We start from the raw sequence: 113,514 nt of genomic DNA on the forward strand, positions 1-113,514 counted from the left end.
GGGGTTATTTTTGCCAAAATAAAAACATCGTAAGACTGTATACAAAACGAAAAACAACATCTTAGACAGAAACTTCCCTAAAAAGCCTTAAGTTTAAATGAGTGATTTGTTGTTTAACTTATTACAATTAAATGTAACTGATAAGAGTGTCGAAAAAAAAATTAAGAGTGGTAATTGCATTTTATAATTCAGAAGTGTATCTAAATATTAACTAATGAGGAATAATTATCTATAAAAGTTATCGTAAAAGTTGAATTTTGTCTTTTCAAAAATGGTTTTAATTGTTTAATAGTACCTTTTTTATAAAAATATTTTAATTAAAAAATGGTGAAAATATATTAATTAATAAAGTTAAAAAATTATAAAATAAAAGAATATAGCATCTTCTAGAAAAACAATCCTTTTATGGCAATCTCTTTATTTATCTTTAAATGCCAATTAATGTCATCATGTATTAGCCTGAAGGACCATTTTATTTACCTATGTTGACATTAAAAGGCCATATTGGGATCGCAAATAAACTCATTTAAGCCTGTAAATTAATGTTAGCATAGAGAGATCTTATTGTTAATCATATAGTCTAATAATCCGTATGTATCAGAAATTGAAATTGTTACAACATTTCTCTGAAAAAAATAATTTCCTTCTGCACAGTAATTAAATATATTATAATATAATACAATATGATATTGACAAATATAATTAAAATAATCACATTTAATTAAATATTATTGGATAAATAATGAATAAATACGTGTAAAAGCCTACTCCTTCAATTGTATTTTTATATTTTAAATGTACCTATATATACTTTAAAGGTGGTAAATACTTCCTTCTTCCACTATTCTACGAGACTTCTGATATTCTTGAAGCATCGATCTTATCTCCTTTCTTCTTTTGAAAAATAAATTTATGCATTCATGCCATATGCTTCCGATGCATGTGCTTTTATAACTTAAGAGGATGATCAGAGGATATTAGTTTGTAAACTATAGTTTTAGTATTCATGCACGTAGGTTATGTGATTAACATAACCAGGTACGTAAAATCCTTTTGATATCACTAATAAAAATACTTTAAGAAGAAACAAATCATTTTATAATTCTCCTCTATTTAAACCCTCCAACACCCATTATTATTTCCACCTCTCTTCACTAGCCTCACTCTCATTCTCTCTCTCTCTCTCTGTCTCTCTCATATGCATATAAAATAATGGACAAAAAACCGTGCAACTCATCCCAAGATCCTGAAGTAAGAAAGGGACCATGGACTATGGAAGAAGACTTGATCTTGATCAACTATATTGCAAATCATGGTGAAGGTGTCTGGAATTCCTTGGCCAAAGCTGCTGGTAAAATATATCATCTTTTTTTTTTAATTATATATTATGATGTATTGATTGTTCTTCAGCTCTTTTTTTTTCTTCTTATTTTCCTCCATAAACCCTAGCTAGGGTTGATACTTATTTATCATGATTGTTTTGGAGGTCTTAAACGTACGGGAAAGAGTTGCCGACTCCGGTGGCTAAACTACCTTCGTCCTGATGTTATAAGAGGGAATATTACACCTGAAGAACAACTTTTGATCATGGAACTTCATGCAAAATGGGGAAACAGGTGAATATATATGATGATGAAAACCATTACAACAGAAAAAAAAATGAAGAAGAAATTAAAAAATATATATAGAGAGAGTACTTGTATTCTGCCTACTATATGCATGGTAATTTTTGAAGAAATTAAATGGTATATTGTTTCACAAAAAAAATTAATTAATTAAATGCCACCAACTTTCTCTTTGCGGGCATTTGAAAGGTGAAATAAATTATTGGCTATCTTCTAAGTTGTAGTATTTGGTTTTGGAAAGCATAGCAAGGCAACATTATAGCTAGTACGGTCATGGAAGACTATTTGGTGGGGATCGAGAGAACTTTGTGGTTGAGATAATTCTTGGTACAACTCATGAGAGTTTTTTAAATGGCCAACAATATTCCTAATGCAAAATCTGTTTCTCTAAAAATTTTCGAGTCGTCAAAATCATTTTGATTTTATCCATATGCAAGAAATTGGAGTTTTATTAGACGGTACATGTAACTTGCATGTTCTCTCTTCCTTTCTATTCAATCTATCTAGATGCATGTCTCTAATTGCCTCGCTTTTGCTAAACTATACCACATTGAAGATGGAGCGTGAGTAGTTATGGCGTGGACCTCCTTATATGTATGGTTGGTGGGGATAGTTTAGATCTATCAAGAACATAAGAAATCAAGTGGCATCAAAGTTAAACTCCTTGATCCTCTTTGCTTTCATATTTAAAAACTTTCAATATGTTTCTTTTTAAAATTTTCTCGAATTCATTAAATTATATGCAAAATTTTTACTTTTAATTTGTTTCTAATTTTTGAGCTTCTGAGTGTCTATTATCTTTGCTCTGAAAGCTGGAGGTTGGCTGTGAAAAGAATATTTTAGCTTTGTTATAATTTGATATTAAGACCAGAACAAGATCTATGGATATTTGCACTACATACGTTTCAAGTGAATAAAAATGCAGCAACTCCTGAATCAAGTTATTTTATACAATTTATATATAATATTCATAACAATAACATGTGAATCGACTTTATTGAAGGTGCGAAAGACTACATAGATTAAGGAAAAGAAACACAGAAGAAAGCCAGAATACAAGGAATATTTTAACTCTGTTCATTCAAAAATTATACTCCAACGACCCACTTAAAAAAATTGTCATTTACTAACACTAAGAAATTATTAAGTGTTAGAATAATTTGTTAGTCTAGTCTTTATCTAACAAGAAATAAATTGTTAATATAAACTTTGAATATTTATACCAACACTTGTTATATTAATAGTATATATTCATACTTTCATTTATTGGTATAATATCGTATAAATATTTAAAAGTTTTACTAATTGTTAGATAAAATTATACCAATAAAGGTTATTCTAAAGTTTGTTAATTTGTATTTGTTAGTAAATGACACTTGTTATACAGTGTCTCTTAATTATTCGAAACAAAGATATTCAGTTGCTATAGTTCATTATACAACTGGCTATCTTATGTATCAGGAAAGTAGTTGGTAAATAGGTTTTGTACCTGGAGCAAAGAATATTTATATAAGGGAAAATTGAGAAACATAACAAGTGATATAATGTGATAAGAAGAGAGAGATAGAAAGATAAATGATCTAGAACCAAGTAATAAGCAATATTAATTAGATTATATTTTAGGCTGAGCTCATGGGAGTAGGGCATAGTGAATAGTCACATGATAGAGAAATTTCAAGGAGTTGGGATGAAATAGATCCAAACCAATACTTGCACTTTTGAGCTCTTCTTGATAAGAACGGGTGAAATAGTAGATGTGAGTGTCCTTGACTATAGACTAATATAGTACGCAGATATATTAGCCAGTTCCACCCTTGTACTTTCTCAGCCTCCAACTTCTTCCCAACCAAGAAAACAACCCCAATCATTAAGACTAAACATGAATAATCCTTCAATGAATAAGTTTTCAAATCTTATTTTTATTTATAGTATATAAAGTTTATTACCAACTTTGATAACTAGCTAGGATAGCAAAGTTAGCTACATATTTAGGACACGTGGCTCGTTTTTGAACAAAGAGAAGTGAAGCAAGTATATGAGAGTCAAGATACAAGAAAAGAAAGAAATTCATGAGGTTATATAAATGTGTATAAAATATTTCCTTGAAATTTGTATTTGTATAAAATGAAATTAAAAAAGAGACCGGGGAGAGGGGATTATGAAGAGGAATGGTATGCAAAAGAGAATTGGAGATGCTTGAATTGAATCACACTTTCTACCTTCGACTTTGCATAGAGAAATCTGATTTCGTGACCTTCGGCATCTTATAACAATAGTCTTTATATATGTGCGAGGCTAACATGCATCACTTTTATTCTTAGCCAAGGAACATGGTCTCAACCATACATGTGATCCCTATTTAATAATGGTGCAGCTACTTTTTTCTTATCAATAAAATGTGACACCCCACTGGAAGCTTTTAAGTAATATCAACTTTATGCTTTTCTCTTTCAAAAAATTTCACACGTGTTTCAGCTCGATTTCACTCTTCCTTTTTCTTTCACACACATGCACATTCTATCTTACCATCTCCTGATCAGTAGGTCCTCCATTTCAATTGCATTTTTCTTTGTGTCATTAATTAATATATACTTAACCTAATGCTTGTCATATAGGTACATATATAGTGGCATAGTGTTTATGATGGCAAACACTATCAATACACTTAAGTTTGTTTGATCCCATTGATTAATACCTTCTACAAGTTTTGGTTAAGCATCTTAAACATATAGCCAAACAAAACTAGTAATTTTCAGTCATGTGTCACTGCCTTTAACAAATAATTCAATTCATCAATGTAGGTGGTCTAAAATTGCAAAGCATCTTCCCGGAAGAACTGACAATGAGATTAAGAACTTCTGGAGGACTAGGATCCAAAAGCACATTAAGCAAGCTGAGAACTTCCAACAGCAAAGTAATTCAGAGATAAATAATCATCAAGCAAGCACTAGCCAAGTTCCGACCATGGCAAAGTCCATGGAGACATATACTCCACCCTTTTACCAAGGAAGTAATTTGGATTCATTACCAACTCACTTTCCTATAATTAATGATCAGCCAAATTGTTACACCAATGACAATAATTATTGGAGCATGGAGGATATTTGGTCTATGCAATTAATGTAAATGAAGACGCGCGCACACATACGTACATACATACACAAATGTATGTATATATACACCACACACATAATTGCTTATGTGCTTGTAGGTTAGAGTATGTTTTGTGGAATAAAACATTATTAGGTTTGTTTGTTTAATAAGTAGTCGACTATAGAAGTTTCTACTATATATCCATTCTCTTCACTATAGTAAATGAGGTGTATCCTATAAGATACGTTGATGCATAATATATTATCAGATGGAAGCATGCTCGTATTTAGTAAACCCTATTATAAATGTTGAGGACTTTGTCTCACATATGTGCAGCTTAATTAGATTAGGATTTGTGTCTTTGTCTCAAGCTCAACCTAATTAATGATGATTTGTTAATACATAATTTTTTATTTTTTTGAAAAAGACTCATTTGTACCTAGTCTTTTAATTAGCTGATGAGATAGCCAAACTAGGAAAAAAAAAAGTGTGGGAACTGAAATATTTTCCGGTATTAATATGTTATTTTTGTTTTGTTTCGAAGTTTTATGAATGAGCTCATCAATGGAGTTTTAAATTATACAGTAATCTCAAATTTCTCATTCATATAATTGGAAAGACAACCAGGCGAGTATGGATATGAACTTGCATTTACATTTTAGAAAAAGAAATTGCCCATAAACTGCCTAATTGAAGCCACAATAACATTGACACATGATCATGAAATAACAGCCACTAGCTATTTCTGTCAAAAATTCACTTCCACTTTTCCCTGTTACCCACTTTGGTGCATGGCCATGCAACATATTGGACCCCGACATGAACCTAATTCTTGGCAATGAGTTTTGTTGACGTGCCCCCTTTTGAGCTCATAGCATCTTTTTTTTTTTATTAAGCCAAAATAACACTTGAGAAGAAGTAGCAGTCAATCATAGCATCTTCTTGTTTAACAACATTTCATGACGACTTCCTTCGAGTCCTTGCTCAAAAGGAATTAAGTCAATAGAAGGTCCTATTAATGTTATCAATAATAATAATAATAATAATAATAATAATAATAATAATAATTACTATTGATTTAATGAATATTTAGCTCAACTTAATATAGTATATTAAGTCTATTTATATGATTCATTTGTCATTAATTTATTAATAAAAAAAATATTCTCAAATTTTGAAACCAACTAGTGTACCCCAACAACTTCAACTTTAGGTTTCAAGTTTCAACCCAAAGTTTCGAGAGTGACTAGAGATTTTGTCCTCGTGTACGTTCTAACATATCTTCTTATAAAGCAAATGAGGTCAATCACTTGCAGGGATTTAACGTGGAGCCTATTTCATATCAAAAGTAGCTTGCAGCATCTATTTGCCATTCATTCTATTCAATCACATGTTTCATGTTTTAAATTTATGTTCCAAATTAAAAGCCCACCTTTTAAAATTTTCCAAATCCAAGGAAAAACTCACATGTGATAGAAAAGGATCATTCACGTTGGGGGTCGGCCACTAGTGTGAGCCAGTATGAGACAAAATCATTAATAACTTTTTTTAGTGCATGCTGCACACACAATTTTACTATTTCAAAATACTATTGTTTAAAATAAAAATATTAATCATTTTTAACTAAAAAAGAGTAAGGGATAGGTATTTTGTTTATTTTTTAAATCTTAGAGATATAAGCTTTTATAAATATTTTTTTTTTAAATATTTCTATTATTAAATACTTAAACTCATTTCTAAGAACTTAAATTACAACATATATACAAACGTGCTAATTATCTAAAATAAGATGATAAATATATAGACTATTAGTTATGTAAATGAAAGTACCAAGTTTTAGGTAAAAATATAATATGTACTGATCACATTTAATAAAAAATCACCATTAGTTAATAACACGTGCAAAATAAAACATTTAATTGGAAAAAATAAATATTCTTAATATATATATATATACATATATATATATATATGTATATATATATATATATATATATATATATATATATATATATATTAATTTCTAGCAGTATTCTACAACAAAACTCTACAGATAATCGATTATCAAGTGTCGAAGTTTTAGATTGTGGAGGCGAAGGATGAACACTTGTGGGCATGCATGTGTCGATGTCGTTGACTGAAATGGATAAGGTAGATGGGTATGTGGAGGCATAAGAATGAAAGAGCAATGTTTAGCAATCTCTGAAGAACGGTAGAGTAATCAATGGTGATCGATAGTTCCCAGTGAAGTTTCAAATGAAAATATTTAGGACAAAGGTAATTTTTACAATATATTATAAATTAAGAGAGTTGAGTATTTTTATATTAATAGACAGTGCTATTAGTAATTTATTTTAAAAATGTAAATATTTTTAAATTTTTAATATATTAGAAGAATATTAACCATTAATTTAAAGAGAATATGAAAAAAAAAACTTTTATAATTAAAATTTTCAAAAAATAAAAATATTTTTCTTTTAAAACTAAATAGTCCCTTAAATTTTTATGCAGTGAAGTGTTGAGGAAGAGTTTAATTTGCCTATATTGTTATGCAAAAGAAACGTTACAAACTTTTTCCCACTAATATACTAACAATTCGTGGGTTTTTTTTATCAAATTAAAATTTTAAAAGTATAAATTAAAATATACATATTTAATTTAATAAATAAATACTATAAGTGATGTATACTTAAAATAATAAAATAAAAAATTGAAAAGAATTAGTTTGCAAATATTTAATTAGGTGATATTTGAGGAAACAATAGAAATTTAAGAATAAATAGTAAATTTTCATGTACAATAAAACATTTAATAATTGGAGAATTGTTTAAAAAGTATAAAAATAAAAGTTAAACAATAATGAAGTTACATTTCATAAAGAAAAAACACTATAAACTAAAAAATCTTGACATTAAAAAAATTACAATATAAATTAAAGATTGATTATTAGTGATTAAAAATAATAAATTCAAAAATTTTAATAAAATTTACAAAATATAGTTAAATTTTGACTTGAAAAATCAATTCCTAATTTTTTTTATCCACGTGGACGTTACTTGTGGACACAAAACTCAATCATAGATGTGGACATGTGTCCCACAATTTATGTGAAAATAGTAATACAAAAAATCACAATATAGCAATTGTAAAGGAATTATTAAGGATTTTCTTTCATTCTCACTGGCCCAATCATTGTTTTGGCCCAAAAGAAACAAGTTTGGACAAAAAGTTTTTGTCCAAAAGATCGTAAACGTTGACAAAAAAAAATCATAAACTCGTTAATTTCATTTTCTGCCTCCCCTTGTACAAAGTTATTAGTGTTAATCAGGGTCCTTATAAATCTAACTAAATCATTTTAAATCATAAAATTTCATTAAAATTTTGATAATTGATTAAATTAAACATAAAAATTTAAACAAAATAAAACTCACTTAAATTAGTTTTTTTCGGTCTGACTTTCAATTTTTATAATTAAAATTGAATCAAATCAAAACAAAATTCTTATTTATTTTATAATTTATAATCCACATATAAATAAAATTTATATTATGGTAAAATCTCAATAAGAGAATTTAAGTATATATAGTTCATTATGAATATATATATATATGAGATATAGCTTATGCGCATGAAATAAAAAAAAATCCATTGTATGTTTTGCATTTTTATTGAAGATTATTGGTGTAAGCAAAGCCTAGACATATGCTCAAGCTTTTGCTTTGATAGGCCAAATTTATCTTATATACTACTCTCATCAATGTTCTAATCTAATTTAATGGACTAAGTGAATGTTTAGACATGGTTTTTTTTAATATAAAGTTATCACATTTTTCAAAAGAAAGATGTGAAATAGTACAAATTGAATTAAAAATCATTATACAGTGATTCTACATGAATTTTTTTTTCAAATACTTTTTTAATGTATTTTTAATTTATTAATTAACCAACAAATATTTAAATAATTAGATTCATCAATTTTTTTATTTGCTAAACTCGTTCATACCATTTAACAAGGCTTCTTTTTTTTTTTTTTTTTTTACTATCTCAATTAATAAGAAAAACAATTATTTTAATGAATTGAATACACCTTTAGTTGTTGACATGATACTTAGATATAAATTTCTCTGGCTCCATTCATTATCTACAACTATTGGTTAAGAGAACACTTCCATTGATTGGGATTACATGTTCATTGGCATTGGATTTTGCATTCAAAATCGTCCAAATTAACGTCTTTGGTTTGTTTCTATATATTTTTTTTTTTCAGAAGCAAATAACACCTTTTGATTATCTACCATAAAATACGAAAGACATGCAATGCTGTTTATATTTGGACAGATAAAATTCATTTAATAAAAGTTTAAAATTACTTTGTTATAAAATCAAAATGTTAATAGTTCAAAAGTATAAAGTTTATAGATGAAAGTTTTCAAAATTCAATCATCTGGGCATTTGGTCTAGTGGTATGATTCTCGCTTTGGGTGCGAGAGGTCCCGAGTTCGATTCTCGGAATGCCCCATCTTAATTATAATTATTTTAATAATGACTTTATTTTTTAAAAAATATTTTTCATTAAAATACCAAAAATAAAATAAAAATAATGCTATGGCAACAACCAGTGTTTCAAGTTGAAACTTGCTTTGAAAACACACGTGACAAGTGGGTACTTGCTAGAGCATTCTATTGATATTTGATTTTGAAATTAATGTTATTTAATTGTTATGTTCCCGAGTCATTAATGAGGAAGTTGATTAGTCTTCCGCGTGTACTACAGCACTTTTATAAAAAAAAATGATAATTTATAAAAATCATGTAATCTGATTACTAATATTGTGTGATATATTAAAAATTTATAATTTATAATATATATATATATATATATATATATAATTATGAGTAGTTAAAATTATATGGTCTTATACTGAAGTAAAATTACTTTTAATTCAACTATTTGAGTGTTAAAAAATTTACTTGTATATATAAATTGCTTAAAGTTAAGTTAATTTATACCAAAAATAATAACTTATGGGTAAAATATGCTTTTAATCTCCATTCGTGACATTAATTTTCAGTTTAGTCATATGTGACAAGATTTATAATTTACTGTTTGTGTGTGTAACTTTTTTATAACCTCATAATTTTTGTTAATTTGATCATTATATTTTAATTTTAACACATGTTAAATTTAACAGTATAAATTTTAATAGACAGTATAAACAATAAAAAAAAAACAACCACGAAATCGAGAAGTATTAATACTTCTCGTGCACAAAATAAATAAAGAAACACAGAAATAAAATTATTAAAGATTGAGCTCAAGAACCATACAAGAGAGGAGAAATTCCATAGTATTTTAAATTATTATTTATTAATTAAAATATATTAAAAATTATGTTTGATTTTATAATTTTTACTCATAATTTTTTATAGTTTTATAATTTTTTTATTTTAATTAAAAACTTAAAATATATTTAAAAAATTGTTAAAATATATTTTTAGATGAAAATTGAAAAGATGGCGTGAAAGTAAAGCGTGTAGATCAGAATGTGCAGTATTAGTTAATCTGTGTATCTCTGAACATCAAATGGAAATATCGGAGACAATCTCATTTCCCATTCCACCGCCCTATCTACACAATAATGGAATGGAAAGTACCCATTCAACCATCTCCTCGGTATTTTCAAACACACATTTCTAAATTATTATTATTTTTTAACTTAATTAATACTACTTCAAATCTTATCTTATTTTATAAAAAGAGACTGATTCATTTAATGTATAGCATATAAATTTAATTATTTACTATTACGAGCATTTTTAAAATAAAATATCAATTTATATTTTATAACTATTTCTTTTTGTTATTTCTTGAGCAGTATATAATAAGATGACAATGTTTACATATATATATATATATATATATATAATATAAACAATAATATTCCAGTTACATTCTTCTTCCTCTTTCAGTCTTCTTTCTGATCACATGTTCTCATGTCAATGGTTTCAAGAATTGGTTCAAGTTGAGATGGTGCATAAATATTAAGCTTCCTAGGTTACCCTCTCATCCTTCTGGTACTCTCTTTCCTCTTTACATTTATAGTTATTAAATATTTATAATATAGTATACCTGGGGTTTGTCTTAGAAAATAAAACATTTTCCATTAGTGAGGAATGTTCCAAGTCCCCATTTTGAGTTATATTCACTCTTTCATTTCATGGAATCAAAACCCCTAGAAATGTGTTGATTTTATTTTATTTTGTGGAATAGGTTGTTTTCTCAAGAAAAAAATTGATATTTTTAAAATGGGCATGGTTGAAACTGCATCCAAGGCATCATTTGGGGGTTCATCTCCGAGTGACAATATGGTTCAAGGTTCAGAGCTGGAGAACGAGCATAGGGAAGGTCTTGGTGGGGTTCCTGAAAATGACGATGGATTTTCTAGCCTTGGAAATCATGGTTTGAGTGATGATGGGGCTGTTGAAGCTGTTAAGAGTAGTGTCATAGAGAAACAGGTTTTTGTTCTGAGGGAAAATGATTGTCAAGTTTTAGCTGATTCTGAGATGAATGCTGTAAGCATGGCGTTTTCTAGTGGTGATACTGAGAAGTTGGAGTGTGTTTTTGCTTCTGAAAGTGAGAGGAGAGTAGCAGAAGCTGTTGTTTTGAGGGTGGATGGTTTGGTAGGGAAGAAAAGTGAGGAAGGAGAAAAAGATAAAGATTGTGATGTGAATGTTGTGGCTACTGTACAGGTTCCAATTGCCGATACAAATGAGAATATGGATGTAGAAGTGAAGGAGTTAAGCAATGAAGGGTATGGTTTTGCTGTTGGTGATTTTGTTTGGGGTGAAATTAAGAGTCATCATTGGTGGCCTGGCCGGGTTTATGACCCATCTGATGCATCACACCTTACCTTGAAGAACAATAGACTCCTTGTTGCTTACTTTGGGGATGAAAACTATGCGTGGTGCCATCCGTCACAATTAAAGCATTTTGAGGAGAACTTTGATGATATGGTTAAGCGGAGTAGGTCTGTAGCTTTTGTCAATGCTGTGCAAGAAGCTGTAAATGAATTTGGAAGGCTTCTGTATGTAAACATGAGTTGTTCACTTAAGTCCTCTCCCCCAATGGCGAAAAATTCTGGAATCAAGGAAGGTGTTCTTGTGGCTGAAAATGACATAGGAAGACTTCTAGATGTTTCAGTTGATCCAGCTGAATTACTTTCTCGAGTGAAACAAATTGCAAAAATTATTGATATTGCTAGTATTCTGGAGCTGGAAATATTGAAGGCTCAGCTTTCAGCCTTTTATTTATCAAAAGGGGGGTATAAGTTGCCTGATTATGTGGATCCCAAGCCGATTCCTGGATTTGAAGATAGTCTAATGGTTGAAACAGTTGATGTAGGTAACAGTAAGAGTTCGGTGAAAGCACCCGGCCAAGGGCCATTTGAAGAGGACTACTCTACTTTGTTAGTGAGCTCAACATCTGGTGAATTGTGTCATTCTCCATTGCTTTTAGCGAATGGAATAAACCATAGAAGAAAGCAGAAAAGCATTGCTGAAATTATGGGGGAGAACATAGATGTTCATGTCAAAAATATAGAGGGATATGCAGCTGATCAAATGGTGGATGCAGTTGGGTCAAGCAGTAGAAAAAAGAGAAAAGATAGTGAGAAGAATGCAATGGCATCTGAATCAGTTCAGATGAAAATGTTGCTTCAAGACACTCATAGAAATGTGTCAAGTGCTGAAAATGATGGCATTGGGGGCAAGGAAAACATTAACATTGGCACATCGATGTATTTAAAAGAGAAGAAAGAAGGTTTTGGCTATGAAAACAATAGCAATGAGAGCAAAAAGGAAACTGATGAAGGGGGAACTGAAGGACGAAATGAAAAGGGTTATTTGTCTAGAGAAAGGAAGAAAAGCAAGTACTTGTCACCTCCTTTCACCACTTCGATCAGCGGGGTAATGAAGGGATACGTAGAACAAGAATCCCTTAAAGTATCCGGCAAAGCTAGACCGCCACAAGGAACGGCCAGGGCTGCTGGCAAGCTTTCCCCTACTATTTTGAAGTGTAACGGTGAGACATTTCAAGAGAATTTCTCCAAGGAAGTTGAGAAGGAGTGGAAGCTTTGTAATAGCTCTAATTACCAAAAACAAGATGATGAGAAAAAGACCATTGATCCAAAGAAAATCCAAGCTCCTGTGGGAGAAGTTCTGTCTCAAGTCCACTATGCAGCTATTAGTCCATTAATTCCTTGGGAAAGCACTTCTCTTGATCAAGTTGTGGACTTCATTTCTGTCTTTAGAAGTTCATTATGTTGCCAAGGATCATTATGCCAAGCATACAAGAAACAGCAACCTGGAAGGAAGAGAAAGAAAGCAGAATCTGAACATGCAATGTTGAGGAAAGATCAAAGCCAATCTGATCGTATATCACCCAATCTAGATTCTCAGCCAACAAAGAGAAGAAAGGAAACAATTGCAGGCATTTCAAAAGTAAAGAGAGTTCCTGAAACTAACATTGGTAATAAGGGAACTGATGAAAATGCTCAAGGTGCTGTTCTTTTTGTTTCATTTTGGCCAGGGTCCTCTCTGCCCTCAAAACCGGATCTCATCACAATTTATAGTAAATTTGGAGACCTAAATGAAGCAGAAACAGACATGTTCCGTACAAATTTCACTGCTCGGGTGTCCTTCCTAAGAACTCGTGATGCTGAAAAGGCATTAAACCACTCACAAAACAATAACCCTTTTGAATCTTCTGATGTCACTTTTCAGCTCCAGTATGTCTCTGATGGATCAAAGTCTGCACAACATGGTGAAAGATCAAAGTCTAAACCTTTGCCAGCCAAGAAGGAAGACACCACCCCATCTGTTCCCCTGTCACATGGTAGTGAAGCATCAAAATTGATCTTCATAAAACAGAAACTCCAAGGCCTGACTTCAATGTTAGCATCATCAGGTGACAAATCTCATGATATGTTGACAAAATTGGAGAGCGAGATGAAAGCCCTTCTGGAGGATGTGAACAAAATGGTTGAATCTTCATCATAGATCGATCACACGTAGGAAACTAGTAATTATGTAACAATGATTAGGGTAGGTTTAGTGATGATATGCAATTAACTTTTTGTGATCTGTCATTATCTGAGGCTCTTTTTGTTTGACTCTGTATGCCTACCTTTATTTATTAGATAAATCACTCGGTGTAGTGTGATGGGGTCAAGATTTTTGGTTTCGTGTCCATGATATGCACACGTTCCATGCATCTCTCTAGTTTTAATATATCTCAACATTTTTCTAGATTATTTAATCTCTTCGTGGTGGTAATATGCAAACAACTCATAAGGATAAAGTATATTATTCTTTCCCTTTTTGGGTTGAAATTAACACCTGATGGCGATTGCTTGGATAAAGAGATACTTGCGTTTTTTATTTTATTTTAAAAAAAAGTGACATGCCTTTTGTAGTTGGCTTAAGGTTTAATGGACAATAAAATGGATGGAATGAAATTAAAAATATGAAGCTAACTTTGTGCAATGCCTTTAATAAACATCTTTGGTGAATCTGTGTAGATTGTAACACGTTATGAACTGTGTTGGCGCTTGGCAGAAGCTTTGGGATGTTCTGATGATATTCAATAATGGAAATTTGTCACATATTTAGCCAAGGTTATGAAACCAAGCCATCGTCTTCATATTTAATATCAGAAACAAATGTTTAATTAAGTCGTCTACACTATTCATGATTTGCCCGTAATCCATTTATCTTTGGGTTGAGGACAGACCCCTCAGCTATTCCTTCCATTCTATTCTGAGAATATGAAGCCAAAACTGGCTGACATGCTTACACAAAACACCAAAAGGGAAACATAATAATAATAATAATAATAATAATAATGTGATATTGTCCGTACCGTGCAAAATATTTTGGCAATGCAAGATACTGCAATTCATTCATCGAATACATCACATTGAAGGATAAGGATGTCATATTACATCATCAAACTCTCATACTCACAAACAACATTGGCATAAGCAGATAGCTTTGTACACTAAAAGAAATTAATATATCTTGAAAATACAGACTGAGGATTGAAGGAACAAAGGCGAGAAAGTACCAAAAGTTGAAAATCTCCACATATTTTCTTAAATGATATTCAATTATTGTTTTTCTTTTAACTAGATAAGCATAGGTAATCTATCTTCAATATTTGGTGCCTAACAAAATATCAGTCATCAACAGGGTCCTGAGGAGTTTCATCTGCGTTGCGTTTGATAGTAATAACAGGACATTCAGCATGCTTCCAACAAAATTCACTCACAGTGCCAACAAACACCCTGCAGAACACGTTCACTACAATTACTTAGTAAAATATCTCATACAAAATTAAATTCTGGGAGAGTAAATGCACTCTCAACATTTCATGAAAAACAAAACAATTTATAAAAGAACAGTTTTGTTAACCTCACCACTCATTACTAAGTTTAAGCAACTAATACTAGTAAACTTTTATCCGAAAACAAAACATTTATTAAACTCGTGTATCTCCAATGTAATAAATATATTTTTTTCAACAAAAATTTACTAATTTCAGAAGCTTAAGTTAGCAAAACTGATAAATGAAAAAGAGATCACAAACATACTTTTGGAAAGGGCCAAGACCTCGGCTACCCACAACCAGAAGATCAGGCCTTAACCGTTTCACCTCATGACATATTACTTCTTTGGGATCACCCTGCATTATCTTTGCTTGACATGCCACCTACAGATATACATATATACATATATATATATCAACATTAACCTAATTGAGAAAAGCGCTATAAAAACAAATTATTGGGGTGACAGAGAAAGAAAAAATTAAAAACCCATTTCATTTACCATTTAACAAGAATGAAGATAATGGCTAGAGCATAAACAAAAAGTTGAGCAGATAAATCATTACCCCAATTTCATGACACCTATTGACGAAGTATTCCAGCAGATGAATCCCTCTAATTCTATCCCTCTGCTTCATGTTCTTAAAATCTTCAGGTGATGCATAGATACTATCCATGTCATCAAAACCTATCAGAAACAATAAATGAGCACAAATAGATTCTACATGGTTTTTTTCACTTTGCTTATTATAACATAAATCCCTCACTACATCATTATCAGCTGCAAATTCAAATATCCCTTTACATTCTTACACCTCTCCATCATCTTGTAAACTAAATAATAAATTAAAACATTTAATAAAACATGACATGACCAATCACCCAATGAAGTAATTTTATTTTTTTCACAAATTACACTTTAAAAAAATACATCTAAAAAAGAACCATCGTTTCATGAAATAACATCAACATGTGCATACTTATAAAACTCATTTAACTAATTTCCCTCTTATAGGAACAATAAAATCGAAAATTCGTTCAATTAGTAAAAAAATAACAATAAATGAAAAAGAAATTGAGAGAGAAAAAGAACCATCTTCATCAGGAACTTGAACGTGAAGAAAGAGAAGACTGAAGGAAGAGACGTTGCTACGAACGATCTTGTTAATGGTCCATTCAAAAGCCCCTTTGCTGCTAATTGAAGGGTTCGGATAACCCTTCATGCTCGACTCGTTCACGGCCACCATTATCCGAGTCACCTCTTCGGCCATCACTAACACACCGAGTCAACTCAATTCAATTCCAACGAGTCACTTCGCTCTTCCTTTTCTTTGACCTCTTTGCTTTATATTGATAGAGCAAAGAGATTCGAGTGATTTTAGCACAAACGCGTACGATAGTATCGTCTCCATCCCTTTGCTAAACTGCGCACTGAACCGCCACGTCGATCACAGTGTTGTCGTTTTCCCATAAACTAGCGGACCGAAACATCGAGAACGGGAACAAAGCAATATCGAATTTTTTTTATTTTTTATTTTATTTTTGGCACTGTCGTTTACTTCATCACAATATTTTAATGAAAAATTATATATTTTTCCTTTATAGCTGAAGCCTGAAACTTATCCTAATTTACATAAATTAAATTTTTTTATCATTAGTTCTGGTCGTATTTATAAAAAATAAATATATAATTCATTAAATTAATAAAAAAATTAATATATAATAAAATTATATTTTATTTTGAAAATACTTATAGTATTAATTAATGTTTTATATATCAAATAAATAAATAAAATTGTGCCCACCATTGATTAAAAAATGAGTTCAAGTTAGCATGGTTTAATTCAAATTAATAACAACTATAATCATATTTTGTCATTTAACACATGTTCTTATTTAAGGAGTCGAATGTCATATTAAAATTATGCTAATTATAAACTTCTCTGCTGAGAAGGGAAAGGAGAGGAAAAGTGGTAATTGAAAAGTATGCTATGAAGAAGTGTTTAATATTTTATTACAAATATGTAATGAAATATTCTAATTGAAAGGAATAGCATTTTAAGCTTTTATAAGAAAATAATTATACACGAAAACTAAAAAGATTTGAAATGGTAAGAAAATTTTTACTTCTTTAAAATATAGAAAAATATGTCAAAAATATAACATTTTCATTTTTTTTAATTTATACTATATGTAAGAATCGAGATAAAAGTTTAACTGTTGTTTAATGAATTTTAACAACTTTAAAGGGCAGCAAATAATTATTTTTTATTTTTCTTTTAAATTCTTTGTTTAATTGAATTTATTTTAAAAAATATTTAATGTTAATAATTTCTTTTAAAAAATTATAAACTTTTCAGTATTACATTTTCTAGACCCCCAAAAATAAAAAGTTTGATATGTTTATAAGCTATGATTGAACGTATTCCCTTACGTATTCATAAATGTAATGATGTAATCTAACTAAGTGTATTAAGTCAGTCGGCAAGACCTTTGCGTGTAACATTTGAAGAATAATTTTTTTTTTCATATATTTTCTTAATTATCGAAAAACAATTCAATATTTTATATTTTGAAGATAATAAATATATATTTTATTTTATATTTAATTTATAAAATAAAAAAATATTAGAAAGATAAATAAGAGATATAACAAAAGTTTATATTTGTGTTTATAATTAGCATAATTTTAATATATTTTAAGAGATATAAAAAATTATAATTTTTTATCTTCTATGTTTATAATTTCTCCAAATTATTCAATAAATGTTAAATAATAATTATGTTTTTATATTTGTGTAATTTTACTTTTATATAATGAAAAATATAAGAATAATATTTGTGTGATTCAATAAGGAGCATTCATTTAAAAAAAAAACACAACTCTTTAGGGAATGCTTTTGTGTTTTTTGGGTCATCCTTGGAACTTTCCTTAAGAAATTGAGATGGTAACTTATGGTTTTGGGTCAAGACTATGGTGAGATTTGAATTGAGTGAAAAGCTTAATACTATGTGGGGTTCACACACAATGACATTATTGAAGTTGAAGGACAATTTTTCATGGGCCCAATAACAGAACATGAGTTTTGGGTTGTCTTGTGATGGACCAAACATTTTTCTGCCCTTTACTGTACATCACTTTGACAAGGTGCATCCTTGACTCAGAATCTGGGACACCCTATTTTCCATTTTGAGTACTAGACAAACAAAGTATGTCCCTCTTCATATAAATGGTAGTACCTTACCCTGTTATGTTACTTATTTTACCATGTTGCCCCCAATAATGCAACACTTTGCTTTATGAGCTTTATCAGCCATGGAGATGGAATCATTTCTTCATTTCAAAATTAACTTTTGAAAGAGAAAAGGAAAACAAATTAATCTTATTTCACTCTTGTAATTTGTTGCCATTATCTCTAACATTACTAAACCTTTAACTCTCTAAGATTAGCATGGGAAAAACATTGAAAAGGAAGTGGGAATATCCTCTCTGATCCCTGATTGATAACATATCAAAACATCATATACACTATTTTGTACCTTAATTTTGATTTCATATACTTTTTTAGTACTATTATCTCTTCTTTTTTTTGTCTTTTTTTTTATATCACAATTTTCACTTCTCTTTTTTTAATCCCTCACTATAAATACATATTTTGTGGGTATAAAAATAATTATATAATAAATTAATTTTCAGTGATTCAAATAATAAGATCCATTTCTTCTTATCAGATAAAATCTTTTTATCTTTTTTCTATATCTTACTTGATATGTACATCTCGTGAGAATACACTAATCATTTTCATTTATTGATTATAGATAAGCCACATAAAATTAGAAAAAATATATATAATATTCTAACGTAGAGAATAAAAAAGGTAAACAATAAATACCCCTAGGCTGTCCCAGCACATGGAGCCAACGAAACTTGACAGTCTAACTCCAATTTTTATTGGATCTCCTCCTAAAATATAATCATGATTAGACCCTAAGACAAATGTTTCAAAATGTTGCATTGCATTGCACTTTGCTCTAAAGATCCCATCTATAAAATCAAGACAAACAAAGTATTGACAAAAGGTCACGGGTCAAAGTAAGAGACACAAACATCTTGTGAATTCAATTCCTAATCAACCTTGTAATTGAATCAAAGACCCCAGAGATTGAGACAATGCTAATATGCAAAACAACAATTTTGAACCTACTAAAAATTAAAATTTACCTATTGAGCAAGACCACTATTTCCAATCTAATTTTCATGTACCCTCCCAAAATCCAAATGACCAATTTGTTGAAGCTCCTTCCAAACCTTCTCAGCTTCAATGCCAGCATTGATAGTGACACTTTCCATTTCCCCTACAGAACTAGAAACAGTTTCCATGTTCCTTTCCACTATGATATCTTCGTGCCCCTTCTTGCATATCTTCTTATTCTTGTTCCCTAAACCCAAACACCTTCTTCCCACAACCAATGGTGCCTTCACAAATGCTAAGGCAAAGCAATGTAACACCACACAAGGGCAGCAACATATTGCCACACAATCAGCAATCAAGCCTCCGGTGCATGACCCACAATGCTTGCCGGAACACTCTATATGATCGCCACCACTGCTGTCCGCGGTGGCGGCGACCCTTCTCTTCATGCCATGTGACTTCTCTTCCATTTGATTGATGAATGATGATTCTCTTCTTGATGTATTGTTCCTGCAAGTAACTTTAATATGTTAAGTCTCCATCTTCAGTGACTTAATAACCATGCTTCCATTTCAATGTTGCTTACCTTCACCTTATATATCTTTGTTCTCTCTGTCTTGTTATTCATATACTAGTCTATGTATCTATATATTATGTAGGTATACTCAGCTAGATAGATCTCCATGCATTTGGATCTTTGTCAAAAATAGAAGAGTGATAATACCATTTATTTTTAGAAAGTGGTAATTATTGTCTTAAGAGTACTGATTATGGAGTTAAAAATAAAAAAATTCATTAAAAAAGTAATAATGCACTAATACTTGTGATTTTCTAATTATTCTAAAGTGGGTTTTCAATCAAAGTGATTCTAATATTTGATTTCTTAAAAGATTGGCAATATTATGTTTACTGATATAATGAAAATTTATTAAGAGTAAAAATAATCTTGTTAAATAAAAAAATGAGATGCACAAAGTTTCTTAATTCTCACGTAAAAAAAGAAAGATTTTATTGAAAAGTACATTTAAGTGCATTTAAATCACATAAAAATATATTAATGATATTTTTTATGTACAATGATCAACATTTAATTAATTACAATTATTAGCATTTCTCTAGTTAAAAACAAAATGGTTTGTGGCCTTTGCACTATGTGGTAAGGTAACATGGAATGAGATTGAAATTTTGGCAAAGTAACTGAGAGGAACATTGAGGCTTTGGTAGCCACTCACTACTACTGCATTTAGTCCAACAGCCACAGAGAGTGAGATATTAAGTACTCTTCTTGGTTTAAGGATACAGCGACTTGGTACTTGTGTTTTTGTTAGGGTGTGTGGCACTGTCCCTTTGAATGGGGCACTGTTTATGACTTGGCTTTTGGAATCTGTTGACCATTTTTGGACGTGAGTTATTGGCATTGCTATTCACATTTAATTCCCATTCACTACCCTTAATTAAAGTTTGGAATTATCTATCAGAAAAGTCAACACAAAAAAAAAACAAACAACTATTAAGGAAAGAAATATAAAAATATCTTATTCAAAAATATAAAAATATACTCAATTCTATGATTTTTTTAATATATTTTGATTATTCAAATTTGTACAGGATAAAAAACAATATATAGTAATTTTTCATAAAATAACATAGCATTTAATATTATTAATGCATTGAATTAGATTAAATTCTGTAATTTTTAATAAAAACTTATTATATACAACTTTTTATCTCATGCAATGTTGTATATATTAAACAAATCTATTTTAAAATATTAACTTCTAATCAAATTTGTTATTCATTAAATTTTTAACCAGTATTCTTAGAATACTAATCAGCAAAACTCAATATATTATGTCATTCAACAAATAGTATCAGGATCCCACCATTTTTATCATCAAAGATTCCAAATAAAATAGTTAACATTTTATTCTTACTTGCTACCTTTTACTTAACTTTGTTATCATATCATTACTCCACGGGATAGAATTAATAAAAGTACATTTTGAATATTATTAAATATTTTTTTAAGATAATACATATTCAAATATTTTTTTAAAAAAGTTTGAAAATATAAAAAATGATTATTTTAAAAATTAAATTAAAACAAAACATATATTATACTTAATCAATTGATAAAGAGAATAATTTTAAAGTTTTTGACATGAGTCATTTAAAGACATTATAAGCCGCACGTTAGTATAACATGTTATTATGAATGAATTATGCATTAATAATTAACTTTATTATTAAATTGATATATAAGTAATCAAAACAATTATTAAATATTATATTAATTAATTTTAATATATTTATTAACTATATTCTTTTTTTATGTATATACATTGGTATGTGTTTGTGATTTTTCACTTCAGTTACACGTTTAATTATTTATTTGAAATAAATTATTATAGGTTATTGTCAATTTAAATAGTATTAAAATTAAATTTATTTTAAATTATTATTTTTCATAAAAATAGTTAAAACTAAACAATTTTAAATAATTATTAATGTAGACTTAAAATTGCTTTAAATTATATTTGATGTTAAAATACTAATATAAACATTTTTTAGTCATCATAGTTTTATTTTATGCATTTAATTAAATTAATTATTTTTAATTCAATATTTATTTTTATAATATTATATTTTTATCATCTTATTATTTTTTATAACTAAATCATACATCACGGAGGTAAATTAACCTAACTCATTTTTAAAAACCAACTTAACAGAAGATAAATTTTCAAATATTATAAAAAAATGTTGATGGTATTTCCACCTAATTTAGAATATCTTAATTATTGAATATGTTGCTCTTGCTTTGACAGTGATGTCACACTGCTTACCATCTACCTCTAGAGGCTGGAGTGTGAAAACTATAAGGACAAAATTACAGAACTGCACTTGTTATAGCAAGAGTAATGATCAGTATGAAATGAACAAGTGTAAGTAGGAGAGAAGGTTAAGTTAGTAAAAGCAATGTGGGGTGAGCCAGTACAGAGTGTAACATGTTTTTACCTTAAATGAAAAAAGGCAGACATTGGAATTGATATGTGAGTTGTGAGTGTGATCAAACAAAATGTTTAATTGATCCCTTATTCCTGTTTTGGTTAGCATAGCAATTGCATCTCTTGTCTATATATGCACTGTGCACACTCCTGTTATATATTACCTTACTCTCTATGATGATCCATGTGTGTGTGTATATATATATATTGAGAGAGAGAGAGAATTAAAGAAAAATATTAGTAATATGTCATTTTAAAGTGTAAGTATAAGAACTAAAAAATACATTTAACCGTCTTATATTTAATAAAAGTGTTATGAAAATTTCTATTATATTTATTTTGAAACTTGTTTATGCATTAAATGAATAAAAAGAAAAGATAGAAAATAATTTTAAGATAAAAATTATCTTAAGAGTAATTTAATTTAAAATAGTAATTATACTTTAAAATTGTAAAATGACTGTTATTTCAAAGAAAAAGATAAAAAAATATTTTTAAAAACAGATAAAGTATTGATAAGTCATTCTTTTTAATATATTTTTAATTATTAATTAAAATTTGTTGAAAATTATAAAAATATAAAAGATAATCATTAAATTAAGATTGTTAAATTAGAAATGAAAAAAAAAAGACTCACATAATTTTTTATTTTTTAATAAATTTTATTTAATAACTAAAACTGTGTTAAAAATACATTTCTAACATTCATCATTAAAGTAATTATTCATGTGAAATTGAAATTTAATGTGAATGGAAATGGCAGAGAAAAGGTAAAATCACATCAATTGCCTACTTCTTGAAACATCACTCACTATTTATACATTGTGATTGGAATTGGAAGGGTACAAAGCAAGCCCTGCAAACATGGTATGTTGTGGTACAAATTTTGCATTTGAAAAGAAAGCATGTAAAGAGAAAAGAAAAAAGAAAAAAAGGAGGATTATGTTAGGAAAGAATAAAGAAAATGCAGTTAATGAAGAAAAAAATTGGATAATTTAAGACTATTTTTTCTCACAAGACAAAGACGCTGTAGGTGGCACAGAGATGCTCATTCACGTGAATTCCTTTAAAACAAAAAAGAGTACTATTGATCTAATACATGAATTTATTAAAAGGAAATGTAAAAATATGTGTATTTAAACATAATAAAAATGTTTTCTTTTAGCATACTCAAATAAAATATTAAATTAAGCAATCAAATGAGCACCTCTTATAAAACAATTGTTAGTAATTAACTTGGTTTGAGTGAGGATCTACCCTCGATCAACTTGTGCATGTGTAAATAAAATATTCTAGTAGTGAATCATATATATCTTCTTCCAATAGGATCCACTTTGACTACATGAGATTATAAGTTTATGTTATTTTAGTAATTCAATATCATAAATATATAAGAAATTGTGTTCTTGCAAGGCTACTAATAACCTTAATGTACTTGAAAATAATGATTGAGTTTTTCTCCAATGATGTTTCTTTCACATTATCCTTGCAAACTTTTTCTTTTTGCATAAAAATAATTATAATCAAAATATTGTTCAAAACTTCTCTTTGAATTTATAAAAACTAAACAAATACCGGCCATTCGAATTCAATAAAATGTATGGAGTTTTTATTTAAAATTAAGCTTAACTTATTTTTTAAAATTATCTTGCTCAAAGAAGATTGTTCAAGTCTGATAAAAATTATTTTGATTATGTCTTAATACATCATTTTCCCACTTCAGACATTAGCGAGTGTCTTAAACCCAATATTTGAATTAGACAAATTTTGATATTATAAAGAAAATGTTATATCTGACTCCCTTTAAAAATTTATAAAAAAAAATATTTTGACAATATTTATCTAATATCAAACATGTTAAAATTTAATGTACTGGGTTCACTCTCCAAGAGATCTGCCAATAAAATTAAAATTTTAAAAAAGAAAGCCAGGGAGAAAGAGAAAACAGATCTACTAGTGCTGCTATCTAGCTATGGTTAATTCTAATGATCTTAATTATGTATTGACTATAAGTTAGTGATACTACAGTATACTCCAGATTTAGGTAATTAAACATATCTGGCCAAAGGTGGGGGTGATTATATGCTTGCTAATGATTTTTTAAGAAAGAATAATATATCAGTAGCACAACATGATACATTCTTTTACAAAATATGTTAACTCTCCAGTTTATGAAATAAATAATTCTTAACTTGAACTTTTATTTTTACTGGGGGATGTCTGAGTAGCTTTACTATGGAGAGAAAAAGACGTCCTGTTTACACTTACTCAAATGATCTTAAAGATAAGCTATTTTTTAATTCATATGAATACGGTTTAAGGTGACATTAATTCTTCAAATTCTTTTATTATTTTAACTGTTCTAAATTTTTAAGAATAAAGATCATCGCTAGCTACTTATGCCGACACTTTCCTTATACTTAGTAGGATTTCCATATTTCATATATCTTATATTTCTGATCATTTTAAAAGCATATTCTCTTTGAAGTCCTTTGTGGAAATTTCAACAATGGGTGTGTTGACACAAGAAGTTTAGTCACCAAAACCAAATAATCAAATTTACCAGTTTATATGTGTAGAGTTGACGGAAAAAGAATGTATAAGTAGTATGTTTTCTGGAGATATTTAAATAAAATGACAAATAATTAATTTTTGTATGGCATTTTAAACTTTATAATATATATATACATACATATATATATATATATATATATATATATCTATATATATATATACTCACACACTACACAACAGATAATGCTACTATTGTAATTTACTAAAAGACATTTTGCCAACAGACTCCTCCTCCAAACCTAAATCAATCAGAAACAGAAACCCCTTTGGCATCTTAATCATTGTTAAGATTGGTGCATGTAGAGAACAGTAACACACATCTAATGCAGCAGAGGGAGGAATGGTGATCCAACATGCAAATAGGGGTTGATGGAAAGCCATATATACCCATGATGGAAAATCCACTTTCAAATTTCAGACATATTTCGACTGAAAATATCATAAACAATGGTTGCATGCATTTATGTTCATAATATGAAGCTCAAGGCCAGTGAAATTAAACTCAAAATTGCAACATAAATTAACAAAAAGAAAAGCTTAAGTTGGTTACCTCAATGCAAAGGTGGCACTTGAGAATCAGAATGAATGTAGCCTCTTGAAGGAATTCCAAGTTAAACTCCAGAATTGGTTGTGATAAGATCAATCTATTAGTGGCAATGCAAACACAAACTTGATTTGAAATATAAGAAACACCCATTTGATAGAAACACCCCAAGTTTATGTATCTAGAGAGGAATCTCCTTCTCTCTCTCTCTGCCTCTCTGCTTGCTTTATAATTTATTTTATCGTAGTTTGTAATACTTTATTTAATTAAAGACCAACCCATTTAATTATAATCATCAAAACTCAAAGGAGAACAATATTTATAAACTTTGTGTAGAAAAACTGTCTAGAGAGAGAGAGAGAGAGAGAGAGAGAGAAGTGTGATGAAGAGTCCCAATGAGGGAATATGGGGAAGTGTTGCTGTTTTTCATAGCACTTTTTCCACTGAGTCTGATCATATCATATGTTTGATTTTCTTACACCTGACCTGAGCAAAATTCAGGCACGTGAGAGGCAGAGTGCACGTGCACCCACTTTGCCTTAATTTTGTTTCACTTCACTTCACTTCTTTAAAAGGTTTTGCAAAAGGGACTCAAAGTAAGGTATCTGTGATGCACTAATACCATATTCTCATGCACTTTCCTATGTTTGGCAAACACACCAAACAGTTTTTATTTCATTTTAGACAATAATGAAGCAAAGGAAACTGCAAACGATTAGGGTTAGGGATTTGCTTTTATTTTTATATTCAAAAGAGAGATTTTGGGCAGTTTCAAAGTTGAGGGTGCAAAGCCTTTTCTTGCTTAAAGCAATCCCTTTATAGTATTACAATCCTTTTAGGAAATTAATGATATTTATGCATATGGTCAATAACATAGCAACTTATCCTCTAATACACTTTTAATTATTAATTAAAATTTATTAAAATAAAAAAAACTATTTTAGATTTTTTTTAATATATTTTAATCGATAACCAAAAATATGTTGGTAACACTCGTATGTTATTTTTATCTCTTTTAGTTTTTTTTTTTAGTTTTTCTTTTTATGTTATTTTTCTCTCATTAAGTACGTATACTTACTGAATAAATAATGCTCATTTTATGCAACGTCTTTATGAAATATTCCGTGCATTGCATTAGTATTTATTAAAATTTACAAAATTTTAAAAAAGCATTTTACTAGTAATAAAAATATACAAAAGAGCACAAGTCACTGAAAAATTTAAAATTAGTCTAATTAACAAAAAAAAATCTTAATATGATTAATTTTTCTTTTTTAAAAAAATTAAGTATTCAAAATTACAATACAAATTAAATAAAAACTTTATTTTTTGCCAACAATAACAATTTTCTATCTTTTTGTTTTTGTCAACGTAGCAAATTTCTATCTAAACATTAGCAAAATGGGCCTGACGATGTTGAGAAGAGCAAAAGCCCATACAACATGTCATACACATAAGGAAAGAAACAAAGCCCAATATTCATTATAAATTCTTCACTTTCTGCCGAACCCTAATCCCAGCAGTTCTTTGAGTAGCCGAAAGCCACTCTGCTCTTAAACTCCTCAGATTCTTAGAAACACAAAAGTGAGATATGTGAAAATATTGATCTGAACAATGGCCAATACCAAGAGGGCTTCTATATTCTGACAGCTCCTGTTTTGTGTGACAAGATGTGTCTTTGCAAACAACACTGTTCTTTTAGCGCATATAACACTCTTCCACAATTCCAAGTCCCCTTTTTTATTTATTTATATAGTGTGGTTATGCGTTTTAGATTTTTCTGTGGATTTTGGTTTTGATATGATGTTGAGTGATGATAAAAATCAGACGGATTCCCATTGATTTTTTACATGAGATCACACCAGCTACTTCTGACAACATCATATTCAAATCCATGTTTTCTTTTAAGTAATTTTTCTCTTGTTATTATTATTTTTCTACATTTGACGGTGGGCCTGTGACGCATGAAAATTATTTGCTACTCTTGATGGTGAGATCCCATTTGATGATTTTTATCCGCCAAGATCTCTGAGGCCTTCAATTTATGGTGCTTGTTCACCTTCTATATGCTTCGTGCTGATTCTACGTAGTGATGAGTCTGCATTAAAACTTTGGATAAATAAGTAAAAGATGAAATCTGCACTCTAATTTTTGGGGGGTTTGGTTTTTCATTTCAATTATTGTTTGGGAGTATCTCTGTGATGAGCCTACAGACCTGTAATGATTTGCGGGAATGATCGCAATCATTAATGAACATCTAAGGGACTGAGTTATATTGAATTACTCCCTCTATTGTGATTCTTTTTTTAGATGAATATCTTTTAAGTCTTGAAGATGTATTTGAAAAAGCCTCTGAAAATAGTTTATGACTTGATATATAAGTTTATTAAATTATTTTAATTAGTTTTTTAGTTTCTTTTATTAAAATAAAATTTTTAAAACTTGTTTTAATAATTTTTACAATCAAACATGTATCATAAGTCAATATGATGAAAACTTGTAAAACAAGTTCTTAAATTGCCATTCATAATAAAATATTTATGTAAATACACCCCTAATCTATTAGCCTGACTTATTTATAATCCAATTTCCAATAATCAAAACCATTCCCTTGGCCTAAGAAATTGATGAAACCAAAGGATTTGAATAGAAACTGGTGGAGTCATCACCATTAGTGGTGGACATGTTGAATTTGTTTGAGTGAGATTTTTCCAAGTGTGTTGAAATTAACTTAGATATGAAGTAGGACATACCTCCCCCCCTTTGAAAGGCGAGTTCATTTTGTTCACCTAATTTTGATCTTCCTACGGCATTACTTCTTTCCATATTCAATATAGTACCTACCAACGTCACCTTGTTTAGAAAACAAAGTATTTACTAACCTTTCTGAAAGTTGTGCAGATTTTTCAGTTGAACATAGCAATTTAATTATTGTAATCTTTGACAGCTAACATGCAGTGTTTTAAGGTTGACATTTTCTTCAAATTTACCTCAATGCTGACAAAATGAGCTGATTTTAGTAACTTGTTGCAACGGTCAACATGCTAAGTAATTAATTAGATAATTTGCGTAGTTTGACATAGAATTAAATAAAACTATATATTATAATTAAATCATAAATAAATACAAACATTACTGAACAAAAGGAAAAATGTGCCTCATCTACTTTCTTTTCTAGTCTCCTGAGCTAAGGCACGCCATAAATAAACCAATATTTTAACATAACTATGACATGAAATTTCATCTAATATTCACTGTAACACCTAAGTGATCTTGACATGAGTGTGCATAATTTCTCGTTAGATAATTGAAACCTATGTATAGAATTGTTTGATGCATCCCCACATATCTTGTCCTTAGGCATCCCGATATCCTTGGCAAGCTTCTCTGCTTCATTATAGGTATCAATTACATGATCAAAGCAAATGTATCTACCGGAAGCATTGCTATTCATTGCCTTGAATACGCGTGCATGAGCTTCAGCCAATGTTGTTACTTCCACCGTTGCTAGCAAACCATGAGAATACATTTCTTGGGCTCCTGAATTTGCATTTGTAAAATTTTTAGATTATATTTTATCATATTAAAATCAAATGGTACAAGAAATTGGACCAATGATTTTGGTAATTGGTATTACCTTTGAGATAAGCAATAGTAGCTGTTGAATTCCTATGACAAAATTCAGGACCTGTAATTAGAGCTGGACAAATTGTAGTTAGCTTCAAACCCCTTTCATTAGCTATTCTCCAAGCAACTTTCTCTGCCCTCATCTTGCCCAATGCATACCAGAGCTGCCATATATTTAAATATTAGAATAACCCTTCCAGTTAGGAGCAAATTAAATGTTAAGATTAAAAAATACACCTAAAGCTTGACTAAACTTGCATAATTCTAACCGCAGATTATTAATTTACATTTCCTTTTTCTTAAATAAATCAAGTGCAATGTTGTGGAAATTTACCTTCTTGTCTATGCAGAGTGATTCAGTGCTCCATGAGGCATGATTGATAACAGGGGTAAGGTCTGGGTGTGCATTGTCTTGCCACACACAAGCTGACAGTGATGATGTGAACACACATCTTTTTATTGAAGATGTTCTTCCACATGCTTCCATAACATTCTCAGCCACCTTCACTTCAATCTCTGCCATGGATTTCTAGATATCACACAGAAAATTTTGCTTAGACATTATACAGAAACTTTCTCTTTTAAATATTTATGATGCCATTATCACAACAATTAAGAGCATGTTTAATTTATATTTAAACGATCATAAATTTGCATTTATTTAATACTACCAATCGTAGGTTTAATCTGTTTTCACTCATAATAAATCATGCAGATATTAACTATACCCTTTGTATAAATCATGGCATGATTCAATAGTTAAATCACGTGTAGCTTTAATCACATTGTGCTTAATATACTTTTTTTTACCATATGGTATCTGTTAGTCAAGGTTGTAGGGCAAGGAACGAATAATAATTGTAGTATCGTTTTCAGCATACTATTATAAGAATGACAAGTTCTGTTCCAAAAGTGAACTTCACCAGCAAGTAATTAAGCCGCTTAATTATATATTAGTTACTTGTCAGTTTGCAGTGGAACCATCAATTCACCATAAATCAAATAACCATAACTCGTACAAATACTTAATGAATTGGGGGCTAATCAAACAAGTAATCATGTAGCTACAGTTAATGATGATTTTGCCACCTCTGTAGAGCTATGGCTTGTCGTGCAACACGATATCAATATTGCTAGCCACTCAAAGATACATGAAGTGTCATTAATTAAGGGTACTCACAAGATATAGGATCGATTTAGTGAATGAGATAAGTGAATTGAATAAAATTGTTAATGTGATAAACAATTTACTGTTTAATACTATACTCGAAGAAATATTTATTGAAAAATGAATGAACTTGAGTGATAACATAAGATGTATATACATACTGTGTATCCAGAGAGACCAGCAGGATCGGTAAATGCAGAGGTATGAAAGACGCCACGACATCCCTCAAATGCTTTCTCCAATCCATCAACATCGGTTAGCTTTGCCATTATTACTTCCATTTTTCCTTTTCTTATACCCTTCACCTTCTCCATGTCCTCTGCACCATCTCTTTCACCATTAATGATAATAACCCACCCACTATTCCATAATTACGACCTCATCATAATCAAACATTTTTTTATATTAATTCATTCATCGTATTCGTTTGTTCCGTTTAAGGTACTCTTGGTGTTGGTTTACCCATGATAATGTTTTATATAAATCTATAACTTATTTACATTAATCATTCTTTTTATGTTCTTGATTGTGGACATTAAAATAAACCAAGATCATATAAACTACAAGAAGTTCAATATTATATAAGCCGGCTCTTTGTCATATATGACCGATTCCTTATTCAAAATCGTACACTAGCATACTAATTCTTTAGTAATGACCCACCAAATTAATTACTATTTAATTTGATGGATATTTTGCTCAGTAAACATGGACATCAAATTGCCAAGTGTTCATAATTTTCAATCGCAGAGAGTTTGTCGGGTTAGGAAACAAACAAAATGCACCGAAACTTGCACAGTTTCAAAAAAAATGATAATTACATTTTTCTATTATGTAATTTTATAAATAAATATAGATTTTTTTATCTAATAAAAATCACATAAAATTAACTAATACTAAAAAATATATTTTAAAGAAAGCATACAGCTAGTTTAACCAATACACAGTACTCTCACATCGCTGACGCAGATTATTCCGTTGACGTTTTATAAACCAAGCTTTTTCATCTAACAGATTTCATAGGTTACATTAAGGCAACTTAGAAAATAATATTTTCCCACATTTTTCCTCATAATCTTTAACTAATCCTTGAACAATATACTGAGAACCGCTTTCTCTGGAATGTTGAGATTTTATAGCTCATGTTTTATGAATTTTTCTTCCCTCCCCTGTTTCTATCATACCTACCCAGATAAAATTTTATGTTTTCAACCTTAATTTTAACAAGAAAATCAAAGTTGTTAGCAAATTGTATATTATTATTTAGAGCTCCTTCATCACACCTTGAACTTATCCAACAAAAAGATCATACTTTGCTAAACACCCCACTAACAATACACAGTTTTAAAAAATGGGAGAAGGAAGAATTAACATATTATCAATTCACCTAAGCAAGATAAATGTGTGTTTAAAAATTTAGATTCAAGAAAGTAACTTGTCTATTTCCACATGAAGTGTTGTAATACATATGGAAAGCAAATTTTTTACATCAATAATATTAAACTCTATAATTTATAATAATAAAATATTATTTATTAAGTTATGAATCAAAGTGGGAAGAAGTGATTTGTTAGATAGGAGAATGGATTTACCTGGATTGTCAACGATGATTCGAACAGAGAAACCTAATAGCAAAAGATGGTTGACCAAAGCAAGCCCAAAATAGGAAACACCACTTGTCACACACACCATAATGTTCACATCATCATCATCATCATCATCATAAGAACTAACAGGGGTGTTTTTTCTTCGACCTTCGTCGCCTTTCCGCCGGTGAACAGCGGCGGCAGCCACCAGGTTCCGGCGAAAGGCCTCCAGCTCCGCCCTCTTGCTCTCCCATGTGCGCATAACACCCATTATGTTATTATTAAGAGCAAAAACAAGTGTGTATGGTGATATATAATATAAAGTGTATAATATATGATATGAAAAATAAGATGAAGAAGAAGGGTTTATGGTTGGTGTTGAAGAAATGGAGTTAGCAATTTATAGATGATTCAGTCCAAAGGGTCAAGTGAGTGCCATTTCTGATACTTTACCGTCAAAGTCCAGCTTGGCGGGTTTATTATTCTTATCATATATTTATAAATTAACTATATAATGTTTTTACATTATTTTTTGCATATATTTTTAATTATCTCCTTCTCTTTTTTTCTTTTTTTATTAATACCCATTTCACACTTTTTTATGGATGTTAAATAACTGTTTTTATTTATAAACAGGCTTCATTTTGGTCCCAATATGCACCCTCCTTTCCACTTCTTAGAGGCTCCCAATTGTTTTCCTACCATTAATGAGATGGCAGCACAAATTGAGCAATAGATCTAATTACTGCATCTACCAGACATCTTTTTAATCATTATATACATAAAGTACTAAATTAAATGATAAAACCGTTTGTGTTGAACATTTGATTTATAATTGAACATATTAGCATTGAATGGCTTTTTTATAATCCATAGTTTATTAGATTTTTCATGTATGGTGTAAGTATAATAGAAAGTTAGATTTATTCATGAATATTGTACACTGCTAAACACACATTATATGTTTGTAAGAAAAATAACTTTTGTAAGAGTTGAATGTGATCACTTTTTTCCGTTTTGTTTGTTCAGCCTGTTTTCTACTTTCGTGGACTCATACAAAGATTCCCCACTCAGTTTCTGCTTCAAATCTCTTCTCTTATTATATAATATTACTGTATTTATACGTTTATCTTTTTTTTATAGGCAAAACAAATCTTATTAAAAAGAGTTCAAGGGGAACTCAAAACCCATATACATAAAAAATTATTTACTCAGAGAAATAAAAAGTAAAAATATACTTATACAAAATTAAGACAAATGCAATTTCGTGGGTTCAAATACCAATCAGCTAATATAATAGCTTCTCCCTTACTAACAAGTGATAACCATTTTCAGGATCTCAGAATAATAGAATCTAGGACTTCCCTCTCATCCAAAATACCATTGAAAAATATAATTCTATTTCTATGCAACCACAAAAACTACACTGTACTTACCCAAATAATTAATAAGCATATTCCTTCTCTTTTATTACAGCCAACACCAACCCAAGAAAGCAAGTGAGTTGATAAAATTAGTTCATCTATGATATGTAGAATATTATTTTTTATTTATTAGATTTGTTTATTATATTAATAAAATTAGTTTCAAGTCAAGTTAATTTAAAAACCTATATTTAAGTATGATATTTCAAAAGTGAATTTTATATAATTAATAAAGTACAATTGGTTTTAGCGTGAAAAAAATTACGATTACTTGTATTTTAAAAATTTAGAGAATGAAATATTAACTATACTTATTTTCTTGCTCACCATATAGATTAGCAAAGGGAAAAGAAACTTAATTATTCTTTATTATATTAAAATTAAAGAGTACTTATTAAAACAAGTATTTACAAAATATAATTAATTGATATATTTTTAACTATTGTTTTTAATGCATTTTGAGTTTTGAACTGTATTTAATTAACTCTTTATATAAACGTTTGAAATTGAAAATACATAAATAGACCATAAAAGCATTTAACTCGCAACATTTACATTAACATCGACATCACACCCGCCTTGGGTCAACTTCTTGCTTATATGTTATCACTTTATATCTTTCTACAATTTTTTTATTAATTTAAAAATTAAATAATAAATATATATATATTAATTAAGTATCTTAAAAGTAAAAAAAAAGTATTAAATAATTAAAAAGATTGAATTCAAATCTTAAATATGAAACTATATTAAATATTTTTTTAAAAAAAAACTATGATTTATAATTATTCTACTTAAATAAAATAAAAAAAAAATGATATATGTCTCTTTCTTTGTGATGCTGTTAGGTGAGAGCGAGATGGGAATCACGTGGAGAGTACAGAGCTACCGGCTTAACGAATGGGCGTTGCTGCTCTTTCTGACACATTTGGAAGACTCCAGTTACGTAGATTAAATAAGTTTTTATTATTAAAAATAGTTATTAATATTTTTTTATTAAAATTAAACAATTTTTTATATTTAATAATTTTTATTTAGTATAAAATTTATGTTAACAAAATAGATGTATATTCTTTGTATAATGAATATGTTCATTTAGTAATATTTAAATTAATAATTTAACTATTTAATCTAATATATATTTTTAAAATATTGCACATTAAATTTATGTGAGTTGTGAGTGTGATCAAACAAAACCTTTAATTGATCCCTTATTCCTGTTTTGGTTAGCATAGCAATTGCATCTCTTGTATATTAGCAATATGTTATTTTAAAGTGTAAGTATAAGAACCTAAAAGTACATTTAACTGTCTTATATTTAATAAAAGTGTTATGAAAATTTCTATTATATTTATTTTGAAACTTGTTTATGAATTAAATGAATAAAAAGAGAACATAGAAAAAGCTAAAACACTATTTTTAAAAACAGACAAAGTATTGCTAAATCATTATTTTTAATTATTAATTAAAATTATAAAAAGATAAAAGATAATCATTAAATTAGGATTGTGAAATTAGAAATGAAAAAAGAAAAACTCACATACTCTTTTAAATTTTTAATAAATTTTATTTAATGACTAAAAGTGTGTTAGAAAATATATTTTTAACGTTCATCATCAAAGCACTAGTTTGGAGTAATTGTTTTTTAAGAAATGTCAATTATAACATTTTATATAAAATGGGCAAGATAAAAAAAAAAAAAAAGTGTATGATATATGTACATCATGCTCAATTTTCATCTTCTTCCATAACTTTGAGGTTTATTCATAAAATTCATCAAAGTATATAATAAGTTATAGTTCAATTGAAAAAACAAGTCACAGAAAAGTAAATGAAGGATAAGAGCAAATTAGAAAAAACAAAAAATTTAGTCAAAATATATTATATTTTTATTAGAGTTAAAAAATAAACAATAAATTTTAATAAATATAATTTTTTTGAAAAAAAAACATTTAAAGCGCTTTGAGAAATTAAAAAAAAAAGATAACTAAACCTTAATTAAATTAAAAATTAGAATCAATCTATTAATTTAACGTTATATTTTAAAAAAATTAGTATGAATGTAACAAGCTTATATATCAATTTAAATAATAATTTGGCACCTATATACATATTTAGATTTATTATTTATATTTTAATTATTAGAATATCTTAATATTTTTTAACAAAGCAATAAAGTTGAAACACGTTTCAATATATTCTTATTAGAAGATAGTCTCTATGTTAATTGGACTGAAATAAATTAGAATGATTAAAAACAGTAATTTATAAAAAAATACAAATTATATCTTAATAAAATATTTAAATATAAATTATTAAATTTGGTAAAAAAAATTAACATAAAAATAATAAATATATAAATATATGACCATGTGTCATTGACTAAATTCAAATTCAACTATCAATATTATAAATATAATAATGGTTGAACGAGTATGTGATGGTTTGGTGGCAAAGCATGTTTTATTTGAGCATGCAATTAGCAACTTTTATTTTGCATTTATTAAATTATCATTAACGACCACTTTACATGATTGGTTCATCCATTTTTACTGTGATTAAAAATGGTGGAAGACTCAACCCTTTGAAAGCGACGCGTGGAAAATGTGAAAGCATCTATTTTCTACTGTCACTTCTATCCACTTTTAATTGGTTAGAAATATTGTATTTCTACAATTAATTTTTGTAATACTTTAATAATAAATAATATATCATTGAATATGAAAATTAATTGATAAAAATTATTTTACAAATTCAACTTACAATATGTTAAATATTTTATTAAAAAATTATTTATAATAATTTTACTCGATTCAAGTATAATTATTTTATATTCTAAATTAAAAAAACGATATATGAATAATATAACATATCTAATAAACCATCAATTCCTGGAAACGACTTTTGGAAACCATGGGTTTTGGGGAAGCTTTCTCCATATCAATTCTCACACACTAATTATAATGCTTTAGCACCAAAACCATGTTAATTCATTATTCAAATTTTTTATGTGACTGTTGAGATATTTAAAAATATTAAAATTAATAAATTTTTAATAAAAGATATATAATATTCAATATTATTTACATTTTTTCATTATTTTCAATAAATTTTATCATACAAATTGTATATTATATATTCAAAGTTGTTAATTATTTAATCAAAGAATTGTATTCATTAGGGCTAGAAACAGTTGATTTATGAGATAATGACAAAAAAATGTTATGTAATGTTAAAAAATAATAATTGTATAATATATGATTTGATAACTGGAAATAAATTCAACGAATTCAAAGGTAGAAAAATTGTTATGATGATGATATCTATAAGGAAAATTCTATAGTAGACTAAGAATAATGCCTGAAAAAAATTAATATCTTTCTATGATATTATATATTATTAGCTAATGCAAACATTGGATAACACTGAAGATGGGACTTTTTTATTTCTTGTCTTCTTGTAGGTCACTATTTTACTATAAAGTGCCAAAATTATTATTATTATTTGTTATACTTTTTGGCTTTTGATAACTTATTATTTTCATTGTGTTACATCTCAGGTTTTCTTTGCTGTATTATTCAATTTTATATTTCTGTCTTTTATGCACACAATTAATTGTATTAGGTGTTAAATTTTATAATTTTTAATATTTTTTAAGAAAAGCAAATTTTATTAGTTTAGCTGTTAGATAATAAAATATTATTTTAATACTTATTTACATATAATATACTAAATTACTAATACTTATAAAAAAATTATTAAAAATTTCATATATATAGAGAGAAGAAAGATTATTTAATGCATTGGTGCTACTGTTTCGCTCCAATGGCACGTTATCATAAAATCATTGCATATGAACATATATGTTTTTACATTTTTCTTTGTTCCAAAAAAATGTATACCATTTATCAACAAATTAATATTAAATTAATCATTGTTAGTGTTTTTTTTATATAAATTAAATTAAAGCATAAATATTGTAAAATTATACTTATAATACAATATATTGTATCAAAATATAATTTTATTAATAAATTGTTAAAATATGCTCTCAATATATACATTAAATATTAGTGTCACGAATTATTATTAGTATAAATATTTAAAATTTATATTATTAATTTATTTTTAAGATAAAATTATATTAGTAAAGATTATTTTAATAGTTAATAATTTTTTATATAAAATTCTCTATAAATTTAAGAAGGTAAATAGCTATAAGAATAAAAATAGACTAATAATTTTAAAGTTTAAGTTTTGATCTATTATCTATTATAAGCTTTTTATTAAGTTTTATCTGATTTTTTTAAAAGTTTGAGTTGGATTATTAGCTTTTTTATATTAGATCATTAAACTTTTTTATAAATATATTATTAAACTATTTAAATATTATGTATTTTAAAAGTTACAAGACTTATATCTAAATAAACTATTAAAAAAATAATTCAACACCTTAAATATGCATACTAAAATTACATATTTATATTTATTATTTTCAAATCACATATTTAATTTAAATAAATAAATTACTATATATACAAAGAATACAATAAAATAAACATTAATTTATAAATTATTAAAAAAATATAGTAACATAAAATCGTACATATTAAATTAATAAATATAATAAAATAAATAAGTTTTAATTCTAAAATTCACAAATACAACACACAAAAATCTAAAATATACTAAAAATTTTACTAGGTAAGGCTCTCTTTTGGAAAGTATGTAATAGAGATATTCTTTAATTTTAACAAAAAGGATTACAATATTTTTAGTATTTTAAAATTTAATTGATTTAACATATTATTATATTATAATTTTTTATAAAATTATTTAATATACTATTATAAATTTTAAATAAGTTATTTTAATAGGTTTAATATTTTTTTTAAATTTAAATTTAATATATTTAATTAATTAAACTTTTAAAAAAACTTAAATTAAATCTATTAATTAAATAGATTAAATCGACTAACTTTAAAAAGATTAAACCATAAATTAGATGGACTAATCTATTTCTGTCTTGTAATGAAACAAGAGAAAAAAGGATAGAATCTCATTTTTCTCATTTCTATTACAGCATCCAATTGAAATTGTCTCGTGATTCATGCATCAAATGATTTTAGCCATTGAACTTTCTTGGAAATTGAGTTTTGTTTATCACATTCACCTGGAAAATCAAATATATATAAACGCTGAATTTTTTTTAATAAAGTTTTTAATATATAATTTTTTCATTCAAAGAGACTAATTTTTTTAAAGAATATTTCTATAATTGTGCTGAAAAGAATTAAACCAAATCCTTCCAAGCAACCACGTGGGAATGAAATGAATAAAGATGTAAAATATTCAAATTTATTATCTCTTTTAATATATTATCTTTTTTTTTTTTTAACCAGTTATCTTGCACTCAAGTTAAATAAGATTATTATACTAGTAATTTTTTTAAATATTTTATAGTTATGATTGCACCCGGACTTAAGCTCGTTGACCAATTCTGTAAATATATCTGTTCTTTAGCGTTTTCTTTTTCAACTGATACATTATTTTACTCTCTAAAATTATAAATACTTTTTAATATACTTGTTTGAAATTATAAGCAAATAGTCCTCAAAATTATTAAAAAGATAGTCCCTAAAATTATTAAAAATATATTATAATTCCTAAAATTATTAGCACCCATCAATTTAGTTCTTAGAAATAAAAATAATTTTTAACTTTTGAAATAATAAATGATAATCACTTTAGCTTAAATTTGATTAAAAAAAGAAGAAGAATTACACATAAACTTAATTTTAACATTTTGACATAAAACTCAGGAAAAATTACAATATTATCTTAAATTGACATAATATTACATTATTTCATGATATGTGTAACTATATAGACATCGCATTGATATTTAACCCATGACATGAATAATTTAGAGACTGAAAATTCTTTTTCATAGATTTAAGATCTAAGTTGATGGGTGTTTATAATTTTAAGGATTTAAATGAATAATTTCTAATGATTTTAGATTTTCATAATTTTAGGAATTAAATCAATTTTTAAGACTAAAATTATCAATATTTTTTTTTGTTCTTTAACTTATTCTACCATGGGAAAAGGTTGGCGATTAGCATTTGCTTATGGGTCTTTGGGGAGATCTAAACTCTCATGCATGTGTAGTTTTGTTTTTTTCGTTTTTTCTCAGAAAAAATGTTCAAATCGTGACGTTATTTTTGGTTGATGCAGCTCCTTCAATGGTCAAAAAAAGATTAATGTAATTCACATTGGAGTAATCTACGCAAAATGCAGAGTAGAGGGCGTGGCCCTGAAAAGTGAAAATAAAAACAAAAGCTTCGCACCAAAAGGAGACAAAACAAGCTGTCATTTGAGGCCACCCAACTCTGACTTCTCAACGTTCAAACACATTTATTATACACATTTGACCATCGCACTCTCTCGCTGCGATCATGAAGTTTCCCTATTACGATTCAATACAGTAATAAAGCAAGTGATGGATGACTCTAAATTGTTGTTGATTTTAGAGTAACGGTGTGTTTTGTTTCATATTCAGATGCATAACATATTCGTTGGATTTACGTTGACAATTTTTGTTAACATATTTTCAACATATACTAAATCATCATATGAAGTGGAAAAGGACTTAACAAAACTCTTTTATAAAACCACGAGTTAAAAGTATAAATTTTATAAAACTAAAGACTAAGTTGACTAAAAGTTACATATTTAGAGACTAAAATAAATTTTGTTGGTTAATTTCTAATAGAAAAGAAGGAACCATATGTAGCTAAAATTAATGAATAGCAGAATCTCTTACAATCTCTTGTATAAGCTACTCCCATGTGAATTTCAATAAATAATAGTGTATTAAAACAGCGTGTTAAGATTACTAACATTTTTATAAAAGTATCATTACTCAGGATTTGATTTCTAAAGGGATATACTACTAAAAATTGAATATGCTTATAATCGCTAATTAAAATAAGCAGTTGAAAATTTTAACAAATTCATAATTTATTATCCGCACATTAATAATTGGTGTGATAATCTCAAATTATAGACACTCTTCACCTCTAAAACACACCCTTACTTCAAACGAGGCAAATCCTATTACTCAGCTCAATATTAAAACCATCCAACAAATGGACACGCGTTGAAGCTACTGCATTTTTTCCCCCACCTATAATCCTTCATTATTTGCTTTGTATACCGTGCAAAGCATAGTTGAAATGGTATATGATTAACAGGTTCCAATTTCCTTTAACATAGCTAGTAAGAAGAATCACTATACAGTTGAGGGAAAATGAGTCACAATTTAAAAAAAATTAAAATTCAGTTCGACTGCGTCTCTACATTTACATGCAATTCAACTGCGGACTACATTAAGAAATACAATTCACTGGGGGAGTCTTGTCAGCACTCAGCAGTATCTATAAAATAGCTAATTTCCATAAACCATTGGAATTTTACACGTCAAAACCAGCCAATCAAGCCAACTTTCCTTCTTGTGTTAAGGAAAGGATTCAGTTGTAAGGTGATCTGAATTTATTGAAATACAAAAGACAGATTGCTACATCAATGAACTATGTAGTTATTATATATGCATTAATCTGAATTCTGAAGGGTAATTTTTGGGTAGGATATGAGAGACAAAGAGGGGTTTAAATTACATGATCTCATTATCTCATCAATAAATTACATTTTACAGGTGACTCAAGGAATAGCATCTCAAAAATTAGTGTCTGCCGCAAACAAAAGTTCACACATGGTAATACAACTGAGACGTGCCCCCATCCCTCAAGTATGTCTCAAACCATCATCGAATGTTATAACTGAACGTTAGGTGTAGCTCAATATCAGTCGAACCATGATAACGTTCGTATCTTGTTTACTTTTCAACTTTGTTAACCATACTGCTCAACTGTTTCTCCAACTGCAAACCAAACAGAAGGTGAGATACCCTAAATGAATGACTTACAGAATTCCAAAAGACAAATGGGTAAGAAGCCTATCCTTACTTAGTTGACATGAAATGAAGAGTCCTACTATTACTCCGACTAGTGTAATACTAATGATGACATGTAAATAGATTGACAAAGAAACTTATTACTAAATAGCATGCAACCTTAGTAGTAAATTAGTGATAGTAATGAGAAACTATTTTTCCAAAAAATTTACAGGATTGCTTGATCTCAATTCTCAAGGACAGCCCTTGGTGCAAGAATAAGGTTGCCTTGCAGGTTCAAATCCGAAAAATCACCTCTGCATTTACCTTCCCTAGACCACACCAGGCGGCAGCCTTGAGAATTGGGCCGGCCCCTTTATGGACTGCTTGATCCTAGGAATGAATACGATAACTAAAGGCAACTTTCCTCCATTTCAGCACATCCTCCCATTCCGGTCTTAGGACTTGCTTTCTAACACCCACCCTATTTTCCCGTTTATAGATAGGTAGTAACAATACCCTTTACTTAATGAACAGTGATTGGGGATATTTGAGAAGGAATTCAGTCTAAACGAACATTTTATGGACAAAATATATCTGTCTCTTCACTATTTTCAACTCAAGGCACTTGAAAGCATATGCCATACCATATGTCAGAATGTTACATCATAGTAGTCTAATAAGCTTTTTTAGTGAGTGCATGTGGCTCACTGTATGCAATTTTATGAAATATATTTAGCATCTTAATTATAGATCTTTTATTAGACATAATACATATATACACCTTGTAATATCTATAGTACATAATGAGGCAGAAATAAGTTTTATGGTATTAATCTAAATTAAAAATGCAGTGACACACATTTTGGTCATATTGGATTATTCTAACTGTTATTCTTTTGGGGTCAATCAATGCTTATAAGAAAGCACTATCTTCCAAGGATAGTAATCTATAGTGTTATTTTTTTAGCATTTATTATATATATTATTTATCAGTATTAAAATTTTCTAAATAATGGTCATCCTGCCATGTGCTATCTAGCTATAACGATTTTAATAAGATGCCATGCCCTGCCCCAATATCCAAGATTGATAACCATGCTTCCAAGCAATTTCCTCATAAACTTGGGCCTGCCTTATTTTGAGTGAATAATGATTAGAGTAGAGTCCGTAGACAAATTTGAATGAATCTATATTTGAAAAAATAAATATATATATATATATATATATATATTATGTTAAAGAGAGGAGGCAAAAAAGAACGTTTAAAAAGTCATCTACGTTTGCTGTGATAGAAAGAAGAGCACGGTACCATGAAAACCATACAAAACATCACTGATCAAACAAAAAATGGTAAAAAGGGCGAGTATGATATATAAAGATTGAAACATACCTGAACATTTTTCGTCTTTTGTCTTTGCAACTCCTCAACAAGGCTCCCAATGCTGACATAAGAGTTAAAAATAAGATGTATGTGGAATTTAAATTTATAGATCAACAATTAGAAACTCAGTTGCATCCATATACCTCTGTTGGAGTTGAATCACCTGAAATTGCAGCTCTCTCTCCCTAGTTGTCACAGGCGGTGCCTGCAAGTTGCACAAATGAGGCCATTTTACAAAACAACAAAGTAGCAATTTCCTGTACGTGTAATCAAGCAAAATACTTCTTAACCCCCTCCTCCCATCCATGTATTAAAAAAGGCCCATTTTTTCCCTGTTTTAGTGCCTATTTGGATTGTTGTTTGAAGAGTCTGAACCTCCGTTTACATTTAGGTACTGCAGTTGGCAATTTGGCAACACATTTGGTGCTAAGACTTCCAGCACTACACAATGTAAGATGACGTTGCCAAAATTACCATTCTCCCACATCAACAGGAAAGTCACTTTTGGGTGGCTAGTGTGCAAACATGAGTTGGGTTTTCACAATTTTCACCCATCTATTTTTTCTACTATTATGTTATATTTATACCCATTTTGGTAATTCCTTCAATATTTTTTTATGTTACCAAAGGGGTAATACAACCACAGGGGAGGGGAGGGGGGGGGGGTTAAAATCGGGAAATGACGTGGGAAATACAGCCAGGAGTATGTTATGTCAAATTCTAACTGGATATGGGCAGGTGTCAAATCCAAGTGAGGACACAAATATGAGATGATGAGACAGTAGTGAGGAGGATAGGGAATCATTAGGATAGTTTTGGAGTGGCGGTTGCTACAAGGCAGAGAAGTTTTCCTTCGTTGATTTGTTTCCTTTCATTCCCCAGTTTCTATACTTTCTGCATATCTTCCTTGTAATCAGAGCTCAGTTCTCTTCTCTATCAATTCCACAGTAAATTTAGTTCCTATCAATTTTAAATCCCTTTAGTTTTGTGACATAACTGCAAAAATTTTACTGGACAGGTAGAGAATAAAACATTGAATACAAAGGTATTGAAAACAGGACATTGTGCACCCATCAACACCCCCTTCCCAGCAAAAAAAAAAAAATCATTCTTTCTCTTTATTTAGTTTAGGTTATAAATTATAAATCCTGAAATTATATTACACAGATAGTCAATCATGAGTTTGACAAAAGAATTATCACTTTAGAACACACAGAAAAAAAGTGGGAAGTTTGACTTATGAATGCATTTTTTACTGCTTTTTATCCCTAACAGCAACTTGTCAATACCGAGACTAAGGACTTGGTGTCATTTCTGAATTATGGCTGGGCAAGTGGGCATAACAACAGAGTTCCTATTTTAAGAAGTTGCATCCAAACTCAAGGACACTAACTAGACAAAGCATGCGCTTACATGTTCGTTATAATTGTATCTTATCATTACGCAATGAAATACTACATCCATAGTTATGGACTTACGATCTCAAATATTTACAAATTACAATCATCAATGCATCTCATTGTTAAAGAAAAAGCATAATCAGAGAAAATTTTGTATCATAACATAATGTTATAGATTTTAAAAGCTGCTAAGCATAATGGCTGGAATTTACCTGCAAAATATCAATTGCCCCTGCCTCAGCTGATTCTGTATTCTTGCCTGTTAACAAGCGAAAAAACTCAAATTAACTAAACTTGATTGCTGCACACGCATATATGTATGTGTGTATGCCCACACACACACACACACACACATTAAGAGAGAGAGAGAGGTATTACCACAAGATTGCTCTGCATACTTTATTAACTTAATAATTTCTTCCTGTCAAAACCCATTGGAAAATAAAGTTATGCCTTAGACTTGTCATTTAAAATAGAAAAAAAATGCACAGATATATACCCTCTGCAAACCATTCTGTTGCAAGATGCACTGCAGTGATGGAAGAATAGAGGCAGCCTTGAAATTCTGATTTGGTGGACTGGTAGGACTAACAACAGGGCCAGAATTGCTGTTTGAAGGACCCTGTATAAGTAAAAGAAATGGCAATGGTTACAAAGCCATTGCCTAAAACATAAATACCTAAGTTCCATCCTCAACATTAATGAAGTTAAACATTCAAGCAGACAAATCCAACAATAATTTTATAATGCCTCCGGTAGCAAAGAGGAAGGCATACAATTTTTAATAACTAGTATCATCTGTATATAATGAGATTAGCAAGATTTAATCAGAATACAGAGAAGAAAATGCCCACACTCCTTTCAGCAAATTCTTTACTATATGGTGAATTCCATGTGGGTCCCACAAAATAGAAAGTAGATTTCACACAACTTCCACCCAAGAAGAAAAAATGTGCTGAAAAATTTGTCAGTGTTGCTAGCATTCCTCTACCAAAAGAGCATGTTCAAGGATTTAAGTCAACCAATAGGGGATAAAAAGATCTTAAAAATTGGATGTATACCATTTGACTGATATCTGCGGGTGTGACCTTAAACCGCCCCCTACGCTGGACAAATGCTCCTTCAGATGTGTCATCAACTGCACATAGAAAAAGCATTATAAAAATAGTAAACCATTCCCAATGCATTTATTTTTCAGATAAAACAAGTAAAAATCTAGTTGATACAAGAGAAAAAAATATGATAAAAAGATTATCAAAATACCAATCGCCTTAACAAGAAAAATACACATACCTGAAGGAAGGTTGTAGGTATCTCTCTTCTGCCGATATTGCAATGGACCACTATGATTCCTCTCTGAAGAATATTTAGATTGTAGATAATACCTTTTAAGATAAAAATAACATAAAATAGCCCATTAATACTGCAAGTCAAATATGCAGCAGTAGTGAAACAAGGAATATATACAACGAGAAAAAACTATTTCAATTCTCACAGCCCCAAATTATTATAAAATCATGCTTTCAACATATGTCAAACTTTCATAGATTCAAAAAAATCATGTTTTATTTTATAAGGCAACCAATACAACCATACAATTTGTTAATGGAAATTCCAAGAAATAAAAGTGATAAAGACAGGTATAAAAAAAAATGTGAACAACATTGCACAGCATGTGAAATTACAAATGTCAGACATTTGCTTCAGCTTGCTCAAATCCTTTAAACAAAATAATTCATTCCAAGAACGTATCTGAGAAGTTCCAGTAATAATGTGAAGCTATAAAAAACTGCTGAAAAAAAAAAAAAAAAAAACAATTACCTGTCTCCATCAGTAACAACTTTTTTGGGAAGAAGAAAATTATCAGGTAGCAAAGAACCACTAGAAAACTTTTTTTGCTGAGTGGTAGCATTTTGTGATAATGAAGTACTTGGCCCAGAACATTCATTGTCAATTCTCCCATAATCATGATCAGACTCTCTTGGACTGCTGTTATTAATGTCATCCTCACACATATCAAAACAACCTCTGCACAATTTACAAATCAAAAGATAAAAATTCTATAATTGAAACTGAATTGCTATTTGCAAAAACTAGAACATAACCTTAGAAAATATTAGGAAGAAACAAAAGAAAAACTTTTCCAATTGAAAATTCAAATGTATACATCCCATTTGCCAAATCCAAAATTTTCCATTAATTCTTATTAGGAAAAAAAGGATAAAAATGCATAGCCTACTATATTTATAAAAATGAATCTGAAAGAATATTGCATAAACTTCCATGTACATTAGTATACTAAATATTTATCAAAGAAACATGAGATATAAATGTGGAACTCAGTTTGCATTATGCAAGTACTTCATAATAACTAAATAAAATAACATAAACACCCCAATTTCTAACTAGTTACAACCAACAGTGTATCAACTATAAATATATGCTTCCACATAAACCGGAAAAATAAATGATATCATATCCCAAACACATTACAAACACTTAAAAAAATAGAAATAAAGAAGTAGAAAAGAAAAAGCTGGAGGAGATAACCATACTTGAGTGCTTGAAGAGGTTTGATAGGAAATGACGCAAGTGAACCCTCCAAATCCTGAATATTGTTAAATCCATCCTGAAATAAGATATGATGTAAATTCTGTCTAGTATACTTAAAAGAAATGGTTTATAGTTCAAAAAGAATGCAAAGTACACTGAAGATTTCAAGAAAATATTATAGATCATTCTAGGACAATAACAGTACCTCCTTGTCTTGCGTGGGTGCACCATCTGAATGATTAGCTGCTACAGCAGATAGCCCTTCTGCTGGAACCCTGAAGTCATCCAAACTGTTTTTTTGTTTCTTATCCCTATCTGGCTCTTCTGCATTTGGTATGTCATCGTCTTGAATCTGTTGGCAAAACAAAAATGTTCACAAGAAAGATAATGATGCCCAGCAATGCCCAACTTTTCCAGCTAATTAAAATAAATAAATAAACAAATAAGACAAAGTAGAAAGGTGAAAATACTTACAAGAGCAGCTTGACTTTTTAAATCATCCAGGTTAAAATTCCAGGCACTAATTCCTCGAATATATTCTTTCTGTACATGAAATAGTTGCCCCAATCAAATATAGTATACTCTTAATCATAATGGTTTAGTTATAAAATGAAATATGGAATATGGATCCAATACAACAGGCATGATAATACAGCAAAATGACATATTTAATGTCAACATAATGAGAAACAGAACTTATAAAATCATCACCTTTCATAGACTATGCCAGAAGAAAGCATTTAATACACAATGTAAAATAAATATACCTGAGATAATTGCTCCTTATCCTCATAAAGAGCCTTGTTTTGCATTAATAAATCTGCCTCTTTAGCCTGCAACACAAGCAAGAGGAATGATAACAAAATCCAAACAATTTTTACACAGAACAGAAGAATTTGCAAATGAACAGCAAACCTTGAGAACTCTAAAACGATCTCCTAATGGTGCAAGGCCATCTAGAATGGTGCGAGCTAAATATTCGCTGGCACGTGCATGTTTAAAGAAGTAATGCTTTAAAAGCTTTTCTGAACTTGGACGTTTCTTTGGGTCTTTCACTAAGCAGGTAGCAACCAACTCTTTGAAAGACTGGGAAGAGATGAGGAACAATCTATATGTAAACAACTTAGGTAAGAAATAGATGCTACAAAGGATTTAGTGAACACCACAAACCTTTGAAAATCTCCTGTCTCTTTCATAATCAAGACCTGGAGGGGCATTTTGTAAAGTCATAAGCAAAACCTGCATCCCCAAAAATATGGGAAAAAATTCAACCCTGACCTCACAGTAAAAACTGAGAAAGGCTTATCAGTAGGCAAATGCGAGTATTGGAAGACAAGTAAATTACTTTCATTGGTGGGTACTTGGAAAATGGGGCATGCCCATGAGCAAGTTCAAGTGCTGTTATACCAAATGACCATATATCTGCTCTGTGATAGAGAAAATAAAAAGTAAGAACCCCAGCAGAGACTAAGATATCAGGTAGTAAGAAGATGACCATGATAGAATTACACCTAAGTGAGAGGGGAATAATGGAAGACACTTACTTAAAATCATATCCATGTAATTGCTGCATAACTTCAGGAGCCATCCTGCAAAAAATTAACACAATTCATAACGTCAATAGTCATTCTTATGATGGTAGCCAAATTTTATTTGAAAAACTACCACAAAAGAGGCTCAATAGAATAGTACCAGCAAGGTGTTCCAACAAAAGTGTTTCTTGAGCGTTGCCTATCTCCAGTATCAAACATACATGCTGACACTCCAAAGTCAGCTAGTTTGACAGCACCATTAGAATCTAGCAAAATATTCCCAGCCTGCATAGTTAAAATAATTAAAGGAGAAGAAAAACAGAAGACCATACGGGCAAACAAGTGGAGAAATGGCAGAGAAAAATCCGCGCACATAAGAAGAAATTATTCTTGGGTTCAGATACAGCTTTACAAGCACCACAAAAGCAGAAAACTGAGCTCTTTCAAAATCTCCAATTCAATCACACAATGCCAATTAGACAAGTTAGAGGAAAGATAGTTGTTAATATGCACAATACCTTAACATCTCTATGTATGTGACCATGGGCATGAAGATAGACAAGAGCTTTGAGAACCTCACGCAACAAAGTAGCAATAACAGGCTCTTCAAAACCCTCAGGATAAGCAGATTTCATTATATGAAGGCAAGACCCCCCAGCCATGTATGGCATCACAACCCATAGATTGTGTCCAGTAGTAAAAGAGCAATGTGCCCTTAAAACATTTGGATGATCAATCAAGCTCATGGTCTGTACCTCTCTTCGAATGCCATCCTGCATAATTTGCACATCTATCAGCCTATCACTACGATGGAAATTATCCTCATATTATAGAGGGAACAACCAAAACACCACATACATAAATTAACACCAAACAATGTAATGATGACTGAAATCAGTCTTTTTATATTTCTGTAAGCCATTGAATCCAAGCATGAAGCAAATAGCACAAAGTTTAAGTGAAAAGGAAAAGTAGCATAAAATATGGAAACAATATATTAGTCTACATACCAAATCATTATTGCACTTCTCTAGATCGAGAACCTTGATGGCAACTATCTCATTGAGGGGAATGCAGAGAGCCCTGTATACCGATGCGCTGACGCCTTCACCAACTTCTTCATATAGATTGTAATCTTCTGCCCTAAGAGGAAATCTTTTTTCCAAAACATACTCCATCTTTTTTCTTATATCATACCATCCATATGTTTATTATTAAATGCAAACACTGAACAAAAATAGATCGCATACTGAAGAGGTGAAGCCAATGTTATAATACTTCGAGATTGGTAGCATATCCCCTATCCTCAAACCAAACTAGAAAGTGCATCCAACAACTTTATGAAGATGCTCCTTTTTTTTAATTTTTCCCAACCAAAATTTTCCTTTCAACTCCAATGATAATGTAACTTACAAATGCTCTCATTCAATGCTAATTAATATTGCCAAATTAGAATTTTGAGTACACGCATCTACTTATCAGTCAGAACAGTGCAACAAATTAAACAGGTACTATTACATATTCCACAACTTAAATAGCATGAGATAAAACCAGAGGTATCTATTCAGCACTGCCAGCAGAGATAGGTAGGTGATGTCACATCAATCTCCAATATCTGCAGCAAAGGTGACAAAAGACATAATTACTGCTCAAGAAAATCAAACAATTGTCCGCACAAATTGAAAAATATTACAGAACAGAATTAGGAGAGATCCATAAATTAATGCAATAATAACCCCAAAAAATTACATCCATTACATACACACAAGTCATGAAACAGCAATCCTAAAAGCTTAAGCTGTTAGGTGAAGACACAAATTGTTTAATACTACATATATAACATGCTCCCTCATGCAAGAGCTCTCTGGGGCTGGGCTCACAGAGCAGATAACACACAAGCTCACCCATCCTGTGCTGAAATTTAACTTTTTATTAGAACAATGGAGATGGCAAGGATCAAACTCTAGACCACTTGGTCATAGAAGCTCTAATACCATGTCATGAACCAGCAATTCCAAGAGCTCAAGCTATTAGGTGAAGAGATGGTTTTATGTTACGTCTATAACAATATGCACATAAAGAAAATTAATAGCATTTACAAAAACAGTAAACTATTCTATGCCTCACTTTTTGTTAGGCTATTAAGTATTAAGGAAAGTCATCTGCATTTAGAGAGTACATGAGTAGTTTTCTGTCGCACATTGTACACCAAAAGTAGAGTAAATGTTTCTTAATGTAGTCGTACTGTCATAGGATTATTATAAATAGAGGTTATGGCTAGCATGAAGCATTCGTGGCACAACTATTCCCTTACTTTTTTCAAACTTTCCAGGCATCCTTCTAGATTCAACTTAACATGATGTTTATCAAAATCCACAATCTAACTCAATGCATGTCATAAGTCATTAACATGATGTTTATCAAAAACCATAATCTAACTTAGTCCACGTCAATATTTGCATAATAAAAGAAAAAAGATGATGGATTAAATTTCAAATGAAAAACAGTAATATTACATCATTCTAGTTTAAAGCCAAACACCATAGAGGATCCATTCATATTTAAAACCTTGAAAACAACTTGTCAACACTATCTATAAATAAAGATTCCCATCAATCCCTGCAGCAAATAGAAATCTGCCATCTATGTAATCCAAATCCTATGGGGATACAGTAGGGCTTTATTTGATTTACTTTCCTTGTAAAGAAATTAAAAAAAAAAAGGTTTGGTAAGTTATTCACTAATTTTGTTTCCTGAAAGTTGGATTCTAATCTGTTGAAGATTTAAAAATACCATATCAACCCTTGTTGTCTTGTAATGATTTAATAGGAATTTTAAAAAAATTATCTGTCAAATAAACACTCAATGCTCCTAACAGCTGTATGTCACACTCTGAGCAACTATGCAACTCTGATCTCTTTGAAAGTTTTAAGGGTTGTACCCCCCATGCTTCCGTGTTATTCCTCTCATTAACCGACTTCCCTTTTCTCAAGTATAATTAAGCTGTCTTCACTAGAATGAAGATGCAGATATTTTAACCCAAAGATTTCACTGAGAAGATAAGGTAGAGGGAAAAACCAAAGGAAGCTCCAGTTTAGGAACAGGTTCTCAATTCAAAAAGTTCTGAACTAGTAAGATAGTGCAGATACATAGGGAAATAACTTCTGTAATGAATAGAATATTGAATCTGCATGAGCTTGTGATTTGTGAGAATCATAGTTGTTTTGCATGGAGAAACATGATTATGAAAATAATGAAAAGAAATTTCATTCATTAAAATCCAAACATGTTATCTAAATGGTGAAAAAAGAAAATGAAAATTAATTTCAGAAATGAAAAATTGAGAACATTTTTTAAACCAAATGAGCAATCTAACTTCTGGATAAGATATCATGTTTTCTTATCTACTAATTGGATGCACAATCAACTAACGGAAGGAAATCTCAAGTTAGTCATCCAAAGCTCCATATGATTCATTTAAGTGATCACGTTACTAGGAACTCACCAATTAACACCCTGACAAATATGAAAGCAAAAATAAAGTAACAAGGAATTTAGGCACAAAAACAAGGAGAAGTTGAGGTATATATATAGATATTTTCTGAAAAAAGAATACAATTTATCCCCATTAATTAGGAAATAAAATTCCATGCATGTCATATTTTAAAAACCTAAGCTAACAAAAAATAATTGGGTAGGTATGGCACTATGGCTGAGATCAAAATGGGTGAGTTGCTAACTTGCTAACCAGCAGCCCAAGCTTCTCCTCTCCTCATGGTCTATAGGAATTTATCTCAGTTTTGGTAACTTAAAACTCTGCATTCCCAAAATGTGAGTAATGGCTCCAATGTGCAACTTTGGGAAGACTGTTGGATTAAAGATTAGAGTATTATATATGTTTTCCCAAATCCCAATTGCCCTTATTCCTTGCACAACTGTTTTATTCACAATTTACATCATATTCAATATTAAGTTATTTCATGAAATTTCCAAATTTCTCATGAGAAAGCTTGGCATTGGCATTTCTTTTAGGTCTCCTGGATTCTAGGGGCGTGTTTGAGCAAATTATTTTTCCAATTTTTAACTCATGTTTGAACTGTGAATAGAGCTACTTTCCTTTTTGATAAACCTTATTGGAAGCTCAAAGCTCCCTCTAACATCAAATCTTTTAGTTGGATTCATGTGCATAGTAGAATAATTTAATTTACATGTTGCAAGAGGCCACATATGGCTCTCTCCGCTCATGTATGTTATGGAGCCTGCTAAGAATCAAATTTACATTTGTTCTTACACTGTTCCACTGCTATTTCTATATCGAATTCCTTGTTTGTCCTTTTCACAAATTTTGGGCATATTCTAAGTCCCTAACCAATATTTGATGATTAGCCTTCATGATTTTGGTGTAAGTAAGAAGAGGCTAAATTATTTTGGAAATATAAAATCCATGCTATCATTTGGTCACTATGTTGGCGCATGACTCTCAAATGTTGAGGTGGTTTATCTGATCTGAGACAACAGTTGTTGATTTGGGATAAGAAGATTAGGCACTAAATGGCTTCTGTTTGGTATAAAACACATGGGCCTTTCAAGAGGTTTCCCTTACAGATATGCTGAGAGATTGGAAAGCTTTGCACCACTAATTCTTTTTTTTTTCTTTGTTGCTTAGTGCTTTGCTCTTACATTATGGAGGAGGGTTCCTTATCCTCAGAACTCTCTAATTTTTTGTTTCATTTTGTCTTGGTGAATTTCTCCTTTTATTAAAAAGAAAAAGAAAAACAATGTCCTCAAAACTTGAGAGCTCCTAGTCAACACCACAAACCTTTGAAAATCTCCCATTCCTACATATTTCCCGTGCTTGAGCCTGTACAATAGAACCTAAAACTTATTTTATCTACTCAACATCCAAGAAGAAGCATAACAAAACCATCCGGCTGTCCATTCATCACTCTTTGAGAACAAATAAATGTAATTTGTTTAACCAATTCTTTGTAAAGTCAGCATCACTAGCAATAAAGCTTCAGCAGTTCAACAAGACATCAGTTTTGCTAATTACATCTCCAATTGCTAACACAAAATATCACCAATGCATCATTGGCAATTCCAACCTACCACACCAGATGTATCATGAAGCCTTTCCTAATGGAATCCATTTGATCTGAAATATATGACATAGATTTCTTGTACACCTCTAGCACTGCAATCGATACTCTTCCCACAAGGGAACAAATGGCATCAGGGTACAGATTTCTTCTCCCCAATATAAACAGTATTTCAGCATATTTAGTTCTCAAGCATTGAAAAGATAAGTTTTTTAGATCCCATAAACTTCAAGAGATCTAATAACACATCTATTTATACCTTCATAGCTGCAAAATTTTATTATTAAAATAAACACCAAGCAACAAAAATGTCCACCTTCTCTTAATGCTTTTCATTGTTTACTTAAATACCGGCTGCTATTTTCTACACACTAACTCTCTTTCTATGCAAAATTTATTCCCCCCAATTCTCAAATCTCTATCAACCTAAAAATCAATAAATTACAGTGTTAATAATGAATGCCTGTTAGATTAACTTGGATACAGAACCCAATGATGGATAACCATTATGCATAAACCAACAAAATTTATGGGTGCCTAATAAACGTCCAAATCTCCAATTATGAAAAAAAAAAAACCACAAATAAAAAAAATACACATTTATTAGCGCTTTAACAGCAACATCTCTTTGATTCAGCATGTAAACACACGTTTCCTCATAGCCACATCCCATAAACACAGAAATTGGCCATCAATAACTACGAACGTCAACAAACAAAACATCACTACAGCATTCGATCAACGAAATACACCAAGGCAATAAACTGATAAAGCCATAACACACACACATCGCCACGAAAGGGAAAATCCATCAATGATCGGAAAATGAAACAGGCAACATCGAAAACTAATAGATTATCAAGAGCAAAAGTGTGAATTGAATTGAAAGAAGAAACACACGAACCTAGGGTTTGAGAAGAAGAAGCGTTTACTTGAATCTGACCAAGTCAGAGAGTGTCAGTGAGAAATCAAAACGACGCCGATTCAAGTGGCTTTATTCAATAATCGTTCCTCACAAACCCAACCAACACCATAGATTTTCACTCTTCAGCTTCAAATCAATCCCTTTCTTCTTCAACTCTCTCTCTCTCTCTCTCTCTGCTTCTGTTCCTGTGCATAGAGAAAACACTTCAACCTTGATTCAATCTCACTGGTCTGTTTTATTTTTGCAAGAAAATTTAAACTAAATAAGAATCAGAAAAATAAAATAAATAAATAAATAAATTTGAGCCGGTTCTCATCTTGTTTGCTTTGTAGCACAGAATAATTATTTTATTTCAATTTTTTTACTTTTGGAAAATTAATTGAAAGAAAAAAAAAATAATGCGTGTATTTCAGTGGGGCCTGCCAAGAGATTTCAATTCAAGTAGGTGAATTTATCGGAGCTTTCTTGATTTTATCGGCAATTTTTCGTTTTTTTTTCTTATTTAGTAAAAAATATGAATAATTTTTAGTTCTCCTTCCTTGTATTTTCTTTCTAAACCACTTTTATCTTTTATTGGAAGTTATTTGTCAGTAAAATTTTTCTTTAAATATTTAATTTGAAATTTTTTTTTATTTATAAAATTTCTTAATTATTAAATAAAAAATATTAAATGTTTTCGTGTTTTTAAAATAATAAATATATAATTTAGCATTTAGCATACTAATATGAAGAAGATACCCTGTGAGAACGTGCAATGAGTCCATTTATGTTCATCCTTTGGCATCCACAAGAAGAATAAAGAATTTTACACAAACCATTGATTAATGTTTACTTTTATTTTTCTAATCCAATCATCATTAAATGTATTAACAACTCTTGAGGCATAAACTTTGGCCTGAGTGTGAATTCCATGTATTTATGCATATTGGTATCATTATTGGATCTCTATCATTCAAGTTGAAGTTACCATCATGAACCATAAAATCATTTTGATATTGCCAAACAATACATGTCAATTTATACATTTTGTTAAGTATAGTCAATATTTATTTTTCTATAAAAAATTAAATTCACCTACTTTTTATTCTTATAAATCTATTTTCATTATTATAAAATCTTTGTAATTATTTTTTATGTTTTATATTAAAAACAAATAATTCATGGACACAAATAAAAAAAAATAGTTATATTTCAAAAATTTATATTATATTTCAAAATTAGTCATAGTAATAAATGGTCAAATTAATAAATTATATATTAAATAAATAAATATATTTACTTTATCAGTAATGAGTAAGTATTTTTTTAGCTAAAATCTCACGATATATAAATATATAAAAATAATTTAATAATTAACACATTTGAAAATGAATCTTTATTTTTTATATTTAAAGCAAAAAATTAAATGATTTATCTATCATTTATAAACTTAGATAGGACAAGTCTCATTAACTACATACTTTTAACTAATTTTTAACAATTAATTAAGAGATGCTATTGAAAATAAAAAATTAACAAAATAAAGAGAGAGATATTAAATAATTAATTATTAAAAAATAGTTAAAATGTATAAATAATTAAACTTATATTATGTAAGTTTACATAAATTGAAATATAAATAATTAATTATGCTAAAAAAAATAGAAGTGAATAATAAATGAAGAAAGTATTAAATATATTTTATTATTTCAAAATAATAAAAAATGCAAGCATATTTTTATTTAATATTCAATCTATAAAGAACTATCCTCGATTTTGTTTAGAAAAAAAATATCTAATTTATCAAGTTTAATAAAAAACAGTTTTATGTCATAAATTTAAATTATATTTTAAAAATATTTATAACATTAAATGGTTAAATTGGTATATTATATATTAAATGAACAAATATATTTAAAAAGGATGAGTATTTCATTAACATAAATCTTATAATAAATGAAAGTATGTAAACAAAATTTATAATTAACTAGTAAATATGCCCGTGCCTTGCACGGATTTCTTTTATTTTTATTAAATTTATTTATTTTAAAATATAATATATAAATATGATAAAAAATTTATTATATTAAATATAATTACTTTAAAAAAGATTATGAAATACTTTTTTATATATAATATTTTTTATATAAATATAGTGTATTTGAGATTTAATGATTGCTTTTAGATATAATTTTTTTTTGTGATGTTTATATGTCTATTTTTGCAATCTAATATTTGATATATCATATAGTTTTACAAAAAAAAAAATTAATATTTAGTGAACCTAATTTAAATATTTTTTTAAAATAAAAATATATAATTTTAAATATATAACATAATAGATAATTATATTAATAAAAAAATTTGTATTAAATTAATATTTTTACGTATAATACTTATATTTTGATTTATATCTTGAGAACTAACTTTAAGTCCACAAACTGACACAATTTGTTCATTAGAAAGCATGGTTATCTATATATTATAACATTAAAAAAATTACAATATAACATCATTATCATTATAACATTTTATAAAAAAAAATTACAACAAAATTATTAAGTAAAAATATTGTTAATTTTTTAATTTAAAAAAATTAAAATTGTTATTATAATTATTATAATATAAAATATAAATAAAATATTATCTATATTAATAGGTTATACATAATTATGATAAGTCAATTCCTATTAAATTTTAAAAAATAAAAATAAAATAATAGAAGTAGAGAAAAAAATAGTAGTTAAAAAAATTTTATTTAAGATTTAGGTAGAAACTAAAAGAGAATAATAATTTTATTTAATATACAAACTAATCTTTATATCAATTAAAATTACAAATGTTGATATAATATAAAATTTATGAGTCACATAAAATTTAAATAAATTTTATGTTAAGAACAAAGTTAATACATAATATATATAATAATAAAATAAGAGATATATATATATATATATATATATATATATATATATATAATAAGATAACAAAATTATTTTATAAAAAACTTAAATGTTTATGACATTTTACTTTTTAAAGTCTGCATAATGTTAAAAATATTTATACAATATTGCAATAAAAATAATTTAATCTTCTAAATCTTCTATTGTTGTCTTTTAAACAATATATTACAAAATTATAATGTATACATTGATTTTCTTCTTCTTTTTGGTTTGGTGTTTCCACGGTTGGAGATATAAGTTGAATACAATCATCTGTTGTTGAATTCAGATCGTTAAGAAAAGTTTATTTATCTTCATTGCAACTTGTTGTTCTCTTACAAAAGCATGAATAATAATGATAGATTTGATACAAATTAATCTGTTAAAAAAACTTCAGTACATAATATCATTTAAAAAAAATACAGCTTTATGTTTGCTCAAAAAATTAAATTGAAATATATAACACAATTTAGTGAAATAAACTAAAAATATATGTACTTACGTGGGTAGATAATTTTTGACAGCTAATATGATTGTAAAATACAAACAAAAAAGATGACAATAGAAACAATCGTGAGCAGTTTTCAAAAGTTGTATGACTTATATAAATAGAGATGAAATCCTACTTTTTGATATATGAAAAGTCAGAAAATAAAAAATTAATATAATAAAAGTTTTATTTTCATTTGTATTATAGTTTACTTGTCTTTTCATTAGAAATTTAATTTAATAATATATAATATAAAAGCATAATTAACATTCAAATATTAAATAAAAGTTAAAAACAAAAATACATTTTTATTTATAATTAAAAGATAACTCAAGAATTTCATCAAATTTTCTCAAAAGTATTTTTGTACAATTTAATTAATATTTTTTTTTCTATTTTTAACATTTAACCTAGAAAATTTTGAAATTTGTTTAAATTATTTATAATAATTTTTAATAATTTTTTATTAAATATTATTTACAGTAGTTTTGTTATTATCATTTTTAACATTATATAATTATCAATTCTAATAAATTTTTCTTAAATACAATTTAAAAATAATAAGTATAAATTAATTATGATTATAATTCTTAAATTATGAAAATTATGAAACATTTTAAATTATTTTATTTGATCTTAACAATATATAATATAAAGTAATAATTATGTAAGTATAATTTTTTTTTACTTTAAATTAAGTTTTAATTTTTGAAATATATATTAAACTATATATTATATTAACACAATTAATAGAACAATTTAAATTTGTAAACTTATCTTTTTATTAAAAATTTAATTTAATAATATATATTATAAACTAATAATTTGATAAATGTAGTATTTTTAATTCAAATTACAATTTAGTATTGTTAATAAATATTTTAAAATAGATTATATTAAAATATTTAATAAAATAATTTAAATATGTAAAATTGTATTTTGATTAGAAATTTAATTTAACAATATATAATATAAACAAATAATTTTATAAATGTGTTTTTTATTTAAATTATATTTTAATATTTAAACTACATATTAAAATATATATTATGTTAAACTAATTAATAAAATAATTTAAATATACAAATTTATCTTTTATTATAAATTTAATTTAACAACATATAATATAAACTAATAATTTTATAAGTTTAATTTTTTTAATTTAAAATATATTTTAATGTTTGAAGTACATAATAAAATATAGATTATATTAAAATACAGTAATAATTTTAATTCATAAATTATAAAAATATTATAATTAATTTTAATAACAATAATTTAAGCTAATTTATAGTATAAATATTTATGTTGACGTTTGTAACATAATATAATCGTCAATACTGATAAAAAAAATTTAAATACAATTTAAAAATAATAAGTGTGAATAAAATATAATTTTAATTCATAAGTTATATATTTTGAATTTTAATATGCAAAGTAATAAGTAAGTGTAGTAATTGCAAATGACTTTATACATTCTGAATTTTAATGTATAGAGTAATAAGTAGATAAAGTTACATAGAGTAATAAGTAGATAAAGTTACATATATAAAAATAACTTTTTATGTTTCAAAATTTAATACACTCAACAATGATTAGGTGCAGTCAATTTTACATAGATATATAGATAGATATAGATATAGATAAATATTCTTTAAATATAATTTAAAAATAATAAGTGTGAATAAAATATAATTTTAATTCATAAGTTATACATTTTGAATTTTAATGCACAGAGTAATAAGTAAGTGTAGTCATTGCAAATGACTTTATACATTCTGAATTTTAATGTATAGAGTAATAAGTAGATGAAGTTACATATAAAAATAACTTTTTACGTTTCAAAATTTAATACACTCAGTAATGATTAGGTGCAGTCAATTTTACATAGATATAGATATAGATATAGATATATAGATAAACATTCTTTAAATACAATTTAAAGATAATAAGTGTGAATAAAATATAATTTTAATTCATAAGTTATACATTTTAAATTTTAATGTACAAAGTAATAAGTAAGTGTAGTCATTGCAAATGACTTTATACATTCTGAATTTTAATGTATAGAGTAATAAGTATATGAAGTTACATATAAAAACAACTTTTTATGTTTCAAAATTTAATACACTCAGTAATGATTAGGTGCAGTCAATTTTACATAGATATATAGATATAGATAGATAGATAAATACATTAAAATATAGTAATAAATTTAATTCATAAATTATGAAAAATTATATAATTATTTTTAATAATGGTAATTTAAGTTAATTTATAGTATAAATATTTATTTTGCCGTTGGTAACATAATATAACCATCAATACTAATAAATATTCTTTAAATACAATTCAAACATAATAAGTGTGAATAAAATATAATTTTAATTCATAAGTTATACGTTTTGAATTTTAATGCATAAAGTAATAACTAAGTGTAGTCAATGCAAATAACTTTATACATTCTGAATTTTAATATAAAGAGTAATAAGTAGATGAAGTTATACATATAAAATTAAGTTTTTACGTTTCAAAATTTAATACACTTAGTAATGAGTAAGTGTAGTCAATTTTACATAGATATGTAGATATAGATAGATATATAGATATAGATATAGATATAGATAAATGCATAAAAAAATAACATTTATTTTCTATGATGATGAAAAAAATGATATTAATAATTTTTCTTATAAGTTGAATCAAATGTAATATAAAAAATTTAAAACGTAATACCAAAATTTATTTAAAAAGTAATGTTAAACATTTTAAATTAACCTAAAAATTAATGTCAACAGAATCATATTTTAAAAGAAATTTAAACTCTCATTTTGATCATTAAAATGATAAATATTAATTAATTTTGTTCTTAAAATATTAAAATTATTATATTAGTCTTTTATTTCTATTGAATATTTTAGCCTCTAAAATCATATATCGTTAATAAATAGTAATAAAATGTGAACTTATCATATTAAATAACACATACAATTGATTGTGTAACAAAAATGACGTTATATATAATATAATATATGTTTTATTTCATTTTAGTCCTTAAGCAATATACTAACAGATATTTTAGTTAATAAAATTACCATTTATTAAGCATTTTAAGTCTTAGTTCTTAAAACATTTTATTCATTCACTATCACTCTTCTAAACTTCTTTATAAGAAAATGTAGTTACTAATTAGGATTATTAGCCTATCAATGTTAGAAAATTCAATAGAACAAACTTGAGTTTAGACTATCAACTTTAGTAAGTTCAAGTGCATGCCTAGGTGAAAGGAAGAAAGAAGTGAAGGTGAATGTGTTGGAGTTTTTAGGACTTTGAGGGTCGAATTCTTATTACAAATTTCAATAGAAACACTTACACAAAACTATCAATCTTCTCTTTCTCTTTCTCTTGTTACAAAAAGTTTTTTAAAATTTTTAAATTCGCCCACAAAATTTTTATACTATCAACAAAATTTTTAAATGTTACACTTAAAATTTTTAAATCTTACAACCATCCTTTCATCCTTATTCTTTAATGATGCCATAATCATATTTAACAGCACGACAATTGAAAATCCCTCAACATAATTTGCAAATTCTTCATATGTGAATGTGACATACCCATTAACCTTTGCAAACAATACATTCCTAAACGCAACTGATATCTTTATGCAACAATAATTTTTTTTTATATATTTCATTAAAATTTTATTTTCATAAAAAATTATTATGTTAACATGAACTATTAACATTTATAGTAATAAATTTAGAAGTCATATTTAGTGTATACATTAATTAGTTGCAGATGCAAAAATTTTATATTAATACAAAATTAAACTGTTTAATTAATGTCATTTTTTTCGGTGTACAATTGATATCTTTATCATTTATCCGTATTTCTCTTATACTCCTAATCTGTAGAAAGCAGTTTTGATGAACAAATAATACTTTGATATACAAATCAAATCAAAGGCAATAACTTCATATTCAAATGAAAAATTTTGTCAAAATTCTTATGCGCTTTATCAAAGTGTTTAAAATCTACAAGCATGATAATTATAATTAAACCTCAATTTTGATCTCCACAAAGACAAATAAATACAATATTCGAATTTTGATAAACCCAAAAACATTAGTTAATTTGTATAATACTCAACAAGAAATCAAAATTTTAACGCATAAAGTAAAACCATATGAAATTAAAATTTAACTTTCTAACTCTACAAGGAAGACGAGTAATATCTGAATAAATGGAATCACCAATGTTGTATCTTCAAGAAAAATATTAATCATGCAATATTAAATTAGTAATAGCACACAATATCATTAATTTCCCCTGAGAAGTAAAATAGAATTATAAAGACGAATCGAATATTAAATATAAAATAACTATTACCTTGATTATTGAAAGAAATAATAATGATTGCACATGATAAAATCACAAAATTACATTATTTTTTTTATAAAATAAAAAATGTCGTATACCAAATAATTATTGTGTTAATCCTTAAACAGAAAATAATTGAGAAATAAAATTAAAAGAAAGTGAGAAGAGGAAAAAAATTGACCACTGACCAGAAAGGATTTTTTTTATATTTTTTTTTATGAATAACCCAATATTAAAAGGATGAAACTTCAACGACAACCCAACATGGGCTTTCCACTTATTAAGTTCTTTTATTTTTGGTCATTACAACAAAACTCAAAAAGCCAAAGGCCCAAACAGCCATGACAAAGGAACAAACCCTTATAGCACATAATGTTACAATATGTTGGATAAATTTTTCAGTATTTTTTTTATATGTTACAAGAGAATAGGGCCAGTCCATGGCAAGTAAATGGGCCATTCCAAATAGATGATAATTACAAGTTAAAGATTATCACATGATCATTACTAAACACTCTTATTGATATTTACTCGTATGTTGAGTAAAGTTTCTCATGAATCATACTAATAAGAGTTTCCCATCTTGAGCATGTGATATTGAATTTAATTCTCACTAGTCACTACCTCCATTCTTTTAAATAAATGCAAAGTTTTTGCATAAAATGGATCGAATTGAAGCATCATTTTTTTTAACACTTTTGAGCCACTTGCGTGAAGGAACATGTTAGATATTTATTCATTAATGATTATTTTCTTTCATAATGGGAAACATTTGGAGAAGTTCATTGGAAACTTGCTTAGACATACATGAAAATGACTCATTAAAGCCTTTGAAGCCCAGAACTTTTAATTGTAAACATTTAAAACTTAACATGAGTCACCAAATGATTGAAAAGTAAAGGCACAAAATCACTTTGTGGAAGTGTGATTTTATCAACTTCAACTCTAAACAGTGAGATCCCAATTTCTTTGTTTTCTCAAAAAGTAAATTTCATGCCATAAAAAAGTTATTTTCCCCTTAGAAATAAAGCCGTAAGATTTACGCTTGAAATTGAGGCATTGATTAATACACATCGTAGCTACAACCAATGTTGTTGGTCGAAAATCTTGTCATTACATTTTCTTTGTCATCCAAAGAAAATTTCCAAACATGGAACTGTTAGAAAGTCACTCCACAAAGACTTTTCCACCAATATCAAATGGAGTTTAAGACTCCACATTAGTGGAGTGTATAATACGTTTGGAATGCAAATATCCACAATTTGTTGAATTTTGTCACCATCAATAAAGTGATGAATAAAAGTCTAATTAAGCATGCAAATTTTCTTAAGTGTGAAGAGTAACATTGTATGCAATGATTAAGATTTTATTTAAATTCAAACCAATAACATTCATAATTTTATATTGAACGCGTCTTGTTTTTCATTAGACTAAGGAAACTCTCTAAGTAGTCATGTATTTAAGACTCTCCACTTGAGTCACTTTTATTATTTATTAAAATTATGTAAATCTCACTTCTTATTTAATAATTTTTACTCATGTTGTTATATTTTTTAGTAACTTCTGCATTACATTTATTTGAATTATTAAAATTTGACATTGAAAATTATCTTATATATGGTTTGTTTGAAATTTTTTATATGCATATATATTTAAAAATACCCTAATTATAGAAAAAAACACCTGAAAGTATTCCCAATTAATAGCACAAAGAATATGCTCTTATATATTACGTATATTATCATGAAACTTGCTATTTGTTTGGATACGAGTTTAATATGATGTATACGTGCATATGAAAATCATAAGTTAACGTACCATAGGAATACAAAGTATCACATTATTAATCCTAACATGTTTTTAATATATATTTTGATTATTAAATAACATACATATAAAATTTATTAAATAAAGATGAAAAAAATAATAACAAAGGTGAAAAAGGGACAAGTTAAAAGACAAGTCCAACAAATCGCTTTCTACTCTCTTTTTCTTTTTCCCATATGTTTATGTAACACACAACAATAGATTTCAAATTAGTCAATTTTATAAAAAAACATACTAATTAATAAAATTAAGCAAGACGTGAAACTCACGTCATTTAATAAAAATTACTAAATAGCAATAAGAATACTAAAAAAATGTATTAAGTAATAATAAGAAAATGTTAACGTTTCTCTACCAAAACATTATCATGATATAATATGGAGGGTTAACTACTTGAGTGACGTATTATGCACTAATTGGTGTCATAAGATTTTGGAAAATTAATTAAGGGTAGAAGTTGCGTCTTCCTCCTCCACGAAAGACCACATGAATAAACATTAGAACCACCTAACAATCCATTTGAGACTTCGATCATTGATTTCCTAAATGCTTTTCCATGTAATATATAATTTTTTTTGTTTTAGTATAAATTTAAGAATTCTAACACTCAGTTTAAACTTTTTATTCATTTAACAAGTTATAATTTATTACTTTACTGATTGTTAAATTAAATTAAATAAAAGATTTAGATTGAGTGTAAAATTTTTTAGACATATTCTGATATAAATTTTTTTTATATATATATATATATATATGAGACAAATTTTTTTTATATTAGTATAAATTTAAAAACTCTTATACTAAATTTAAATTTTTTATTTAACAGGTAATGAAATGATAAATTATAATCTGTTAAATATAAATTAAATATAATTTTTTTTAAATTTATATTAATATACACAAGGAGGGGTTTGGAATAACTTGTAATAATGCGAATGAGTATGGCACACTTTTCTAAGTGAGTTACTGAAAATGAAGAAATATAAGATATGAAACCTCAAAGAGTACACGTCACAAAATTAAAAAAAATTGGTGTTGAATACACGAATATTACGTATAGTAAGCAACTGATAGCATGAAGCAAGACATCGTGTAAGTGAGAATGTGTGTTAAGGTTTCTATCTCCTCAGTCTTTCAAAAGTTATCTATGTGTCCTTTGGAATAATTATATATTGTTTTTATTCTTATTTATAAGAAATAAATATCAATAAATTTTATTAAAAAATAATTTTTTCAGACACTGTAATTGATAATTATTTATATTTTTATTTATTCTAAAAATTTTATCAACAAAATATCTATTATTTATTGACAAAATAAATACATTCAATATATTTTAATTAAAAATATATAGAACATATTTTACTTTTTTTAGTAAAAAAAATTTGTAAATAAAAAAAATTGAAATCCATTTTTTGTCATCTATTTTCCTGATCAGATATTATGAAATCGTAAATTAAAAAAAAAAAAAAAAATATAGAAAAATGAAAATAGTAAGAAAAAAAGGTGTAAGTGAAGGGGCAATCAACGTCTGTGGCAGGTTATGATTTTGTACGTTGCGGTCGCATTGGATTGGACACATTTTACAACTTTTATGCTGACGTGGCCCTACCCGCCTAGTGGGCCCCCTGTACACGTGGTTCCTTTCTCACCACATTCTATACGGCATTGTACCTCATCATATTTATTATTTATTAAATACGATAGCTCCAACTTACATCATTCTTTGAAAATTAATAATCTTAACAAAATACATCTTTTAAAAAATATAAATTGAGAATATTAAAATTGTATATAGTTTAAATTAGAGAGACTAATTAAATTTGTAAATATATGTTATGTTGTTAACATATAAAATAAAGCTCACTTTGTTTAAATGATCAAACAAAACTTAAATAGATTTTAATTCTTACCTTTTTTTAGTTTAATTTTTTAAAAGAAATAAAAAACTTTTTTATTTAGATAAATAGTTTACTAAATAAAAAAACCATATATGTGTTTAAGAGATAAGTTTTAGGGAGAAATGATTTTAATGAATTTGTTTAAAAAAATTTCTGATCAACGTTCTTTAATTTCATACTTTTAAAATAAAAAATATAAAATAACATATTAGTATAAATTTAATGTATTAATACTTCACTTTGTTTTTCTTTTAAAATTCAACTCTTAAATATACTCTAAATTTCATAAAAAAAAGGAGAGAAATTCTTGTTGTGAGTCTTAATTATTATTATTATTTTTATAAAATAAATGAAATAAAAACTAATTTATTTAATTTTATCAAATTTTCATAGTTTTACTAAAAGATAAATTTTACGGTATTTTAAAAAATAAAAAAATTATATATTCTTATATATATAAAATAATTATAACCATTAATTTTAGTAATGAAATTACTGATATATTTAAAAGAGATATAAATATCTTTTAATGTTTTAGTATAATTTAAAGAAAGTATTAATGCTCTTTCAAATTAAAAAATATCATAATAAACACCTTACAAAAATCAACATTTAGACGTCAAGTTTGCATAGTTTTAAACATTATGATAATCTTTTATTCTGAACGCACATGCACAAAACAATAAATATTTGAATCCCAAACAACACAATAAAGATTGATAACACATACATTTTTTTTAAACATTAAGAAGAGATCATGAATATATGAATTGCAATAAAAGGGATAAGCATCATTGATTGGGAGACGAAGAAGGGGAAGATGAAAGTGCTTAGTTTCATGGCATGTGTCGTCCCATGTTTGGGATTTTCCAACTCTTCAGAGCTGCTAAGTGCCAACTTGCCCTCAATTTTAGGAGAGGACCACATGTCTACATCATATATATATATATATATATATACCTTCTGAATTGTGTCTCATGTTAGGGTATTGCTTATAATAAATTTTTAAAATATTAACTTTAATTTTTTTTTATATTTTTTATACAATTTTTGGTTTAAGTTTCAATAAATAAAAATTTGTTGTCTATAATGATTCTATTCAGTTTAAACATGATTGTCTTAGTCTATGGTGAATGATATTTATAGTTTGAAAAAATTAATTTTCTTATTTATAAAATTTTATTATATTTAAATGTTTAAATTTAGATTTAATGATTGAAACTAACAAAATTTATTATTTTTTATGGTGCTTGTGAGTAATTTTAACCAGTGTTCTAATTTGTATTTTCCTAATTATATTTTTTTATGAACAAAAACTCATTCATATATCATTTATCATTTTTCTTTATGATCATGAATGCAACACTTACTTAACTTAGATAAGGAAAAGAGGCTGAGGCTGGGGCTGTGTTGTTGTCAAAGAGGACTAGGATGTGGACCACCCAAGAGAAATTCCTTATCTTCTTAAACTTTTATTATGAAAAAGAAAGAGTTAATATTAGCATATTAAAGAAACCAACTACTAAAGCCTAGCAAATTCCTTCACAAAATGCAAAAGAAAAATTAATTATCTTTTAAACATCTTTTGTAAAAAAAGATCAATGATTAAAAGGGCCACTAAAATATTTAGTAATAAGAAAATGGTAAACAATTTTAAAAAAGAATAGTCAAATGAAAAAGCTAATGCCTCAAAATGCACGGAAAAGTTAAAGCAAAAGAATTGCTAGGTGATATTAACGTCATGTTTTTTTTCTGTCAAAAGTTTACACTGAAAAAGTAATTCTAAGACCCAGCATCCCAAAATTTAACACAAGATACTTAACTCAATTTATATTTTGGAGAAAATTTTTAATTTTTAATTAAAAAAATTATATATTACCTAGACTAATAAATATACGATTAATACACTAAATTTATATACAATTCCAAGCAACTCCTAAATTAATTTGTCTCCGAACTGATATCGTTATATAAAAATAATGAAACTTAACTTCAAATTTCATTTTCTTTTAATTCTATTTAGACTTACCAACAAGAATTTAAAAAGAAAATGTGTTGGAAGATTATTGTTGGTCTCATGGCATAGCAGCCTATGGATAAGCTAATGAATTAAGGTGTTTAGGAAGCATGAAATAACATAATTTCCCCTACACATTAATGCAAGAAAATGCATGGGCACATGCCAGATTATTGTGTTCTTGTGCAAGGTCACATGTTCATACTTGTGGCATGGTAACATAAGGAACTTTCTATTCATATCCAAACTTTACCATCTTATATGTCTATTTCAAGTTTTTTTTTTATGGGTGGGATCGATGTGACTTCTTTTCTTGTTTCTCACGGTTGGCATCAATATGAATCTACCTTTAATAAACTACTCCAAACTATTTGTATATACACATTTGTCTTCTGCTTTTAACGTAATCCAGATCCCCCAAAAAAATAATATTCATATTCCACACACTAACTACTTATCATTAACTAAACATGCTAGTTTTATGCAATTATGCTTATTGGTAGAATATGTATTTTAATTAAATGTTAAAATATATATCTAATATGTGTAATTAACACTTATTTATGAGATAGTTCTTGTGCTTAAATATTTTGTTTAATATTATGATGACATAAATTAAAGTATAATAAATCATTTTAAGTCTAAAGAAATTAAAGATATATTTTAAATTTAACCTAAATTAAATGTAACATTCTTTAAATGTGATGAATTAAGGTTGTACACACGTTAGTGAAGTTCACGTGGTTCAACATGCACACGTTACAAAAAAAAAATTGGCTCCAAAATTGTAGAAAAGGTGAAGCCAAAAAATGAAAGGAAAAATGCAAAACAAAGTGAAGTGTGACACATGAAAAAGGGAAGATGCATCTAGGACAAGGGAAGGAGTATCTATCTGTGTCAGGCTTTGTTGTTGTCAATGTAACAACACGTGGAGCAAGGCAACAAAGGAAAACGTCAAAAGTGTTTTGAGTTTTGTGGATTGTACCAACTTTTCCATCCAAGTCTTAGTCTTCATCACTTCATGCAAACAAAGGATTATACTATATACTATAACTATTACATATTCACTTTTTTTTTTTTTTTTTTTCTGTTTTGGTGTTTTTCTGATATTCACCCTTCATTGTTTACTCTTTTCTTTTTTTCGCTTTGGTGAATGAAATGAATGAATTGAATGAAAGGGTGAATTGAAGACAGTAATATTAGCAGAGTACTAATGACCAGCTCGGTAGTCGGTTCTATCAATGTTTCTCTGTCTCTCTCATTTGTTTGCTTTTAGAAGCGGCAAAGTTAACTGCTACTCATACCAAGTTCTTACTTTTTGTTCTTCTCTCTCTCTCTATCTTTCTCTCTCTACAATTCGGTTGAACCAGCAAGGAAGAGATATCTGCAGCTTCATATGAGAGCAAGGAATTCCTAAAAACTTCAACTTGAGGGGTTTTCCAGCACACTTTCTAGCTGTGATTGTGGTGCAATTGAAGCTTCGTGTTCTTGTTTATAGTGGGAATTAGGGGCATCATCAAGGCTTGTTTTGCAAATCAAGTTTTTTTTTTTGGACTTGCCATGTTGGTTGGTTCTTTTTATATTAATTGAGTGTGTCCATTTTTAGGTGAAGGGGTTGGCCTATTTTTTTTTGAAGAAAATTTTTGTGGCCTTGTAGTTTGGTGCTTTCATAGTTCATAGAGTAGGTGAGGAGCAAAACAATTTGTGCTTGAGGAGGTTATGAATGATGGGTGTTTGTGTGATCCCTTGGAGAATTAGTGGATTTGTTGGATTTTGTGAGTGAAAAGAAGAGACCCCATTTGGAAAATGCCTGAAGGGAGCAAAAAGAGGATACGTTTTAGCAAGTTATATAGTTTTTCTTGTTTGAAATCTCCATTCAGAGATGGTCATTCACAAATTGGGCAAAAGGGGTATTCAAGGGTTGTTTTCTGCAATGATCCTGATAATCCAGAAGCAATTCAGTTGAATTATGGAGGCAACTATGTTTCAACGACCAAGTACACAGCTTTTAATTTTATCCCCAAGTCTTTGTTTGAGCAGTTCAGGAGGGTTGCAAATATCTACTTTCTTATTGTTGCGTGTGTTTCATTCAGTCCATTGGCACCTTTTGCTGCTCTAAGTATTGTTGCTCCCTTATTGGTTGTGATTGGAGCTACTATGGCCAAGGAAGCTGTGGAAGATTGGAGGAGGAGAAAGCAGGTAATGTTTCAGTTTTTTTCTTCTTCTAATTTTAATGCTTTAATATTTCTTTTTTTTAACGCTTTTATTTTTCTTTCAAATTTTGTACGCTTTTAGTCCAATAAAATTGGACTATACTCAATAGGCATTATGCTATTATGAGTAAGCCTGCATTTGTTTTGTTTTGTGGTTTTTGAATTAGATTTCTTTTTTTTGGAATGAAACGAACAATGGAAGTAATTTTCCCCTTACTAGTTGCTGCTTATGATGGTCAGGTAGTAAGGTTACACGGATACACAATTGTTAATTGGTTCATTATGCAATGTTGTTAATTTCCGATAGTGGGATCAAGCTTTTAATTTAAGTCTATAAATTAGGAACCTAATGCTTGCTGTGATAATTATTTGCTAGAAAAATACTGGGCTGAATTTATTGGAAATATAAGATTAAGAGGCTAGGTTCACAAGCTTCTTATTTTACAATGCTCAAAGATTTAAAAACTGTTATGGTCTTACTGACATATTGATATATCCCAATGCGCTTTTGTGTAAGAGATTGTTCTTCTTCTTTACTTCTTGAAAAGATGATTCAGGGAAAGGATATTATTCCATGTTATTCTGTCATATAATTAAATGCTCCTTTATGCCTACCTAATTCGTTTGCCTTTTTTTTTTTTTTTTTTTTTCCCTGTTTGTGACTAGCTTTGGCTGCGCTTTTCTGTTCTGTTTAGAGTCACCCATTTGCATTGATTTTTCAATTTGTTATATCCAATATATTGTGCTGGATTAGAAGTTTTCTTGGCTAAGTTTCTCTTATTTCTTCAGGATATAGAAGCAAACAACCGAAAGGTTGATGTATATGGTAGAAATTATACATTTGTGGAGACTAGATGGAAGAAACTCCGTGTTGGTGATATCATTAAAGTGTGTAAGGATGAATACTTTCCTGCCGATCTTCTCTTGCTTTCATCAAGCTATGATGATGGGGTTTGTTATGTTGAGACTATGAATCTTGATGGAGAAACTAATCTAAAATTAAAGCATGCCTTGGAGGTGACAACTCATCTTCATAATGAAAAATCTCTCCAAAAGTTTAGGGCTATGGTTAAATGTGAGGATCCTAATGAAAATCTGTACTCATTTATTGGAACTTTACAATATGATGGTAAAGAATATCCTCTTTCCTTGCAGCAGATCCTGTTAAGAGATTCTAAGCTGAAAAACACTGATTATATCTATGGCATTGTTATCTTTACTGGCCATGATACAAAAGTCATGCAGAATTCCACTGATCCTCCATCCAAGAGAAGCAAAATTGAGAGAAAAATGGATAAGATTATCTACATCCTCTTCAGCACATTGATTTTGATATCCTTTGTTGGTTCAGTCTTTTTCGGTGTTGAGACCAAAGAGGATATTAGTGCAGGCAGGTATAGAAGATGGTATCTAAGACCGGACGATACGACTGTGTTTTATAGTCCTAGAAGGGCAACACTTGCTTCTATTCTTCATTTTTTGACTGCCCTTATGCTGTATGGATATCTGATTCCAATATCACTTTATGTGTCCATAGAAATTGTGAAAGTTCTGCAGAGTATTTTCATCAATCAAGATCAGGAAATGTATTATGAAGAAACAGATAGGCCAGCTCGTGCACGCACGTCTAATTTGAATGAGGAACTTGGTCAGGTTGATACAATTTTGTGTGACAAAACTGGTACCTTGACATGTAACTCTATGGAGTTTGTCAAATGTTCCATAGGGGGTGTTCAATATGGTCGTGGTATGACAGAAGTGGAGAAGGCACTTGCTAGGAGAGGAAAAGATGGAGAATCTGAAGTTGAGGGTGCATCATCTGATTTCCTGAGCCTAGACAATGATGCAACAGACTCTCGGCATCCAGTTAAAGGCTTTAACTTTAGAGATGAACGGATAATTAATGGACAATGGGTTAATGAACCTCATCCAGACATCATACAGAGATTCTTTCGAGTTTTAGCTATTTGTCACACAGCTATTCCAGATGTAAATAAACAGTCAGGAGAGATTTCCTACGAAGCTGAGTCACCGGATGAAGCAGCTTTTGTCATAGCTGCAAGGGAACTTGGCTTTGAGTTTTTTGCACGGACACAAACAAGCATTTCATTGCATGAATTGAATTATGAAAGTGGAAAAAAGGTTGACAGGTTGGCTAACTCCTTTTACCAAATTTTTATCATATATATCCGGCCTCTTTTTTTCTGATAAGCTCCCAGTAAGTTTAAGGCTAAAACTTTTACTTCAGATGTGAAATTATATATATTAATTAGTAGAGAGTAATTCAGCTTCTATTATCATCAGAGTTTGATCTGGCAACTCACTAAAGCACCTCTTACATATCTTTGGTCCATATTATGGCATAACGAGAGAAAGTGATTACATATCCATATTATAATTTTAGCACATTTATTTGTTTCTTTTTTTTTCAAAAAAATTATGTTTAATTTATTGTTCATTGAACTAATTTTTTATGAGTAGAGTGTACCAGTTGCTGCATGTCTTAGAGTTCAGCAGTTCCCGCAAAAGAATGTCAGTGATAGTGAGGAATGAAGAAAATCAATTATTGCTCCTATGCAAGGGTGCAGACAGGTTTCAATTAGTATCCATATGCTTTTTAATTCATGGCATTGTAAGTTGCATGTAGTGGTGTCAAATTGTGCATTTCCCTGCATATATTCAGCATAATGTTTGAAAGGCTCTCGCAACATGGAAGACAGTTTGAGGCTGAAACCAAGGATCATATCAAAAGATATGCTGAGGCAGGTTTAAGAACCCTCGTAGTCACATACCGTGAACTTGATGAAGAAGAATATAAGTTGTGGGACATAGAGTTTTCAAAGATCAAAACTTCTGTAACAGCAGATAGAGATGCACTAGTGGATGCAGCTGCTGATAAGATGGAAAGAGATTTGATACTTCTCGGTGCTACAGCGGTAGAGGATAGACTGCAAAAAGGGGTAAGTATATATTTTTTTAATTTTTCTACATTTACTTATGTAAGTTTTTGCATTTATTTGTAGTGTCAATTAACAACCTGACACCTGATACTGTCTTTCATACATAGTGATAATAAAATAGAAGTATCATTTTATTAATACCACTAATTATGTTCTTGATTAGTTAATACTGTTTATTCTGTTTACTTGAAAGCACAGGTTCCTGAATGTATTGAAAAACTTGCACAGGCAAAAATCAAGTTATGGGTACTGACTGGAGACAAGATGGAAACTGCAGTCAACATAGGGTACATTGAACTTGTTCTAGATTCTGTTTCAAAGGAAGTTGCATAAAGTTTAAGCTAATTTTTTTACTTCTTTTCTTTTCACAGGTTTGCTTGTAGTTTACTTAGACAGGACATGAAACAGATAGTGATCACTCTTGATTCACCAGACATCCTATCCTTGGAAAAACAAGGGGAAAAAGAGGCTCTACGAAAGGTACATGACCTTGGAAGCTTTTGGCATTTAATTTTCTCTAATTGTTATAGATCTTTGATACAAAGACTTCTTAGGCCTCTCTTGAAAGCATTAAGAAGCAAATTAAGGAGGGAATCTCGCAAGTCAAGTCTGCGAAAGAGAGTTCTAATACAAATAAAGAAATTTCTTCAGCATTTGGATTGATAATTGATGGGAAGTCCTTAGATTATTCTCTTGACAAGATTTTGGAGAAGTCCTTCTTTGAGCTGGCAATTAACTGTGCTTCTGTCATATGTTGCCGATCTTCACCCAAGCAGAAAGCTCGTGTGAGTATTCTGGATATGCTAGTTGAATTACCTCGTCATATAAACAATGGAAGTTCCTTGAATATAGCTGGTGCTAATGGTGTTAAATCATTATAATCACATCTGCTAATAAAATGTGCAGGTTACAAGATTGGTGAAATTGGGAACAGGGAAGACAACATTATCTATTGGAGATGGGGCAAATGATGTTGGCATGCTTCAGGAGGCTGATATTGGAGTTGGCATTAGTGGTGCTGAAGGGATGCAGGTCTGAAGATACATTTGCTTATGCCTCTTTGGGCCGTGTCTTTTATCTGTCCCTAAAAAAACTTATATTCTCCAAGTCCACAATTAACGATGAAACTGAAGAGAATTTTTAATTTAACTTATTACACCTTATCCTGACTCGCATATGGTCTGAACTCTTTTGTGCTGTTTAACTTTTGGTTTTATTATTTGAACAAGGACTTTGTAGATTATGTTAAATACAGTGAAAGTGAAGAGCATTTTTAATTATACACAATCAACCAAGTCGTGTTTTTATGGTTGAGACCACCTTTATGAACTCTGAAACAAGTTGGGCGTGATGCATTTTTTCATTACCTTAAGAAGGAATGCTGGGAAATATTAAACAGAGTCGATTGTGTAATTTGTTAGAATTATTAATAGCATTATACATGGATAAAGCCCAGATATTGAGTGGAATTATATAACATTGTTTTTAGTCATTAGTTACAGAGCAATCATTTTATTCTTGAGTTGGAGCATTGTGACATTTTACTTGTTTAATGTATGAAGCATCTGTACTTGTTTTTTGACATATATTCATGGTACCTCTTCATATTGGCATTCATGATTCTATGCTTCATTTTTCTATAACCTTTCTCTTTCTGTACACACATACAAATGTATGTGTGATAAACTAATGGTGACTGAAGTTTGAATGACACTGTCCTAGCTTCTGACATTTTATTTTTCAAAAATGCTATTTGTTGTGTACAGGCTGTAATGGCAAGTGATTTTGCCATAGCTCAATTCCGTTTTCTGGAGCGTTTGTTGTTGGTACATGGCCACTGGTGTTATAGGCGAATATCAATGATGGTAAAACAACACAATCTTAGTTCCCTCAATATTCTGAAATGAAGATTATGAAACATTTTATCATTTTCCTTTCTTTTTCAAATTTTTGACCCTTCATGAGTTGATTGGTTACTCATGCTGAAGACGATCTTATAATTTTCTGTTTGCATTTTAAGAGTACGACACATGTTTGGAAACACGCTAAATTGTATACTGATAACTTGTTTTATTGTTGATGCAGATATGTTATTTTTTCTATAAAAACATTGCATTTGGATTTACCCTATTTTGGTTTGAGGCATATGCTTCTTTTTCTGGTCAAGCTGCTTACAATGATTGGTATATGTCATTTTACAATGTCTTCTTCACTTCACTTCCAGTAATCGCTCTAGGTGTTTTTGATCAGGATGTTTCTGCCAAACTTTGCCTGAAGGTACTAAATTGTCAATTTTCAAATTGCTTTTGTATGTATTAAAGATATTTAAGGATCAGCAAATAGATATATACAATTCATTTTATATGTGACTTTTATTCTCAGTATAGGACTTTTATTTACCAGTTCATGTGTGACCATTAGGTGAGTTATGTTACATTTCTATTATGATATATATAAACATTCTTACCTTATACAATTTTTAAAACTTGCAAGCCAATAAGTCATATTCGTGAATATTTATGCTTAGCCATTATTTCTTAGAACATAACATGTACATATCTTTGGTTATCAAGTTTAGGCAATCAATATTCATTACTCTTTCTTCAATAATGTCCTTTTAAATCTAATTTTAAATAGCAAACAAACATTTCATGCATGTGAATCATTCAAAATTTAATCCTTCATCAAACGGTCCTAGACCAAATAAAGGCATATGATTAACTATAATTATCTGATATTTGTTTTATCTCTCTCTTGATTTAGTCTAACCATGCTGCTCTACAAAATTCTTATATCTATGACATGTCTACAAATTTCTTTTGTTGGGTCATGATATTAAATGAAAGATTTAATTGGAAGCTGAGGAACCTTGTGCTAATCATACTATCTTTTTTTTTTAACAGTATCCCTTTCTATATCTAGAGGGAGTAGAGGACACCCTCTTCAGTTGGCCTCGGATTATCGGCTGGATGTTAAATGGAGTACTTAGTTCTTTGGTAATCTTTTTCTTGACCACTAATTCTGTCTTAAATCAGGCTTTCAGAAGAGACGGAAAGGTGGTTGATTTTGAAATACTTGGTGTCACAATGTATACATGTGTGGTGTGGACTGTGAATTGCCAAATGGCACTATCCATCAACTACTTCACTTGGATACAACATTTTTTCATATGGGGCAGCATTGCCTTTTGGTATATATTCTTGTTGGTTTATGGTTACCTCTCTCCAGCTATATCCACAACATCTTACAGGGTTTTTGTGGAAGCATGTGCTCCTAGTGGTCTATATTGGCTGGTTACCCTTTTGGTGGTGGTGTGTGTGCTTCTACCTTATTTCTCATATAGATCTTTCCAAAGTCGGTTTCTACCAATGTACCATGATATTATACAAAGAAAACAAGTAGAAGGGCCTGAAATTGGCCTATCTGATGAGTTACCTAAACAAGTTCAAGGCAAATTACTACATCTGAGAGAGAGATTGAAGCAAAGGGAGGTGTGAAATGTAAATGCTTCAATACATACATTCTTAGAACATGAAATTGTATTTGGTTTCTTGCTGAGTTGGAAGTGCCATTGAAGTAGTAAGCATTGCAAATAGTTTTTTTTTTTTTTTTTTACCTTAAATTGTATTTTTTTAAATAATTTCCATTTGTTTAAAATTTAGCTGAGGCAGGATTTGTGTAGCAGTCTCACCTGATGTAGATTAGCTATGTAAAGCTTGTGTAATTTGTTGTACCAAAAAATTGCCCTTGTATTTGTTAATGGAAGAAGAAATAGATATTTTACAATATACTTTAGATATATGATCTTTTATCTTGTGAAAATTCTAAAAACAACACTTAAAAAACATGATATACCAACTTAAAATTAATACAGTACAAAATTATTTTATCTACACACAACTTTCATGTGTGTGAGGATCATTAAATACTGATACGACTTGTTTGTTTGTTAGATTAATTGCCCTTTTGAAAAACATTGAATCAATTCTTCTTATGCAGTTGAACTTAATTTCATTCCATATTTCAATCATGTTTAACATTTTAAAATTAATTTTATTAAATTTTAAAAAGATGAATCCTGAATAAAGGAGCAATATCCTATGTAGTATATAATAATATATGACAAAATAGAAAGAAAAGAAGTGATATCATCTATAGAATGGAATAAAAGAAGTAAATGATTATAATATATTTCTGTTCACTAGCTCAAATAGGAGAGAGAAAAATAAAATAAAATATGAATATATGTCACTGATGACGTTCCTTCATATATGATATCACATAAAACACACTAATTAACAAGAAAAAGGTTGCATGGGAAAGTTGTGTCATGCCCATCATCATGCGGGCTCATGTAGCCTCTTATTATTAAAGGAAAGAAAAGCATGTGGTGGCCAATGTAAATAATCATTTAATAATTAATATTATATCTATCCACAACCCACTAATTTCAGATTAGGGTTCATGGTCAGAAATCAAAAAGGAGTTTCCCTTTTGAGATGTAAGAGTTGAACTTGCATTGTGATTATCATTGTTCATTTGTTTTGTTATCACTAATTACTTATTATAGTGAGGGCATGGCTGCATGCACGTGTGGAGTTCATCATTGATTATAAATATCCCATTCTCAGATAAAATTATTATTTTATCATTAGTGTATGATTATGTGTTTTCTACAAGAAAGTCATTAGTCCCCTTAAAAGAATTTAAAAAAAACATTTTAGCAATTTACCATAATTATGTGACTAAAAATTCATTCATGTGAGGTATCTTTGAAAGGGGAAAAGGAAAAACAAAACACCCCTTAATCTGGTAATTTTCTTTTCCAGCCCAATAACAATGCAAATTAAAAAATTTTTTTTAAAGAAAATGGTAATGTTTTCTTGGTATGAATTTAAAGAATAAATAACACCCAAAATATTGAGACGAGTGTGCAATTCAAATGTCGTTTTCACTATTCTTCCTCAAGCATGTGTTTGTATGCTTTTATGGTGAAGGTTCTTTGAAACTTTCGTCCTAATTAATACAAAAATGCATATTCAACAGAAACTCAAGTTAGTTTACACTTAATTTCGGTGACTTTTACTTAATCCAATAAGTTCGAATATTGTTTAGCTCTAACTCTTGACATATTAATGTGAAAACTGATAGGTAGACTTGTAATTTTTTCTTTTTAAAATTTTAAGATAATGTTAGGTGGATATATACTTCTCTAAAATATTATGTCATTACATAAAATTACATAGTTAATTGAGAAATAATGGTTGAATTTAATTACAACCGAAGAAGTCCAAAAAATAAAGAAATTAAGTAACATATAAATGATACGAATTTATGACTTAATAATCTTAAGATTTTGAAGTTTATGATTTGTTGGTGTCAAATTTTGTAGAAGTCCTTGTCTAATTTTTTGGGACTTGAAAATGTAACATTTTATTAAAATGTTTATGACTTTTAAGAACAGAAGGTCGTGTTCTTAATTAATTGTCGCAGTACTTCAAAGAAATATAAGAGATTGGATCACAAATGCTTTGCCAAATGATCTATCTTTTGTTTTCAAACCTGAAAATGTTCTGTATTTCCTTTTTCACGTTATATTTAAGGGTTGCTGTGTCCAATTCAATGTCACAACATTTTGGTATATTGCTCAACATTTCACTCAAATATTGTGCCAATCAAAATTATATTTACACACAATATATTGCCAACCTATTATTCTTTTTATATTTTGGAAAATTATAGTTCCTAAGAAAAGTCATTTTCTGACAGATAGGAAACATTAATTAAATGTCAAGATTAATCAGTTAGTATAAATATTATGGATCGGTACTAATAATATGATGTATTATATACTGTACTAATGATATATATTTTTTATTTTAATAAAATTATGTGTTAATTAGTATAATACAGTGCATTCATAATTAATGTAGACTCTAATGTTCCTATATTACAATTTATTTAATTTATATCTAATGAATATAATTTATTATTTCATAGACTTTTAAATATAAATTAAATAAAAAATTTAAATTCAGTGTAAAAATTAGTAGATTTATACTAATATAGAAACATCCTTTACTATAAGATATGTTTAACAAATTAAATGATTTGCCTTCTTCAGAAGCGAGGTTTTGAACTGTGTATGCGAAATGCGAACAAGTGCCCAATAATATAAAGGTCACCCTTTCTCGTTCATCAACGTCATGCCTTGCGCTGTTCCTTCTAGAGAAAGTCCATGGTTTGGGTCACAAGCATCATTCACATCCATGATTCCAGAATGAATCAACGATGACTTCAAATCAAACACTTTCAATTTCATGATTGCCTCTTCTCTTGCCCAATTCTTTGGACTTTCTTTTCCACTTACCCATTAATTCTTGGTCATCGAGAAATATATCTATTCGATATATTAATTTATTGCTACGAAACCTGTGTTCTTCAATCATGCCAAAGTCAAAACACTTTAAAAAAGGGTTATCAGATTATTCTTCATTCTTGTGAATTTAAATTCTCACATAAGTTATGATTATTAAGTGTTTACAGAGAGAAGCAAGAACAATGCTCGATATAAGATCACAAAAAATAACGTATTGAAAGAATCTCTTAAAAAGATTGTACAACAAAATCAGCTGTTAAAGAAAAATGTGGACAAATGGACCTTAAATTGAATAGCAGAGACACTCTCATTACATCATCCTACGACTTTATAACTGCGTGGTGTCCACAGAAGGTTCGTGTCGATTATTGGATAACCAATTCATTAGTGAAGCAAATTAATTTTCTAGAAGTGACAACGTGAAACGGCTGCTAACTTTTCAAGTGATCAAGTTTGGTGTCTTCAATTATCCATCTAATTATTTTAAAATAGGAACAACTTTCCATAACTTTTTTTTTAATAAATATATTTTTTAATCTTTTGAAAAATTTTAGTCAATAAAAAAATATTAAAAAGTGTTACAAAATTTAGTCTTAAATCATTATCAAATTATTTCTAATCAATGTGAAACATTTTAACACAGCTTAATTAGTAAAAAAAATTACGTAAATTCTGATTTTATATATATATATATATATATATTTATGTGTTGACCCTTTTGTCAATTTTTTTATAATTGTTTCTAAAATTTTATTAAAACTATTTTTTATATCATTAAAAATGTTAGAAAGTGTCTCTTGATCTTCCATCAGCTAGAAAATAATAAAAAAGAAACAATGGCACCTTATAAAACCTGGGCACACTATTATAAGCATGAAGACACTCTGATAATAAACACTGATTCATCAAATAGAGAATGGCACATAGATGAGTTGTGACAGAGCTAGGCTATGAGGATTCAGGAGAGCACTAATCATGCACTACTAATTATGAAAACCTATCACATAAATATATATTTTAAGAATAATATCACATGCACATGCACAAGACAAATAACAATGAATTCTTTGAAAAATCGTGCTCCTTGAGTTGACAAGGTTCTTGATATAAATTATTCGATTTTGTTAATATAAGTTTTTATGGTAATTTTAAATAATAATATTTTTATTAAAAATATTATTACTTTTACGTCATTGATGTAATATTCTTTATTTTTTTAGAATTACTTAAAATCAACCTAAAGATTTTCTACCAAAGAAACAAACTTTGATATAGCTTCAAGATGAAGAAATTCCTAAAATCACTCAAAATCACAAGAAAACCGGAGATTATTATTTTGAGAAACAGACACATTTTTTTTTATAAAACATGAGCCAGTTAGATGATGGATATGCATAACTAATGTTGAGTTGTCTCCATTAGGCAACAATTAGTTCATTTAGTTCATGTAATCAAGATTTACATTGTCACTATCATAAAATCTCTACCAGATATGATATATGGTTTTAAAATTATTCAAAAACGAATTTGATATACCAAAGATCTAAATGCTGAAAAATTTTTATTACTATCAGCAAATTATACTAATAAATTTAGATATCATGTTCAATTCAAAGTTTTAAAACACCAAAATTATAAGTTTTTGTCACTTATTACTAAACTTCTTCATTCATATTCAACATAATATTATTTCACTTGTACTTGTTACCTCAATAACTATCTATAACTATATTAAATAAAACACAATAAATATTGATGTTAGCTGTGTTCAATTCAATGCACACAGAATCTATATAATAATAAAAAAAGATATTTGTTGTAAGCTTTATTAGTAAAAAATTATACAATAAATATTGAATTATTAAGATAATATAAATTCATGTTAATAACGTGATTAGTTTTACATGCTAATAATACGATGAATTGACAATGTAAAATATAATTTTTTTTAAAAACACGGGACTATTTTTTAATATATTTTACAATATTATAAACGTAAACCTACATTATATCAATAATTTGATTTTTATCAAATAAAATTTATGTTAACGAAGATAATTGAATTTCATTGTTTGTTTTTATAAATATTTGGAATTTTATAGTGCATTTAGATCACACGATGCCCAAGTAGTAAATATTAAATACCGGTGAGTTTCCGTACATTATAGGGTATTATTAAATTGATATAATTTTAAAAAATTAAAATTACATTATATGATTTATTTAAAATTTAATAACATATATAAATAAAAAAATATTTTTATTATTAATAGCATATAATTTTGTTAAACTTGAATAATATTAAAAAATGAGAATTTTCAAATTAAGAAATAAATTATAAAAAATTAAAAATTAAAAATTAAAAATTAAAAATTAAAAATGCGTAATATAAAAAGGTTACGTAGCATGAGAAAAAGAAAATAATTCTTATAAAGGTTTTACTTTAAAATAAATTTTAAAAATGTTTTCATTTAAGAACGAGATTCAGATTCAATAAATAAAAACAAATACAAGTAAATTATCTTTAAATCAATTTTTGGTCAATTAGTCAGTGTAATTAAACAAGTAACCAAAATTAACACATGATATAACTAATAATCATTTAAAAGAAAAGGCAGAAAACATCTAATTATAGTGTTCATTTTAGAATTATGGCATAATATACTAAAAGAATATAGGGCAAGATTTAATTAATTATCTCTTTTAAATTCCAACCCCATTTATTTATCATGAAACCCAATTCAAAATTATGGATATATTTCACACTCGTAAGTAAATTATATCTCAGAACGTACGATTCCTTCCATTTTATAATATTTCATTAGGATGATATCTAGAACCTTACCTAACAAGCTAATTATCTAATTAATATGATAAATTGATTTAATATGCAATATAAAATAATGAATTGGAGTGGATATATTCTCAAATTGACCTATTTTCCCCCCTAAGATAATGAAAATTTTTGGACTAATTATGATATGCTTGCAATGTACTATTTAAAATATACTAATTTATGTACAACTCTCAAAATTATTCAAAGGTATTAAACCTTTCACCTACTCTTATATTTAATACATTTGATATTTGGATTTATTTTACTTATTGCTTTTCAACATTCAACACCACCAAGACTATTTGATTTAAACTAGTTTATATTGATTCAAATTTGATTTTTGTCTATTTCATTATATCCAACCTCTTTCTTTATCTTTTAGTTTGGAGGTATGAAATTAAAATCACATATTTTTTCATTTAATTGTTAAAATATTTAAACAATAAAATATTTGATTTATTTCATTCCTTTCCATTAATTTTACTTCACTTTATTCCATTGTATTCAATTTCTAAATCATTTTGTCTCAATTCTTTTTACTCTAAATATACTAAAACAAACAGAACCTAAATATAATAAAACTAATGTTATTATCATAAAATTTTTGATAAAGAGAGCTTTGTTTTCTTTAGTAATTTTATCTTAGTCGAATTTGAACATTGGTGAGTTAAACTCATAAAAAAAATTACTTAATTATAATTTTTGTTTAATTTCAACAAAGGAACTGATGTAATCATATACCATAGGTTGGCTAGGCCTATTATGGTTGAAAATTTCCAATGTAGATAAATATCTAGTCAAAGTAGCTACGCACACAGTTCAAGTTGTTCAGGGAATTTGATAACTATTCAAGTTGCTATATGAACCAAAAAATTAATATTGTTATTTGATCATCTATGGTTGCAAATCGTATTTTATATTTACATTACACATTGTTAAAATTGGAATGAAAGAGTACAACCATGAATTGTGAGTAGAATTTGTTTAATTCATCATAATAAAAAGTTATTATCATGATTAATGTACTTTACATTATATTATCGATATTATATGTTAATTTTATTGTTAATATAATAATCGTATTAGCAATTCAATTTTCATTTAAAAAATTATATTAATGAAAGCTAATCAAACAATAATTTATTTCGCTAAAATATATGTACATAAATTAATTATGTACATATATTTTGATATTTTGAACACCTTTTTTAATTTATATTTTTAAATTTCACTAAAACTTAAAAATCTTCCGACAGGAATACCAAAAAACAAAAAACCTAGTCATGAAAATAACACTTCGTAGGGAAATTTAAAGATAAGTCTAACGAAACTCACAAACACACATCTTAAAAACATAACTCATATCTAATTCATAAGATTTCTTACTATAATAGGCCATAGGTGATAGCGAGAGAACCTTTTGTTTTTCTTCTCTAAACCCAACCATTTATTGAAAGTTCTCCCATCAACCAACCCCTTAAACTTAAATTTGGCTTGAAAATGGTAAGAACATATTTTTTTCAACACATTTATTTAATATACGAGAAAAAATATTAAATAATACTTACGTAGTTTTTAATAAATTTTAATAGATAATTAATATATATTTTAAAAAATATATTAAAAAGTGTTATTGACATAAAATCTAGAAATTTTTTCTAGAGAATATGCAACCATCCACATGCAATTTGCCAGTTTCATGTGTCACACACACAAACGAAGATACCTAATTTATATCGCACCGCTCTTGATCGAGACTTCCATTTGTCTCAAAATGCACATATACTCATTTATTTCGCTTCTCTCTCTAAATCACCCACTTTCCATTAGCTCACACTAAGTAAAACGTAATTATCATAATTATACCCTTTTAGTGGAAGACACTTTGCACCAAATTGGTGCAAGCAAGAAAACTATTGGTAAAACACAAATGTATTAGTTGCTGTGTGAAAACTAAATTTGACAAAATAAATATAAAATAAATTAATAGATTTTTTTATATGTTTAAAAATAAAATAGAGTTTACAATATTTGATATTATTGATACATTAAATTATGTGATATTTATTATTTTTTAAAGATTAATTTAATGTAGTTTTCTAATGTTATAACTTTAAACTTAACGAAATTAAAAAAAATGGTTTAGTTTGACAATATGCATGCCATAGTAATAGTGTAAACATGATACACGGTCAAGGCGTGTGAAACAAGGCAAGAAAGGAACATATCTACATAATGAATTAATCACTAGCAATAAATATAAACGCACAAGACAAAAACTAAAGCGTCACCCATTACTATTAGGCAAATGTTACTAATCAATGCTCTAAATAAATATTTAGGAGTAGTTTTAAAATAGATATATATATTTTCAATTTCTAGTAAATATTATATAATATAAGAATTAACAAAAGTTTATACATTATTAACCAATTAAAATATACTGTAAATATGATTTTTATATTAATTATTACATAAATTTAAAATACTTTTAATCCTTTAAGCTGTGAAGCATTTGTGATATATTAATGGTTGATTAAGAAGTTTCTTAATAATATGATATTGATATGATTATCCATTGTAGTGGTAGAGACACGGTGGCAGAGGCTGCTGCTATTTCAACCTTCCTCGTTGCTATATAAATAGCATCACACCAAACCCATTTCATATTCCTTAATCCTTAGAACAACACAACAACGAAACAAACCAAAATTCAATTAAATTAAGAATCAAAATGCAGAAAGAAAAAGAAGAAGCAGAGAGTGTGGACTCGTTTCTGTGTCCAAGTTTCAGCGCCTATTCCTCTAACAAACTCAACGACGTTGCGGATCAGGTCACACGACACCACCAAAACGACCACCGTTTCGATGCAAACGACGACGCCGAAAACGACTTCGAGTTCGTCGCGTTTCGCAAGGTCGCGGACGGGGTTTTCTTCGACGCTAGTCCCGCTTTCCCGATCTTCAACCGCGACCTCAAAACGACGACGGAGGAGGACCGTTCCGCCGCCGCGGAGGACGATGCGGCCGCCATTCAGATCACGCTCGGGAAGCTCATGATGGACGATTCGCCGTCCTCGTCGTCGTCGGAAGTGGAGGACGAACTGGAGGCCATTCCGGCGGGGACTTACTGCGTATGGACTCCGAAGCCGGTTGAATCGTCGCCGAATCGGTGCAAGAAGAGCAAATCGACGGGATCGTCGTCGTCGAAGCGCTGGAAGCTTCTGAATTTGCTGCGGCGGAGCAACAGCGAGGGGAAGGAATCGTTCGTGTTTTTGACGCCGTCGTCGTCGTCGGTGTCAGGGTTCAATCGGGGGAAGAAGAGAGGGGAGAATTCGAAAGATGAGAGTGGTGGTGCGGTGGCCGAAAAAAAGATCCCGGCGAGTTCCGGCAGCGAGAAGAGGATTCCGGCGGTGTCGGCGCACGAAGCATTGTATGTGAGGAACAGGGAGATGAGAAGAGTGGATAAGAGAAAATCGTATTTGCCGTATCGCCAAGACTTGGTTGGGTTCTGTGTTAGTCTCAACGCCATGGGCAAAGGCTTCCCTTTGCATTTTTGATATTTTATTTTCTTTATTATTCCAATATTAGCAGTAATTAGTAATAATAATAACAATAATTATACTCGTACATATTTGAAAATTTTCAGTTACAAAGCTAGAAAATTAATGAGATGTGGATTATTGTTAACATGTTCCCATGTAAATTACAGTTATTAGGAGGTTCTTTTGCTAATTATATACTTGTTTTAATTTTAATTTTGTTTTAGAAGTGGATTTCAATACACTTTTGGCTTTACAGTGTTACTTAATTAAGTTTAATTTTAATGTGCTTTTTGGAACAATAGACTAAGGAAAGAAAGATGGACCCCGATTCTCTTTGAAGAAGAAAAAAAGAGACAACATTTAAGTTAGTGGCATATGATAAGTGGGTCCCACTTAGATTCTTTATATATGTTTAATAATACAAATTTATAGTTTATTTAAGAATTTGTCTTTTTCTCTTCTTTATAAGCGTAGGTAGTTGGTGAGAGATTACAGAAGATAGATGTTGAAAAGATAAAATATAAGATCTTATAATTAATTAGACACCCAAAGTTGAACAGAAAGAGAAAAGAAAAAGAATGCTAACTATAGCTAATATAAATCCCTTTTACTGTTGGCTAAATAATTTAAGATGAAATTCTTTTATGAAAAATATAACTAATATATTCTTCTATAATTTTTAATGTAAGTTTATGATGTTCTTTTTAAAGACTATATGTTAATTTTTTTAATTAGTATTCTGATTGACATAATAGAAACAAGTTGATGTGCTCAAACAAAAATTGATTTTCTCAATTCGGAAGAAAAGGTAATGGAAGTGTGTTAAATGACAACATGTTTTAATTTTTATTTTATTTTATTATATTATACTATAAGAATTCCAATGCCATTCAATATAATTATTTTTGTATTTTTTATTTAGCCAAAAGAATAGATAAAATTTGTCTTTCTTTTTTACTCTTTATTTTAATTTAAATAACATAAAAATCTGGTTATTTTTTACTCTTTCTCTCATCTTCCTTTTTCCATTTCTTCCATTTTTATTATTTTTTCACATCTAAACAAAACAAAATTTGTTTCTAACAAATTGTGTGGCTGGAAATATGCCGCGTGTATATGTGTGTGTGTAACTTTTGAATCGTGACATGTAAAAAGGATAATAATAATAATAATAATAATAATATAGTGAAAAGGATAATAATTCATCGTAACTATATAATTTGACATCAAGGAAAATCAATTTTAAGTTGTTTTTATAAAATCTTTCAAATATGTTCTATTTTCAAATAAAATAAATAAATTACTAACATATTTAACGAAAATGTTTGGGAAAAAAAAAGGAGATGAAGAGAAAGTGAAGTGAGGAAGGAGAAAAAGATCATTGATGCAATCATCACAAAGTTGACAATCTAAATAATTAATTAATTTAATTGAATAGGTCATAAGCTAACATCAAATGTAGATATATACCCTCCATGGAGGCCATGTTGCTTTAATCCTTTATGACCCACTCTTATCTCCTAATACCCATTTATATAATTTTAAAAATTTTATTTTTTTAATTATATATATAGTATTTAAAAATAATATATATAAAATTAGAGTTCAAATATTGTCAATGACATTTTTTCAAAATTATATGCCAATGATAATTTTTTTTTGTGTAATTATAGAAATTCAGAGATAGGATAATGAAAAGTTAAAAAATCTCAAAATTTGTCCACGATAATTTTTTAAAAAAATATAATTTTTTTAAGTAAGTTAGAAAAATTCTTATATTTCTATAATTTGTTTCAAAACACTATAATTTAGTTTTTTTTTCATATTAAAAAAAACTTCAATTGTCTGTTTCACGCTTTGATTTTTTATAACTCTCTTCTTATCATTCTCTTTATTATAAAATTATTTTTGCAATAATATAATATGTCAATTCTAAAACTTCAAATGAATTAATTACCTTTATTTGTTGGTAGACCATATATATGGTCCAAACACACAACAACTCTTATACAAATTTAAGTATAAACACTTTAGAATACTGAAAAACAAAGTGTAAGCAGCTGAAACATCTTGATTTCCCCCTCTCAAAACCCTTTATTCTTTATATTTTTCATGTAATTTGAGCCAAAGATCAGTTCTTTCAGCCCTTTCTTTATATTTATTTTATGTTGTGAAAGTAGAAAAAACATAAAAAAATATGATAAAATTTACATAAACAATAGTAAATATTATTATGACGTTTTTTAGGAGTGTTTATGGATTAGGTTAAGTCAAATCTAAACAATTAGTCTGAATTTAATATACTTTAATAGTATAACTTTTGATTAAAATTTATTAAAAATTACAAAAGTACAAAAAAAATATATTAAACTATGAGTGAAAAAAAAAGTAAAATTAACATATTTTATAATTTTTAATTGATTTTAACTAATAGTTAAAAATGTATTGTTAATATTTTTCATTTTTCTAAATCTTTTGCTGACTTAATAGTAGAGAATCTAATTGTACTCATATATGCACTCTTCAAGGTTGTGTGACACTCACTAGATTCAAACCATATAACAAAGACATGTTTAGCATTGCCATGTATAAACTTTTTCATTTTCATATAATGTTGCTATACTTTTTTTTTATACTGTTACTATACTTAAATACACACTAATTTATGTATTATTATTATTTTTCATTAGAGAGGGGAATTGAAAATTGATAGGGGAGATGTGAGAATTTGATGGAGACAAAATTCGAACTCTATCCATTACACATATGTCATGCTATCTCTCACTATCGAGTTAATTTATGCATTGAAGTGCCTTTATTGGTATCTTCACTTGAAAATTAAATATAATTTAAAGAAAAAAGTTTATAGACACATACTAAATTGTTTAATAAATAATCAAATATGCTCTTCACATAGACCAGTTCATTTTTTTTTATCAACAATTGGAATACCTGAATCCCCATACGAGCCTGGGCCTGAAGCCCAACATCAACTTTGATGAACTTATTTCATGTAAGATTTTCATAAAGTTTAATTAAATTAGATAATAAAAACTATAACTTGACAATTATCAGTTAGATATTATGTTGTATATTCTCAAACATGATGAATTATACCTAACTCAAATTAGTTTAATTTTTTCTATTCTTTATTCTTTATTCTTTTATTCAATGTATTTTTTATTATTATAAATATTTTGTTAATCATTTAAAATTATAAAAATAACTCAATTTTTTTTTATCTATATGGTGCAACCCGTTGTGGTACCCGAAACAGGACATGAAAAAAATGTTGACATAATCTCATCATAATGAACATTAAATGTTGACATCAAAATCAAATGGCACGGTGACAAATGTGTATTATATATCAACCAGAATTGGCCATCATTCATCACAAAACCAACCTCAACCCTTTTCTCTTTTCCTAATTCTAAGACACTGTGCACTAACATTTTCTTCCACATCTCTTCAAAAAGCAAAACCTTCCATGCTGAACCAATTTTGTTGACATTAATTTCTCAATGTTGCTTTGCTTCTTTATCATTATTACAATGGCTACAATGCATTTTTGTTATGCCAAATGGTCAATGATTCATGTGCAGCCTTGGATGAGAATGTATGTTTCTTTTTCTCTTCTTCTCTCTCCCATGCACAGTTTATTATAGGTACATTAATTCCTGAGATAATTTTCTTCATTTACTATATGGTTGAGTAGTCTCCAGAGAAAAACAACTTTTTTCCCATAATTTCATGGAATGGCATTAGCATCTAATTCATTTACACACACACCACCATGCTAAGGTGGTTTTTAAATTACTTATTCAAAATTATAAAAATAAAAAAGGCAGAAGATGTACTCATTATGATTTTGCAAATTAGATAAGAAAATTTTTATGGCAATGAACATAAATTTAAGTGGGACTTCATTTTTTTAAGAAAGTTTTGCTGTGTGTGTATATATATACACTATACTAAAATAAGCTTGCGGGGTGGGCATATAAGCCCAACACATACAACAAAGTGGCAGGATTCAGATCCACAGCCACAAATTCTAAGTTTCAAGGATAGGGTTTTATCTCTAAGGTCCATCTCTTTTGTTTGGTCCATCACATATGAACCATTGGTTGCCAACGGATAGTAAAGGCTTAGATTAGAAGATATATCCAATAATTTCCAATATTTTATTATTGAATCTGCTACTTAATTATTGCTAACACGTTGGATTTACAACATTTTTCTATCCTTTTGGCATTCTATTTTGGAACAAATTAATTTGGTATTGACAAAGACAATGGAAGTAACAGAAGTATTATTCAGTGCGTGTAATTTATAAGGTGTACTTGTTGATAACTCTTCACACTGAATGATATAATTACATAAAACAAAATAAATAAAAAAAGTACAGTGGTTTGTGTCTGTGTGTATAAAAAGATGTTTTGTTAGAGAAAATAAAACTAGTTTCAGTAATTTTTACGTTTTTAAAGTAATTAATTTTTAGCTATCAGTTGAAATTTTCAGGGCATATATATATATATAAAGTAAAATTAATATAGTCTTTATGCTTAAAAATGTCTATTTTTACTCAATTTCATCCATGAGAGAATGTTAATTAATTATAAAAATGAGGCTTTTCCTCGACACATTATATATTTTTTTTTCTATTTTCTCTCCTTTCCTTTTTTTACTAAAGGATAGAGCTTTCTAAATTTAGCCATATGATAAATTAAGCAGCAATAATATAACTTGTGATGAGTGATCTATGACTATATATCATACTTAAATTAGAATTCGTACCTCATTTAAGTTAGTAGATTAGTGTAAAGTGAAAAATTCAAATCTCCGAAAAGTTGCAAACATCTCACATTAGTTCCAACAATGCAAAAGCAAATTAATATTTCCTTTTACTTAGTGAACTGTTGGATCTCTCTGTATCAACCAACCATATTGGATTTGGAGCATCACACAAAAGCCTGAGGAATTATAGAGTGATCCTTAACATTTCACTAAGTAGAAGGAGATGTCATACTTTTGCAAAATATATAAAAAGGTTTAAATATATTTTAAATTTTTAAATATGTTTTAATTTTTATTTTTTTACATAAAAAATTAAAACTAAATAAAAGAATTTTAAAAACTTAGATCAAAATTTTATAAAAATATACTTAACCTTATATAAAATTTGTATTGCTATAAATGGAATGAATATTCCTCCTCAGTGGTAGAATATGAAAATCAGAGAATAGAAACAGTGTTATTACTGCAATATGTACTATGCAGTGTTTGGTCCCTTTCATCTTGAGCATAAGGGGTTACATTTTCACATACGTGGCAAATCGGCATTGAACGCATGTCATGACATTTAAATTGAAATGAAAGGGGACACACGTACCCTACCCTACACCAATAAACCTCTCCATTAAGTCCCTTGGAAAGCCCACTACCACAATTTTCATTTTTTCTTTTATGTATATTAATATAATATGTGAATGCTCATAGGAATTAACGTGAATCTCATAGATAATATCTACACATTATGGAATGGTCCATATGTAACAACATTGTGCTAATCACTCAAAAGTCAAGAAAATCAATTTTAATTAATAATGGCTAAAAAAATTCATTGCAATTTTTGTGTGTGAAGGTAAATGATGGCAAAGGGTATGTGATCCAAAGTGACATCGGGTTATGGTCATTCTCTCATAGTTAATCTCCAACATTCAATTCTCATCTAAAAGGATAGGAATGAAGCTCTCCTTTGCTTGGCTTTCGTTTTCATTATCTACCAAAAGTCACATAAAAATGGGCATAGCCAATTAGATATGCCATACCATCGTAGCTACAAGGGCTATATAGCATAACCATTTGAGTCTTCATTGCACCATGTCGACCTCTTCCATAAACGGGTGGTGCCTCTCTTCTATCTCTCCTTCCAAAACTTCTGTTAGAAGGGCCACATTGCGTCCTTCAGTCTTTGCAACACTTACCACTTCTTCATCTTCTTCCTCTTCCTCGTCTTTCCCTTCTCTTATTCAAGACAAGCCTGTTTTTGCTGCTCCTGCCCCCATCATCAACCCCATTGTGGTATATATACCAAATAGTACACTTTGATCAACATTTATAAATTAATTTTTCTTTTGTTATATTGTCTTTCAAACCTTTAAGAGTTGCTTGATTTAAGAAAATGTTTCTTATTTGTTGTCTTGTTTTTGAATGTTAAAAGGATGTTTGGTTTGAGAAATTGATCCTTTTTTTATTGTTAGTTAAAAAAAATATAACCTTATTTTTTTATTTCGTTTATTGTTTTTAAATATTTGCATGAAAAAAATAATAAAAATAACTTAAAAAATAAAATTAAAGTGTTATTTTTATAATAAAAAAAAAGATATTTTTTATTTCAAAACCAAACATTCTTGAGAAACCCAAAATTTGTTTGCACTTTTGGATTACAATGTGTTTTTGGGTTGTCATGTATTTTAACTTGGGTGATCATGTGCTTAACAATTTAACAGCTTCCACGTATGGGGTGAGTTTGGTTGCAACTTGGAAGAAATGTGTTTCAGTGTGTTTAATGAAGTTTAGATTTCACGTGGAACAACGTTTGAGGTTTGATCTTTCTTTGGTATAAACCACATAGGTAACTTAGTAGTTAGGTTTGAGAGACAGTTGTGTGGCATGGATTTGTTCATGCACTATTATAATATGTGTCAGCAGTGAGACCATACAATTAACCAATTTTTTTCATTAGCAAAAAAATTCATACCAAAATAAAAAAACTATATATAACGTGAATTAGCGGTGTATGGGGAAGATGTGTTAGTTGGAGGATTCTAAGGCGCTTAAAGCAGAAAATCCAAACTACTAAAGAAGAAAAAGTCCATTCAAAATCAGCTTTGCCAACCAAATTAGCAACTAATTAATTTTCAGACAGTGTAAAATATATGCATTCCAATTTTTTACCTTAGCAAACCAAAGAACATGCATACATCATAGTTATAGACTTATGTCAAAATTTCACCTTGGTTGAGAGAAATTAATTAGAAAATTACTTTTTGTTTTTCTTATTTCTTTATCAGGACAGCTTGTGTTATTCATTAGTTTTTTTTTTCCTTTCAACTGACACGTACTTATTTATTTTTTATTCTTTTTTTTAAGAGAGAGGATATGGGGAAGGACTATGAGGAAGCTATTGAAGAACTTCAGAAATTGTTAAGGTAAATCTCAAAACACTCTCTATGATGGGAAGTATAGTATAGTATAGTATAGTATAATATGATATAGTATAATATGCAATATTTCATAGTATGTGTCTTCCTTGAAAATTGACATGCATTGTGTTAAAACATGAAATATAGGGAGAAAGGTGAACTGAGAGCCACAGCAGCTGAAAGAGTTGAGCAGATAACAGCACAGCTGGGGACACCATCATCTGAAGTCACCCTCCCACCATCTGAAGCCTCAGAGAGGATCAAAGCTGGTTTCCTTTACTTCAAGAAAGAGAAATATGAGTTAGTGCTCCTTAATTCTCAACACCTTATTTAGTTTTTCTTTCTTTTAGCTTAAGCTTTCTCATTCTTATTATTTTATTATTATTATGATGATGAGATATATTTTTTTTCCACAGCCAGAATCCAGCTTTGTTTGGTGAACTTGCCAAAGGCCAGAGTCCAAAGGTACTTTGTGATAAATTATTTATAATTCCATTTCTTAAACTTATATCTAAAGCATATGATAAGAAATAAATAAATAGTAAGATTTTGTTGAAAACTATAACATTTAATATTATCCAATTCAACCATATAATGTGATTTTATATACGAGTTCTTATTATATACTTTTAGGCACACGTTTAAAAAACTGTGTATAAAATAAAACCACCTTTTTGGATTTGGATTGAAATTTGCTTTTCTAAGTCTAACTATGCCTTGTTTGTTTTCATTTTCAGTTTATGGTGTTTGCTTGCTCAGACTCCAGAGTTTGTCCATCTCATGTGCTAGATTTTCAGCCTGGAGAGGCCTTTATGGTCAGAAATGTTGCCAACATGGTCCCACCATATGACCAGGTATGTTTCCAATACAAACAAGGCAATTCCATGTACCTGTCTATCTCTTAATACCTTATTAATGCTCAAATGTTTTACTTTGCTGTGTATCAGACAAAGTACTCTGGAGTTGGTGCTGCCATTGAGTATGCTGTTTTGCATCTCAAGGTATGTTACCAATCATTAATAGATAAAATAACTGCACATAATTTTATGCATAGTGTACTTCCAGCCTTACTAATATGAAAATAAATGATTGTGGAAAATGTCAAGAGTTTTTAACCCAATGAATTTTCCTATAGGTGTCCAACATTGTGGTCATTGGACACAGTGCTTGTGGTGGTATTAAGGGGCTTTTATCTTTCCCTTACGATGGAACCTACTCTACGTAAGTCATTTAGGCTTTACATGAAAATATGCACTTTTCCATTAACTATTTACTCTACGTCATTATTATTTGATCACAGATGTTCTAGTGTTAGGTAAAACGACAAGTGAGTGGTAATTTTAGAAAATAAAATTCCATTGTTTCCAAGTGCTACTCTCTTGCAATTTTAGTGGAACTTAGAAGGAAGTGGCCTTATTATGTAAAACTTCATGTTATCCTTTTTTCATAGATATTCTCTTATATTTTTAATGTGAGATAGGTACTCATTCCCATTAAATCTCCACGACTCAGTTAAGAAAATTTCTTTTTATCTCTTATTTGTTGTATGCAGTGATTTTATTGAGGAGTGGGTCAAAATTGGCTTACCTGCAAAGGCAAAGGTGAAAGCACAACATGGGGATGCACCTTTTGCAGAGCTATGCACACACTGTGAGAAGGTATAGGACAATAGTACACAAGCCTCTCGATGAACATTTTCTAATATTTTTCATAAAACTCAGATAGAGAGTTAGAGCTATTCGGTTTGAAAAATGTTTTCTATTTTTACTTTTAATTACAAAATAAAGCCTTATTTTATTTTTCTTTTCTGCTTTCAAAGAAATAATTACTTTATAATGTTTTAATAGCTTTTAAAAATAGAAAATAAAATAAAAATAAGGTGATGTTTTTATAATTAAAAGTGAAAAATGAAAAATGAAAAATGAAAAATATAAAAATTTTCTCAAAACAAAGGGTCTTAACATAATGATTTAGAAGGTGATAAGTTGGATTCTTTGTGCAGGAAGCTGTGAATGTTTCCCTTGGAAACTTGCTAACCTACCCATTTGTTAGAGATGGATTGGTGAACAATACATTGGCACTGAAAGGAGGATACTATGACTTTGTTAAAGGATCTTTTGAGCTCTGGGGCCTTCAATTTGGCCTTGCTTCCTCTTTCTCCGTATGAACATCAACCATTATCAATGACCTCATCCTAAGTATTCTCCTCCCTAAAATGTACTCTGTATTACTAATTACTCTTCTTATATATGAGCTAAATTATATAATTAAATTAAATTGATGGACATTCTCCATCACTACTATCCAAATTGAATTTCAATTTATGCATGCAACGTGTAATTTATAGTCTTTCACCATTGCATTTTTTTCTTCTGCTTTTGTTAGGTAAAAGATGTGGCCACCATTCTGCATTGGAAGCTATAGGGTAATGCTTAGAGAGGTCGTGTGTCTGCAATGAAGAGGCCTAGCTACCTTCACCATATGATATTGATATCTATATATATATATATATATATCTATATATATATATATATATATTATATTACATATATATGATGGAACTATGAACTTGGTTTATGTCATCGGAAAATCTTCTTTTAATAAGAGTTGGAAATCCTCCTAGTACAAAATTTTAATTTTCCAGCTTCCTTCACTTTATACTTCAAACTACCTGGTTATACGGCAAAATGAAAAAATAAAGTTGGAGATTAGAATTTAGAAGCATGTACATCCGAGACAAAATTATGGTCATATGTTAATATCAAAGGACAACTCAAATTTTATACAAACAATGATAAATTAAAAAATTATAATTAAGCAAATAATCACTTTAATCTTTCAAAAATATAATGTCGTTTAAATTAATATCTTAAATTTTAAACTTTAGCTTCTAAACTTAGCAATTGTTAATGATGTTAATTTTTGTCGCTAAGAGACGTTAATAGTGATTAACATAGTAATGATATGTTTTACTATATAAGTGATACATGACAAATCATTTTGGACACAAAATAATGTCATTTTATAATATTTTAAAAATAATTTATTTTTGTCTCTAATTTTTAATATTTTTTGTCAACAAAGCCTTCTCCACGTCTTTCATTTCGCCCTTTTTTCATTGTCTTATTCCTTCTTCTGATTACTCTTGCAATGATGTTCATGTTATAATATTTCTTCATCTCAAGTTTTGTCATCCAAACCACTCGATCCAAGCCTTACTCAAAGATTTTAGTGAATGTTTGAAACAACCTAGATGATGAAGGAGGCATAATAAGGAATGGTTTTGTTGAATTCAGATGATGATTTCTTATAATCAAAGGGGCAGTGTGGGATATAGAATTGATTGGAAGAAAGGTTGAATTTAAAGGTAGTTTTAGTAGATGTGGGATGGAGAGAGAGAAAAAGGTGATTAAGAGATGATGTTGGGTTGATGAGAACTAGAGTTTGTTGGATTGTATTATGAAAAAAAAAAAGATGAGATCTTAGGTTGAACAAAAGAAGAAATTGTGAAGAAAATGAGAGAGAAAGGCTACTATGGTAGAAAGATGGCGAAACAAGAATTTTATTGCCTGAAAGTGTTAAAAATTTGACAAAAATAAAGTTAAAATATTATAAAACGATATTATTTTCTATCTAAAATAAACTGTCATGTGTCATCTAATGTGATAAACCATCACTCTATTACTCAATTTTAACATATTTTAACAATAAAAACTAATATAATTGATTATTATTTATTTTAAAAACTAAAATTTTAAATTTCGAGAACTAACTTTAATCAAGTTATATGTTTGAGGGACTAAAGTGAAGGGTTACTCAATTATAATTAGTTACCAATATTACAATACTTTAAAAATTAATGAAAAAAAATAGTTTATAATATTTTAAATGTTATTAGTTTTTTAATAAAAAATTTAGCTTTTGAATCAAGTCAAAATTAGTGTAAGAGAGTCACTTAATAGAATAAGAATTTATTTTCGTTGTAAGACAAAAACACATTAAAAAAATAAAGTAAAAAATGTATTACAACCAACTTTATAAACTAACAAAAAAAAAATTATTCTAAGAGTGAAAATGTTAGATTTGTATAATTTGATAACTATTTTAAAAGTTTACTCGAAATTTTATAATTGATATGGTAAGAGTTTATGAGCTACACAAAAAAATTCTAACAATAAAATAAGATTTCATCAATGGAAACTAATAAATAAACGTTTATTTAATTGGAGGAAATACATTATGCTCCCTTCATGTCAGTGTTATCATTAGCAACATAAATTGCCAAAGTTAACCCTTACTTTTTAGATTTAATTTCACCAAAAACTGATTGCAAACAAATTTCCTACTTTGATACAACTAAAAACGAATAACTTAATTTGATTCTTAAAAAAAGGAAACACTTAATTCCTTTTGCACGAATGTATATATGTAATTAAACCAACCACCATGGTATTATAGATTTATTCTTGTTTGCTTTGCTTTCTTTGAGAGTGATCATCTAAGGCATAGTGCTAAAAAACACGTACTTTTATGCATTCAAACGTGCAAGCAAACATGCACTTAAAAAATTAAATTAAATTATAATTGAGCAAATATATAATTTCAACTTGCTTTCATTTGATTTTTTTAAATATTTGTATTATATAATTTGATTTTAAATCTATAAATTTTATTACAACTTAATCCTTCCACTGTGAAGTGGACCAATAAAAATATGATTACCACTTTCAAAAATAAATTATATATTCATTCAACTATAATTTTTAGCAAAATACATTAAACATCCTTTTTTCTTTAATAAAATACGCATATTTCTCTATTTTATTAGTCTTATTTAAATAATAAAGAAAAATAGACTCAATTTGAGTAAACTTCTAAAGTAGTCTTCACAAGAAAAAAAAAAGTATAAAAAATAACAAAATTTATTTCATAAATTAAAAAATATTATCTTCTCAAATTTTAAAGAAGTTAAATGAAAAATCTTAATCTTAATTATAAGCCATCCAATCTCCATGTGAACTGAAGGAGATCAGATCCCAATATAGTTCCCACAAATGATCCTCTTCCCAAAATGAAGGAATTTCCTCTTTCCACGGAAACGCTTTCTGCTATATCATCATCGAAACACATTGTTCAATCATGGTTTAGCTGAACTGTATCTTTTTCTGACTAATTGACTAATGTTTTGGATCCTCTGTATTTCAATTGTTTACTAATATAAAATAATAGAAAAAAAAACATTATTTTCGAAAATAAAATAAAAAGCACCACAATGATCATAAATTGATCATGCTTCATCTGAATAGCAATTTGTGTTGGGGCAAATACATGTGGCAAGTTGTAGTGACTTGAATAATGAGAAAGTTAGAGGGTGATGTGCTGCCAGTCCCATAGTACTTATTATGTACAGTTGGACATCTTATGAAGCAAGAAACAACCTAAGAATACACTTAAAACAGCTGCACTCATTCCCTGGCATATGAAATATATATACATGCAGGATATGATGTGTTGCATATCATCATGATTCATCAGCCTTTGGCTCCAATATGACAGGGATCTTCTCCTTGTGGTCACCTCGCAACACCTCCACAATCACCTGAATATCAAAACTCATTAAGCATTGAATTAGGATGATAAATCAACTTCAACTTGAGTTGAGTACCTCAATGTAATAATACTAACTATCATCATCATTTTCTTAAAAATTTACCATTTTTGGATACTTAAAAATCAATCTTAAAAATTAAAGTTAACATTTTCTTATAATTATTTGCTTTGGAAATCCTAGAATTTAACTAGAGATTTTGAAAAGGTAAAGTTGTTGTTTTATTTACTAATTAAAATGGGAGAAAGTGGAGGGAGACATGAGCAATAAAAGCATATGAATCAGGACCATACCTTATCACCCACTTTACACTGGTCAAGAATTCTGTACAAATCACTCCCATTAGTAACCTTCTTACCATTCACTGATGTTATGATGTCACCTAAAATGAGTCTACCATAGGTGTCACGCTTTGTTGGTAGCAAGCCCTACAAAATTGGAAAATGGTAATCGAGTGAATCTAGCTTAAGCATTTAAATGAGTTACAGTATCTAGTTTTAATAAGACATGATAAATGAAGTTTATGTAAAAATACATTGGATGTACCCTAGGTAGGTCCTAGGAACAAATTATGTGACTATTTTTGTGCTTTTACTAGAAGAGAAAAGACCCAGTTTTTATGTTAACATGAAATTTTGGTGCATTCAGCTGGACTTTTGTACAAGCATGAATTTTCATGGTGCGTTAGGATACACAACTAATTCAAGCATTTATTTAATAAGCTATTTCTAAAAGATGCGATGAATTTAATGATAAAACTTATAGGGATAAACTGAAAACAGCATGCTTTAATAAACTATACCAAGAAGCTAATTGAAAAAAGCTGAAAAGAGCTTATGAGAGTCATAAATTGTACATAAGCTTTTACAAACTGATCCTTAATCTTAACAAATGTTTTCTTCTAGAAAAATAATATAATAATAAACTTACCGCTTTTCCAGCTGGACCATTGGCAGGAGCATCTAAGACAAGCACTCCACTAACCCCCAACTGCTCAACAGACTGATCTGGAGCAAACTTGATCCCTAAAATAGGTCTTGTAACCTTCCCGAACTTCACCAATTGATCAACAATGCCATTTACCTAAATACATAAAACAAGAAACATGTGAGCTATGGCTGCATGTTTCCATCAAAAGTTGTCTCCCTGACGGAAGCATAATATAAAGAAAGGTCTGAGTAAGAACTCACAGTGTCCACTGGAATAGAAAATCCAACACCAGAGGATGCACCAGAAGGGGAATATATAGCTGTGTTAATCCCAATGAGGTTTCCAGAACTATCTAAGAGTGGCCCTCCACTGTTACCAGGATTAATTGCTGCATCTGTCTGTATAACATCTTGAATTGGACGACCAGTTGCAGCAGAACTTATTTCTCGCCGAAGTCCACTATTAGAAAGTATATATCAGTAAAGCACAGTCAATATAAAAAGGAACGTATAAAGAATACAAAGTATCCAAATTGAGTTATCAAGTATCAGCAAAGCATATGTTTATGACATGCAGGTTTGAATAACTATATTTACCATATGAAATGCATTATTTAAAAAGTGGAAGTTTCAAAGAAAAGGGAAAGAGAAACTGTTGTAAGAACTACGATGTATTTTTAATTCAAGAAAGGGATTGAAGGCAACCCATCTGAAGAACAAAAATGAATATACATGAAAGACTTTGCCTGTGCATTTCTCTTATTTATTTTATTATATTAGTAGGTTAACATTTGATACAGTTACTATTAAAAAACTGGGTCAAACACACTCCCAAAAGCTAACTCATAGGAGGAGGGAAACCCAAGCTTTATAAAGGATATGCTGACTCTATTCTTTAGCCAATGTGAGACATCTTATCAGTTACCTTATTTTTGGTACAGTGGATTCTGCTCATTTTTTATGGATTCACTTAGCTTTTGCAAAAGCATCATAAGACTATTACAAAAGTTATAAATGACAATATCTTTCATCTTCACCGGTGTTTCTAATTCAAAATCTACAGTGCAATGAAATGTCATCTTGAAAATTTCTCGAGAAACTGTGACATTGAGAATAAGAAAACCATTGTTGCTATTTTCAGACCCTAAATAAAAGGTTTGAGCACAAATGTATAATCTGACATGAGGCAAGGAACAGGCATAGCAAATCAGAGACTCTTTTAATGGAAACGAAAAAGTTACATCAAAATGTTCACTTTACAGTTTTCATACCTGATGACACCAGTTGTAAGAGTGTGGTCAAGTCCAAACTGCACGATAAGAATCACATTGGCATAATCATAAGATAGTCAATTACATTAACTTTCAATCATCAACAACTAAAAGCATTCAAGTGATCAATGTTTAAAAACTAAGTAAAGCAGTTTGCTGTTACAAGATAAAAAGTCCAGAGAAAACTAATGTTTAAAATTTATGGTTTTGAATTTCCTGCTCTAAGTGGTTTTATCCCTAATTAAAAAAATAAAATAATAATAATAATAAAAAAAATAACACGTGAGATGCATCCATATTTCTAGATAAGGAGATGCAGAAATGAACCCCACCTGCCCAGCAGTTTTCAAGGAACAGGAAGGGATGCGAGTCTAGCTTTATATTGCAAGCAGTTACAGCTCAGGTATCCAATATGATATTTTAACAGAATTTACCAAAAACATAATGGAATTACAACAGGAGCAAGCATGCTGATTAAAGGACTATTATAACTATGCAAAGTTGCAAACTACATGTTAGATTAAATGAGACAATTATTAAATTATGATTTAGAAAGACCGAAATCCCCTTGATCATAAAAACTATCTAGCTAATATAGTAAGTTCAATAAGAATTGCCTTCATCTCTCTTGATTGGAAAATTCATACATAATGCATACTTACAACACAATATGCATCAATATGTAAGGACTTCTCACCGGATTCCCAATAGCATACACTTTCTGACCAACAAGCAAGTCAGCAGAGATCCCAATAGGTATAGGCCTGAGTTTGTCCTTGGGAGCATCAACGCGCAGCACAGCAACATCCTTATCTTGGTCAAAACCAACAACTGTGGCATCGTAAGTTGACTGGTCAGCAAGAGTGACCCTGCACATAACTAGCATTTCTTTCAACAGGAGCAATCACTTCACCCACACATTTTAATCCATCCCAACAATTGTATCTATCTACCATCAAAATTTGCCCAGCAAGTACACTTAGGGTCCATTTGGCAAATGAAATTAGAATTGTAATTCCAATTCCATCATAATTTGAATTGGTTTGGGATCATAACTCCTTTATTTGGGTTGTCACAAAGATTTAGAGTGTAGAATTACAATTTGAAGCTGAGTTTCAATTCCATTTTGACACCTCTAATTAGAGTATTCATGGATGGGGCTACATTGAGTTTCTGTTAAAAAAAAAAAAATTGGCTTTCCAACCATTGCAAAATTGCACATGATAAGAAATCAATAATAGCAAACTTAATAGTATCAATGCATTAAATTTTATAATAATATAAGTTCTTATCACATGCAATTTTGCACAGGTTAGAAAAACCATAAAAAATAAAAGTAAAATTGTTGATCCATTGGTGGTGATGGTGCAAAACCAAACATGGGCGGGGTTCCTTTATTATACATTATATGAACATATTTGGCTGCATGACTTAAAAGTTCCCATGCCACCATCACATGACTCAACCTAACATGTTAGTAGCAACAGGCAAAAAAGTACAAGGTTAAGGAAGTGCATCAAAAGACGCAAACAAAACCTCACCAACCTGAGATCAGAAGCACCGCGAATAACGTGATAATTGGTCACAATATGACCCTTCTTGTCCCAAACAAAGCCAGACCCAGATCCCTGAGGAACCTCCAACACGTCCAACGTGAACGCATCCTGCCTAAACCACAAAACCCACATTGAAAAACAGACAACAAACCAAAGGGGTCTTCTCAAAATTCAACAAAAAGCATTAAAAATTCAATTTTTATTTTTTTTAAAACGACCCAAAAAAGGGGGGGAAAGGGGATGTTACTTGACAGCAAGGTTGGTTATGTAGACAACAGAGGGAGTGTTTTCTTGGAAGAGACGAACGGTGGCGAGTTCATCGGATTGTAACTTCCTTGGAGTGGTGACAACGAAGGCAGACGCATCATCGGCGTTTGCAATGAAGAGAGTGAAGGAAAGAGCGAGGGAGGTGCAGAGAAGAAGAAGAGAATCGAAGCAGGTTTTGGGAATGGTGAGTTTGGGAAGAAGGGTTATTGGAGATGGAATTTGAGGGCGAAGGAATAAGTGAGTGGACGTGTGGAGATGAAGGGATTTGGATAGGTGAATGGTGGGTTTGGTGTTTGCGAAGCGAGGAAATGAAGAAGAAGAAGAAGAAGAAGAAGGAGAAGAAGAAGAAGAAGGGAAGAGTGTGGAAATGAGGGAACAAACAGTGGCCATTGGTTTGGTTTGTTTGGACTAAGGTCCAGCGATGTCTGCTATGTAAAATGGAAACGTTGTTTGTGGTGCTTGGGACGTTGGATTAGTTGGGATCCAGTGTGTGATGGAGCTTTAGTTAACTTAATAATAATATAAAAATAGTAGCAGTAACAGTAGAAATAATAGTATAATATAATGTCTTCCATGTTGCTCGGAATTATTAGACTCACGTACTCGTCCATCCTTCACTAATTCAGAAAGAACTTTACGAGGAAAAAGTTTCTTTTTATTTTATAAATGTTATTATTTGTTATTGCCATGCTATATAAAGGAGATTTTCAACATCACTAAGTTTTCATTTACCTTGTTTTTTTAAAGTATAATGCTTGTTTGTTTATTAATTGATAAAGAAAGTGTGGATTAAAACAAAAAAGAAACAGTGGATCAATTTTTCTGATTGAAGCAAATTTTATGATTTAGTTATTTATTTAATTAAATGTAATATATTTGGAACTGATACTGAAAATTGCTTTTACACACAAACTACTTTTAAGGATTAAAATTATTTTAAAATAAATTATTTTGGCTTCATATTATTTATGAATATAATTAAGTTTTTTTTTCCCGGGAGAAGGGGGTAGTAAAAGGGAGAGGTGGATAGTATATGACTCTAACTTTAAGCTAGTTAAGTGACACGAACATGATTAAGTGAATCTCATATTTGCATGTTAAAACATTCTCAAAATCGCCCGCTTACTTGCAAGATTAAAGCAATTGAATTCAAAGCGATGTCATATTTTAAATATTTGTTAACTTAGTTGTTAGCTCATAAATATTTTATGTCATTCAAACACTTATTCCATTTGGTATACTGTAACAATGAGAGACAGACATGTTACAGCTCTGTCAAATAACATCGATACCAACAAATTGAACCGACACTTTCCAAGCAATGCTACTCAATACCTAAGGAACCTCTGTCGGCATTCGTCTAGTCGTCTTAAATCTTCAATTCAATTTCCTTCGTAATCGAGTTGCTTAACTGGTTTTTCAGTTTGAGTTGCTCAAGTTTAGAACTTATTTAATGCTCTTAACGGTCAATGCAACCAACTTATGAATAAATCCTATTCCAGGTAGAATCACGAATAACACATGGTCCACATTCCACAGATCAAAGTTAGAACAAAATCAAGATCCGTACCATAAAAAAGTGCAGCATGTAATTAAAGAGCTGGCTTGTTTCTATAATGCTAGCAATAATCGATTCCTCCAAAAGGAACAAAGAATCGCTGCTGCTTAACAGGCTTCGCTTTTCGTGCTAAAAGCAACTCCGTCGTCTGTTCTAAACTGAAAATCGATTGTAGATACTGAAATGTCAATGCAAACAGGCTAAACATTCTAGTTACCGATTGAATGCAATGCCCTAGACTACATTCTTATGAAAGCATTTCCAATTTTCCACTGGCCACTCCTACAAGAAATAGTGTCGTTATCGGCAAGAGAAAAAATAAAGCTAATAAAATGAATCACAAAATTTTATCAAGAGGTTGTAATTCTCTGGGCAAGCCATCAAAATGTCCGGCATTTATGTCAGCTTGTAGCATAGGTCGCTTCCCTGTTTCCCAGACAATGCCTTCTGCTAGGTGCTCCTTGCTTGGCGTTAGCATTACAAAATTGGGATCAGCTCTTTGATAGCTGCAAATAAGTAAAACGAACGCAATACATGTTATATTAGCAGCAGTGATGTAAGGAAAAAAATTTGAAAGAGCACATTGATTATTATGCAACGAGCTCAACGTAAAGAAAGCTAAAGCTGAAAGTGATTTTATTTTTAAACATGCAGCAGCATGGGTAATAAACAGTCTTGTTATATTAGCAGATAATTTGTCGAATCAAAACATAGAAGTTCTTGCTAAGAAATGAACCTGGCATCTCTTAGACTCTCACTTTGGATGCCAAATCCATATTGCATTTTACCATCAGCACGATCTCTGGTGGCTACAGAAAAACAAGACATGTTAGGCACTTCATTGACTTGGATATATACTAATTACAGTCTAGACTTTGACATACGATTTCCATTTAAATTTGCAGAAATCTTGTAAGTACAACATATCGCAGATTTTACATACAAACATTTCACAGGATGAGAAATTGAAAACTGTTTAATATCGCAGATTTTAGACCATTTGTCATGTCTAGTTGGTCTACAGCCTTCCCACAGAAATTGATTAGCACCTTAATGACGGAGCACATACCTAGAAAAAGATATTACAGAGGTAGTGCTCATCTAGAAAATAACACCACCATAACATACTTTGCAGGGGGCAAAAAATTGCCATCTAGTGAACTCCATACTTAACCTACTTAAAGAGTGACCAAAATAAAAACAGAATGAACATTTCTTAGAAAAACAATTTTTAAGGGAGCAAATATATACTTCACCAAGAATATAGGTAAAATGTAAGAGGAATATTTTAGACATCACAAATGCTAGGAAACCAGCTTCCTTTTCCCTCCCCCTTTCCTCTCCACTCCATAAAAAAACAGAGCCTCAACTTATGTCCACCCCCCGACCATTATATTATGCCTATAGGTCTTGACCTCAAAAATGTTGAAAACGCAGCCAACATTAAAGTGTGCAAGATAGAAGTTGAATAAGCTGAATTAGGTTAGAAGTGCCATACCCTCATATCCTAACACACATGCAAAAGGAAAAGAAAAGTCTCAGTCCCACCAAGGATACATTTGGAAATGGGGTTTTAAGGGAAAGGAAAGGGAGAATAAAAATTTTATTTTAATATGTATTCTCTAATTTCAGAATTTTTAAAATAAAATGATAGATTAGCATAAACTAATGTCTTAATAATCTGTTTATTTTTATGGACATTCTATAATACTCTTAAATTTAAAAAAAAAAAAAAACTACACTCCCTTTCCTTTCCCTCTAAAACCCTACTCCCAAGCAAACAAAGGAAAGAACAGGGGATAAAGAATTGAACAAAGATTAAATAGAAAAATCCTTCTAGTCACCTGAAACGCTGAAAGTGAAAGAAGGTTTCCACCATGACTTGAATGCAAATGCCATTGATGAGCTACGAGGTCCAACCTTTGCCTGAAAAGATGAGAAATAATAGGGTGTGTTTGAGTAAGAAGATTAATTAGGCACTTGTTCAATAAACATTTTTTACATGAGGGCTTATGATATGAATTTGATTATGAAATTTACTAAAATAAGCTAAAAAGAGCTTATTTTAATAAGTTATATTAAGATGCTTATTGAAATAAGCTGAAAAGATTATCAGTTATAAACTATTCCAAACATCCCCATAATCTATTTTTTACCTTCAGCAATAAATTTTTATTGGCCTGCCAGGATGCACCTATCTGAAAGGTGGAGTCTGCAATGTTGTTAGCTGCAAAGGCATCATCAACACTGACACAGAAAAAATTAGATTGTACCACATTGGCGCAACTACAATAACTTTGAATCTGTTTTTAGGCCAAAAAGAATACCTTGTTTGTAACTCAAACCCAAAATCAATGTAGTTTGTAATTCCAACGACAACATTCTCTTCAAAGGGGTTCTTCACCTGTTCAATTCAAGTATATGAGATATGACTTTTAAAGTGTAATATATTCTGACTCCACAATAGATTAAATCTGTCAGTTTATTACACCTCAGATAAAAGATCTCAATAAGATTGAGTGAGGGTAAATTTAACAAGAATAAATAAGTGCATTATTTGGCAAAACACTAGAATCAATTCTTCCCATCATCACACATGTTCCAAGTTCCAACCTAAAATCTATGCCTGAGATTAATTTGGGCACACATCCCAAATATGTTCAACAGTTCGAAATTAATTTTATCAAAATCAATTCTACTCAAATTTAAAACAAACATCTTATCTTGCAAGGAAAACCAAACTAGAGGATAGAAAAAAAGCAGATTCAGAGATGATCCTTCCATCAACCACATTATATAATATTGTGTTTGCAAAATGAAAAATGATAAACTAATATGATGACAAAGGACCTCTAAAAAGACAATGGAGGGAGAAAGAAAGAGGATCAGAGAGCATACCCTTCTTTGAACAACCATATGTTGATAGAATGAGGCAATAAACTGCATAATGTTAAGACTTTGAAATTTCAGTAAAATGATTCTCAATATATTAATCAGAACTACACAAATCACATGTTAGGGCAGACAAATGCTAGGATGCACTTAATTGGCTTTAAGTTTAAATTGCACCAACATGTGTTAATGTTAAAGGCATATCATAATCATACAGCAGGTGAATACAAAATTTAATTTTGATTCTAATAGTAAGTGAATTTTTTAAATAACATTATTTTCTCACAAATCACAATACTTTCCATTTTAAGAGAAAAGCATGTTACATCATTATATTACCCACAATTGAGTAATTTGAGTTATCCAAAGAACTAAATAAAGAAATAAAAATATTAATCAATTTAAGTACATGGGCTTATACCTGAGAGCTTTTAACGAGCTCAAGGCTGAAATTGAAGGATGGACTCAAGGGGCTGCCTGATCCCACACCATAACCCATGGCACAACTCCAGTTCATCAAATTTGAAAGTTTTGCATTTCCTTCTAAAAACCACACAAGTTAGTATGTACATATTTGTTCAAATTTCAGATCCAAAATGAGTATGAATAAGATAAATATGCTCTTAGTTCTTTGTAAACTACTTGAAAATAATAAAGCGTTAATCCAAGTTCTTCAATCCTGTTACAAACTCAGGAAACAAAATTGAGAAATTGACAGAAACAAGAAATGCAAAACACAATTTTATTCAATGCTTGACAAAAGGAGAAAGAATCCTCCTCCAAGGGTCTCCCTTTCATACATACTATATTTCTTTCAATGAATCCCTCCATCCTTATTCTCCCCTATTTATCTAAATGATCCCATTTAACTAACTAACCACTCTAACTGCCGCAAACAAACTATCCTTGCCCCACTTTTACTAACTCTCAGCCCTGGTAGATAGCTTTCTTTCTGCCAATTACTCCATCTTTCATGTAATTGTAGCCCTACATGAATGTGCATGCACACACACATGAAGATAAACAACACATGACTCACATGTGTCACATAGGTTTCTTTCTAAAATCCAAATGCAGTGAAAACACTCAAAATACTAATGCATGAACCATACTGACAAAAAGACTATTATTTATATGACAACTTACAAAATGCAAAAGCAAAAACATCTTTGGGCAAATATTTTTAATCAAATTCAAGCTCAAAACAATGTGCTACAACTGGCAGAAAGATATCCAAAGTTCAAGTAACATATGTGCCATATAGAAACCAAAAGAATAAAAAATTAATTTAAAAAACCTAGTACTGATGTAGTAATTTTAATTAAGAAAAAATTCTGACGATATAGAAATATTTCTAAAGGAATAAAATTTGTGCATTTCTTACGCTGTGGCTCATACTGCACCCCAGCAGTCACCCTTCCTATCTTGCTTACCAGCCATGCACTCTTTGGTAATTCATCTTTCACTGCAATGTATGACAATTACATAACAGTTTATATTCATTGATTCTCCAAAGAGCTCATAAATCAATGTTTTCAAAAATCTATTAAAAAATGTAAAATTTAATGGTCACAAACGAAACAATAATAATCTCAAACTTTTAAACACAGGAAGAAATAAAAGAAATCCCACCCACCCAAAAAAAACAAAACAATTTTAGTAATGTTCTCAAAACTCAGAAGCTAGAGTAGCTTGTAAAAATAAAAAACTCAAAAACAATTGTAGTATAAAAGCACTTTTTGAAAAACTTAATCAAACACATCCGAAATCCATTAAATATGCTCATTGGCATAATATCGAGGAACTTACTGGCAAAAGGCATAAGTGTGACTCCAAAGGACAGATTGCCAGAACCATATCTCAATCCCATCAGGCCATAATCTTGGGAGGATTCTCTGTAGAATTGGTTAACTTTGTCAACACTGTATGTTGCAGTCTGTGGATGATGTGCAAACTACAATAAGAACCTAAAACATATTTCTGCCACCATCATCAAACAAAACACACCTTTTCTTCAACAGCAAAGGGAACACTCCAAAAGCCCCAAATCCATATTTGGGATAGTAAGCACACGATCTCATCTGTAAAATCCTGAATACACGGACCACACACAACATTCCCCATATAAAATAGACATCTTGGGTAAGTTTAAATCAACAGCGCTGAGGGAAAGAAAATAGAGTCTATTTTTTATGTTAGAATTTAGAGATATAGCCTAAGGAGTGCTAGCAATATACTCTTTCCATGTAGGAATGTAGCAATGACCTACATGAAACAAATGTAATTGGAGTAAACGCGGAACCAAACCCGCTAGAAGAGTGATAAAATAAATAAATTATTATATTTCATTAACATTTCTCTCTCTCTCTCTCTCTCTATCCATCTATATATATATAGTATTCATGAAAATGAATAAGAAATAACTGAAATGTTTCATGATAATCTTGATCTACCACTTCATTCTTTTCATTCTAACAAATTCTCAAATCTTTTTCTTCCACTTCACAAACACACCCTAAGCACGAATTCAAGTTAGAGCTACTTACGGATCAATTGTGGATACATAAAGGTCCATGAACGTATGAGGATCGTTAACATCACTGCACGCCCACCAAACAAACCAAAACCACCTCAACAAACTGCAGAGCAAAAACAAAGGCAACGAATAACACAATTCAAACAACAGAAATAAAACCTCTGCCACCGAAACAACGCATTTCCTGCAATATTGTCTTCCGGCTTACGATCAACCGGACCTGCAACCTAAACAAGTGATAATAATAATTAATAATTAAATATTAATAAACAGGTGTTTTAGGTTTCTTAATGAGATGATAGAGAGGGAAAAGGGATGATACGGTTGCGACGAGGTCGACGTGAGGATCGTCAATAGGCTTGAGCATGATAGTGGTAGTGAAATGCCTCGCTTGGTGGAAATAGTCTTGGAAGAGGCATCGAAGAGCGAGTTTTCCGAAAACGACATCGTAGGAGGAGTGAAGCATGCGGTTGCGAGCGGCAAGGGGAGGAAAATCGAAGAGAGGAGGAACGAGCACCACCGGCGGTGGCGCCTCTGCCCCCTTCGTGAACCACTTCCACATCGATTTCGCGTTAGGGTTTCGGTTTCAATAGATAAATGGAAATGGCGAGAGAGAGAGAGTCGAGAGACTGAAAGAGTGAAACGAAGAGAACTCAACTTTCTCATTCTGAATCGTTGGTCGCGCCATTCTCGCACCACCCTGTTCGAGACCGTGACGGTTTCAACTTCGACACTAATTTACCACACTACCCCTCTCACGTTCCGGAGCAGGATGGGCTGGGCTGGGCTGGGCTTTCTATTCGGCCCATTCATTATCAAATATTCGACATTAATTTACCATACTACCCCTCTCATGTAACATACTATGAAAGAAATTGTCTTCTTATCTAATATTAGTACGAGCTATATATTTCTTTCCAAATTAATACATGAATAAAAAAAAGTTGCTATTTCAAGAAAACTTTATGCACAAGAGATAAAAATAAATGTTAAATAACAATTCATATTTTTTTTCTTTTTAATAAGTAATAATATAATATAATTATGTTAGAGAAAAAAATATAAATTTTATTCAATAAAGACTTCAATTAAATATGATATATCTTTTTCTTTTTAATATGACTATGTCTATGTGTCACGTTATTCAACAATGTTAGAGGGTCAAAATCCGTTAAATAATATTCTAAAGCCATTAATTAATTGATTTTATAACCTCAATTTTTTTTATTAAAAATACGAAAAAAATTTAATATGCAGGTACCTAATCCCAATTCTATGGTCTTTAATGTGGTTATTACATTGTCTTTTTTTTAATATATTATTTTTTTTAACGGGAAATTTTTTTTTAGTATCTTGATACTTGAAACTTTAAAGCATTCTTGACTATAATTAATAACTAATACTAAATAATATATTAATAAAATATTTGTGAATTTGTTAACTCTGTTTCCATCATTTTTCCCTTCTGCCTTCTTTTTTTAATTAAACTAAAGCTTAATTAAGAATATATAACTATTATAATTGGAGTTACAACGAAACAACAATCGCATAAGAAAAAGATAAATATAGAAAAAAGATTATAAATATTTAAGAAATATTGACGTTGTCACCAAAATTTATTAAAAAATAATAAAAAATATATTAAAAAATCTTCAAAATCAAATTAGATTCAGAAGTTTGTATACTTAAGAAAAATATTAGTACTTTATGACATCTAAATGAAATTATTACCTTTTAATTAATTCTGTAAAATTGTTTTAATTTTTAAAATATTTATTTCACTTTAAAAAAACAATTCATATTTTTATTTTATTTAGAATTATTGCTTCATTTTTAATTTGTGTAATTTAAAAGAAGACATAAATTGTAAAATTTTATCTTTGCATATTTTTTAATAAATAAACACAATTTAAAAAAAATAATTTTTTTAATTTTAAATTTGAATTAAAGAAATAAACTATGTATGAGAAATATTTTTATTTAACTTTTTTTATAAGAGGAATGAATTTAAAAAGTTACTTTTCACTTTTTTAATTAAATTAAAAAGGTAATGATTTAATTTTTATTTTTTAGAAAAAAGAAGAAAATTGTGAAATTATTTTTGATCTTTTTAAATTCAAAATTAGATTAAAAAATTTAAAAACATTCTTAATGTTTTAGAACCTAAAAAAATTTAAATATTTTGTACTTGACGGGTTAGACTCTCCTCTTACTTATCTACCTAGTGCGATGGAGAATCAAAATCAGGTAATTCTTTTGAAATAAGATTTGAATAATTTTCAATTTTTTTCAAATTTTGTCCTTTTACTCTAAAGAAATTATTTTTTTATTCTTATTCTTTAAATAAATCTACTATCACATAGGATTTATGTTAGTACAACTTTTATGATCCAAACAACATCAAAGATTGATCTACCACTCTATCAACATCGTTTGACTGTTGCATAGATTTAAAATATTTTTAAAACTATTAATTTTTTTTATTTAAAAAATTAATTCATCTTTATGCAAAAATTCAAGTTAGTACATCACTACTCAATAAACTTTTATGATTTAGACAATATTGAAGGTGGATCCACCACTCAAAATTGCTTGACTGTCTCTTAGATTAAAAAAAATTAAAATTAAAATATGTATATTTTGATATAAAAAAGAACAAGAAGGGATCATTTATAGTTTTTTGAATATGCAAAAAAATGATTTTTAGAGTTTAGAAAGATTAGATTTTTAAATATTTGCAAAAAGGAAGACCTCTAGGGTTAGAAAAGTGTTAGAAAAGATTAAGTTTTTAGGGTTAAAAAAGAAAATATTTTTGGTTAGTAAACATTAGGGTTTGCAAGAAATACTTTTAGGTAAAAAAAGGGATTTGTTTTAGGTTTGCAAGAAGAAAATAAATGATTTTTAGGTTACAAAAAACTAAGGTTTGTAAGAAGAAAAATTTGTAGGGTTAAAATGAAAATAAAGTTTTTTAGGTTTACAAGAAAAGAAATTATTTCTAAGTTAGACAAATTAGTGTTTGCAAAAAGGAAAATTTGTAGGCATAAAAAGAAAATTAAAATTTGTAGGTTTACAAGAAAAAAAAAAAGTATTTTTGGATTAGAAAACAATTAGGGTTTGCATAAGTGGTTGGAAAAATCAGGGTTTGTAAATGGAAGGATTTTTAGATTAGAAAAAAATTAGACTTTGTAAAAAGAATTTTTTTTTTAATGTTCTTACTTGATTTGAAGGATAAAGAGAAACTGATTTTCTTTTACGTTTGCTCTTTTGTGAAGACTTAAAATTTTTGTTTAAATATCTCTTTCAACACTTTAGACATATTCTTTCTAATCGGCCTTAAGGTTCTTGACTGGATTTCTTTTCAATCTTGTAGACTTGTTCTTTCTAATTGACCTTGAGAAATATACTTTAGGCGACTTATAGGAATGTACTGTGAAAATTTTCAATGCTCAGAACATTAGTTTCTCTTTCTCCTATCTCTTCTTTTCCCAAAAAAGTCTTTCAATTGTTTTTTTTTTTGTTTCTTGTGCTTTCTCCTTAATCTCAGTAATATCAATTTGTTGGTGCATCTCTAAATCATAGATGAGAATGCCTTGGACTGCTTCATCATAGTGTTTAGTGGACAATTCCTTCTCTTAATGTAAAGGTTTTAGGTTTCTGGAAGTGCCTTCGTTCTTCCTTTTTGGATCAATATTCGTTTTAGTTTGTTAATCTTTCTCCTATGCATTTTCAGATCAACCAATCGGCTATTTACAACAAAGAAGTCTTTCTTTCCTTTCTTGGAAGAGAGCGTAAACCAGAAAAGAAAGAAAAAAAATAAAATAATTTTTTTTTCTTACCCTTTTAAGAGAATAACCATAGTTTGTACATATTTTTGTTATTACTGTTACTTTCATAATCTTTTATCTAATTTATATCTTATTTAGTGTATTTCATGGCATCCAAAAAGAATATTTAGTGTACTCACTTAATTTTCATGAACATTTTTTTAAAAAAAGATTGTGAATACAATGAAAAATATATTGAGATTTGTATGAATCTTTTGTCGTAGGTATTCATTTACTCTGCTGTTTGACCTCTCCTAAACTTAAGATCCTACACATATTTTTTATTATGATAAAAAGATTTCAACTTTCCATTATCT

At 29.0% G+C, this 113,514-nt stretch overlaps 11 protein-coding genes and 4 non-coding genes across 30 annotated transcripts; 9 read left to right on the plus strand and 6 right to left on the minus strand.

Moving 5' to 3' along the window:
• Window positions 1–1,212: 1,212 nt before the first annotated feature.
• Window positions 1,213–4,751, plus strand: LOC113867578 (myb-related protein 340-like). Its single transcript, XM_027502972.1, has 3 exons — window positions 1,213–1,351; window positions 1,487–1,616; window positions 4,427–4,751. The coding sequence occupies exons 1-3, from the start codon at window positions 1,213–1,215 to the stop codon at window positions 4,749–4,751; spliced, it is 594 nt and encodes a 197-aa protein (XP_027358773.1).
• A 4,413-nt stretch (window positions 4,752–9,164) lies between these two features.
• TRNAP-UGG lies at window positions 9,165–9,236 on the plus strand. The gene has a single exon. It is a non-coding gene; the product is annotated as a tRNA-Pro (tRNA).
• Window positions 9,237–10,673: 1,437 nt separating this feature from the next.
• Window positions 10,674–14,090, plus strand: LOC113867755 (serine/threonine-protein kinase ATM). Its single transcript, XM_027503207.1, has 2 exons — window positions 10,674–10,793; window positions 10,990–14,090. Exon 2 carries the CDS (start codon window positions 11,025–11,027, stop codon window positions 13,773–13,775), a length of 2,751 nt encoding a protein of 916 aa, XP_027359008.1. The 5' UTR covers window positions 10,674–10,793; window positions 10,990–11,024; the 3' UTR covers window positions 13,776–14,090.
• Window positions 14,091–14,589: 499 nt separating this feature from the next.
• LOC113867849 (universal stress protein A-like protein) lies at window positions 14,590–16,448 on the minus strand. The gene is made up of 4 exons (XM_027503345.1): window positions 16,197–16,448; window positions 15,670–15,791; window positions 15,368–15,486; window positions 14,590–15,061 (listed from the first exon to the last, which is right to left on the minus strand). The coding sequence occupies exons 1-4, from the start codon at window positions 16,372–16,374 to the stop codon at window positions 14,953–14,955; spliced, it is 528 nt and encodes a 175-aa protein (XP_027359146.1). The 5' UTR covers window positions 16,375–16,448; the 3' UTR covers window positions 14,590–14,952.
• A 2,904-nt stretch (window positions 16,449–19,352) lies between these two features.
• On the minus strand, window positions 19,353–19,766 carry LOC113867579. Its single transcript, XM_027502973.1, has one exon. The coding sequence runs from the start codon at window positions 19,764–19,766 to the stop codon at window positions 19,353–19,355; it is 414 nt and encodes a 137-aa protein (XP_027358774.1).
• Window positions 19,767–27,226: 7,460 nt separating this feature from the next.
• On the plus strand, window positions 27,227–27,302 carry LOC113868257. The gene has a single exon (XR_003505278.1). It is a non-coding gene; the product is annotated as a small nucleolar RNA R12 (small nucleolar RNA).
• A 72-nt stretch (window positions 27,303–27,374) lies between these two features.
• LOC113868278 lies at window positions 27,375–27,458 on the plus strand. Its single transcript, XR_003505299.1, has one exon. It is a non-coding gene; the product is annotated as a small nucleolar RNA SNORD24 (small nucleolar RNA).
• A 155-nt stretch (window positions 27,459–27,613) lies between these two features.
• Window positions 27,614–27,697, plus strand: LOC113868277. The gene has a single exon (XR_003505298.1). It is a non-coding gene; the product is annotated as a small nucleolar RNA SNORD25 (small nucleolar RNA).
• Window positions 27,698–28,491: 794 nt separating this feature from the next.
• Window positions 28,492–32,199, minus strand: LOC113867761 (cinnamoyl-CoA reductase-like SNL6). Its single transcript, XM_027503214.1, has 5 exons — window positions 31,810–32,199; window positions 30,379–30,536; window positions 29,384–29,578; window positions 29,060–29,213; window positions 28,492–28,962 (listed from the first exon to the last, which is right to left on the minus strand). The coding sequence occupies exons 1-5, from the start codon at window positions 32,072–32,074 to the stop codon at window positions 28,667–28,669; spliced, it is 1,068 nt and encodes a 355-aa protein (XP_027359015.1). The 5' UTR covers window positions 32,075–32,199; the 3' UTR covers window positions 28,492–28,666.
• Window positions 32,200–40,535: 8,336 nt separating this feature from the next.
• LOC113868161 (serine/threonine-protein kinase BLUS1) lies at window positions 40,536–54,396 on the minus strand. Of its 7 annotated transcripts, none has more exons than XM_027503735.1 (21): window positions 54,057–54,394; window positions 49,064–49,668; window positions 48,572–48,826; window positions 48,214–48,338; window positions 48,066–48,110; window positions 47,867–47,948; window positions 47,692–47,760; window positions 47,437–47,607; window positions 47,289–47,354; window positions 46,996–47,064; window positions 46,727–46,873; window positions 46,524–46,597; window positions 45,790–45,996; window positions 45,262–45,353; window positions 45,030–45,106; window positions 44,468–44,590; window positions 44,347–44,389; window positions 44,181–44,227; window positions 42,712–42,773; window positions 42,578–42,629; window positions 40,536–41,172 (listed from the first exon to the last, which is right to left on the minus strand). In XM_027503735.1, exons 2-21 carry the CDS (start codon window positions 49,229–49,231, stop codon window positions 41,128–41,130), a joined length of 2,019 nt encoding a protein of 672 aa, XP_027359536.1. In that variant the 5' UTR covers window positions 49,232–49,668; window positions 54,057–54,394; the 3' UTR covers window positions 40,536–41,127. The 7 variants fall into 7 exon arrangements, 6 of the variants coding, with proteins under 6 accessions (XP_027359536.1, XP_027359540.1, XP_027359538.1 ...); XR_003505219.1 differs by having other exon boundaries at window positions 40,537–41,172; window positions 42,712–43,528; window positions 54,057–54,337; XM_027503739.1 differs by having other exon boundaries at window positions 40,594–41,172; window positions 42,732–42,773; window positions 54,057–54,396.
• A 14,552-nt stretch (window positions 54,397–68,948) lies between these two features.
• Window positions 68,949–76,573, plus strand: LOC113867506 (probable phospholipid-transporting ATPase 8). The gene is made up of 11 exons (XM_027502876.1): window positions 68,949–69,815; window positions 70,619–71,979; window positions 72,311–72,421; window positions 72,513–72,789; window positions 72,988–73,076; window positions 73,161–73,269; window positions 73,344–73,574; window positions 73,696–73,821; window positions 74,556–74,654; window positions 74,875–75,066; window positions 75,693–76,573. Exons 1-11 carry the CDS (start codon window positions 69,423–69,425, stop codon window positions 76,284–76,286), a joined length of 3,582 nt encoding a protein of 1,193 aa, XP_027358677.1. The 5' UTR covers window positions 68,949–69,422; the 3' UTR covers window positions 76,287–76,573.
• An 8,165-nt stretch (window positions 76,574–84,738) lies between these two features.
• Window positions 84,739–85,776, plus strand: LOC113868016 (the record flags this gene model as incomplete). Its single annotated transcript, XM_027503566.1, has 1 exon — window positions 84,739–85,776. A coding segment is annotated over one exon (825 nt), but the record flags the coding sequence as incomplete, so codon positions are not given.
• A 5,588-nt stretch (window positions 85,777–91,364) lies between these two features.
• LOC113867045 (carbonic anhydrase, chloroplastic) lies at window positions 91,365–95,414 on the plus strand. Of its 7 annotated transcripts, XM_027501978.1 has the most exons (11): window positions 91,432–91,632; window positions 92,704–92,762; window positions 92,904–93,056; window positions 93,173–93,221; window positions 93,494–93,610; window positions 93,704–93,757; window positions 93,892–93,977; window positions 94,309–94,414; window positions 94,759–94,917; window positions 95,142–95,250; window positions 95,296–95,414. In XM_027501978.1, exons 1-10 carry the CDS (start codon window positions 91,432–91,434, stop codon window positions 95,178–95,180), a joined length of 1,023 nt encoding a protein of 340 aa, XP_027357779.1. In that variant the 3' UTR covers window positions 95,181–95,250; window positions 95,296–95,414. The 7 variants fall into 7 exon arrangements, with proteins under 7 accessions (XP_027357781.1, XP_027357779.1, XP_027357785.1 ...); XM_027501980.1 differs by lacking the exon at window positions 95,296–95,414 and having other exon boundaries at window positions 91,365–91,632; window positions 95,142–95,180; XM_027501984.1 differs by lacking the exon at window positions 95,296–95,414 and having other exon boundaries at window positions 94,759–94,980; window positions 95,142–95,255.
• A 2,571-nt stretch (window positions 95,415–97,985) lies between these two features.
• Window positions 97,986–102,841, minus strand: LOC113867090 (protease Do-like 1, chloroplastic). The gene is made up of 8 exons (XM_027502080.1): window positions 102,368–102,841; window positions 102,110–102,232; window positions 101,262–101,433; window positions 100,565–100,602; window positions 99,555–99,753; window positions 99,295–99,447; window positions 98,658–98,792; window positions 97,986–98,355 (listed from the first exon to the last, which is right to left on the minus strand). Exons 1-8 carry the CDS (start codon window positions 102,775–102,777, stop codon window positions 98,278–98,280), a joined length of 1,308 nt encoding a protein of 435 aa, XP_027357881.1. The 5' UTR covers window positions 102,778–102,841; the 3' UTR covers window positions 97,986–98,277.
• Window positions 98,034–110,099, minus strand: LOC113867091. 4 transcript variants are annotated; one of them, XR_003505132.1, is made up of 20 exons: window positions 109,696–110,099; window positions 109,533–109,600; window positions 109,384–109,437; window positions 108,845–108,928; window positions 108,647–108,732; window positions 108,222–108,302; window positions 107,259–107,380; window positions 106,844–106,885; window positions 106,273–106,349; window positions 106,102–106,192; window positions 105,790–105,871; window positions 104,682–104,754; window positions 103,958–104,451; window positions 102,110–102,232; window positions 101,262–101,443; window positions 100,565–100,602; window positions 99,555–99,753; window positions 99,295–99,447; window positions 98,658–98,792; window positions 98,034–98,355 (listed from the first exon to the last, which is right to left on the minus strand). XR_003505132.1 is itself a non-coding variant. In XM_027502081.1 (13 exons), the coding sequence occupies exons 1-13, from the start codon at window positions 109,933–109,935 to the stop codon at window positions 104,283–104,285; spliced, it is 1,269 nt and encodes a 422-aa protein (XP_027357882.1). In that variant the 5' UTR covers window positions 109,936–110,099; the 3' UTR covers window positions 103,568–104,282. The 4 variants fall into 4 exon arrangements, 3 of the variants coding, with proteins under 3 accessions (XP_027357882.1, XP_027357884.1, XP_027357883.1); XM_027502081.1 differs by lacking the exons at window positions 98,034–98,355; window positions 98,658–98,792; window positions 99,295–99,447; ... (2 more) ...; window positions 101,262–101,443; window positions 102,110–102,232 and having other exon boundaries at window positions 103,568–104,451; XM_027502083.1 differs by lacking the exons at window positions 98,034–98,355; window positions 98,658–98,792; window positions 99,295–99,447; ... (2 more) ...; window positions 101,262–101,443; window positions 102,110–102,232 and having other exon boundaries at window positions 103,873–104,451; window positions 109,533–109,586; window positions 109,751–110,099.
• Window positions 110,100–113,514: the final 3,415 nt, after the last annotated feature.

The sequence above is a fragment of the Abrus precatorius genome, unplaced genomic scaffold (assembly GCF_003935025.1).
Source record: "Abrus precatorius isolate BTA unplaced genomic scaffold, Abrus_2018 Scaffold5, whole genome shotgun sequence".
Classification (NCBI taxonomy): Eukaryota; Viridiplantae; Streptophyta; class Magnoliopsida; order Fabales; family Fabaceae; genus Abrus; species Abrus precatorius.

Excerpts from the sequence above, each read along its gene's own strand:
- LOC113867090 (XM_027502080.1), bottom strand. The coding sequence starts at position 102,777 with ATGGCCACTGTTTGTTCCCTCATTTCCACACTCTTCCCTTCTTCTTCT. Across the intron at positions 99,448-99,554 it reads TTTCTATTCCAGTGGACACT|GTAAATGGCATTGTTGATCA; the intron begins GTGAGTTCTTAC and ends TTATGTATTTAG. Across the intron at positions 98,793-99,294 it reads ATGGTCCAGCTGGAAAAGCG|GGCTTGCTACCAACAAAGCG; the intron begins GTAAGTTTATTA and ends CCAATTTTGTAG.
- LOC113867091 (XM_027502081.1), bottom strand. The coding sequence starts at position 109,935 with ATGTGGAAGTGGTTCACGAAGGGGGCAGAGGCGCCACCGCCGGTGGTG. Across the intron at positions 109,601-109,695 it reads ACGTCGACCTCGTCGCAACC|GTTGCAGGTCCGGTTGATCG; the intron begins GTATCATCCCTT and ends TCACTTGTTTAG. Across the intron at positions 109,438-109,532 it reads GCGTTGTTTCGGTGGCAGAG|TGATGTTAACGATCCTCATA; the intron begins GTTTTATTTCTG and ends GTGGGCGTGCAG.
- LOC113867579 (XM_027502973.1), bottom strand. The coding sequence starts at position 19,766 with ATGGAAGAGAAGTCACATGGCATGAAGAGAAGGGTCGCCGCCACCGCG.
- LOC113867761 (XM_027503214.1), bottom strand. The coding sequence starts at position 32,074 with ATGGGTGTTATGCGCACATGGGAGAGCAAGAGGGCGGAGCTGGAGGCC. Across the intron at positions 29,214-29,383 it reads CACTCTGCATAGACAAGAAG|CTCTGGTATGCATTGGGCAA; the intron begins GTAAATTTCCAC and ends AATATATGGCAG. Across the intron at positions 28,963-29,059 it reads TACTATTGCTTATCTCAAAG|GAGCCCAAGAAATGTATTCT; the intron begins GTAATACCAATT and ends ATGCAAATTCAG.
- LOC113867506 (XM_027502876.1), top strand. The coding sequence starts at position 69,423 with ATGCCTGAAGGGAGCAAAAAGAGGATACGTTTTAGCAAGTTATATAGT. Across the intron at positions 73,575-73,695 it reads CACCCAAGCAGAAAGCTCGT|GTTACAAGATTGGTGAAATT; the intron begins GTGAGTATTCTG and ends TAAAATGTGCAG. Across the intron at positions 73,822-74,555 it reads GTGGTGCTGAAGGGATGCAG|GCTGTAATGGCAAGTGATTT; the intron begins GTCTGAAGATAC and ends TGTTGTGTACAG.
- LOC113867045 (XM_027501980.1), top strand. The coding sequence starts at position 91,432 with ATGTCGACCTCTTCCATAAACGGGTGGTGCCTCTCTTCTATCTCTCCT. Across the intron at positions 92,763-92,903 it reads GAACTTCAGAAATTGTTAAG|GGAGAAAGGTGAACTGAGAG; the intron begins GTAAATCTCAAA and ends CATGAAATATAG. Across the intron at positions 93,611-93,703 it reads TGGTCCCACCATATGACCAG|ACAAAGTACTCTGGAGTTGG; the intron begins GTATGTTTCCAA and ends GCTGTGTATCAG.
- LOC113867849 (XM_027503345.1), bottom strand. The coding sequence starts at position 16,374 with ATGGCCGAAGAGGTGACTCGGATAATGGTGGCCGTGAACGAGTCGAGC. Across the intron at positions 15,792-16,196 it reads TCAAGTTCCTGATGAAGATG|GTTTTGATGACATGGATAGT; the intron begins GTTCTTTTTCTC and ends TGTTTCTGATAG. Across the intron at positions 15,487-15,669 it reads ATAGGTGTCATGAAATTGGG|GTGGCATGTCAAGCAAAGAT; the intron begins GTAATGATTTAT and ends GTATATCTGTAG.
- LOC113867755 (XM_027503207.1), top strand. The coding sequence starts at position 11,025 with ATGGGCATGGTTGAAACTGCATCCAAGGCATCATTTGGGGGTTCATCT.
- LOC113867578 (XM_027502972.1), top strand. The coding sequence starts at position 1,213 with ATGGACAAAAAACCGTGCAACTCATCCCAAGATCCTGAAGTAAGAAAG. Across the intron at positions 1,352-1,486 it reads TTCCTTGGCCAAAGCTGCTG|GTCTTAAACGTACGGGAAAG; the intron begins GTAAAATATATC and ends ATTGTTTTGGAG. Across the intron at positions 1,617-4,426 it reads CATGCAAAATGGGGAAACAG|GTGGTCTAAAATTGCAAAGC; the intron begins GTGAATATATAT and ends TCATCAATGTAG.
- LOC113868161 (XM_027503735.1), bottom strand. The coding sequence starts at position 49,231 with ATGGAGTATGTTTTGGAAAAAAGATTTCCTCTTAGGGCAGAAGATTAC. Across the intron at positions 48,827-49,063 it reads AGAAGTGCAATAATGATTTG|GATGGCATTCGAAGAGAGGT; the intron begins GTATGTAGACTA and ends CAAATTATGCAG. Across the intron at positions 48,339-48,571 it reads ACATACATAGAGATGTTAAG|GCTGGGAATATTTTGCTAGA; the intron begins GTATTGTGCATA and ends TTAACTATGCAG.